The following is a 135,316-nucleotide window of genomic DNA, read 5'->3' on the forward strand; positions in this document are numbered from 1 at the left end:
GGAAGCTACCAACAGTTGTGAATTCTGTTTTTTGATTTCACCAAGAGGGTACAATAGCATCATCTGAGGAGAAGTAATGGAGCAATTTACCCACTTTTGAGAGATCAGTGACCTCAAAGAAGACGGTCGCATCAAGATTTGATGTGGCGGCAAAGGTTGTCCAGAAGAACCTTCATTTGAGACAGCAAACCATTATGAAGAAGCACACAGGAATATGAGACATTCATTAAACGAAATCTGCGGTGACGTAGCAGCCACCATCAGATCAAAACCTGCCTGTTGTGTCTGGACACGATTGGCTCTTCGGGTGCCTCAGCACATGAAGCGATGTGTGGCCGAATAAGGAACAAAACACTTGGTAACTCATCAGCTTTATTCCTGGACGCCAATTTGTGGTGGTAAACCCACCATAACCAACATCCTCCAGTCCCTACAGTTATTACATGAGAAGATGTCTTAACTGGCTGCATGAACATTGGTAGGTATGAATGTCAATCAGTTTGCTGTGGGCGGAAAATGCATATGTACATATGTGGGTGTTATTTGAGAGTGTCATTGCTTGTTTGTGTGCTAGTCTGTGTCTTTGTACAAGTGCCTGTGTGTACATGTGAGGGTGGAGGTAAGGGCTGGATGGTAAGTCGGCTAGAGCACACCCAACATATTTACTTGCATCGACAAAAGGCGATGGGTTGGGAGGGCTCAGAACCGTCAAGGCCCATCACACTTCACTCCAGATGTCGACGCGACGCCCCTGGGCTGGCTTCTTCTGGTGCAGCCCCTTGGGTTTCTTCTTAATTCTGGTCTCCTTGCAGATGCAGTTCTTCACCCACATGACTTTGCGCGAGATCTCGGCTCCGCCCTCACACTGGAACTTCAGTGGGACAGTGTGGGTTTTGGAGGGCACGCAGCTGTGCCCGTTGGAGCAGTATCCGCAGTAGTTGGGGATCAGAGGACGTTGAGTCTGGCAACCCTTGAAGGTCCACGTCTCCGCCTCCACCGGGCGGACCAGTCGAGTACACTTTTTCCCACCCTTGATGACCTATAACAAAGAAGAAATAAGGCAGGTGAGATGGGGCACCAATAGGAGGAGGCCAAGTCACTCTCATTGTGTCCAAGTGTTTAATAAACGAGTGGTCAAGCAGAGTGTGTGGTAGTCACAGTGAACAATGGATTATGTGGCTTTTTTTCCTCATGAGCCCGCGGCAGGCACATTTCAGGGCCCAGCGTGCCTACTACAGAGTACAAGTCCACCAGTCAACAAAACCACCATAAGCAAATCAAATTACGGTTATGAGTGTGCAAAATTATAATTTTGTCTGCAAACTTTTGCAAAGGTGACAATATTGCCAAGTTTGTCACCAGTTGGTGAAATTTCTGTACTCCAAAAAGTCTTTGCAGGAGATTTTTAAACAAAAACATTCTTGAAATAGAACACTTCTTCAAGAAAAGTAACTTTTTTTGAGAGTTTCGCCCTCTTTTTTAACAGCTATTTTCTTAAAGAAAAACTCAACTGCTTTCCCAGTTGGTTTTAAAAACACTTTCCAAAGTTGTAAGGAGCTACAATTACAAATCTTATTCATCCTCAGTTAAGATCACCTGTGCCAGTCCCCCATGGTGGATTCTGCCCAAAAGAACCAATCAGATGTTATCATAAGGGCAACCCTATAGTTTTGAATACAAGTCAAAGAGGTTCTAATGAGAAGACACTTAAGACATAATATTTTTTATTTTTGCCAATGTGGGTGTTTGCAGCTAAACAGGGTTCAATGGGCAGGCGTGGGCCGCCAGTAAACTTTTTTAATGGGCACTTTTTCAATATGTGTTAGAAAAGGCCAATATAAATAACGTTCTGTGTATATGTTTTACTCGTACTACACCGTTGAATGCAGGTGGTCAACATGGCCACCATGATTTTTGCTAGCAAGATAAATAAAAATAGAGCATTAACATCGCTTTCAGGTCAGCTTGATATTTTTCTGTCTCTGGAATGCAAGAGTTACACAGCGACTCCTGCAGGTGGTTACAGTTACTGCACTTTTAGGACCATGCTCCATCTCAGCTAAGAAGGCCAGGCACAACTGGACCCGCCATTGATGGGGAGCGTGCACTACACTTTAAAAAATATTTTTACTGGATGATTAGCATGTCGCTAGATAAAGCCCTGTCACATCTTACCATAACGCTATTGTGTTTGAGATTGGTTGGAGCCACGTCACCGGACAAATGTGGGTTCGGCCAAAAATAGAGAGTCACGAGCCCTCATCCAAAGTTAAAGAAGGGTTTAGTGAAGTCAAAGGCAATGGGATGCTGCAGATCCTCTGCAGTCCTTCTGTAGCCCCATCAAGAATTCCCTAAACAACCTAGATCAACACCTCCACAAACACATACGCCTCCACAAAGACATTTCCCTCCTGCCAATGATGGTACAACTCTCCCCCTCTTTTATGTATAAACGATGGACTGTTTAAAACCAGGGCCCATATGTACGAAACTTTCTTGCAGTCGTGAACACTACGATTTAGACGTTTTGACCCATGTGCCAAACTCATCTTAGTAGTCAGACACACTTGTGAATTGAAATTGCACCTTCCATGTTGGACTAGTAACTCTCTGCAGAAGGGAAGTGGCCCCCTTTGGAGACCTCCCCCTTTGTGTATTGTGGTAAAGGTTTTAGGGAGAATAGGCAATGTCCCAGGAGACCACTTCCAACTCCACTGTAACTTTAGAAAGACAGAAAACTTTTTTTAAAACCAGCCCTATTTCTTTTTTTAATTTCTTCTTATTTTACTTAGAAACAAGCACATGCATGTTGGTCTGCTGCCCCTTGCAGGCAGCCAACCCCATTACTTTGACCAATCAGAGTGTGTTGCAATTTGCTACAAACATGATGAATAATAATTAAGTAGGTTAGACTGCCACCCACTCAGATTTCTTATTTTGAGAACTGATCTGTTGGCATGCAAACTAAGTGGTAGATTTACTAACATTTGATGCAGCGGAAGGCAACAGTCTGCGCTGTATTGTATAGCATTTAATTGCATTTATATAGCGCTTACTACCCCTGACGAGGAGTCGAAGTGCTTTTTCGGTGAGTAGCACGCTACTCCGGGACCCATAGAGGATTAGTGTTGAATTAATATAGTGAAACATGCAAGTACATTTTAAGTGGTGAATTGGTTAGTCAGTTATTTGGATTTGGAATGATAGTAGAAGGAAAGAGGAGAAAAAAGGTTTGTATTTATATAGCGCTTGTTGACACCTGCTATTCAGGAAACCTACAAAGGATTAGTGAGGAATTAATATGGTGCAATATGAAGTAATTTCTGTGGTGGCTTAAATGTAGAGGGCAGGAATGCACCATATTTACCAAGATATGCTGCATTCCTGCTCTTTCTCTATGCTGGTGTACTAGTTAGGGTGACCAACCGTCCGTAAATTTCACGGACAGTCCGTAATTTCGGCCGTCTGTCCGTTGTCCGTGAAGGATTCTTTAACGGACGCCATTTGTCCGTCATTTTAACAGGGCACCGGTTGCCCCACCCTAAAGCCGGCGCAGCTTGCACCCACCTCCCTCCTTCACTCCGATGCTGCACCAAAGCTCCTCAGATACTCAGCAGCACTGGAGAGGCACAGCGGGATGGCAACCCTCCCACCTCCAGCCCTTGATGACCTGTCAAGAGGTGCTTCGAAGGTGACTGAGAGGGAGGGACTGCAGGTTCAGGAGCAGCGACATTTATTCACATGCAAACAGCCCTAAATGCATCATGTCTCTGCTATTTAGAGGGGGGCTCACAGATTCCATTTCTACCCAGGGCCCCAAACATCCTAGACTCGGCCAGATTACACCCCTGATGACACCGAGGCAGCATGTGCTTCTCTTCACCGAGCTTGATTACTGTCACTAAATTGTAAGCAAACCTCGGTTCTTCAAACATGCAGTCTATAATGTAATACAATAAAGAAATGGCACAATCGCACACACACTGGTTATCAAAGTATGGAGGACAATCAGTTCAATCAGTTCTCTTAGAGTATCTCCTGTAAGTACTGTACATCACAGTGGAGGATGGCATTTTGGACAGAGAGCCTGTCTTCTCGTTGTCTTGTGCAGGAGGGGGCGAGGAGCCCAAGATGATACTAGAATACTGCATGCCCACCCCTGTGGATCCTGTTCCCTCTCCTGTGATGGCTCCTGCCCTCCTCTCAGTGATGGCTCCTGTCCCCCCATGTTGTGGCTCCAGTCCACCCCCGCCTGCGATGGCTCCTGTCCCCCCCCTGTGGTGGATCCTGTCTCCGCCCCGGGTGGCTTCTGTCCCAGTCCTGGAACGGCCCCAGCAGAGAGGGTGAAGTTCTTGATGGGCCTCTTCTCAAAAGGGCTCAGCTCAAAATTAATATGGAAAGGTGGGCGAGTAAGTAAGTGAAGGGATGGGTGAATGGCTGGATGAATTAGTGAAAGGGTGAATGGATGAATGAAAGATTGAAAAAATGGATAATGAGAGAGGATAGATGGATTGATGAGTGAGGGGAAGGATGGAGAGAAAATGTAAATAGCTGGATGAATGGGTAGAAGGGTAGCTGGATGATGGATGAGGGGAAAGATGTATGAGGGGAAGCATGATGGATGAGGAGAAGGATGGATGGATGGATGGAGGGGAAGGATGGATGGATGAGGGGAAGGATAAATGGATGGGATGGATGGGTGAGGGGAAGGATGGGTGATGGATGAAAGGAGGGATGGATGAGGGGAAGGATGGATGGATGAGGGGAATGTTGGATGAATGAGGGGAATAATGGATGGATGAGGGGATGGATGGATGAGGGGAAGGATGTATGGATGAGGGGAAGGATGGATGGATGAAGGGATGTATGGATGGGGGAAGGATGGATGGATGAGGGGAAGGATGGGCGAATGAGGGGATGGATTGATGGATGAGGGGATGGATGGATGGATGAGGGGATGGATGGAGGGGAAGGATGGATGGATGGATGGGTGGGTGAAAGGATGGATGGATGGATGATGAGGGGAAGGATGGATGATGAGGGGAAGGCTGGATGGATGGATATTGATGGGAAGGATGGATGGATGATGAGGGGGTGGGTGAAAGGGTGGATGATGAGGGGAAGGGTGGATGGATGGATGATGAGGGGGTGGGTGAAAGGATGGATGGATGGATGATGAGGGAATGGATGGATGATGAGGGGGTGGGTAGAAGGAAGGATGGATGGACGATGAGGGAAAAGGATGGATGGATGATGAGGGAAAAGGATGGATGGATGAAGAGGGGAAGGATAGATGGATGATGAGGGGAAGGACGGATGGATGGATGGATGGATGGAAGATGGGTGGGTGAAAGGATGGATGGATGAAGAGTGGGTGGGTGAAAGGATGGATGCATGATGATGAGTGGATGGGTGAAAGGATGGATGAATGATGAGTGGGTGGGTGAAAGGATGGATGGATGATGAGTGGGTTGGTGAAAGGATGGATGGATGGATGAGTGGGTGGGTGGATGGTGGGTGGGTGAAAGGATGGATCAGTGGATTGGATGGTGGGTGGGTGAAAGGATGGATGAGTGGGTGGGTGGATGGTGGGTGGGTGGATGGTTGGGTGGATGATGGGTGGGTAGGTGGATGAGTGAAATGATGGATGGATTGATGGATTGATAAGTGCAAGGGTGAATGAATGGACATATGAGTGAAAGGGTTGATGTAAGGATGGATGAGTGAGTGAAAGGGAGGGTAGATGGACAAAAGGATGAAAAGATGTGTGAAGGAGTGAAATGATAGATGGATGAATGATAGGGTCAATGGATGGATTAATGAGTGGATGAGTAGATGGATGGATGGGTGGGTGGATGGATGGATGGAAGGAAGGATGGCTAAGTGAAAGGGTCAATGGAGAGAGAAAGGGAGGATGGATGACTAAAAGAGTGGATAGGTGGAAGGATTAGTAAGTGAAAGGATGGCTGGATTGGTGAAAGGGTAAATGGCTGAATGGATGAGTGAATGGATGGATGGGATGAAGAGTGGATGGATAGGTGTACAGATGGATAGGGTGAAAGGGTGGATGGATAGATGGATAATGGAGGATGAGTGAAAGGATGGATGAGGGGATGGATGAAGGGATGGATGAGTGAAATGATAGATGGAAGGAATACATGTTGGATAGGTTTGGAAATGGTTGAATATGTTTGGAAATGGCTAGGCTTACTTATATACTATTGCGCGACCTCTGATGTGTCTGTAAAACGTACCTATTGTCCTGAAGTTTTGTCCTGAATTTTGACCTCCTGTCCTGAATTTGTGTCCTGAATTTTGACCCTTTGTCCTGAATTTTTACACTCACCGTCCTGAATTTGCACCAATGCCAGTTGGTCACCCTAGTACTAGAGGCTGCTGAGTGCCGAAGCTGGCAACCTTACACCATGGTGCAAGGGTGCTTGTGTTGCAGACAGATCTGTATTTGTGAGATAGAGGCACCTTCCTGCAAAAAAACATTTTCCTGAGGCTTTTTCCTCCTTTCTATGTGTGCTGCAAAATAGAAAGATGAAAAAACGAGGAGAAATAAACATATTGCTTCTTGTTATGCCTCCACAGGGTGGGCATAACATATCAACGCATTCCCAGGTTTACTATTATTAGTAAATCTTGGAATGCCCAAAAAACCATGGGTGGATGTGTGGGAATGCCTTCCCAGGGCACAGTAATGCAAGGCAACAACTTGCGTAACTCTAGATATACTATACCATGCAGCGCCATCTTGCGTGACTCTGCGTGACATAGTCATTTTCACTTATGGTCTGTGTTGCCCATGCTTCAGCTTGTGTGATGCACGGCGACAGATGCCTTTAGTGAACCTTGGCCAAAGTTTCAGGCCACAAGAAGACTGGATGAAAACTGCAACCACTTTTTGTGACCAGAACAACAGTACATCTAGCCCAAAGTTCTCTCTCATGCAGCGCTGAGTGTGGACTCTCCCAAAAAGGGGACCCCGAATGATAGAGGTTAGGGAAGCAACCTCGGATTATATTTTTTCAAGGTGATGTATTGGTATACAAAAACTGTTTGGAATCACAGACTGATAGGTTAAGGAACTTTCTGGAAGTTTTGAATATTAGTGGTATTATCTTGAAGGCTAAGATGTTCAAGCTCTTTTGTTCAGTATGAAACTATCTTAGTCCTATGATATCAGCTGAAAGAATTTGTAGCTAAGATGAATTTGTCTCAAAGATAACATTTAACCCCTTCCATGCTGATGACGGCCCCCAGCCGTCATGCATCACGGTGGCCGTCATGAACCCGCCCACTCATTAAAACGGCCGCACAGGCGCAGAATCGCGGCCGCGCCCAAGGGGTTAAAAATGAACATCAAAACAGATTTTTTCAAGAGGGAAAAGCATCAAATTTAATGACAGTTTCAGACTTTCATAAAAGTATGTTTCCTTGCTATGTATAGAATTTCAAGGCCATTGTTGATAAAACTAATCGACTGGGAGCTGGGCCAACGTTAATCCATTACATAGGAGGCCTCGGTTGCATAAGTCAGTTCATATGAGCCTTAGTCGATTGGTCATCCGTTGGAAGAGTTTATTAAATGGGACCGCCTTGCTCCCAGGAACATGACAATGTGTTTCACCCCAGTAATTCTGGGGTCTCCTTACGACTAGGAACTGGGAGTCTTCTCCTTATACTCAATATATGCCATCAAGGGAACCCACCTACTCAATGTAGAAACCTGCCGGTGTCGTTTAGGAGCGCCTGCGCTTCGTTGCGAAGCTTCTACCCACAACCCGTCCATGAGAGCGGCCTGAATATCCCGTTAGTCAGGGGATGCCAGTGCTTTAAATGGGCATGTAGTATCCGGTACCGAGTACCTGCACTTCTTTAATTTGAAAGGGACAGTACCTGCACTTGTCAGTACTGCTACAATAGATTTAATTGGAAAGTACCAGCACTTTTCAGAAGCAAACAGGTACTCTAAAGAGTACCCGCACCCCTAGATTTCCATTGAAAGTACTGGGAACACTCATACACTATGGCCGTGACTTTGTGCATAGAGCAATGAGCCATACTTTTCTAAAAGTTGGGAACTGACATTTTATGTTTGATGCTCTTTCTTCTTTTAAAAAAAATGTGTTTTTGTTTTTTTTATTTGTTAACTGATTCACCTTCACGGGGAGCAGAGCAATCACACATTTCTCCTTTAGAGGTGTGATATGAATACATTGCAATATGAATGAACTGATTGGTGTCCAATAAAGCTAGAACTAATACTATGCTAAATGACTTGCTAGATCATTTAATTTGTTTTTCTGTGATCTTTACTATATAATACAAATAATGTCCTGTGTGAGGTACTCTTTGTGTATGCATAACAGACATTACAAAATCTCTTGGTTGTGCTCACAATTTACAATGTTTTATGCCGGTGATGCCTTGCCATTTGATTAAAGATGCCAGTGATAAGCAGTGAGTGAGCCAGTGAGCCTACATTGGTTCCTGTGGCCGAGAATCACATCGGCGCCTCGCTGCAAATCGCGCTGGTCGCGCGCTCGTTTTTGCCCTTAATTAATTTTAAAATCCCCGTTTTTGTGGATATAATTTTATTTTTAAAACTGCCTTCTCCCCTGCTCTGAAATTCGCGCTGGCCCTTACCTGCACATAATCTGTGGAAAGATCACCGCTGTTTGGCGGGTCCGGGTTACTGGGAGGCTGTGGGTGTGAGCGCCATTTTAGTTTGGGGAAGTAGCGAGAGCGCCATCTTGGAGCGTCCAGGTCACCTGGGACGCCGAGACGACGCTATTTAGGGCGAGCTTGGACACGAGGTGAGCCTACATTGGTTCCTGTGGCTGAGAATCACATCGGCGCCTCGCTGCAGATCGCGCTGGTCGCGCGCTCGTTTTTGCCCTTAATTAATTTTAAAATCCCCGTTTTTGTGGATATAATTTTATTTTTAAAACTGCCTTCTCCGCTGCTCTGAAATTCGCGCTGGCCCTTACCTGCACATAATCTGTGGAAAGATCACCGCTGTTTGGCGGGTCCGGGTTACTGGGAGGCTGTGGGTGTGAGAGCCATTTTAGTTTGGGGAAGTAGCGAGAGCGCCATCTTGGAGCGTCCAGGTCACCTGGGACGCCGAGACAACGCTATTTAGGGCGAGCTTGGACACGAGGTGAGCCTACATTGGTTCCTGTGGCCGAGAATCACATCGGCGCCTCGCTGTAGATCGCGCTGGTCGCGCGCTCGTTTTTGCCCTTAATTAATTTTAAAATCCCCGTTTTTGTGGATATATTTTATTTTTAAAACTGCCTTCTCCCCTGCTCTGAAATTCGCGCTGGCCCTTACATGCACATAATCTGTGGAAAGATCACCGCTGTTTGGCGGGTCCGGGTTACTGGAAGGCTGTGGGTGTGAGCGCCATTTTAGTTTGGGGAAGTAGCGAGAGCGCCATCTTGGAGCGTCCAGGTCACCTGGGACGCCGAGACGACGCTATTTAGGGCGAGCTTGGACACGAGGTGAGCCTACATTGGTTCCTGTGGCCGAGAATCACATCGGCGCCTCGCTGCAGATCGCGCTGGTCGCGCGTTCGTTTTTGCCCTTAATTAATTTTAAAATCCCTGTTTTTGTGGATATAATTTTATTTTTAAAACTGCCTTCTCCCCTGCTCTGAAATTCGCGCTGGCCCTTACCTGCACATAATCTGTGGAAAGATCACCGCTGTTTGGCGGGTCCGGGTTACTGGGAGGCTGTGGGTGTGAGCGCCATTTTAGTTTGGGGAAGTAGCGAGAGCGCCATCTTGGAGCGTCCAGGTCACCTGGGACGCCGAGACGACGCTATTTAGGGCGAGCTTGGACACGAGGTGAGCCTACATTGGTTCCTGTGGCCGAGAATCACATCGGCGCCTCGCTGCAGATCGCGCTGGTCGCGCGCTCGTTTTTGCCCTTAATTAATTTTAAAATCCCCGTTTTTGTGGATATAATTTTATTTTTAAAACTGCCTTCTCCCCTGCTCTGAAATTCGCGCTGGCCCTTACCTGCAAATAATCTGTAGAAAGATCACCGCTGTTTGGCGGGTCCGGGTTACTGGGAGGCTGTGGGTGTGAGCGCCATTTTAGTTTGGGGAAGTAGCGAGAGCGCCATCTTGGAGCGTCCAGGTCACCTGGGACGCCGAGACAACGCTATTTAGGGCGAGCTTGGACACGAGGTGAGCCTACATTGGTTCCTGTGGCCGAGAATCACATCGGCGCCTCGCTGCAGATCGCGCTGGTCGCGCGCTCGTTTTTGCCCTTAATTAATTTTAAAATCCCCGTTTTTGTGGATATCATTTTATTTTTAAAACTGCCTTCTCCCCTGCTCTGAAATTCGCGCTGGCCCTTACCTGCACATAATCTGTGGAAAGATCACCGCTGTTTGGCGGGTCCGGGTTACTGGGAGGCTGTGGGTGTGAGCGCCATTTTAGTTTGGGGAAGTAGCGAGAGCGCCATCTTGGAGCGTCCAGGTCACCTGGGACGCAGAGACGACGCTATTTAGGGCGAGCTTGGACACGAGGTGAGCCTACATTGGTTCCTGTGGCCGAGAATCACATTGGCGCCTCGCTGCAGATCGCGCTGGTCGCGCGCTCGTTTTTGCCCTTAATTAATTTTAAAATCCCCGTTTTTGTGGATATCATTTTATTTTTAAAACTGCCTCCTCCCCTGCTCTGAAATTCGCGCTGGCCCTTACCTGCACATAATCTGTGGAAAGATCACCGCTGTTTGGCGGGTCCGGGTTACTGGGAGGCTGTGGGTGTGAGCACCATTTTAGTTTGGGGAAGTAGCGAGAGCGCCATCTTGGAGCGTCCAGGTCACCTGGGACACCGAGACGACGCTATTTAAAGCTCGCCTGAGGAGCGCAGCGGTAACACGCAGCGGTCGCGCCTTCCCTGCGCCTGAGTCGCGCCAGAGTCCTGCCCGTCTGCGCTCGTCAGCGTCTCGGCGGCGTGCGAGGCGGGGCTCTGGTCGCCGGCTCATTTACTGGCCTGGTGCTTCCCGGCTTCGGAGGCCTGTTTTACTTGTTACCTCTCGGGATGATTACCTACAGCGCGGAGGCTCTGTTAGCCTTGCGGTCTCATCCTCTGGGTTGTAAACATCTATTCCCCGGAGGACGCCTCCTGGGGAAAGGCTGTCCCGCGTGCGGGTGGCGCCCTACGGCCTCGTCAATTCCTGTTTTTCCATCTCTCATTCAGAACTATTGCTGTGCCCTATTGAACACCAGGTCCTTGGCCCGTCACGCTACGGACATTTGGAATCTCTTAGCAGACTCCAACATATCATGTCTTTTTTTAACAGAAACATGGCTGGGGGCAGGTTCTGAACCGGATGTGGCCTGTGCCCTTCCCGCTAACTATACCATCTTAAGGAAAGACAGAGCTGGGGGCAGAGGTGGAGGGGTGGCTTTAATAGTGGATAAGGCCTTGGGATGTTCTTCCTTCCCTGTGGAGAATATCGCAGGGTGCGAAGCTTTAGGCTTTTCACTGAGTCTGTCTGCCACTCAGACATGCACAGGGATTCTCGTCTATAGACCGCCTGGGCCCATTGGCTCTTTTTTTGAAGACCTGCAGGCGGCTCTCTCTGTACCTTGCCTGCGTTCAGCATACTGTATCTTGTTGGGCGACCTAAATCTACACATGGACTCGATACTGGATGCTGACGCATCCAAGTTGCGGGATATTACTGCGCTGTTGGGGCTTGTCCCTTTTATTGACAGTCCTACCCATATCAAGGGCCACACGCTAGACCTTATCTTTTCCACGGTGCCGATTGAGGTGTCCTCGCCGCTCCCAGTTCTTTGGTCTGATCATTTTTTAATAAATTTTGTTATATCATACGAGATTAGAATCAGCCATAGAACACAGAAGGAGGGGTTTCGTCAGTCCAGAGCGTTTCATTTGGTAACAGCAGATATGCTATTGGAAGCTCTTTGCCAGCACCCATGTAATCTTACAGGGAACTTAGATGTTGACCTGACTTTGGTTCAGGAATGGCTGCAAATGAGATTTGCAGAGCTAGCTCCAGTAAAGTCAACCAGAACAGCCCCCTGCCATGATTCCGCGCCTTGGTTTACTTCCGTTTTACGAAACATGCGCCAAGACTGTAAAAAAGCGGAAAGACTTTGGCGGCGTAAATATGACCCAGTGGAGAAACTAAAATACCGAGATGCCATAAAACAGTACCATAAACATATCTCCGTAGCCAAAAGGGAACATCTGGAGCATAGAATAGATCGGGCGGACAACACGAGCAGAGAACTTTTTAGAATTGTGAAAGAGTTTGTTGATCCTGCCGCAGGCACCCTCTCATACTCTCATACGGAAGGGTGGATTAGGCAGTTGGCTGACTTTTTTGTCTCAAAAATCAAAATTATTCAAGATTCTTTCCCCCCCGTGGCCCTCTCTGCGGCTGCTGACGACGTATGTCCTTCTTGGAGCCCTGTACCATCCCTGGAGGAAGAGACCAGACCTACATTATCGGTCTTTCCGCAGATGTCCTGTGGAACGTCGCTGGAGCTACTGTCTCGACTTCAATCTGGCTCACCCCTGGATGCATGTCCAGCAAAGTGTCTGGGCAGGGTGGCATCGGCAGTAAACAGCTTGCTGAACCCCCTGCTCAATTTGTCTTTGAGCTCTGGAGTGGTGCCCAGGGAATGGAAACATGCGCTTATTCTGCCGCTGATCAAAAAACCTTTGTTAGATCCTTTGCTGCCAGCTAACTACAGACCAATCTCCCTCCTCCCTGCTCTGGCGAAGGTGGTTGAGAAGCATGTTCAGCATACACTTACCACCTTTATTGAGAATAACAATCTTCTCCATGATTCTCAATCGGGCTTCCGTGCCAACTATAGCACGGAGACAGCCCTAGTGGAGGTTACCGACGCCATCAGGGAGACGCTCGATCGATGGGGAAAGGCGATGTTGGTCATGTTGGACTTATCAGCGGCTTTTGACACCGTCCCTCATGCCGGTCTCCTTTTAAGACTCAGGGAGATCGGACTGCGGGGGACGGTGTTGGATTGGTTCCAATCCTTTCTATCGGGCCGCCGGCAGGTGATCTGGGCTCCACCGTTCTCAGCTGAAATGCCATCGCTAGAGGTCGGGGTTCCTCAAGGCTCCATTCTGAGCCCCACCATATTTAACATCTACATGGCTCCTCTGGCGGTGGTAGCGGAGGCTTTTGGGGCCCGGGTCATCTCATACGCTGATGATACCCAGCTTTTGTTCACGTGCAGCAAAGGAGAGGTCTTTGACGGCGACATGATTAAGGATTGTCTGAGTGCAGTCTTTGCGTGGTTTCAGCGGCACAGCCTGAAATGCAACTCGGACAAGTCTGAGCTGCTTTTCTTTGGCTGTGCCCCCGATTCGAGCTGGAAGTCGTGGTGGCCCCAGGATATGTTCCCTCCAGAGAAGTCATCCTCCCAAGTGAAAAACCTGGGAGTGGTTTTTGACGATGATCTTTCGTTTCGTCCCCATATTTTGGGGCTAGCAGGGAAATGCTTCGGCATTCTTAAAATGCTGAGGAAATTTCTGCCACTGCTTTCCCTGCAATATCGAAAGACTATAGTCCAGGCACTAGTGGGGTCACGGTTAGATTACGCAAATGCGCTTTTTGCAGGCCTGCCCAAATATTTATTGGCCAGACTGCAAATTGTGCAAAACTCGGCGGCCCGAGCTATATTTGGTCTCCCAAGAAGAGCCGGTGCTTCTCTGCTTTTAAATAGGCTGCATTGGCTGCCTATTTCTAAAAGAATTAGGTTTAAAATTCTTACGCTGGCGTTTAAAGCCCTTCATGATGTAGGTCCCAACTACATAAGAAAGCGTACTGCTTTCTATGTGCCACGGAGGTTGCTGCGGTCAGCAGACTTGGCTAAAATGGAGGTGCCTATTGTCAAACGAGTTCGGATGGGAGGACGGTCCTTCCAATATATGGCAGCGTGCCTCTGGAATGAGCTCCCTCTCTCCCTCCGCAAAGCTAACAGTCTCTTAGCTTTCAGGAAAGAGCTGAAGACCATGCTCTTTTCCGTGTAATCACCGTGACTGTAGCGAGTGTTTGTTGTTGTGTTCTTGGATTTCAGGTCTCTTTGCCAAAGCGCCGGGACACCTCCTGGGGTAGTCGTGCGCTCTAAAAGTACGGCCTTAACATAACATAACATAACATAAGGGTACAGACGAGAGAAAAGTTACTATTGCTTTTGCTTCAAGAGCTTTGAGAGGAGCATGACAGAACTACTCTACCAGAGAAGAAGAGGGGTTGGCTGTTTCCTGGGCCTTCAGAAAGTTCAAAAATCTTTTGGCGGTAATGCAGTCTAATGTTTATTCAGACCTCAAACCCCAACAGGAACTTTTTTGACAAAACTTTGGGCCTGATTCACAGAACTAACTTAAGACAAAATCCTAAACTTACTGCCATTTTGGTATTCACAGAAGGCACTTACTCATTTCGGTATTCACCGAAGTTAGGAGTCCTTACTTTAAGACTCCTAAATGCCTTCTGTGAATACCAAAAGTCTTAAAGTTAGGATTTTTCTCAGTTTAGGAGTTCTAAAGTTAGGAGTCCTAACTTTACTACTCCTAAACTGAGAAAAATCCTAACTTTAAGACTTTTGGTATTCATAGAAGGCATTTAGGAGTCCTAAAGTTAGGACTGCTAACTTCTGTGAATACCAAAATGGTGGTAAATTTAGGATTTTGTCTTAAGTTAGTTCTGTGAATCGGGCCCATTGTCTTGATTCTGTGTCTTCTAGAATGTGCAAGGGGAGTGCAACTTTGAAGAACTACCAATGCAGTGCGAAATATATACCTCGGGACACGAACAAAGCAGCTGATTTCCATTTAGATTGGTGAATGAAAAGACTGATGATTGTGAAGAAAGAGATGAATGGTGGATAGATAATGCCAAAGTATGCAAGTTTATTGATGGATGTTTTACACGGGCCGAGTGGACAGAGGAAATAAGCAAGGGCATAATTCTGTAGGAGCATTTGGAAAGATACAAAGCAGTGGACATTGGACAGCTGATAAACAAATTGTTAAGATGTTTGGTAAAATCAAAGATACATTTTTTGTTGCAGAATGGTCCTCTGTTGAAAGGGACAAGACAGGTACCTCTGGAGAGTCTGAGGATGTGTCTTATTGGATTGGCGCATGTGGACACCAAGCTGTGTGTAAAACCAAAGAGCACTTGAGAAGTAGTAATTGGCAACTGGGTATGGATATAGAAGTCGAGAGAAAGGTGAGAGAGTGTGTATATTATAAACTGAGTGACAAGGTGAAAAAAAACAGGAGAACTCCACCAGCGGCCTATTGTGAGGTTCCAAGTGACCCCTGGGATGAAATTGCTTTTGATATTCTGGGACCTTTATTGTAAGGTACTACGCCTGCATACTTGTTCCCATTATGGACGGGCATTCCAGGGGGGCAGAAATTATCATAGTGAGAGAGATAATCCTGCATCTTGTGACTACATTTTTCAGAGAGAACCCCTAAGACACTTCAACCTGATAATGGTGCACAGTTGATCTCAAAACAAATGGATGACTTCTTGAAATTGTACATAAAATGTGCACCTGGTATCATCTCCAAACCACCAGCATAGTCGAAAGGTTCAATAGGACATTGAAGTAATGCATATGGTTGTCAAAGGGTGTGGAGGGGAACTGATAGAGTGACGTTTACAAAAGATGGAAGAGTTCATGTTCACACCGCATGCTGTGACTGGCGTCACTCCATTTGAATTATTTGATAAAAGGAAGTCTGCAAGAAAATGTGTCCCATAAAATTGGATGAGGGACCTATTTGAAACCTCAGTTGAATTTGTGTGATCAAGAAATAGAATAGTGTGTCTTTCCCATAACTGCCACCGGACCAATCTGCATGTTATTTTCTATGCTATTCGTTTTTCATTACATCGCTTACTGATTTATTTATTCTTGTATCTTTTCCTTGCCCTTTTGCCTTGCATTTTTCCCCTTATTTTCTTTTTGTTTGTTTGATGTGCAGGGGGATGTGTGGCATCCAGGATTAGTTCTAGTTTTTCTTAAGGAACCACTATTTGGTTCTGATTTGGATCATTTATATATAATCCTGCACTGTGGGTTCTAGTATTGTCAGTTGGCTCAGCAGGACATGTACTAGGGAGGATGAAGCTCCCTGGAATAAACCTGGAGTTAATCACCAGCATTGTCTACCTCACATCTTTGTGTTTCAAATTACTACCAGTTCCACTCTCACTGCTGGGGGTGCCTTTACTGCCATATACTATTCTTTGATGAGACACAATTGCTTGGTTTCTGGCCATTGGTATCTGAATATTCCTATATAAGGTTCCTCTTGAATTTCAGGAATAATCAGATAAAATGAATAACCTTGAAATTTGGAAAGATTTGCTGATGGTCAAAGATGGTCACACAAAGTGCTTTTTCTAAGACAGTTTAGAAGGCTGAGCACTCACCGTGTACTGGCCATCCTGCAGAAACTGGCCACATGGGCGTATCATACAGACTCTCCTCTGAACACGAGGTGTGCAGCTTGCATTGCTCCAGATCAGGCGGGTTGAGATGCCTGTACCACATGTCTTGGAGCAATGGGTCCACTCCGTAGGCTCCTTCTGGCAGTTACCCTGCATATCACTGCTGGACCTCATGCCTAAAACAAATAAAAAACAAACCAGTTGGTGCCACACTGTGACCTCCATATTCTAATAATGTATCTCAAGATCCTTCCATGCACACTGGGTCCTCAAGCTCTACCTCAAGAACTCCTTTCAAACTGAGACCTCCAGATAGCCTCAATGCACCACATTTTAGACGTAAAGACACTTCCTTCCACATTGACTTCTATAGACTGCCAATGCACCTCAAACAATGTCAAGATTCCTTCATCCAGACTGGAACCTTCCAGATAGTGGCAATTTACCTCATTTTCAACCTCAAGACTGTTTCTTTCACCCTTGGCCCTCTACCTCAACCTCAAGATCCATCCATCCACACTGTTATTTTGCTCACCACGACACCCTAGGTTGGACTGTTTCCATGGGTAGCAGGGTCAAGACTGGTTTGGGTATGGCTGGAACCAAACTGCAGTGGCGCGGTGAGAAAATAAATGATGGATTAAACTCAGAGGGTGAATGTTTTATTTGTTCAGCATTCCATCCTGTTAGACGGAGACCCAGAGGGTCGGCCGAATACTGGGGGAGAGGCCTCCGAGGAGGGCCGTCTCCGGCGATCGTACAGACAGGTCACCACCCTCCCCACAGATAGACACCACACCAGGATGAGATCGACACTCTTTATATATGGTTCTTGTGGCAAGGTTATCAGCGGTACAGGATTCAGGACTCGAGGGTCCTCTCAATTCTAGTCTCTGTAGGGAAAGGGGTAGCGGGTCAGTCTTGGTACCGGGTCGGTACCGGGGGTGGCAAGAGGGAAGCTCACAATCCTCGAGCTTAGGAGTCTGCAGGGTCGGGCCGCGGCAGCGCCAGCAGGCCAAGGCGATGGTTCAAGTACAGAGAGCCGCGGCAGCGCCTGCAGGCCAAGATGATGGTTCACGTTGCAGAGGGCTGCGGCAGCGCCAGCAGGCCAAGAGGATGGTTCACGTTGCAGAGGGCCGCGGCAGCGCCAGCAGGCCAAGACGAAGGGTTCACAGGGCAGGGCTGCGGCAGCACCAGCAGTCCGTCAAGGATGAGTTCTTCTCGGTGTCTCTCGACTCCAGGATACAACTGCCCTCCTGGTCTGGGGCTTCCTCAGTTATAGGGCGGGATCCCTTTGATGTCCGGACCCTCGCGCCTTGAGGTCTGGAGGTCCGGAGTGAGGGGGCCCCGACACCTAGCAGGGGGTTGGAGCCAGCGCCCCGGGAGGCCGGGGGTGATCGACACCCGGCGGAGGAGAGCCGTTGACGCCTTCTTCTGTCATCGACCTGCCAAGTGGTCTCTTTACCTCCTGGGTGGAGGTTGGTGCCTCGATGTCGGGGCCGGGCCAGGCCCAGGGTTGGGGTCGGGTCGAGGCCAGGCGGCCTCGTGCTGTAGTGTCCAAAGATGGCGGCTGGGCCGGGGCCATGGTGCTGACGGGGACCAGGGCCAGCCGGTCCGGGAGGGTTCAGGAGCTGGCGTCCCGTTGTGGACGGGTTGTGGGTTGCCTCGAGGGGTTGCCGGGGTGGCTCTTGCTGGGGATTCAGGGAGAGCCGGGGTCCGGGCCCCGTTGTGCGGAGGGGGGACGGCCCAGCCACGAGGCCTGTCCAACATGCGTCCCCCCCAGCTGAAGGCAGGGAGAGTCAGCCATCCTCTTGGGGACTCTCCTCGCCGAGGCGGAAAAAGCGTGACAGGCCGTCTGCGTTGGCGTGGTCCTGGCCTGGACGATGTTCCACAGTGAAGTCCATCCCCTGTAAGGAGATGGACCAGCGCAACAGTTTCGGATTCTCCCCCCGCATCTGCATCAGCCATTGCAGGGGTCGGTGGTCTGTCTGCACCCGAAAGGGGGTGCCGAAGAGGTAGGGCCGGAGCTTCTTGAGGGCCCATACTACGGCGAAGGCCTCCCTCTCGATGGTGCTCCAGCGCTGTTCCCGGGCCAGCAGGCGTCGGCTGATGAATGCCACTGGCTGATCGACTCCCTCGGTGTTGAGTTGGGAGAGGACGGCCCCCACGCCATGATCGGAGGCGTCCGTCTGTACGATGAATTCCCGTCCGTAGTCGGGAGCCTGGAGTACGGGGGCAGTGCACATGGCGGCCTTCAGCTTCTCGAAGGCCGATTGGCAGTCCGGAGTCCAGTTGATCGTTTTGGGGCTCTTCTTGGATGTGAGCTCCGTGAGGGGCCCCACGATGCTGCCATAGTCCTTCACAAACCGCCAGTAGTACCCGGTGAGCCCCAGGAAGGCCCGGACCTCGGTTTGGGTCGTAGGGGGTTGCCAGGCCTGGATGGCAGCGATCTTGAGCTGGAGGGGGGCCACCAGACCGCTTCCCACCTGGTGTCCTAGGTAGGTCACGGACCCTTGGCCCACCTGACATTTGCTGGCCTTGAGGGTGAGCCCGGCCTGCTGGAGGGCGTGTAGAACTTCCCGCAGGTGGCGGAGGTGGTCGGTCCAGTGGTGACTGTACACAGCGATGTCGTCCAGGTAGGCGGCGCTGAATCCTTCGAGGCCCGCCAGTACCTGGTTCACGAGTCGTTGAAATGTTGCCGGAGCGTTTTTCATGCCGAATGGCATCACCCTGAAGTGGTAGTGACCGTCCGGGGTAGAGAAGGCGGATCGTTCTCGGGCCCTGGGGGTGAGGCCGATTTGCCAGTAGCCCGCTGTTAAATCGAAGATGCTCAGGTAGCGGGCGGCCCCCATGCGGTCAATCAGCTCATCTGCCCGGGGGATAGGGTGAGCATCGGTCCTGGTAACGGCATTCAGTCCCCGGTAGTCCACGCAGAACCGGAGCTCAGGGGCAACGCCCGGGGCGGCGGCCTTGGGGACCAGGATGACGGGGCTGGCCCAGGGGCTGTCCGAGGGTTCGATCACTCCCAGTGTTAACATCTTGGACACCTCGGTCTGGATGCAGGTGCGCACCCGATCTGGTACGCGGTATGCCCGGTGGCGAATAGGGGGGCTGTCCCCGGTGTCCACATCGTGAAGGCACCAGGGGGTGACCCCAGGGGTGAGGGAGAACAAGGACGTGAATCGTGTCAGGAGAGCTAGACAGTCTTGACGTTGCTCCGGGGCCAAGGCCTCGGAGAGTCTGACCCCTTCCACGGAGCCATCCTGCTCGAGGGTCCTCAGCAGGTCCGGAAGGGGCTCGCAGTCTTCTTCTGTCCCATTATCGGTAGCCATCAGGAGACTGAGTTCTGAATGTACAAAATGGGGCTTGAGTCGGTTGGCGTGGAGGACCCGTAGGGGGTTCCGGGAAGTTTCCATATCGATTAAGTAGGTGACGGGCCCCTTGCGTTCGATCACTTTTAAGGGCCCGGACCATTTGTCCTGTAGAGCACAGGGTTCAACCGGGGACATCACCCAGACCTGCTGTCCCGGCTCGAACTCGAGGTAGGAGGCGTGCTGGTCATACCATTTCTTCATGTCTTCCTGACTGGCTTCCAGGTTGGCTTTGGCGATCTCCCTGAATCGCCGGGTCTGGTTGCGAAGGGCCAAGAGGTATTTGTACACATCCGGGGGAGTTTTCTGGGGGGGCCTCTCCCAACCTTCCTTGACTAGGCTGAGGGGGCCCCGGACGGGGTGCCCGTACAGGAGTTCAAATGGGCTGAAGCCTAGGGATTTTTGAGGGACCTCTCGGTAGGCGAACAGGAGGCACGGGAGTAGCACGTCCCACTGGCGACGGAGGGGCTCTTCTAGGCCCATGATCATTCCCTTGAGAGTGCGGTTAAACCGCTCGACCAATCCATTTCCTTGTGGGTGGTAGGGGGTCGTGAATTTGTAGGTGACCCCGCACTGTTGCCAGAGAGTTCATATATGTCGAGATGAAGTTCGTGCCCCTGTCGCTGACGACCTCCCGGGGAAAGCCCACCCGGGAGAAGATCCCCATCAGGGCTCGGCCTACCACAGGCGCCGTCACGGTTCGGAGAGGGATAGCCTCGGGGTAGCAGGTGGCGTGGTCCACCAGGACCAGGATGAACCGGTGTCCTTGGGCGGTTCGAGGGTCCAGGGGCCCCACAATGTCTATTCCCACCCGTTCGAACGGGGTGGTGACGACGGGAAAGGGCTGCAAGGGTGCTTTGGTTTTTCGGCCACTTTTTCCGCTGGCCTGGCAGGTGGGGCAGGCCCTGCAGTGGTTGGTGACATCTTTTCGCATTCGGGGCCAGTAAAAGTGGGTCACCAGGCGGTCGTACGTTTTGTCCTGTCCCAGGTGTCCGGCCAGGGGTATATCGTGGGCTAAGTTCAAGAGGAAATCTCTGAAGCGGAGGGGCACCACCAGCACCCGACTGGCCCCCAGTTCTGCAATCCTTTGCTCACTGTAGAGCAGGTTATTGTCCCAGTAGATCCAGTGGGCCCCCAAGGTGTCCCCTGCGTTCTGGGCAAGGGCTTGCTGCCGGAGTCCCTCGAGGGAGGGACAGGTTCTTTGTTCTTGTTGGAATTGTTCCTGGGTGGGGCCCCCCTCTTGACGCCACTGGGCCAGGTCGGGGAGGTCCGGGAGCCGACCGGGTCCTTCTTCGGTTTGGGCCGGGAGACTTGCTTCTGGGGTGGCCTCCTCCGGGACAATCGCGGGAGGAGGCTCCGGCCACTCGGGTTCTCCTGGACTGGGGACGGCCCGGGCGGTCATGGACCGGGTCGTAGCACAGACCCATTCGGGGAGGCCCAGCATCCCCAGGTGCTCTCTCCTTTCGACTGCTGCCCAGGGAGAACTTTCGAGATCGTTCCCCAGGAGGCAATCCACGGGGGCATCATCGCGGACAGTTACTTTCAGCATCCCTGATACTCCTCCCCACTCGAAGGGGACGTAGGCCATTTGACATAGACTTTCTGAGTTGTCGGCCGACCGGACAGGGCAAAGAATGTTCGGCAAGATCTGGTCCGGGGCCACCGGATGACAGCGGACCGCGGTCACACTGGCCCCGGTGTCGCGGAGGGCTTCCGCCCGGCGGCCATTAATGTTGACCCACTGGCTGTACTTCTGCGTGTTGGCGGGAAGGGGGGCCCGAGGGATCAGGTCTCGTTCCCCTAAGCAAACCAGGGACATGGCGGCCGGTTCCCACTCAGGCTGGTCGTTTTCGTACCCTTCTTGGTCTTCTGGGTGCTGTTCTTCCCCCAGGGCTGCAGCAGCGACCTGGCGGGTTAAAGGGTTCGGGTTCTTTGGGCAATTGGGATCATTTGCGTAGTGGCCGGGTCGCTGGCATCGGTGGCAAGTGATGTTGGCTCGGAAGCCGGGTCGCATCGGGGCGGTTCCCCTGCCGGCCGGGGGCGGGGTGTTGCTGGCGGAAGTCACCGGGCCGGTGTCCCTACCCCGGCCCTGGCCTCCTCCTCCACGGGGGCGATGGGGCCCTTGGGCAGTTCTGTGCGCTTCGCTGGGTCCGTTCCGGCCAACTCGGGTGCTTTCCCATCGGTCAGCTTCGACGGCGAGCTGCCGAGGTTCCGTTAGTTTACTGTCCAGGAGGTGCTGTCTGAGTTCGATGAAGCAGTTGTTGGAAAGGTGCTCCCACACAACAAGGTCAAAGAGCTGTTCGTAGGTGGTCACGTTGCTGCCCTTGACCCACCCCTCGAAGGCCCTGCTAAAGAAGTTCACGTATTCCACCCAAGTTGTACCTGGGATCCGTTTGCAGTCGCGGAACCGCTGGCGGTACATCTCGGGTGTGAGTCCGTATCGAGCGAGGAGGGCGGCCTTCATGTGGTCGTAGGATGTCATCAGATGGTCCGGGAGTTGCAGCAGGGCGTCTCGCCCTTCGTTGACAAACCTCCCCCATAACCCGGCTCCCCAGTCGCTTCGGGGAATCCGGGGGGAGGTCATGGCTACTTCGTACGCTTTGAACCACTGCTGGATGTCATCGTTCTTGTAGTACTCTCTGACGACATCTTTGGGTATGTGGACCTTGGGGTCTGTAGGGGCAGGAGTGTTCGTGCGCTCGGGGACCCCGAGTTCCTTGTTCTGCTTCCGAATCTCTAGTTCTTTGAGTTTGCGCTCATGTTCGTAGGTTAGCTTCTTCTCTTCTAGCTCCCTCTGCCTTTGTTTCTCTTCTCGCTCCTCTCGGAGTCGTAAGTGTTCCAACGTTATTTTTGTTCCGCCAATTTGAGTTCTCCATCTAAGCGAAGTCGTGCCAGTTCTAATTCATGAAGCCTGCTTTTTTCCCGTTCCCGGACCTCTTCTGGGGAGAGACCCGATCTTCTTTCTTCCGTCGGCGTGGGGCTTGTTTCGGGTGTCCCGTGGCTTTGTGTTTGGGGTACGGTCGTACCCGTCTCCGCCCAATGTTCCAGGGCTCGTTTGAAGTCCTCTTTCGTGCTCAGTCCTGTGGTTGAAATGCCTAATTCCATGCAGAATTGTTTCAGTTCTCTGTGGTTGTATTCTTCCAGCTTTTCCATCTGGAATTTTTCTGTTGCTCCGCTCTCTTTTGTTGTCATGGTGGTTGTGTGTCGTGGGGCGAGTGACCCTCTGTACGATTATGCGTAGGTTCGGATCGCGCCGCTGGCCACCAATGTTAGACGGAGACCCAGAGGGTCGGCCGAATACTGGGGGAGAGGCCTCCGAGGAGGGCCGTCTCCGGCGATCGTACAGACAGGTCACCACCCTCCCCACAGATAGACACCACACCAGGATGAGATCGACACTCTTTATATATGGTTCTTGTGGCAAGGTTATCAGCGGTACAGGATTCAGGACTCGAGGGTCCTCTCAATTCTAGTCTCTGTAGGGAAAGGGGTAGCGGGTCAGTCTTGGTACCAGGTCGGTACCGGGGGTGGCAAGAGGGAAGCTCACAATCCTCGAGCTTAGGAGTCTGCAGGGTCGGGCCGCGGCAGCGCCAGCAGGCCAAGGCGATGGTTCAAGTACAGAGAGCCGCGGCAGCGCCTGCAGGCCAAGATGATGGTTCACGTTGCAGAGGGCCGCGGCAGCGCCAGCAGGCCAAGAGGATGGTTCACGTTGCAGAGGGCCGCGGCAGCGCCAGCAGGCCAAGACGAAGGGTTCACAGGGCAGGGCTGCGGCAGCGCCAGCAGTCCGTCAAGGATGAGTTCTTCTCGGTGTCTCTCGACTCCAGGATACAACTGCCCTCCTGGTCTGGGGCTTCCTCAGTTATAGGGCGGGATCCCTTTGATGTCCGGACCCTCGCGCCTTGAGGTCTGGAGGTCCGGAGTGAGGGGGCCCCGACACCTAGCAGGGGGTTGGAGCCAGCGCCCCGGGAGGCCGGGGGTGATCGACATCCGGCGGAGGAGAGCCGTTGACGCCTTCTTCTGTCATCGACCTGCCAAGTGGTCTCTTTACCTCCTGGGTGGAGGTTGGTGCCTCGATGTCGGGGCCGGGCCAGGCCCAGGGTTGGGGTCGGGTCGAGGCCAGGCGGCCTCGTGCTGTAGTGTCCAAAGATGGCGGCTGGGCCGGGGCCATGGTGCTGACGGGGACCAGGGCCAGCCGGTCCGGGAGGGTTCAGGAGCTGGCGTCCCGTTGTGGACGGGTTGTGGGTTGCCTCGAGGGGTTGCCGGGGTGGCTCTTGCTGGGGATTCAGGGCCCCGTTGTGCGGAGGGGGGACGACCCAGCCACGAGGCCTGTCCAACACATCCATTATCTGTTCTTTTTGCTTTTGTCACCCTAAGTGGGAAGGGTATGTCCAGATATGGGTTCTTTGCTCACTGTGCTACTGGATTCAAGTTACACTGGCAGATGAGGTGTGATAACCCGAAACTGGTCCCCAGATGCTTTTTACGGTCTAGGGATGACCTGGCTTAGCAGTTTGAGCTGGACTTTTCCCCTGGGGGCAGGGTCAAAACGGATTCATATTCAACATACTTCAGAGAATCTGGGACGGGGTAATCTTTGGGATGACCCAGATGAGGCATGTGCCATAGTGTCCAGGAAAAAGTTAAAGGACTGTTATTGGGAGTATGAATTGGCTCAACTCCAGAGCAATCCCTTAGTAGGCAAGCTAACTGCAGCTTTTCTAGACATTAAGAATCATTATAGCCTAGAGCCGGCACTGAACGACATCAAGCCGGCAATCGCTAGAAAGCTTTACCTACAGTTTAGATATGGGGTGTTGCCACTCCGCTCCTTTACAAACAAATGGGCGGGCTCGCAAACTCTGGGGTGTCCAGCCTGTGACTGTGCCGCAGAATCAGATTACCATGTTTTCTTTTGCTGCCCCGCATACCTCAAAGCGAGAAAACTGTGGTTGGTGCAGATATGCAGAAATTTAGGAACCAGGCGCTGTTCAGCGGCCTTCAGGAAATTGAAACACGACACTAGCCTGCCCACAGTATATTCGGTAGCAGGCTTTCTATTTTCTATGTGGTGCATTAGTAGAGCATTTTTAAAACCAATGTAAAAAAATGAGGACTTAACTCCTGCACACCAGTTGTCAAACGAAGGCATTTTAAAGGAATTACTTGTTTAATTTAGAACTATTTTAACTGTGTAACCTATTTATACTATGAATTTATTGACATACTGGATTGATGTTCCTGAGAATTGACCGTTTTTACCGGAGAAGATAAAGCCCTGATCTCTCAAATTTTGACCGGTAAACTGTTAGTTTATTCTGCACATGCACTTTACCACTTTCCACCTCTGATTGCTACAGCGATTTTACATGAATAGAACCCCCCACTCATTGCGCTGCTATTATAGATTGTACTGTATTTCACACTCTTCTAGGCCATACCTGGATATGTCTTATTCAAATTCCTATACTGTATGTACCCGTTTTTCTTAACTTGATTTTAAAGTAAATTAACTGTATGTTATTCTATATGTGTTTTTAAGGTCAAACTGGCCGAAATAAAGTTATTATTGAATTGAATTGATTTGCATATGGCTGGGTCCAAACTGGGGTGATGTGCCGAGCAAAATAACATTGGATTAAACCCAGATATGTGACTGGGATTGAGTGTTTGAAAGGTTTCAATGCTTCGTCCATCATTTCTTTTGTGATGTTGCTATGTGTGCCCTATACCCAGACGTGGGTCAATTGCTCGCTGCACCACTGGATTCAAGCGTGCCTGGCTGATGAGGAATGATACCCTGAAACCGGTCCCAGGATGCTTGTTTCTGGACCAGGAAGGATCCGGTTTGACTGTTTGGGCTGGACTGTTTCCATGGTAAGCAGGGTCAAGACTGATTTGCATATGGCTGGATCCAAACTGGGGTGACGCGGGGAGCAATATAACGATGGATTGAACCCAGATCTGTGACTGGTTGTGAGTGTTTGAAAAGTTTCAACACTCCGTTCATCATTTTATTTTGGGATGTTGCTATTTTCGCCCTTAGTGACTGTGGGTATGTCCAGACATGGCTCCCTTCTCGCTGCACCACTGGATTCAAGCTAGCCTGGCTGATGAGGGGTGATGCCCTGAAACCTGTCCCAATATGCTTGCTTTCTTTACAGGGAGGGCATGGCTTTGCAGTTTGGTCTGGACTGTTCCCATGAGGCACAGGTTCAAGACTGATTTGCATATGGCTGGGCCCAAACTGGGGTGACGTGGTGAGCAAAATAATGGTAGATTAAACCCAGATTTGTGACTGGGTCCACTATCCATCCATTATCTGTTCTTTTTGCTCATATCCACAGTACAGAAAATACCCATGCTTAGGACCAACCAAACCGCGCCTAGAACTACTCTGCCTTAGCATAACCACAGGTAGAATCACTTCACTGTTACAAAATTATGCTAAGTATCACTCTAGTGCAACCTAACCACAACATCAGTGGAATGAGCTGCACTCTTTAAAAAAACATAAATACAAGGGCTGCAGGCATCTAATGAATGGTAGAACACAGAGATATGAACATGTGAGGGAGAGACAAAACTTGGAGTGCCAGTGGTCGGAACTCTACAAGAATGCCGACTAGCAGCTACCACTGATCAGTGACACACACATTTGCACACACACACACACACACACACACACACACTCTCTTTCTCTCGAGTCTCCCTCTCTCTTGTATCTCTTGTCAACCAACCATACAACTCTATCTTCATGTAGGTGGGTGAGGAAACTGGCAAATAAAATCAAAGCCCACACACAAACTGTAGTGCACCGCCCCATTTCATCCATTGCCTGAATGGATCTCTCCTCCAGGGCACAGTCTGGATCATTGGAAGCAGGACACAGACACCCTCTCTGAAGAAACCAATAGACGACCCCTTAAGTTCTATTATTGGCTTATTGCCAATCTCTCCTCCAGACTAAAGAGTCTAAAACAGAAGTCATAGTACAGCAGCAGGAATACTTGAAACAACAAGCATTAGCAAAGCCAATAGCGCACGCCTATTTTACCTAAAGGCTTTGCTAATGCTTTTTTGTCGTGTTATGCGCCAAGATAACCGGTTGTTAGCAATCAATGAGAACTAGCTCTGGTTTAAATTGTTCGTATGTCTGCGGGTGGAGGAAAACCATTAGGTTTTATGAAGGCCCTCACCCACCAACCTAGTTGGCGGCATGCTTCATCATCGGACCCCACCCGAGGTACCGAGTGTACCTCAGGTGTGCTTCGACGCCAGATTACTGCGGAGCGGGTTTTTTGATTTGTGAGGGTGCTGTGAGTGTGCTCTGAGTGAGGTTTAAAATACTGTCCTGGGTGTCCCAAAGACTGTTTTAATGGTGGGCCCCAGGCAGTCAATAAAAACAAAGGCTTTTGGACGTGCACGGTAGGCTTATGGCCTCCGACGTCCTGTGCGGTCAACTAGTTTCAGCCAGGCCTTTTCTTCTACTGGCTTTCGTCAGGACCTTATATGTGTAGGGTGTTACAGGGGTTTGTATGAGTTTGTCAGTGCTCTGTGTGTAAAGCACACGCTACGGTGCTTATATGTGCAAGAGGTGTTTCCTCTCGAGTTGTACACCTGATTTTAGCGAACAACTCAGCATGGAGCTCAGCCGGGGGCCAGGACCATGTGCACTTGCGCGATGTCGCTGGGCCCGCAATGAACCTGTTGTCCGGGCAGAGGCTCCGTGAGAGGTGCCAGTCTTTGAGCAGGAGGTAAAATAAAATAAACTGGTGCAAAATCAAATGACAGCGGCATAGGCTTCCAAAAATTCATATATAAACTTTTCTAAATAGACTATGACAGGAGGGACATGGGAGCAATGGAGGAGGGCTTGGGAGATAAGTCAACGAGTGGACAGGTGGCGATGAAGCAAGAGTAAACTTGAAGGGAGCAGGAGAGAAAAAAAAAAAAGCATTTAAAAACAGAAAATGCCCGTGAGGAATCGGGGCAACAATGGATGAGCAGAGGGGAGGAAGAGGGAACCACAAAGCCGATATGGGAAATAGGTGGTAAGAGCAACAGAACTAAAGAAAAAGTAGTACCCCGAAAGTGAGAAGTGGAAGGATACAAATTATCCAGCTACAAGGATGGTAAATAAGTCATGCTCCTGAATTGACAAGAAAGCCAGCCAATAGCAATGAGCGGCTGTACCAAAGCCTAGTGTTAGTTTTGTTTTTTGTCTACAATGTGCTTTTTTTTATGACAGTCAGCTTCATGAGGTCTGCAGGGGAGACCTAAAAAGGGTTTTTTGTGGCATATGCATGTACCCCAAAAACATCCTGGATGCCACTTGTTTTCAACATCCTTGTGTGCTCACACTCAGATAACTGACCAACATCACCTACAGTTTCAGGCGCTGGTAGAGTATGTACCGATCCATATCTGTTCATATGATGAGACTGCAGAATAAAACCATTCACACAGAGCATCTGGCGAACACCTCTACGGACATTGTTACTGCTCCGTTCCTTTGAGATGGTGCTTGTACTCCTCATGACAGATATAAGTTTACTTATATCTGAGGTCACTGAACTTAAAACATATAAATGTCACCCATATGGCAGGCCTCTTCAGTCCTGAGGACATGGTGCTTGGTTACAAGTGTGAGGGTGCCCCTGCATGAGCAGGACACCCATACAAACCCTGGAGTCGATTCTCCAGGCTTTGTAAGTGCAGTCAGCCATATTAACATATATAGTGTACATCAGTCATTATGAGATGTCTAACTATATAATGGTTGCACCGAACCCGGTCATGTTTGGTATCAAAAATGTTTAAATCATACCGCAACACCGATTCCAGTGTTGGAGGTATGATCCCATGTACTGGGGGAGCCCCTTACAGGACCACCTTGTACTCCTGGTAACAGCCTTTCAGGGTCTGCCAGCAAGCTAGTGATGCTGCCAACCACAGACACGATTCCTGCTCTGGAGTGAAACTGGGCAAAGGACCTCTGAGTCATCCCAACCCTTTCGTTAGGGTATTTAAAGGCTCCCCTGTGGGTGAGTCCTCAGATTTGTTGTGGGACTAGACTTAACCCTGAAACTAAGTGACTCTTCAATCGTTTGGACACTTGAACTTCGTTGGACTTTATCTGGAGCCGAGACTGCATCTAGGAAGACTCCTGAAGCTCCTGGTCTCTCTGTTCTTCAAGTCTTCTGCGTCTTCTGTGCTTCATCCAGGTTCTCCAAAAGCAAGCACGCCTGTGCCGGGTGTTATACTGGAATTGAGGAGTTAGGTCCCGGGACACAGGGTCAGCTGGACCATAGAGTAATTTATGAACAAAGAATTGCCGGCCCTGTGGTTTTAATAGCTATTTTGATTAAAGCAACAAACCAAAATCTTTGTTATGATTTGTATGGTCTTATTTATTTAAACCATTTACTTTTTATATAAATCTCATTAATTTCAAGCATTGATTGTATGAGAAAAACACTACATGCATACAATATATACAAAAAACATTTAGTTCAAAAACATTTAACAAAAAATTTGACAAAAGGACATATAACAAAATAACATCCAATCATTTAGTGTACATAAACATATGAATGCAATAATACGAGAAGCGTCAATCGTTATGTTGTATTTAGCAAAAAACTTAATTAAAAGAATAGAGCTATTTGCAGTAAGGAAAAAGAGAGACAAAATGAATTGTAGCAAATACAAATTTTTCAAATGTCGGATTAATAACCAGATCACTTAAATCCTTTCTGCTAATGCCGACGCGTTTCGAACTTGCTCGATCATTTCGCAAGTTCTCATCAGGGCTTTCTCGTTTTAATTATCTGAAAGTTATGTACAAAGAAAATGAGTAAGTTCTTCTATTCCTCATTTTCATCCCCTTAAAGCATTGCCCTTTACCATAACTCATATCGAAAATATGTACCTGTATTTTCGAGTTGGCAGCGGGTTTCCAGATTTTCAAAGGATCTTATTCAGTCAATTGTTGTTGTTTTTCTAAAAAATTACAACAATTTAAATTACAGCATTGTAATGGTCAGGACGGCCTGCACCTAAGAGGCCAAGAAACAGTCTTGAAAATTACCTTAAAATCAGTAGTCTGGACCTTTGCTTGGTGTATATTCAAATCAGCCGTGCGTAGGACAAAAGTCTAATCCCCACCCGCCAGCCGGCGGTGGACACGTCGTTTTGCGCCTACAAGAAGGGTTTTTAAAAGAATGACTCCACTATTCAAATGAGTGTGAGGGAGGGCGGTTAGAGCGGGTGGCAAAACCAAGTGCCTACCTTATTGTTCACGCTCGGATTATTTCCATGCAGCTCCCCCGTTGCTCTGACCTGCAGTCTGTTTAAGTTCGATTTTTGATCCTAAAGTGACAAGCACACTACATGTCAGCCCACTGCTCTCTATTGCGGGGTGTCCCTCACTATTACATTTCTTAGCGATTACCTGGCTTGACGCTTACCTAGGTTTGCTGAATGTTGAGGAATAACTCGCTCCCAAGTGCACTCCAAACCAATTCCAGGAGTCACTCGGCAAATCGAGTCGCCATCTTAAAAAGCGGACACGTGATCATCAGGTCGTGTCACATGACTGCCCAGGCTTTGTGGGAGTTGTAGTCCCACTCTACATTTTAGTCTAATCCTGAGCGGACGGCTGCTTACAAGATTGCACGCGGGCACTGTATGTTACAACAAAACAGTTTACAGTCTGGAAACTTCAGACATCGAATTCAGTCCAGTTTGTAAGCTGTTGAAGCGCAATATTAAATACGCTTCTTTCCTCAATAAGACATCGTCCACATCTTTGGCATGTTGGGCTTGGGTCACTGTGTACAAAACCGTCCACATAAAGTCTGTTTCAGTGTGTCCACTGTCAACAAAATGTTGTACCATCGGAGCGGTTAGCACTTTTGTTTTTATTCGTGACCTATGCTGTGTTATGCGGGTGTTGACCTGCTGGTTGGTCTTTCCTATATACAATTTGCCGCATCCGCAGACAATTGCATACACAACATTCCGTGTTTTACAGTTTGAAAATCCTTGGTTCTTCCACCTGACATTTTTGTGTGTGAATTCACTCCCCTCGATAGTTGTGTCACAAGAGACACAGTTGCCACATCTGTGGTGTCCCTCAATCGGCTTGAATCCCCACATTGACAACAAGTCATGTTTAGGTTTTTCAATGGTAACATCCGCACGCACTAGATGCTGCCCAATGCTACGGTTTTTTTTAAAAGCAAAAATCGGTCTAGGAAAGGGGCATTCTAGTCCCTCCAGCAGGTGCCAGTTTTTAAGTATGGTCTGTCTGATTTTATGGGTATGCGGACCAAACGTAGTGACACACACCAATTTGTCCATTTCAGGCTTCACTTTACTTTGTAACAGACATTCCCTTGGGGTGTAGCGTGCTCTTTTAAAAGCATGTTTGAGCAGCTTCCTGGGGTAACCTCTGCATTTCATTTCCTCACAGAACCTTCCTCCGTGTAAGTCATAATCATTTATCTCGGAGCAGTTCCTCCTAATGCGAAGTAACTGCCCGTAAGGCAAATTTGTTTTCAAATTACGTGGATGCGCACTCCTGTGATGGAGAATAGTATTTTTGTCCGTCTTTTTTCTGAACAGAGATGACTTCAAAAGACCGTCAATACAGCTAACTTCCACATCTAAGAATGTCATTTTCGTGTTGCTGTGTTCCATAGAGAATTTAATGTCACCATGTTTGTTGTTTAACCATTGGTGGAATTCCATCAATTCGGTGTGGCTCCCCTGCCACAGGAGCCACACGTCATCAATGTATCTTAGCCATTGTTTTATGCATTTCTTATAGGGGTTGTTGTTTGCCACAAATTTCTCTTCATACTGTGCCATAAACAATATGGCCATCTCCGGCGCATAGGGACATCCCATGGCTGTCCCCTTGATTTGATAAAAGAACTCGCCATTGAAACAGAAATAGTTCTTTTTGAGGGTTAGTTCAGCCAACTGCAGGATAAACCCAGTGGGCACTCGATGTGGACGGTCTCTTGTGTCCAGGTACATCTCCATCACCTCCAACGCTTCCCCTTGCGGGATCTGCGTATAGAGGGACGTGACGTCCATGGTGACCATTAATTCCTCAAGTGGATTGAATTCTAGACCCTCTATTTTATTGAGGAAATCGGTGGTATCCTTCAGGTATGACGTCACATTGCAGATGAAGGGCTTTAGGAAAAAATCCACGTATTTAATGTCACCATGTTTGTTGTTTAACCATTGGTGGAATTCCACTTTTATTCCCAGTTATAATATCCCCAAACAAATTTTGGCTTTTGAACAAGTTGTCTTGTCCTCTATAAACAAACTTGAAAAGAACAAAATGTTTGTTAAACCGAACATCAGTAGAGGCCAACGCCAAGCATTACAAAATTTAAAAGAGGATTCATCCATTGTAGTAAAAGCTGCCGATAAAGGCGGGGCCACTGTTTTGTGGCCAAGGGATAAATATCTATTGGAAGGTGAATCACAGGTGAATAATCAGATATGGTACAGAAAACTGAATGCAGACCCAACCAAGGACATACTAGGGACAATAACACAATTGATTGCAAGTGGTGTTGAAGAAGGGTTTGTGGGCAGAAAGGAAGGTGAATTTCTGGTCAAAAAATTCCCACGTACCCCAATGTTGTACTTCCTGCCCAAGATCCACAAAAATCTGAATGATCCACCCGGACGCCCCATAGTCTCGGGTTGTGACTCTTGTTTAGAGCCCCTATCTAAATACGTGGATTTTTTCCTAAAGCCCTTCATCTGCAATGTGACGTCATACCTGAAGGATACCACCGATTTCCTCAATAAAATAGAGGGTCTAGAATTCAATCCACTTGAGGAATTAATGGTCACCATGGACGTCACGTCCCTCTATACGCAGATCCCGCAAGGGGAAGCGTTGGAGGTGATGGAGATGTACCTGGACACAAGAGACCGTCCACATCGAGTGCCCACTGGGTTTATCCTGCAGTTGGCTGAACTAACCCTCAAAAAGAACTATTTCTGTTTCAATGGCGAGTTCTTTTATCAAATCAAGGGGACAGCCATGGGATGTCCCTATGCGCCGGAGATGGCCATATTGTTTATGGCACAGTATGAAGGGAAATTTGTGGCAAACAACAACCCCTATAAAAAATGCATAAAACAATGGCTAAGATACATTGATGACGTGTGGCTCCTGTGGCAGGGGAGCCACACCGAATTGATGGAATTCCACCAATGGTTAAACAACAAACATGGTGACATTAAATTCTCTATGGAACACAGCAACACGAAAATGACATTCTTAGATGTGGAAGTTAGCTTTATTGACGGTCTTTTGAAGTCATCTCTGTTCAGAAAAAAGACGGACAAAAATACTATTCTCCATCACAGGAGTGCGCATCCACGTAATTTGAAAACAAATTTGCCTTACAGGCAGTTACTTCGCATTAGGAGGAACTGCTCCGAGATAAATGATTATGACTTACACGGAGGAAGGTTCTGTGAGGAAATGAAATGCAGAGGTTACCCCAGGAAGTTGCTCAAACATGCTTTTAAAAGAGCACGCTACACCCCAAGGGAATGTCTGTTACAAAGTAAAGTGAAGCCTGAAATGGACAAATTGGTGTGTGTCACTACGTTTGGTCCGCATACCCATAAAATCAGACAGACCATACTTAAAAACTGGCACCTGCTGGAGGGACTAGAATGCCCCTTTCCTAGACCGATTTTTGCTTTTAAAAAAAACCGTAGCATTGGGCAGCAACTAGTGCGTGCGGATGTTACCATTGAAAAACCTAAACATGACTTGTTGTCAATGTGGGGATTCAAGCCGATTGAGGGACACCACAGATGTGGCAACTGTGTCTCTTGTGACACAACTATCGAGGGGAGTGAATTCACACACAAAAATGTCAGGTGGAAGAACCAAGGATTTTCAAACTGTAAAACACGGAATGTTGTGTATGCAATTGTCTGCGGATGCGGCAAATTGTATATAGGAAAGACCAACCAGCAGGTCAACACCCGCATAACACAGCATAGGTCACGAATAAAAACAAAAGTGCTAACCGCTCCGATGGTACAACATTTTGTTGACAGTGGACACACTGAAACAGACTTTATGTGGACGGTTTTGTACACAGTGACCCAAGCCCAACATGCCAAAGATGTGGACGATGTCTTATTGAGGAAAGAAGCGTATTTAATATTGCGCTTCAACAGCTTACAAACTGGACTGAATTCGATGTCTGAAGTTTCCAGACTGTAAACTGTTTTGTTGTAACATACAGTGCCCGCGTGCAATCTTGTAAGCAGCCGTCCGCTCAGGATTAGACTAAAATGTAGAGTGGGACTACAACTCCCACAAAGCCTGGGCAGTCATGTGACACGACCTGATGATCACGTGTCCGCTTTTTAAAATGGCGACTCGATTTGCCGAGTGACTCCTGGAATTGGTTTGGAGTGCACTTGGGAGCGAGTTATTCCTCAACATTCAGAAAACCTAGGTAAGCGTCAAGCCAGGTAATCGCTAAGAAATGTAATAGTGAGGGACACCCCGCAATAGAGAGCAGTGGGCTGACATGTAGTGTGCTTGTCACTTTAGGATCAAAAATCGAACTTAAACAGACTGCAGGTCAGAGCAACGGGGGAGCTGCATGGAAATAATCCGAGCGTGAACAATAAGGTAGGCACTTGGTTTTGCCACCCGCTCTAACCGCCCTCCCTCACACTCATTTGAATAGTGGAGTCATTCTTTTAAAAACCCTTCTTGTAGGCGCAAAACGACGTTTCCACCGCCGGCTGGCGGGTGGGGATTAGACTTTTGTCCTACGCACGGCTGATTTGAATATACACCAAGCAAAGGTCCGGACTACTGATTTTAAGGTAATTTTCAAGACTGTTTCTTGGCCTCTTAGGTGCAGGCCGTCCTGACCATTACAATGCTGTAATTTAAATTGTTGTAATTTTTTAGAAAAACAACAACAATTGACTGAATAAGATCCTTTGAAAATCTGGAAACCCGCTGCCAACTCGAAAATACAGGTACATATTTTCGATATGAGTTATGGTAAAGGGCAATGCTTTAAGGGGATGAAAATGAGGAATAGAAGAACTTACTCATTTTCTTTGTACATAACTTTCAGATAATTAAAACGAGAAAGCCCTGATGAGAACTTGCCAAATGATCGAGCAAGTTCGAAACGCGTCGGCATTAGCAGAAAGGATTTAAGTGATCTGGTTATTAATCCGACATTTGAAAAATTTGTATTTGCTACAATTTATTTTGTCTCTCTTTTTCCTTACTGCAAATAGCTCTATTCTTTTAATTAAGTTTTTTGCTAAATACAACATAACGATTGACGCTTCTCGTATTATTGCATTCATATGTTTATGTACACTAAATGATTGGATGTTATTTTGTTATATGTCCTTTTGTCAAATTTTTTGTTAAATGTTTTTGAACTAAATGTTTTTTGTATATATTGTATGCACGTAGTGTTTTTCTCATACAATCAATGCTTGAAATTAATGAGATTTATATAAAAAGTAAATGGTTTAAATAAATAAGACCATACAAATCATAACAAAGATTTTGGTTTGTTGCTTTAATCAAAATAGCTATTAAAACCACAGGGCCGGCAATTCTTTGTTCATAAAAAGGGCGTTATACTGGGGCATCAGGCAGGGGAGTGTGAGGGTGGGGGGTTGTAAAATGCGGGATATGGACCATTAGAGGTAAGTACCGCTAAAAATAAATAAAACAAATTTCATTGCCCACGCTGCATCGCCAAATGTGATCCAGCGTGGGCAACGAAATTCGTTTTATTTATTTTTATCGGTACTTACCTCTAATGGTCCATATCCCGCATTTTACAACCGCCCACCCTGACCCTCCCCTGCCTGACATCACCGCCCCAGTATAACGCCCGGCACGGGCCGTGCCTCTCCAAAACACCTGTGGGCATCAAGAACATCTGAAGAAGTCTCCTTTGGAGTGAAGAAGTCACTCGCCTGCATCTGCAGGCACCGCTACTAAGGTCACCGATCCGCTACTCCTGACATCCCATGGACATCCCGAGGCTCAGCAACACAGATGGTGGTTCTGTGGCTCCTTATAGGCCTGACCTTTCTTCCCTGAAATTTGGAAGACTGTATCCCTCGTCTGGGCTGCTGGGACCGATCCTCTGTGCACTGTGTCGAATTGCCGTTGCCAAGGCTTGTTTACCTCTAGCACCTCACTTCCTGAAGAACAGATTCCTCCCTGCATATCCTGCATTATGGGCTTCCAACTTTGGTGAACTGCTTGAGGTCCTCTTGTGACTGCTGTGGCCTCCGGCCCGCTGGTCCTCTCGAGGGTCTTCCTTTGCTTTAGTCGGCTCCCCTGCTCCCCTGCTTGCTTGGACCTGCTCTGACTCCTGCATTTGGTAAGACCCTTGGACCTTGCTAGTCCCAATGTTTGTTCCTTTTTGTTCTCCAAACCAGTACCAGCTGTCAAGGTTTGCTGGTGTTCCGACCAGCCACCTAGACACCGACATCCGACACGGGACAACTCGTGCACGGCTCCTGGTCTTCCTCAGCGTCGCCTGGCCCTCACAGCTGCAGTGACAAGGTCACCGTTGTCTCTTCTGAACCTCTAGACATCAGTGGTCATTGGTTTTCTGTGCCTCCCCATCACTCTCGAGTGGCATAGACTCTTTCCCCTCTGTGCAATCCACCTTTGGATTCCACTGGAATTCTTCAGAGTTTTCTCCAGAGGCATCTTCTGCTAAGCCTCCCATTGTTTCCTGCTTCAGGTTCCGTAGTCACTTTACCCCTATGCTCCTGGCTTCTCTGGTCCTGGTTCCTGGGGCATCCACGGGTGGGGTGGCTCTCCAACCCTCTGAGTTCCAAAGGGTTTCTTCGGGGTCCTATGGGAAGAACCCTTCTTCTTTAAAACAAACTGCAACCACCACTTCTCCATTGGCTTTGATTGGGCACACACCTGTGTTTCCACTCTGCACACAGCCTCCGTGGGGATTCCTGTGTACTTACCTTGGCTGGTTCCTTGTTTCCCCAGCTCCTCTGAGTCTTTTGGTCCAAGTTCTGTTCTCCTTTGCAGTTTACATTCCACATGCTTAGTATATTGGTTGGTCTCCCCCTGGAGACCGCTGTGTTCTATGCTACTTACTTGATTGTTTTCCAAGTATTCTTGTGTGTGCTATTGATATCTCTGGGTAGGAGATATACCAATGTGTTAGTGATTGTGTTATGTAATAAATAGGCTTACTTTTAATGACTCTGTGTGGTCCCTTCATCTAATCTACACTATTGATTAAAGTTGGTAAAACAAGCTGTTTACATTCCTTCAAGATAAGCCTGGAGGCTGCTCTCCACGGGTACCACTTTGAGAGCTTTTTATGGTTATCAAAGACCACTACTATAACCATACGGGTTGCCTGGATTAGTGCAAGGTGCATCACTAGAATAGGTGTGCACCATATACTAAGCCAGCCTCCTACAGGAAGGATCAGCAGATCCAAACAGATCTGATAGGCTGCCACAACCTTAAATAAAAAGTGGTCATTACTCAGACTCAGGAGGGGATAAGTCCCACTCTCATCCAGAAGGGGTACATAAGAGCCGCTGTGAGCACAACCTAACACCCAGGTCCATGTAGGGGAAGCAGAAGGATCCTGAGTTTTTCAGTATTTCTCTTCCCATATCCAGCACCTGTAAAGCCCACTGATGTGGATCTGCAGATCCACCCTGGATTTGAGGATCTAATAGAGGAAATTGAGATAAAAAAATACATTTACAAAAATCTGGAGATCCAAAAATAAATGTCATATAAAAAGGAAGCTGGGCCTGTCCGTGCACCAGACCCTGCAGACAATACTAGTTGCTCAGACTTTGGTTAGTAGGAGTTGGCCACCTGTGGAGGGATGGCCAGAAGCATCCAGCCTTATGAGCTCAAAACAGTGACTACTATTACACCGGGAAGAAGCAATAGATGTTATTTTCAGCACTTACAAAACAGTGGTACTAAGCGCTATAAAGACCCACAAACATAACTGCTATCACACCACTCCCTATTCCAGTACCAGGAGTGGACGCCACACAAAAAGCTCTGCCGATGCACCTCAACATTAACTTGCAGCACCCTTACTATTGTAGTATTGGCACCCACACACAGCTGTTCCATTCTTCTTCAATCTACTACGCTGGTTCTTGGAGGTGGAAGAGCTCTGCTGAATCTCCTCCATCCTACTGCAACATCTTACCTTGGACTCTTTTCCTCCTGGTCACTTTTGCGCCTCTGCCGGACAGTCTCCTGCTCCTCATCTGTAACCCAGTGTCTTCCAGGAGCTGTGCACCCAAGGGAGCCTCTGCTGCCTCCTCCTGGTTTACATTGCTGAACTTCAGGCACCTCCACTGCTTGCAGCACTGCCCGGGCACTAGATGGAGACAGAGAGCAGGGGCACATGAAGAACACTATCAATGTGGTGTCCCAGGTAGACTCAGTGGTGGATCAAGGGTAACAGAGGCCCTAATGGAAGTGAGGAACATACCCCCATCGACGAGTTGGGAAGTAAAATAGAATCATAATTGGAGTTCAGTGGGCCCCTCACACCACTGGGCATGGGCGCCATTGCACCTGCTGCACTAACAATACCTATAGCCCTGTCTGGGCTAACATCCAAGAAAGCAGGAACTGTCAGCGGTAGCACCGCCTCTTATTCCATTGGTCGAGGGGCTGCACCTGAAGGCCCCTCAATGCAGACTGATTTATGAGTAGAAGACAGTGCACTTCTTTACTGAAGTAAATGGGCTCTCGGTGGTCTACAGAGGAGGCGTGGTCTACTGAGGCAGATTTCTGAAGGTATGTCCTCCTGAGGAGGGGCGTGTTCTATCTGGTACCGTGTCCATCTGAAGAGGGAGCATGCTAAATCTGGAGCCATGTCCTGCTGAGGAGGGGGCGTGTTCTATCTGGAACCGTGTCTTGCTGAAGATGGGGTGTGCTCTGTCTGGAGCCGTATCCTGCGGAGGAGGGGGCGTGTTCTATCTGGAGCCGTGTCCTGTTGAGGGGACGTGCTCTATCTGGAGCTGTGTCCTGCTCAGGAGGGGGTGTGTCTATCTGGAGCCGTTCCCTGCTGAGGAGGGAGCGTGCCATATCTGGATCCGTGTCCTGATGAGGAAGGGGCACGCTCTATCTGGAGCTGTTTCGTGTTTAGGAGGGGGCGTGTTCTATCTGGAGCCCTATCCTGCTGAGGAGGGGACATGCTCTATCTGGAGCTGTGTCCTGTTTAGGAGGGGGCGTGTTCTATCTGGAGCCGTGTCCTACTGAGGAGGGGGCGTGCTCTATTGATAGAGTTTATCTGGAGGTGTGCCCGGCTAAGAAGGGGGCATGTTCTACCTTGAGCTTGACCTTGATCTTCACCTTTCTCTTACTAAAGAGGTGGTGTAGAGGAGGACATATGGTCTATTAGTGGAGATTATCTCTGGGTGTGGTCATTTAAGGGAGATTATTCAGTGGGTTGGCCAATGGAGGAGGAGACATCATTTTGTGATGGGCTATCCGAAGCTGTGGCCAACAAGGAAGGTCTTGCTATTGCCTAATGATATAGATTATCTGGAGGTGTAGCATACTGGGGAGAGGTGTGGCCTAATGATATAGATCACCTGGAGGTGTGACATAGTGGGGAGGGGAGTGGCCTAATGATATAGATCACCTGGAGGTGTGGCATACTGGGGAGGGGTGTGGCCTAATGATATAGATCAACTGGAGGTGTGGCATACTGGGGAGGGGTGTGGCCTAATGATATAGATCACCTGGAGGTGTGACATAGTGGGGAGGGGAGTGGCCTAATGATATAGATCACCTGGAGGTGTGGCATACTGGGGAGGGGTGTGGCCTAATGATATAGATCAACTGGAGGTGTGGCATACTGGGGAGGGGTGTGGCCTAATGATATAGATCAACTGGAGGTGTGACATACTGCGGAGGGGTGTGGCCTAATGATATAGATCACCCGGAGGGGTGGCATACTGGGGAGGGGTATGGCCTAAGATATTGGTCATCTGGTGGTGTGGCATACTGGGGTGGGGGTGGCCTACTAATGGAGGGTAGCTGGAGGTGTGCTCTACTGAGATTGTGTTGAGGTGTGGCCCGCAGAGAGAGCAGATTAGACTATTGATGGGGGTTATCTGGTAATGGGACCCACAGATGTAGTGTGGCCTACTGATGGATGTATCTGAATGTGTGCTCTGCTGAGGGAGGTGTTTGGCCAGTGGATGGAGATTATGGAAATGTGTGGCCTACAAAGGGGGAGGTTTGGACTACTGATGGAAGTTATCTGGGTTTGGGGCCAACTGAGGAGGACTGTTAATGGAGGTTATCTGGAGGCGTGACCTGCTGAGGAGGTGTCGCCCATCGCCTCCTGGTAAGGAGCTGTGCCTGTTGATGGGGTCTGTGATTCGTAGACAGGGAGGAGGTAACATCTGGAGACGGGGCAGGTTTCTTCCACAGAGGTGTCGCTGTAAGAAGATGATCTGGGACCAGATTATGTAAAGGGTGCACTACCCTGGTCTTGCTGTGGTGAACCTTTAACTGGGTGCATCGGGCGCAGACCGAGTCATTGCACTATACTACAGTTAATGTGCTGCCCCAGGGCAGACACAAACTTAAACGTGCCCTGGGAGCAGCGTATTAGAGAAAGGTGGACCAGCTGTTAGAATCTGCCAGCAGCGCCCGTCCATCCTTCACTCTGATATGACAACAGGAGCTTGTTTGCAAAGGGGGAAAGAGCTCCCCCTTAAGGCACGGACACTCAGTGTATGTATCCAACTCCAGAGGAATACCTGGGGGGTCCATGGGACCACCTTCTGCTCCTTTCTATGGGCGCCTCAGAGAGTGTCAGTCAGTATGCCCCCAACAGCCCCTTTGCCTCAGGGCCGGACTGGGAACACAAACCAGCCCTGGCCCAGGGGACAGAGGGGGAGGATCTAGCGAGAAGCAGCACTGCTTTCGCTTTAGCACTACTGCCCCCGGTAACAAAACCGGGCCACACCGCTTGAAAACCGGCCCCACCTTTCTGGCTCACCGGAAAAACGCCCTGTGACCGCTATGGCCAGTCCCGCCCTGCTTTGCCACCTCCCCCATGTTTAAAATATGGAGGGGGTGCCGACACTGGCGTAACGAAAAGTGAGGGGACCTCCCTGCACGGTACTTAGAGGGGCCCCCTCCGGGCTCAATCAAGAGCTCTCCTGCCATAGTGCAGTGCCAAGGGGGCCCCTTGGAGCTAGAGCCCCCCCCCCGCACCGCGGGGGATGCGGTGGCCTGTGTTACGCCCCTGGGTGCCGAGGCAAAGTGTTCCCTTTTTAGGTCTCGCCTACGTTGCACCCAAATGCTGACAAATTGAACTGATATGATTGATTGAGGCCATTTGTAGAGCGCAACGCCTACTTCATAAAGAAGTGTCCCGGTGGTATTGAGAGAGACAAGTGGTCCATCATTCAGGAAAATGCAGCTCTACCTCGAGTTCTCCTCAGACATCCAGACTCAGATTTACTAACATTTGCGCTGTGGGTGCGCCACTTTTTCTGGCAAAGCCACAGCACAAAATGTTATTTGTGATTTACAAAGCCACCCAAATCAGTTTTTTTCTAAACTGTAATGCACAGCAGCACACAGCTTTACTTTGTGTTAGAAAGGCATTCCATGGATGGAGCATGGGCATCTGCCCGTGGATTTTGACGCAATCCCAGATTTAATAAGGTGAGTAAACCTGGGATTGCCCCAAAATGCTACGCCCCCTGGACCAGGGGTAGTGAGAAGTATCATTATTTCTCCTCGCTATTTCCTCTTTTCACGTGTAGAACGCATAGAAAGAGGACAATGCCTTCAAGGACTGTATTTGTACGGGAAGGTGTCCCTTCCTGCACCAAAACAATCCTCCCTGTAATGCAGACACCCTTGCACCCTTGGACCAAGATGCAAGGGTGCCTGCATCGGTGCTAGGTGGCACAGAGTGCGCTAGTACAAGGAGACCGCAGAAATGCGCCATTTGTTATAATATATGGCACATTTCTGCTGCCTCTTTTTCATGCGACGCACTGCAGGGACTTTGCTTGCTGCCCTATGTAGCATGAAAAATTAGTAAATCTGCCCCCTTGTCTCAAACACAGCCTGCACCTCATCCAGACCTTATCTGAATCTCAACCCATCTAAGAGAGAATTCCTATTATTCGCCAAGCATAACAGACAAGAAACAGTACAAATCTGGCTCATTGTCATGAACCTTACCAGCATTGAGTCCCAACTTTCACCAAATGACAAGGCACTTGGACTCACCCTGGACTCCAACCTTGCCCGCCAGGGGTACATTGGCAAATAACAGAAAGAAAGCCTGGGGTTAGCTCTCTTCCGATTCTTCCTGAAAGCAACGTCAGAACTGCTATTTAAGCCCTCCTACTCTTGCATCTGGATGGTGGTAACACCTTACTCCATGGCCTCCCAGACTCTATACTGGCACCTCTTAAGGGCACCCTACACACTGCAACACGCCTGTTCCACATCACCCCCTCCTGATGGAAGTCCATTGGCTCTCCTCGCTGTCCTGCACCATCTTTAAACTGGTATACAGCCTTTACAACGAAACTTTTACAACGAACTACCATTACAACACAACTTTTACAACGCAAACCATTACAACGCATAGCGCTGGGGGGCGCTCTAGGATAGGGAATAGGTTTAATGTACTATCCAACACCTTCCCTACTATCCACGGGGACTGGAGTTGGAATAGTAAATTAAACTATTCACTATCCAGCGCCCAAAAGCATTATGCGTTGTAATGGTATGCGTTGTAAAACTTGCGATGTAAAGGTAGGCATTGTAAAAGTATGCGTTGTAACGTCATACATCCCTTTAAACTCAGCTGCGTAATTTACAAAGCCATCATTACAGTACCACCACTTATCTTGGACACAAGCACACCATGTTTGATGGATCTAGGCACGCTCCATCCAGACCACCATCAGACTGTAGACTAACAAGTGTAAAAAAGAAACAAACAGGGCAACAGACCTTTTACATCGATGCACCCTGTATCCATCAGGACAGCCCCAACTCTGCCCACAATGCATTAGTCGTCCACACAGCTGCTACCTCTCCTGTCACTAATTGGCGTTATGCTGGTCATATGTGGGCATCTATGTGTCCCTTCAGATGGTAGCAGGGAAGTTGTGTATGTACATAGACGTGATCATCTCGAAAGGCTCCAGAGAAGTAGGGCGTATCCCTTTGTATGTATGTGGCATATTTATGAGTGTAGAATTATTTTTTAGTATGAACAGACTCCCTTATGATATAGTATGATATAGTTTGCCACCCCACTTGTCACAATTTAGAGCACAAAATGGATTTGTCAGTGGAGAAGATGAGAAAGTTCTAAAAACATTGAAAGGGACTGGAAAGAAGTTTTACCTCATCACATAGGTTAGTCCCTGTCTTCAAAGTCTGGTAGTGAATGTTATCAGTGGGTAGTGAGTGTGTACATACAAAGACGCTGCCTATGCAAAGGCATAGCCATACCTTCCGCCTGCTCCATGACCAGGCAGCCAGGCACCGGAGCGGGTTGGGTGGGTGGACACAGGGACACACAGGCCACGGATCCATCCTTGCAGACACAGGAGCCTTGGCAGCCTATCTGGAAGTGCTCTTCGTGCTGGTAGGTGGCACCTCGGACGGTGCAAGGCTGGCCCTCTGAGGTACCTGTGGGACAGTGGGTACAGTGTTTACATATACCATACATGCCAGCATTTTAGGACAGGGAGATTTAAAATAAAAAATTGGGAGAATGAAAATTCCCCATTGACTTCTTTTATAGAAAATGCAATTTCAGGCGGGAGATAGCTAAAAGAAAGCCATATTTGGCTAGAAAAATCGGTGGTCTCCCGCCTGAATCGGATCTATTGGCATGTATGCATATACAGATAGAGAGAGAGCGACAGAGAGAGAAAACAAGAGAGGAACGTGAGACAGGACTGGTCAAGCATCACATAATGCGTATTTCCCCACATGCACCGCGCGATTGTGGGCCGTTTGACTTCCATTTATCGTCAGGCTTTACTTCACAGTAGAAAGACAACCTGCTTTGTTTATAGAATGTGCAGGCAGAGCAGATAGCCGTCTTTCTTTTGTGTTAACATAGAAGAATTATAAACTTTTATAAATGGCATGGACACAGCAGAAAACAGTCTTTCTTCTATGTTTATAGCTCTGGCTAGAAGGTTTTCAAAAACGAAAATAAACATAAGGTTGTATAAAATACATTTCAAGTTGTAAGTACTGCAATAGTTACACACCTGTTAGCAGTCAGGAAGAAGTAGATTCAAAGGCCATTGTAATTGATAATTATATTTATGTAATGTTTGCAAAGTGAGAAATGGAGGGAGAGTAAAGAACACATTAAATATGTGTGAATGTCACAGAGACAGTGGTGTTTATGGTTCGATTGGTAATTCCATTGATAAAACACATTTTGTCTTGCTTATCTTCACACAGTGAACAACCATCTATCTTTCCGAAGGCTCCTTAATACGTAGGGGCATATTATCAAGAACAGCGTTAAAATTATCGCCGACAGGCCCATGTTCACATCAGAACATGGGCTTCTATGGGAATTCACAAGTGCATATTATCAAGCCCGTTATCGCCGCTTTAGCGGCAGTTTCTTGCCACTAAAGCGGCAACAATTTTAACGCCGTTTCTTGATAATATGCCCCCAAGCTGTTTCAGAATGCGACCGGATAACCACTCTGCCTGCTGTTCTGCCTGATGCTGCTAGCGCTGGGATGCCTCCGGGTAGCCATACGCTCAACAAATGCTGAATAATAATAATACTGATGTTTGCTGAAGTTGCACAGTCTCACAAAAAATGTATTTCACATCTGTTTGGTGTTTAAAAGCTTTGCTAGGATGAGTTAAGAATAAGCAGTTATGGGTGGGTCCAGACCCTGTGGCCAGAGGTCTCTGGCTTGGTGAAAGGCAGCTCCCAGTTGCTTTGGGACTGGGCTCAGGGCATGGCCAATGGTCACAGCCTGTATCTAGTACCCTCTGGACAGAGTCAAAGGCTGTGCCATGTGGACACTGGGGTCATTGAACTGGGCACATGCCAATAATGGTGACCAGTGGACCCAGGAGATGAAGGGAATATGTAGGGTACGGCCTAGGGCTGCTCTTTCTGCACAGTACAAGTTGGGCATGGCTTCAGCGCATGAGGCCGGGTGTGGTACTGGAAGCGAAATTGCAAAAACATTCTCTGTGTAATGTAATATTTTAGTATAACCGTAAACATCTTTCTTGATTTAGGCCGGCAGTTGCAATTGTGCAATAATTTCCGTATATCACCTAGTTCCCTGACCTGGGACCTTGGATTACTTTGATTGGGAGTCATCATATACCCACTCGTCCTTTTTCTTTTTAGATAAAGGCGCAAACTACATTTTAAACGTAGCAAGTATTGGGCTACATTTCCAAACTTATAAGCATAGCCTTCTTCTCACTTTGGGCAATATTAATCCAATTATCTCTCTCAATATGGATACATTTGAGGACGGAAGCAATTACTCACTCAACATTTGGCCTACCATGCGGTTTATTATCCAATGTTAACAATATAAAAGACTCATCTCGGTGGGTATTACAATATGAACAGTATGATCACAAACTGGAAATATGACTCCCTTCACTGCCCTGGTAGATCTTGCAGCCTTACTTTGATACCTCACACCCCTGGGTTCTCCCTCAATTGGAATTGTGTGACTTTTCATTTTCACTTTTCTCTATTGACCCTTAAACTCTCTCTATTGACCCTCAACTCTCTCTCTCCTTACCAATCCACTAGGTATTGAAATTGAACACTAGGATGCATAAATTATCAGCAAATGCATATTAATAAGATAAAATAAGAATAACGAAAAAACTGTATTTTCTTAAATAACTATTGTAAATAGTTTGCGATGTTCTAAAATGTTTTGTCCTATGTCCATTGGTATATATATATATATATATATATATATATATATATATATATATATTTATGTTTGTATATATGTTTGTTGAACCAACAGCCCTGAAGAAGTCCTTTTGATAAGGACGAAACGCATCAGCTGTGTCTTGATCATCCTGATCATGTTTTAAAAACATACTTGAAATAAAAGAAGAACTTTGGAAGAATACTTTTGGACGTGGATTTTTATAAGATTCTCTGTCTAAGCTCTTTTGTGGTGCACCTGTGCTGTTTTGTTGAAATGGTTTTAGTTTATAATTGTAAGAAAGAAAATGTTTAAAATTAACTTTTGGAGACAGGGTAATACAGTTCATCAGCAACCTTTTCTGATTTCAGTGTTATTTGTAACAAAGAAAATGCTATAGTCTGAGGCTGCTTGAGCTATGAGAGCTGCATTTTTAGGTCGAGCCTGGCAGGCCATGCACTGCTCTGCGGCATGCTGTATTGGAGTATGGAATAGTAGCCCTGCCCACTCTCCACCCATATTTGTCATTGGCTTGTGTCATTGTCCTTCGTAAAAGCTGGCTTCTGATTCATTAATTGGCTTGTTAGTTCCTGCTTAGTACCGCCTTGTCTTCATTTGTAACCTCCCATGATGCTTGGCCCTTTTACTTCGGTCGTTACCCGGTACGTCTTTTTTAGTCTGTAAGCTCTATTTTCTTTAATGAGTTTCTCCTACTGCAGGCACAACATGCTTTCCTGCAACATTCAGCGCACCTTGCGCGCTTTCACTTTCCAAGCAGCTTGGGTCAATGGTGGCCGCTTCTTTGAATATGTCTTGCATTTACAAGAGTTTGAGCTCTTGGCATTGTAAATGACAATGCCTTTTATTTATGTGTTAGTTAGCAAAACTGATAAATAAAAGGCATTGTCATTTACAATGCCAAAAGCTTAAACTCTCACAAATGCAAGACCTATTGCATTTAAAATGCTTGTTATCTTTCTTTGCAGTTTCCAGATTTTAGGGCTGGGCTTCAGTTGTGTAGAAACCAGGAAGAGGGAGGTCAGGACAGAGTTGTTACATGTGAAACGGAAACTAAAAATGTTTCTGAATGAACTGTAAAGTCCTCTCTCCAAGTGTTGATTCATGGCCCAGGAGGTAGGACCTTGTCTTCCCCAACCCATAGCATTCCATTGAGGCCTATGGAAACAGAAAAGCACTTCACTAAATAAAACAAAGTGCTGTACAGCCTTGGACTCACTGAAAGCAAACACCAGTTGAGATTTCCTCTCCCCTGTCCTCAACCAGCATGTGCAATGGGAAGGCTGTTTTTTCTGTGGCTAGACCAGGGGTCTCCAACCTGATCTGTAATAAGAGCTACTTATGTTCAATGAAAATCATCACAAGCTAATGTACTAACATTATTAGTGGTGAAACAGTAACCATAACAGACACGATTAAATTAGTGTCCACCCTATACTAGATTACCGTCAGTGATCCCCTCCGTTCATTGGGCACGGTCGCCAACAGTAATGTAAAAAATGCTTTGAAATGTGGACGGCCTCACTGTGGGTGATATATAAAGGTTATAGCTGCAATGGCTCTGGCGCCATCGAAATAGTAATAACAATAGTAATAAGTCTCTACTAAGCTCCATGACTTAGGACTAAATTATAAGTGTTAAACATATTTTGGAATGTTAACCATTTTCCTCCAAACAACAGCTTATTATAAGTTATGAAAACATACATATTTTCGTCTCAAATAAATGCTTTTAATTTTTGATATACACATAGTAATTAAACCAAACAAAAGCATCTAATTTAGTAGACTGGGCTGCTAGGAGAGCTATTTTTTAGGCAGTTACACAGCTACCAGTAGCTCGTGAGCTACCCACGGGGAAAAGCCTGAGCTAGACCAAAATATTGCAGTCCTCTTTATTAACTATGATTGGGTGTTGCCAACCAATCAGCATGAAGGGGTGTTTCACAGCATTGAAAGTGTGTTGGTATGGCTGAGGGATAAGTACTGAGAAGTAGAGATGAAGAATGGGTAGGGATGACAAGTAGGGAAGATGGATGAGAAGGAGGGATGATGGATGGATGAGATAGTAAGGGTGAGAAGTAGGGCGAATGGATGAGAAGTAGGGATGAGAAAAAAGGATGATGGTAATAAGTAGGGATTATGGATGAGAAGTAGGCATGATGTAATAGACGTAGGGAAGAGGGTTGAGAAGTAAGGATGATGAATGAAGAAGAAATGAGAAGCAGGAATGAGGGATGAGAAGTAGGGATGATGGAAGTGAAGTAGAGATGATGGATGAGAATCAGGAATGAAAGATGAGAAGTAGGGATCAGAAGTAGGAATGAGGGATGAGAAGTAGGGATGATGGATGAGAAGCAGGTATGAGAAGTAGGAATGATGGATGAGAAGTAGGGATGATGGAAGAGAAGTAGGGATAATGGAAGAAAAGCAGAGCTGAGAAGAAAGGATGAGGGGTGAGAAGTTGGGATGATGGAAGGGAAGTAGGGATGATGGATGATAAGTAGGGATGATGGGTAAGAAGTAGGGATGAGAAGCAGGGGTGAGGAAAGAGAAATAGGAATGATGGATAAGAAATAGGGATAACAAGTAGGGATGATGGCTGAGAAGTAGGGATGAGAAATAGGGATGATGCATAAGAAAAAGGGAAGGGAAGCAGGGATGAGGAGTGAGGAATGAGGATGTCCTAAAATGGATGCTGTACACAGGAGATTTTCCCTCTTGTCCTGATTCCACCTTTAACTTTTTCCCACAGACTCTGCCCTTGACTGACCCGCTCATTTATTTTAAATCCCACCACACACATTTTCCCTCACTTTTCCTTCCCCTCCCACTGCTGCTGGTGACCTACAACGCTGTGGGGGTGCTGGCAACATGGAATACAATTTAAATGTATTTTTCAAATATTATAATTTGCAAATCTATCTTGGGAGTTACTATACACAGGCCACGACTTATAATATATATATATATTCTCTCTCTCTCTCTCTCTCTCTCTCTCTCTCTCTCTCTCTCTCTCTCTCTCTCTCTTTCTTTCTTTCTATTCCTGGCCTCTAGCTGCTATTGTGGTAGGTTCCAAATTCAGCACTTAGGGTCCCTGACTCGCAGCACCTCTCACCTGCACCACTCCCATCTGGGTCTTCCTCTTCGGCCACCAGCGCCTGGCCCCCCTCGGTTTCCAGTATGGCTCTGCTCCTGAAGGGTTCAGCGGGATGATGATGGTCCCAGGTGGTCCTGGTCTTGAGTCCCCATGCCCTCCTGGGGGTCTCTCCGATGACATTTCCCCCGGGTGGTCTCTGCATGTCTGAGCTGTGCAGCCAGTCCTCCAGCCTGTTGGACTCCACGCACCTCCATCGCTTGCAGCACTGCCCGGGCACTGGAGGGGAGAACGGGGTCAAAGGTTGGCATGGGGTAACCAGGCAGCGATTGATGGCATTGGACCCGGGGAGTGCATCAGAGGTGGACTGGCCTATCATGGAGCTGAAACTTCTCCAGATAGGCCAGTGCTTTCTGCAATGCTTCTAGAGCAGGGCAGTCAGTCACCTGCCAGTCTAGTCTTGGGCTACTATCAGCCACAGGGCAACTATCAGCCACAGAGGTCAGTACAGCTTTGGCTCCTCTGTCGGACACCTAGGGCCTCATTTATGAGAAATGACGCATCGCTGCATGAAAGCAGCAATGCGTCACTTCTCAGTGCGCACTCCTTGCGACATACCTGATGCGTCATATTTACTGTATGACGCATCATGTCGCAAGGAGTTACAGATACGTCTTTCTGATGTATCTGTAACTCCGTATTTCTGACGTAACGTACGTATTTCTGACGTATCTGTATGGCGCAAAAGTGACGCATTGCTGGAGTGTGTCACAAAAGTGACGCAACCCCAGCAATGTACGTTGGAAGTACGTGTGGTGTGTGTCTCCTCCCGCGAACCATTATCGTTCTAGACATCGACGTCGATAAAATTAAAATTTGGAGTGCTATTTGAAACCGAAGACGAATTTACTTATTGGGATAGCGTTTTGCATCCTTGGAACACAGATAGAACACTGTGGGTTGCTTGTCTCATGCAGCGAGTTGCCAATTACCCATCATATCATCATCATTTTAAGGGGCTTCTCTCATATTATTTTAATTGTCCTGAAGATGGTCTTTTGACGTCTGCAATCAAGACCGAAACGTCGACCAACACATCATCTCCAATAACAATTCATTGATCCAAAGAGACTCCTTGGTTCATGTGTGACTTGAGCTACTCTTGTCTGATCTGTAGGAGTTGATGTCTAGATTATGAACTGATGTGTCATTGATTTGTTTTATCTGTTCATAATTGTATATTATGAGATATTTCTCTGTATGTATCCCCATATTCAAAATTGATAAAATTCAGTTTCTAATGAATAGGTTTTCTGTGTGCTTTCTCTTACTTTGACCTAGTTGAGATACAATCACAGTTAATCTGCGGATGCAATAGAGTTAGATTGTTTTACAACTAACTTGCTTGCCTAATGCTTCTAAATTGCTCTTGACCATTTTTCCAAATAAATCCCTTGTAGACAATTTTCTATTGATACAATATATTGCCCAAGCCTACAAGGGTTTACTGGGTTACCCAATTTCCTTTTACATATTGCAATGGTGACTGCACTGCAGGGGTGATTGTTTATGTGCAGGAAGGGACACCTTCCTGGACATAAACAATCAATAATGGTGATTTGCACAATGCAGCACACAAAGAAAAAGCAAAATGAGGAGAAATAATTTCTCCCCGTATCACCATTCAAAGACCAGGTTTTACCTGGCGTTAGTTTTTGGCGCTGCCCCAGCCTTGTAAATCTAGGACAGCATCAGAAAGTAATGCATGTTGTGGTAGAACGCCCACCGCAACACTCACTGAACAAGGAGACGTTAAGCCACGCTAAGCGGCTTAGTGCCACCTTGTAAATATGGGGAATGCCGATACACCACCAGAGCGTCAAAAAAAGTGACGCACTGGTGCCAATAGGGGCTTGTAAATATGCCCTTCTGTGCGGCACTGCATGCATGAGGACATCGCGCGTGCATACCTTCCACCTGCCGCATGTCGCTGCAGCCAGGCACGATGACCGGCATGGTGAGTGGGCAGAGGGGCGCGCACCCCAGCGACCCGTCCCGGCAGACGCAGGAGCTGTGACAGGCGATCTGGAAGTGCTCTTCGTGCAGGTAGACGCTGCCGTTGAAGAAGCAGGAGCGGCCCTGCTGGGAGGCTGTGGGTGCAAGGGACAGACGGTGAACACTCATCACTGATAGAGCAGCTGGTCAATGCGCCTGCGGCAGAGATCTGTGTGCAACTTACAGTTCACAGGCTCCAGTTCCAGCAAGATAGCTCAGTCTGACAACACAACTAACTCAGAAATATCCTAGCCACGCCCAACGCACAATTTCTCTTCAATTTCAATATGTGGAGTGCCAGTGAGTTGTGTAAAGGGAGCAATGACAGTGCAAGAGCCGTGACAGTTAAAGGCCAGAGGGCTTTACGAGCACAGTATTATTATTATTATTATTATAATAGTTATTAGTAGGACACACTGATAGGTTAATATTCACATATCTAATACAAGTATTCAACATGTCATTATAGGAGCTAAACTGACTGCCAACAACACTTGAGCAATTACACAAATTCAGCAAAGGGCGGCAACAAAACAGAACCATTCATCCTGAATCAAAAAGATATTCGCATTTGTAATTGTACGCAGGTGTGAAAATGTCATCGTTTTATAGGGAGCTCGCTCATGCCTGGTTCACAAAATCTGGAGTGCTCGGGCCCGATTCACAGAACTAACTTAAGACAAATTCCTAAATTTACTACTTTTGGTATTCACAGAAGTTAGGATTTTGCCTTACGTTTGTCTTAAAACGACTTAAGACAGACTTAAGTAAGGATTTTGTCTTAAGTCTGTCTTAAGACAAAATCCTAACTTCTGTGAATACCAAAAGTAGTAAGTTTAGGATTTTGTCTTAAGTTAGTTCTGTGAATCTGGCCCCTTGTGTTTTTGTTCCTAGAAAACAGTATACCTAAAAACCTGCATATGTGATGTTGTTATGTATGAGAAGCAGTGCTCACTTGAGGCAGGCTGTTGATGTTCCAAGTGTACCTACTATACCTAACTCCACATCTATGTAGCCGAACATATATTTATAGTGTAGGTACATATATGTGGAATTAGGTGTTGAAAATCTAGACTTACTTATCCGTCATTTTTTTTAGATATTTTGACCTCAATATTTGGTACTATCAATATGCACACGTCGGTATCTATACTTTTATTTCACGCAACACGGGCCAGCAAGTAAAGTTGTTGCGCTACGTTGCGGGAAAGGGAGAAAGCCGAAATGCACCCGATCTACTTGGATCTGGGACATTTCTACTGTCTTAACAAAAATACTAACTGTGGGTCTAACAACAACTATCTCTGTGTTCACATGTGTATATAATGCAACGGTGTGTAATCAAATAAAACTAGTAAGTTGCATAGGGACTAATCACTATGTGATATTGTTCCCATCAGTTATCTGTTCTGAACCGCCCTGGTCATCATTTGGGCCATTACACAGAGTGGAATGTCCACCCTGCACTTACAAGTGTCCTTACTAATGATAACTGAAAAGCAGTGCTGAACCAAAAAAGTGAGTGAAAGTGCTTACTATTAAAATTGGATAATGAATTTGAAAGAACCTCTTTTATTTGCGACATCAATTCATTTCCAAATTTAAAATATGTCAAATGCAAAGTAACAGTAGTTTAAACAAATATCTACTGCTAAATGTTTTCAGGTCGACATGTTTCTGCAGTTGTGTGACCCTAATGGTGTCTACTGCTTCTTCAGGACCAATAATTTACCTTGCTACTGCTTAAACAAACGGGTGAGTGCATAAGGGAACAAAAAAGATTTCACCTGATACGGTCGTCGGTATCTATACTTTTATTTCACGCAACACGGGCCAGCAAGTAAAGTTGTTGCGCTACGTTGCGGGAAAGGGAGAAAGCCGAAATGCACCCTATCTACTTGGATCTGGGACATTTCTACTGTCTCCTTTCGCAGCGCACTGTGTGCTGACCAGCGCCAATGCAGGCAGCCTTGCACCATGGTACAAGGGTCGCTGCATTATGGGCAGGATTGCCTTTATGCAGAAAGGGGCAACTTAATGCACAAACACAATCCTTAGGGGCATATTCCTCTTTCTATGTGTGCTACAAAATGTGGCAGGCCTAGAAAGAGAAAGCAACAAGGAGACATAAAGATATTTCTCCTTGTTACACCTGCTTCAGAGAGGTGTAGCTTTTTGACACATTCCCACGTTTACCAACTTTAGTAAATGTGGGGATTAAACAAAACTCATGGGTGGGTGCATGGGAACGCCCATGCCGCACCCATGGAATGCCTTCCCAATGCAGGGTAACGCTCTGCACTGCCTTGTCTTACTTTGTATTTACTAAACCACGCAAAGTCTCAATGTGTGACTTAACAAATGACAGAAAGGATTTTGCTCTGGAGCTGCGCCATTAAAGTAAGGCAACCCTGACATAAAACCTTAGTAATGTATATGTAACAAGGACCCCCTGTATTCTACAAGAATCAGATTCCTAGACCAGGGAACAAAACAGTAATTGATATGTAACAATCTAGGCAATCCTATAGAACTGATCAATGTCAACGATATTAATAGCAAGGAAATTAAGCTACAACAGTATTATAAAGTTCCATGGTTTTATTAATAATTAAACAAACAATCATGTTTCACAATATACAATATATTCAAGTTAAAAAATTCTGCAATAAGAGAATTATCATACTAATAAAGACATTTTACATATTAAAACATTCTTTTAATAAAAAACGAAATGAAGGTTGAGGGAGTGGCAAATTGGTACTTTACGCGCGTTTCGGCGACCAGCGCCTTCTTCTGGAGCAGCCACAAACTGATTATGATAAAGGATTTTGGTGTGCAGACCAATGGTTTCAGCTAAAATAAAGCCGGCGCTGATATCTTGATTTTTCAAAAGTTTATACTAGGGTGTCAGGATTCGTAATTTCTATCTCTGTAGATTTTTTTTTTTTTTTGCAGAGTTTTATATAGCGCGAACTAGAACCAAACCGAATCAGTTATCAGAGCGCTTTACATAGCACCAGTTACGTTACATGAGGACACACTTTCATTTTAGGCACGGGGAGATTAAGTGATTTGCCCAGAATCACAGGGGGTTTTTGGCGTCGTTACCGAGACTCGAACCAAGTTCCCCAGGTCCGAGGTCGAGCGCCCTAGCCGTTAGGCCAACCCCTCTCCCCAAAAAAGATTGATGTCGTTTTGATCGTCGGTATTAAGCTTTCTGATAAATAAAACGAAAATGAAGTTACTCCCGCCGTCCGGAACCTATAGATCGTTTGAGCCAATGAACGGTATCTTAACTTGATTTCGCAACGATGAAAGTCCACCAGATATGGGGATCTTTCTAGAGGAAACTATCCTGTATACTTGTATGATTTACTCCACTTTTGTCAGTGAATGGAATTCGGTATTTAAAATAACTCCCTGTCCAAAAAGATTTAACAGGGCTCAAAACTTCCGGCGGCGGGACAACGGGGTTCCTGCACTCCAAGCGATGATGGAAACCTTAGTAAACCCGCCTCTTAGTATCTACACCGCCCTCGAAACTGGTGGAGATTACTGTTGCCAAAGGCAGGACTGAATACTCTCTCAGGCTGCGACAGGAAAGAGAAAGGACATCTTCAAAATGAGTGAGAGTGCAGTGAAAGGGGTTCCTCCACGAGAAACATGGCTTCCATCAGGGCAACTAAACGAATAAAACAAAACCAAATGCACTTTAATATACCAATCCTTCATCTTCCCTGGTGCAGTCCTGGAGTTCATTGTAAATTAATTTATAACATATAACCAAACCTTTGCAGGGATGGCGCCCAGAATTTGGAATGCTCTACCCCCAGAAACTAGACTTACTCCCTCTACTGCATATTTCAAAAAAGAAGTGAAATCGCTTCTCGTGGCCAAATTCATGGAATACTGTTATTATGCGACCCAACGTATCTTCTACATGGAACTTTTTAATGTCTACTGTCCAGCCAGGTATCCTAGATGTTGTATCTATATTATGCTTGATATACAGGGAACGTTTTGTTATGTACCATATACCTATTTATCTACGATAGGATGTTTATACTATCACTGACTAGCAGTGAACTTTGTTATTTACCTTGTACCCATGTAACTAGGGGCCATATGTATCAACATACCCTTTTGCGATTCCTTAATAGCGATTTTTAAGGAATCGCTATTTAGAAATCGCAAAATGGTATGTATGTAGAAAATCGCTTTTTTTTACCGATTCCTTAAAATTCCTTAATTGCGATTAGCAAATTGCGAATTCGCAATTAAGGAATACTTTCCCATTCATTCCTATGGGCCAGGAGGCCCATAGGAATGAAGGGGACATTTGCGATTCGCAATTTGCTAATCGCAAATTGAGAATATTTTCAAGGGTGCAGGGGTGTCCAAAGGACACCCTGTTGCACTCCTGAAATCTGCATGGGTGCACATGTGGCGCACATACATGCCCAAAGGGCATGTATGTGCGTAACATGGCACTTTGAAAAAAGAAAAAATATGCATCTTGAAAGGAATTCGCAACTTGCGAACCCATTTGGCCTTGATACATATGGCCCTAGGACACTTACCCTGTAAAGCGCTGTGATACCCGCAAGAGTCTGGTTCGCGCTATATAAAACTTTCAAAATAAATAAATAAACAAATGTGATTTCCGAGAATGACATAAATGTGGATAATTCATAGACCCAGCCGTATAAGTGAAAATATATGACTTTCCCTTTGGGAATTTTGAAATTTGAGCTCAGTATTCTAAAGTGAGTCTACACAGGAAGCCATGGCATAGGCAGCGTAAAATTAAATTTACAAGCAGTGGTCATGCTCTTACAAAAAATACCAAATGACAGAAACAACTCACTGTTCTCAAATGTGTTTCCCCGAGGAAGACTATTAAAAGCCATCTGCCAAGCATGTGACCACACACAGAAAACGCTTTCAGGCATTGAATAACGGGTAAAGAAATATCCCCACTTACGGTAAAAAGAGAACAGCAGACATTGACAGCAAAACTTGTGAACTTATAATACACAGGAATACGAGCAAGTAAACACATGCCTAAAATATAAACTAAATAAGCTTAGAAAAACGAAATGGGAAAAGACAGTCTAAAGCTTCTCAGAAAAGTACTTTTCTGGGGCATAAACAAATATAGGCTTGGTGAAAAAAAAGAGATGGACAAAATGTATATTTCACTGGTAAAGTTTTGCAACGTTTACAAAGAACACTCTTCAAAGGTTGTAAAGATGGTACACTTTGGTGATATATTGTCTCACTATTTCTTTTTATTGCCAGAGGATCTTCACGATAAAAGTGAGTAGTTACTGATATTTTTAATGCAAATCTTTATTTTGCTGATTTTCTTTTCATTGTATGTGAAGGTTGCAAAAAATTACACACTTTTTTTTTCAAATCTTCCTAAGGTCTGGAAACAAAATCCTTTAAATTATATAAAACCTTCTAAAAAACATTATCAAATGCCGGAAAAGGGATGTATTTGTACGTAAAAACTATACAGCTTCAATCCGACTTCTGGAGCTCTATACACACATACGGCCATATTATCAAAAACGGCGATAACATTATCGCCGCTTTAGCGGCAGGAAACTGCCGCTAAGGCGGCGATAAGGGGCTTGATAATATGCCCTTGTGAATTCCCATAGAAGCCGAGGTTCTGGTGGGCAGGACATCAAACCTGGGCTTCTGTGGGAAGTCACAAGGGCATATTATCAAGCCCCTTATCTCTGCTTTAGCAGCAGTTGCCTGCCGCTAAAGCAGCAGCTATCGCCGTTCAGCAGCTATCGCCGTTCTTGATAATATGGCCCATAATTTATCCTAGGTGCTCAAAGTGCACCATTTACAGGGTAAAGTTTCTTTCTTGTATTACCAATCAAGGGTGGTGGTATTTTTCCCTTGTAAAGGCATGTAATCAATCATATAATACATGGGAGACGGCAACCGCTGTATAAATGTCAATTTTTTCCTTCAAAATGTCCTTTTTACAGCCAACTTGTGAGATCTCTAGTCACCTGTAATAAAGAAACGAGGAACCGATTCATCTCTAATGATTTATTACATTTGAGTTCTGACATCATCATGCCTGCAGCCAGGTCATGAAACATCACTACAGCTGAATTTCAAACAAGAAAAATCACAAAACCTGCCTTTTCCTTCTTCTGCTCTCTTTTTCTAGATGACCAGTGGTGAGCAGAAAGAAGATATTTATGGCATCTTATTTATTATTTGCACCCTTTAGGCAATAATAGGGAAGTAGAATCTCCCTGCACGTTCCAACAGATTCTGAGCTAAAGTGCTTTTTTAAATCTGATTTGTACTAAACTGGTTCTGGTGTTTTTCCCCACAAATATCTAACTGCTTTTTGGTGAGTTTTATTTTTGACTACAGATTCTATGCCTATTCTTCATGTCTGCAAACATCCGACCTTTTTCATATGAAAAAGGAACACACGAAGAATTCTAGTGGTTTGTGGGAAGGGTGATGGTGTTACTATGTATTATAAGGGATAAAGTACTCCCTGACGTACTTTACATATTGCAAATCACCGGGATTTTCCAAGACCTTATAAAGGAACTTGCCCCTTTGGCCTCGTTCCTCTATATAGTCATAAAACTCTTCAGTGGCTTGCAATAGCCTTATAACTACACATATCACAAATATGGGTTTTGTGATAACTTGCTGATATTTATTTTGGGGAAATGATTGCATTTTCAAGAATTTGCAGATTTTGATTGTGGTAACCACAAAACCCACGCCATATCCTAAATAAAATCATAATTGGGTGGTATTAATCGCACCTAATAAAATCTGACTCAGACAGATTTTACCAGGCACTATAAATATCACACCTTTTACCATACTACTCATAATGTGGGCCAAAATCTCACCGTAATGGGTATTACATTTTTTTGGCCCTCATCACAAGGACTTAGTCCAGTCCATTTATAAACACATGTTTGCACAGGGATCAAATTGTGAGTTGCGTGAAAATGGTATTTACCACGTGCAGTTAATATCACACTCTATTCCACCAAATTTGTAAAGAGCGCCCAAGTAGGTACTTTCCCTCCCTGGAAATAGTCAAAGACTGACCCTTGATCAAGGGCAGGAGTACATATGTTTCTGAATGGAAAGGGAAGGCAATACATCTAAAATTAGTAGAGGTGTGAGGAAAGGGATTTCTTTAAGGGTGATACATTTTCACCATGGATCAAAAAAAGTGTAAAAGTGTAAATGCACTATGGGGCAGATTTACAAGCCCCTTGCGCCACTTTTGCGTCATTTTTAAGATGGGAAAAATGACGCAAAAGTGGCGCAAGGGGCTTGTATATTTGCCCTTATGGCCCTTGTTTGCGCAGTGGGCGAATTATGAGTTGGGTGATGTTTATGGCATATGGTAATTATGGCTGAAATTACTGGATGCTATAAATACATCACCCTTCCTTAAATTGCATACAGAATATAACAGGGGAAAAGTGTACGGTATTTACTGTAACATGCAGGGTTTAGAATCAAGGCCTATAGCGTGATGTTTTGCACCTGCAGAAAAGAAGACATTATTTCCTTATGCATAGATTTTTACAAATGCAAAGAGATGTGAGAAGCTGCCAAGAGTACTAGAAGAATTCATACCGAATTACTGAATATTAACAAAATCTATAGAAATCATAGACTCAAATCTACAAGTGGACATTTCGAGCTCTCCTATAAGAAGTATTGCAAACCTGTGTGTATAGGAACCTGCGTGTGCAGCTCCTATGCACAAAATTTAAGAGCAGGGCCACTGGAATTATGTGATTGTGCAGTCATGACTATTTTCGCTTGATTATGGATTTGACACATTTACCACATTTCTACTTACGGAATTTGACTAGTCACTTTTCAGTCGTTTACTTCTATATTTGAATGTTAAACTGTGAACCGTTGCAAATATAGGGGGTCATTAGGATGGCGGGCGGACTCCTATCGGGTATTGGGACCGCCCGCCTTAAGGGCGGGGGTCCCATGGGGGATATTAGGATGCGCCCGCCACTGTGGCCCCATAGTGTTAATATAGGTTAAAATAGCAAAATAATGAAGTAATGCTGTCAGAAAATGTGCTGCATTAGGCTACAAAATTTGTTTTTTTACCACATAATTTAATCAACGTTGCCACCTAATTTGTCCCTCTCACGCTGCATAATTCCAGGGGCAATGCCTCAGTGGCACATTTTACTGAGCATGTACCCCATGCCGCTGGCGCCTAATGACTGACATAGATCACTCACTGGTCCTCTTGGCTACTCAGAAAGAGAGAGAACTAACAGACTCACATACACGCGGCCGGTCACCAAGCCGTAATAATGGAAACGAACGGTGTATAAGACTCTTTTGAACGTTAGACCCATGAAACAGTTATCAGCTTTGAAAACGTACTGTGACTTTAATGAGCCCTGAAGAAGTCTCCTTGCGAGACGAAACACGTCAGCTATGGTCTTTTGAATTTTAATGAAAATGTAATAAAGAACAACTTGGAGCAAAAAGAAAACAACTGGAATCTGGAAGTCTTTTCATGTGCTTTCTGCTTTGATTATACATCATGGAGTGCTGAACCTATTGCTTTGATGTTTGTATAGGAATTTGTTCCTCATTAAGGAGTATAGAGGGAAGTGCTCCTTGGTTCTTTGCACTGTTACTCATCACTCAGATATGATATTGTCAGGTGCGGATTGCTATAGCCTCTGCCCTCAGTTTGTTGTTATTTAGAACTAAAGATGGCCTCTGCCCCAGCCCCTCCTCCAGGTGCCCTGCTGTAGCAAGAATACCCAGTTACTGGTTTGTGCTCACCTCTGCAGATTCCCCATGACCTCTCGGGGTCAGCACCATAGTCACATATGAGGTCCTGGCTGGGGTCACAGGGTCGGAGGTCATTGCAGTCGTCATTCAGCTGCCCAGCACACACTTGGCAGCCGCACCCGCAGTCGTCTGAGACCAGGGGCACCCCGGGGGCACAGCCCCCTGGTATCTCCCTGGGGCACCGGCAATCAACGGGGCATCCTCCCTGGACCTGAAAGAAAGGACAGGGTGAGAGTATCACTGAGTCACCTTCGTTTAGAATTGGAAAAGCAGAACTACAAGTCCCAGAATGCAAAACTTGAAACGGTCATTCAGGGCCAGGTCCGCAGGGCAGCGCTGCGGGTTTAAAAAGAGAATTCCATAATGTTCGACTGATTTTAATAGCACGCAGCAGACTTGTGTATTTAAAGCCTGCAACAGGCGTCATCCACACAGCACACACGTGTTTTTATGCATTCCAACCTGGCTCACCAAGGTCACCCTTTGCACCGTATGCAAGATGCACTTCACTCTCAATATCTGTGTGCATTTCAGATGAAGTTGGGGGCATCTGGGGCTGTGCACACCCCAGGGAGATGTGGCTCTCTAGACCCCCCCCCACCCTCCACCCCCGCTCCAGACTTGAGAGCACCCCTCCTGCTGCTTTTGAGGTACTCGAGGGCATGCCAGCCTTTTCGGGGAGACTTGCGGTGGGTGTGTGCATAACTGAAGGCATTTCAAGAAGCGCGGGGTGCATGTATTCAGTTAGGGTCACCTCCTAGAAAGGGATTTGTTGTAAAACAGGGTGCTGGGCTTGTTCTTCGGAGCACTGCTCTAACCCCCAAAATGTCCTTGCACCCCTCCCCCCCCCCCCATTCGCCTCTCCCTTAAATACTTTGCACAATGTAAAATTGTTAAAGTGTCATTGTATTTGCCAATTAGATCCTCATCAGGTATTATCTGCCATAAGCATGTTGGCAAAGTCCACATGGACAATAAGGGTCTTATTTATGAGGCCTTGTGACAGTTTTGCGCTTCCTATTGCATCACTTTTGTGCCGTACAGATACGTCAGAAATACTCCTTGCGACATGATGCGTCATACAGTAAATATGACGCATCAATCATGTCGCAAGGAGGGCGCACTGAGAAGTGACGCATCACTGCTTTCACGCAGCGATACGTCACTTCTCATAAATGAGGCCCTAAGTGCCTGAGTAAAGACCGATTTACTTCAAATCATGCTTCAAGTGCAGATCTGAGTTTGCACACAGAGCTGGGTTAAGCCTTGGTTGATCCCAGGAAAGACACACAGGAGCAATGGGGAAGTGAAGGTGGAGACCTTTGTGGCCTGGGTGTATCTGAAGAAGGCAGGTCAGAGCTTGGTGTGTGTGGGACTGACCCACAGGAACAACACGACTGAGAGTCGAAGGGTGGAGCTGGAAATGCTGAGGGCCTGTGGTTGTTATCTTCTCATATTGGGTGGCCCTGTGGTCCTTCAGGAGCCACATTGGGTGGCGGGTAGAGCTAGAGACGACACAGGGCGAGCTATCTTCTCACATTGGGCGGAAGAGTAGAGGTGGACACTACGATGGGTCTGTGCATTGTCGGGTACCAATTGTTCACATTGGGTGGAAGGGTAGCGCTTGAGAATATGATCAGGTGTGCCATCTTCTCAAATAGGGTGGAGGAGTAGAGCTGGACACTACACCGGGCCTGTGTATTGTCAGGTGCCATCTTCTCACATTGGGTGGAACGGTAGAGTTGGAGACTGTTCTAGCTTTGTGAGTCATCAGGGGCCTTCTTCTCACATTGGGTGGAAGGGTAACACTGGAGACTATGCAGGGCCTATGGGTGATCAGGTGCCCTCGCCTCACTTTGGGTGGAAGGGTATAGCGGCAGATTACACTGGCCTTGTGGGCGGTCAGATGCCATCTTCTCACATTGGGTGGAGTGGTAGAGATGGAGACTCCGCAGGGCCTGTGGGTGGTCAGATGCCATCTTCTCACATTGGGTGGAGGGGTAGAGATGGAGACTCCGCAGGGCCTGTGGGTGGTCAGGTGGCATCTTCCCACATTGGGTGGAGGGGTAGAGATGGAGATGACGCAGAGCCTGTGGGTGGTCAGGTGGCATCTTTTCACATTGGGTGGAAGGATAGCGTTGGAGATGACTGAGGGCCTGCGGGTGGTCAGGTGGCATCTTCTCACATTGGGTGTAGGGGTAGAGATGGAGACTCCGCAGCGCCTGTGGGTGGTCAGGTGGCATCTTCCCACATTGGGTGGAGGGGTAGAGATGGAGACGACGCAGGGCCTGTGGGTGGTCAGGTGGCATCTTCTCATAATGGGTGGAGGGGTAGAGATGGAGACTCCGCAGGGTCTGTGGGTGGTCAGGTGGCATCTTCTCACATTGGGTGGAGGGGTAGAGATGGAGACGACGCAGGGCCTGTGGGTGGTCAGTTGGCATCTTCTCACATTGGGTGGAGGGGTAGAGATGGAGATGACGCAGGGCCTGTGGGTGGTCAGGTGGTACCTTTTCACATTGGGTGGATGGGTAGAGATGGAGATGACTCACGGCTTGCGGGTGGTCAGGGACCGTCTTCTCACATTGGGTGGAGGGGTAGAGCTCAGTGTGCCACCCAGACTCACGCGAGGGCCGCACCACAGGGGACGTTGGCCAAGAGGTGGGTGACACTGGGAGCTGCGCCCATCCTGACATCACATGTGGGCATAGGGGCACATGTCCCTGCGTCCTGTGCCTGTGGCACCCTGAAGGGTGGCACTGGCGTGGATGGATAATGAATAAATAGGGTGGGGCACAGAGAGGGGCGGTACCGAGTAGAGTGAAGACAATACCGTGAGATTTAGGAAGGAGAGGGAGCATTATGGAACAAGACATTTAAGGGTAACATATTCAAATCTTCTGATTAAAAGGACAATAATAACGGCCGGGTCTGGTGCCCTCCACCCAACCAAGAGTAACACTGCAGGCCCACGGAGCTCCAAGACCCCCTACACTCTGCCCTAACAGCCCCTAAATACTATTACGCAAATCCACCAGAAAATGCTGCCTTGTAAAAACCGAAAGTAACCCCTTCACTCGCCTGACACCGAAACAAGGGCACTCAACTCTCCTGAAAGTGAATGCAACGCACGGTTGTCCACAACCGCCCCTGAAGGCGAGCACTTCTTTAGTTTAAGGTACACTTCTGCCAGCCCCCCTAAAATCACTGACAAACAGACCCCAGCTCTCCCTGTATGCTAAAGATCCCCCAGATTTCATTCTGTGAGAGCTGTGGATGCAGATGCGGGATCCCCCAGAATGTATAGATTCAATTACGCCCACCCCAAACTGCCCCAGTAGGGCACAGACCCCAAACTGCCCCAGTAGGCCACATACCCCAAACTGCCACAGGAGGGCACATACCCCAAACTGCCCCAGTAGGGCAAAGACCCCAAACCGCCCAAGTAGGGCACAGACCCAAACTGCCCCAGTAGGGCACAGAATCCAAACTGCCCCAGGAGGGCACAGACTCCAAACTGCCCCAGTAGGCCACATACCCCAAACTGCCACAGGAGGGCACATACCCCAAACTGCCCCAGTAGGGCAAAGACCCCAAACCGCCCAAGTAGGGCACAGACCCAAACTGCCCCAGTAGGGCACAGAATCCAAACTGCCCCAGGAGGGCACAGACTCCAAACTGCCCCAGTAGGGCAGAGACCCAAACTGCCCCAGTAGGGCACATAATCCAAACTGCTCCAGGAAGGCACAGACCCGACATCTGAAACACAGGAGAAGAATCCTGCCCTGAGGAGTGGGGGCTGCAGTGTTTACGGCGAGGTCACAATTGTTCCTGATGCATTCTGGGGGGAAAAACCTATGGAAATGGATGTAACCTTCCACTGCCATAGTGCCTAGAAAAATAATGTTAACACCGTGTGCTATCATTCCACTATTCCCGTGTGCATCCAGGGTACAGCCCCCACCCGACACCCCAAGTGTTCCCGACTCACCTGCACTGAGGTCAGGGCCCCCACGACCAGAGCCAGGAGGGCCACAAACATGGCGGGGCCGGATGCCAGCCTTCCCTGCTGCCCTCTGCGCAGACCCAGGCGTCCTCCCAGTGGCACAGCTCTGTTGGGGCGGCTCAGGGCCTGCAGGAGACCCCTAGATGGACACTGCAGGAGGGGAGGGGGTGGTCTCTGCCGCCGACCCCCAAACACTTCACTGGCCGCTGCTCCCTGCAGCCCACAGTCTTCACGAGGGAGACCCCACTGGGAGAGGGACTTAAATATGGTGAAGTCTGTGACCACAGTGCCTGCAGCCTGAGATAAGGCGGGAGGGGCGGGGATAGGACGAGCCCCACACTCACCGCAGGAGCGAGTCACTGACCTGACTGACACCAGGCCGAGCCCTGCCAGGGCTAGAAGAGCCTGGGCCCTGCACTCACTGACACCAGGCCCAGCCCTGCTAGGGCTAGAGGCCCATGGGCCCTGCACTCACTGACACCAGGCCCAGCCCTGCCAGGGGTAGAGGAGCATGTGCCCTGCACTCACTGACACCAGGCCCAGCCCTGCCAGGGCTAGAGGAGCCTGGGCCCTGCACTCACTGACACCAGGCCCAGCCCTGCCAGGGTTAGAGGAGCACAGGCCTGCACTCACTGACACCAGGCCGAGCCGTGCCAGGGCTAGAGGAGCATGGGTCCTGCACTCACTGACACCAGGCCCAGCCCTGCCAGGGCTAGAGGAGCCTGGGCCCTGCACTCACTGACACCAGGCCCAGCCCTGCCAGGGTTAGAGGAGCACAGGCCTGCACTCACTGACACCAGGCCAAGCCCTGCCAGGGCTAGAGGAGCATGGGCCCTGCACTCACTGACACCAGGCCCAGCCCTGGCATTGCTAGAGGAGCACAGGCCTGCACTCACTGACACCAGGCCGAGCCCTGCCAGGGCTAGAGGAGCCTGGGCCCTGCACTCACTGACAGCAGGCCCAGCCCTCCCAGGGCTAGTGGAGCATGGGCCCTGCACTCACTGACATCAGGCTGAGCCCTGCCAGGGCTAGAGGAGCCTGGGCCCTGCACTCACTGACACCAGGCCCAGCCCTGCCAGGGCTAGAGGCCCACGGGCCCTGCACACACTGACATCAGGCTGAGCCCCGCCAGGGCTAGAGGAGCCTGGGCCCTGCACTCACTGACACCAGGCTGAGCCCTGCCAGGGCTAGAGGAGCCTGGGCCTTGCACTCACTGACACCAGGCCCAGCCCTGCCAGGGCTAGAGGAGCATGGGCCCTGCACTCACTGACACCAGGCCCAGCCCTGCCTGGGCTAGAGGTCCATGGGCCCTGCACTCAGTGACATCAGGCTGAGCCCTGCCTGGGCTAGAGGTCCATGGGCCTTGCACTCACTGACACCAGGCCGAGCCCTGCCAGGGCTAGAGGACCCTGGGCCCTGCACTCACTGACACCAGGCCGAGCCCTGCCAAGGCTAGAGGCCCATTGGCCCTGCACTCACTGACACCAGGCCCAACCCTGCCAGGGCTAGAGGAGCATGGGCCCTGCACTCACTGACACCAGGCTGAGCCCTGCCAGGGCTAAAGGAGCATGGGTCCTGCACTCACTGACACCAGGCCCAGCCCTGCCATTGCTAGAGGATCATGGGCCCTGCACTCACTGACACCAGGCAGATCATTGCCCGGGCTAGTGGAGCATGTGGCCTGCACTCACTGACACCAGGGTGAGCCCTGCCAGGGCTAGAGAAGCCTGGGGCCTGCACTCACTTACATCAGGCCCAGCCCTGCCAGGGCTAGAGGCCCATGGGCCCTGGACTCACTGACACCAGGCCCAGCCCTGGCATTGCTAGAGGAGCCTGGGCCCTGCACTCACTGACACCAGGCCCAGCCCTGCCAGGGCTAGAGGAGCCTGGGCCCTGCACTCACTGACACCAGGCCCAGCCCTGCCAGGGCTAGAGGAGCCTGGGCCCTGCACTCACTGACACCAGGCCCAGCCCTGCCAGGGTTAGAGGAGCACAGGCCTGCACTCACTAACACCAGGCCAAGCCCTCCCAGGGCCAGAGGAGCATGGGCCCTGCACTCACTGACACCAGCCCCAGCCCTGGCATTGCTAGAGGAGCCTGGGCCCTACACTCACTGACACCAGGCCCAGCCCTGCCAGGGCTAGAGGAGCCTGGGCCCTGCTCTACTGACACCAGGCTGGGCCCTGCCAGGGCTAGAGGAGCATGGGCCCTGCACTACTGACACCAGGCCCATCCCTGCCAGGGCTAGAGAAGCATGGGCCCTGCACTCACTGACACCAGGCCGAGCCCTGCCATGGCTAGAGGAGCATGGGGCCTGCACTCACTGACACCAGGCTGAGTCCTGCCAGTGTAGTGTAGCTCCTATTTTCCCAATAGGCTCTGCGCATTGGAATAGTACCTACAGCAGTAAAGGCCTAGGCCAGACGTTAACTAGGTCTACTACTGTCGATACTAGACTTAATTTTTGGGTTTGCCAGCTAAGCTCAGAGTTCGCTAGAAACTTTCTCGAATGTTCAAGGAAGGATTAACTTCCCTGATTAGACAAGAAGGGATTTAGTTTCTGACAACCATAGAACATGACAACTTTGCTCTCCCCTAATCAAGAGTCAATCTCGAGAGTCGTGTGAGCACAAGGCAATTATTTTACTCAGTCAGTACGTGCATTCTTAGTCTCATCAGAATGTAGAGAAAAGGAAGAGACGGGCGTGTTCAATAAAAGATGTTATTTATTGATCAGTCTCTTTTCTCGTACAAGAGAAATGGATCGATATTATTGCGATACTTATAGTTAAGTAAAGTGCATACATTAGAAGCAATAGTATAAAATAATACTGTAAAAACATTGATATGGTTTCTGAGCCATATGATGTTTAAAATGATTAAAATATATTTACATACACATATACATTTGACTAAACGTACTCAACTGGTGTTTCTAAATACGCCTACCCCGTGTACCTGACCTAAGTCTAATACGTGGGCGGGAATAGAAAGTTACAGTTTAAGTTAAGTTTGTTTTTGCCAAGTGAATAACTAAAGAATTCTCTGTGAGGGGTTATTCAGTTCTGTACCTGGAATTTAGGATGAATGAGGAATGGTATCTCTTTCTCTGCTCTCGATATTCCAGGCTGCCTGCGAGGGCTGCCCAGAAGCGCCGGTGCTGGGTCTCTCGGCTTGAGATAGCAGCGCGTCTCTCAGCGCGTCAGGAAGGCGGGGCTGCTGCCTGCGGGGTCTGCTTCTGCTCTCGGCTTCGGCAAGTATGGCTGCTCCGTCTTGTCACCACGCGTGTCTTTTGCATAGGGCAAGGTCGGCAATATTTATACCTTAAAGGTGCCGGGATTGACGTAAGGATGGACATAGGTACGTCAATAAAGATGTCATACGACTTGCTCGTTAGCACATTCTTTACTAAAGTTCTCTGTGAAATCAAAACAATGGCCGCACGGATTATCCAGGTTGTCATAGGTTTGATTTGTTATGAGAACGTCGTATGCCTTATCAGGGGCTGGAGGAATATCGCTTGTCTAATTAGATCTCAAGCGTTATGACCTAATCAGATAACACATTCCTGTGCCGTAGTGTGACTGCGTCAGATAACGGTATCTGCATCATGGGGGATTTCTTGCCTCATGGGCTGACTGTTAGTTAACTAGCTAGTAAGTTTAACCAGAATAGGGTCAGGAATAGGGGGATCGATTCAGAACCTATAGAAATACACGACACCCACTCCACGCTAACTATGGTCATATCTACTAATCTATGCATAGTATAACATAGTACAACATACTATAGAGTATAGTGTATACCTTACCACCCCAAAATACATAAATGCATTTTGAAATTTTCAAATATACTGGAAAATTGCAGTCATATATATTGTATGCACTTAAGCTATGAATTAAATGCAAAAGTAAACACGCATTGTTATGCATTATTGCTTGTTGGTATATGAGAAATACACATGAAATGGCTCTTAATATGGCTATACAGAAAAAAAGTCGAAACCATTTCATCACATAAAATATATTGTGAACATACCAGTGGGCAGCTAAAGTCTTTATAAAGTCTATAAAGTATCTAAAAAAATAGAAATCTTAGTTCTCTAGGAATAGTTTCTTACTTTAAGCAGAAGATCAGTGTCCCGGGAAAAAATATATAGAAAAATATTTTAGGGGCTTGCTGAAAAAAGTTGCTGTCCGTGAACTGGATTGTAATTGTTCATGTGACTTTATTTTTAAAGTTGAAGGCCGAATTCAGGGAACGCCGTGTGCGAGTTTACTCAAAAGTCTCTATTTCTGTTCCGGAGAGAACATCATATCATTCAGGCTTTCGAAAAAACTGTCAACAGCTTCATGGGAAAGTTCCTCTAAGTCGGAAATAGGGGTAACCATGCATTCGTGCGCATGATTGTCTCCATTGACATTCTGATTTGCATTGCTGACAGAAGGTCGTACCTGTTCGATGCTGCTTTCATCTTGAACTTCACTACTCTTCAATCGCAGTGGTGAAGATTCCAGGAATGCCGTCATCAGAATTGGCAGCCTTTGAGGGCAGCACAGTGCGTGAACCTTGGTAGGAACCAACAGTGTATCTGCATCCACCGGCGCATCCGATTGTAGCGTCAGACAGGTGTCTAACACGCATTCTTCTCCGCATAGCAGACACCTTAGTACAGGTAAAACACACCTTTGCCACATTGGTCGAAATGATAGAAACCAAGTCATGTTTAGGTCTCTAAGCCGGGAGAGTCCCAGGATTTTTGATATCCGGTCCCGGTATCCAATGGCTAGGATCGTATCTTCCATTGTCGTGAGATTTTGTTCTGTGACATGGGTTGCCATAACGAAAAATAAGGACCAGGAATAGGATTCCTGCAATTAGTCCTAGGATCAGGGGAAGTCCGCCAAAAATCGAATGGACGAAATCTGGAAAAATACCCAGTATGGCTTTGAATGGTGTTAATGCCATCGAAAATACTGTCTTAAATACCTTTGAGACCCCAGTGGTATCAGAAATATTTGAGATTTCGCTCAGGATTTCCGCGAAATGTACGGGGGAATTGGTTGATAATAATGTATGTATCTCTGCAGTCGTCCTTGCGACTTGTAGATCATACGTTTCTTTAGATGACGTGAGCCTTGTAGGCGTCTGAAGAAGCACTGTTTTCATTCTGCTTAAAGTGTCTATTCGAATAGAAGTAATTTTCAGACCGGGCCATGCCCTTGCCTCCCTGTCTGGAAAGGAGCTGGGGAACAAAGAACGTCCACAGCACTTGACCTTCGCCGTCGTAGTGACGAGATAAGGAGTCCCGGGCATAAGACTACAGCATCTGCGGTCTACAATAAGAATGTAACTCCCATTATAGAGTCTTTGAAAGAATGGTTCTATTTCAGTTGCAGGTGCGCCTTGCTGGTGACATGAAAGGTTGTATGAATTCCCTTCACAGGCTCCGTGCAAACTAATACCGTTACACAGAAGCGTGCCGCTTAGTGACATAGCACAATTGTTGCCACTAAGAAACACTTTCTGTCCTTTGTTACTGACACATGCATGTGAATAGGGCAGGTTCCAAGTTGTTTTAAGGTACCCCTTTCCCAATTTCTCGTACATGCCAGCCTGTATATATTTTTGGCAGTATTGAAACCTGAAGGTTGAGATTGGAATATTTATGATTCCGTGGATTATCCATTCACTGACAGGTCGTTCTGACATTGTCATTGGTAATCTTTCTAGTTTTTCAATGCTCAAGATTGTATAATCAGCACCCTTCTGCGCCATACCGATTTGTCTATCAGTAAGGTTAAAGATTTGGAATAGTGACGTAGTGTTGATTAAACGCCAAGGCACGTAGCCTGAACGCAGATTTTGTAACGTCCAGCCAAGCTGTACGATAGAACGCAATTGTGACTGACCATGTTGTAATAACAGTAAGTCTTGCGATAATATATCGATTGTTGAAGACACAATGCTGTCCAATGAAAAAATTCTGGAGGACAGAGTCATTAACCCATTGTCCACTACAGAAAGTGATTTTTCCAAATTAATACGGTCAATTTCCTGTATTCTTTCTGCTGTCTCAATTTGAGTAACCTTCCAGGCCTCATTGTATGCTGCATATACAGAGGCTGCTATGAAACGCTTATGACGCTGTTTGCGTGGTCCCAGTATGAAATCACGCAAGTCAGCACCATCAGTAAGTAAAGTTAGGTGTTGCTTAATTTCAGGCAGTGTGGAAGTTTGTAGCCATTGAAGGCATAATTTGCCCACACTGTAGGTTGTTATTATCCCTGGGTGATGTCTTTGGGGATATCTAGGGTCTGGCCTGTTCATTTTGAAACCCTGTGTTTTATTCAGGAATCTATCTTGACAGTTATTTGTATCTGTGGGCCAGATCAACCATTGTTTCCAATCAGGATGTGTTCTGTTTTGGTTAAGTATATGGTTTATGTCTATATCAGAGTTATTGCTAAACATTGTTGGCTTTGGAATAGACAGGTTATTTAAATCTTTGATTTTTGCTAGGCCAAGACAGGTGGTTTGTTGAACGGTGTCATTTAAAAATATCATTTGTTCTGGGATCATGCAGGCTCTAAACAAAGCTTCTAAACCCTGTACTTGCCATTCTTTTGTACCCCAAACACTTTTCAAATCAACATTTTTGTCCCAATAATCGAATCCAAAAGTATTCATTTTTTCAAAGAATGAATCAGAATAAATCAATTTTGTGTTGGTTATCATGGTTTTGGTCCCTGTCTTGTTTGACAATTTATAATAAAATGTTTCAGCATTACTAGTGTTAAAACCTTGAAAGTATGAATATTTGTCATAAACGGTTCTAGAGCTCCCTTTTGGAGGTGTAGCACAATGTTCCCATTGATTATAACTTAAAACATTTCTAGGTTGTGCAGATTTATGCAAGAAATGGTTACCATAGTGGTTATAGCAATACATACTATCATAATTTGTAGAACCTTGCAAATAATCATGTTTTGTAAATTTAGCAGACATTACTAAGTCAGACATCATATTGTTAATACTTTCAAAGTCCCAATCATCAGCAAATGAGTTTGGTTTTGCAAAGTCACTCAAAGAGATCTTAATTTGGTGTGGATATTTCAGGATCTCGACCGGACCATAAATTTCATAGTCAGTGTTGTCCCAGGCTACCCCACCAGGTATTGGAATTGCTGTGAAGTTGGCTGAAGAAAGTTCTGAAGAAAGTTCTCGTTTCTCGACGTGTGAAGATGTGTGTGGTTTGAGGACCAAGTTGATGTTCTGACTTGCTGTGTCCATTTTAGCATATTTTCCCTCAATGAAGCGTCCCAAGGTAAATACCATGATGAGCCAAAGTATGAGGATAAATGCACCAAAACCCACCCAAAATTCAATCCATGGAGAGATCAGATATGTTTCTTTTAGTTGTTTCAAAAGTTCCTTCGCTTTGTCTTTAAAGGATTTTGATGATGGCTGTGTCTTTTGTTCGCTGAAACCGTCGGAGGAATCATCGAAGTTGATGAAGTAACCGGATGCAGTTCTGTCAATTGTTCCCATTGGTTCAGGATTTTTGTTTCTTGCATTTTCACTTGGTACTTCTGTATAGATTGGTGTGTCTCTGCTAAATGTCTTTATTTGGGTTTTCAGAGGTCTTAGTTCTATTGCATTGTTGCATAGTCCTTGTTGTTCTTCTGTAGGCGTTTCGAATGTGATGAGCCTCTTTGTTAGGACCTCTGTACTGGTAGCAAACCTTGGTGTTCTGCTACTTATTGGGAGTCCACTTGGCCTACTGTTTGTTATCGGCCACATGTTGTGGTTTTACCAGGTCGATGGATACAACTCGGTTCTCCTTTTTTCCAGCAAGTGGCGGTAGTACAACTGATCTTGTCCCGTTGACAGACAATACAGGAACTGCTTTTCTGTAAGAAGGCCCAAATTCCTTCTTTACCGCGATCTTCTCCCTGACTAGATCCCCGACTTTTGGAATCCAGACAGGTCTTGCTGGGACAGGTGGTGAATCTTCAGTGGTCGTTGGCTGTTCTTTCAACTGTATGTTGCTCAGGTCTTTTCTTGTTTTGTTTAAGTCCTGCAAAATAGCCAAACGGTCTTTGACATCAAAGCTTTTTTCTGTTACCACTGAAGTCTGACTATCAAGGTCAGAGATCAACATCCTAGTTCCGAATAATAATTCGTACGGACTGAATCCCTTCAGAGAATTTCTTGGCAAGTTATTTAGACTACGTTGGACACTTATTAGATGTTTGACCCACCCAGCTCCCGAACCTAATACCTTTGCCGTTATAGATTGCTTTATGTCACGTTTTTTTCTTTCAACAATTCCGTTCCCCTCAGGGTGAAATGGACAAGAGTACCGCAATTGCACGCCCATGCTGACCATGGCCTCCTTATAAGCCCGAGAGCTAAAAGCAGGACCATTGTCCGAATGCAGAATGCCAATTGCGTATGTGCCGATAAAGACCCGCAAATCTTTTATAACAGTTCTGGCGTCAGCCGTTCGCTGGGGCCACATCCATATGAATCTCGTGCATGAGTCCACTGCGACCAAGATATATTTATAGTTACCGTCCCTTTGTAAGGGACCACAGTGGTCTAGATAAACACAGGCTAATGGTTTATCCGAGATTAGAAGGGGCGTCTGTGCTGGACGTCTCACAGTTGATACTTTCATTTTTTGACATATTTCACATGCTAGAACATAGTTCCTTGTTTGTCTTCTCATTTGCGGCCACCAGTATCTCTGTTTTAATAATGATACTGTGGCTGAGACGCCAGCATGGGTAGAAGCAAGCCCTTCGTGTGCCGCTATTATTAGTCCTAATCTGTGTTCCATGTTTGGAATTGCCCTATCTCCCACTCCAGGGATTTGAGCAAAAGGAACATTGTTTTCATCTGTTATGTATGAGTACTTTAATGGAAAGCCTTTAGGGAGTGGTTCTATCGAATCCTTTTCAGAAGCGCTGACAGCTTGTAATATTTCGCTGTCTATTTTTGTTTTTGACCGGGTGATGGCAGCTACGGAAGCCGTTTGCACAGCTGCCTTCGCGGCCTCATCAGCCAATGAATTCCCTGCAACGTGAACGCCATCACGTTGATGACTCAGTGTATGTATCACGTGAGTCTTTGGTAGTTCTTTTTGTAAAAGAGCTACTTGTTCCCATAGCATTTTATGCTTGATTGTGCCTCCTTTCGCATCCTTGAAACCATTTTGAAGCCAGATCTGCAAGTATTCATTGTAAGATTGAACGCAATAATACGAATCGCACACTATGAGTGTGGGGAATTCTCGATCGGTATTTTCAAGCGCCATCTTGAATGCTAGTAATTCAGCTCGCTGAGCTGTGCAATCTCCTAGAGATTGGGTCTTAGTTAGGGTTGGTTTAAATTTCCCTTCGTGCCAACGACCTTTAACAATCGCGCACGCAGCACTGTAAGCTTGTTTACCCCCTACTGCGGGTTGTGCTGATCCGTCTGTATATATTATACAGCCGTATTGGTCTAGAGGCAGAATTTCGGTTGGCAGAGGACATTCGAATTCATATTGTAGAAATTCTTGTGTTTTTAAGTAAGGATCAAATTCGTACACCACGTCTGTTGCAGCAAGAGAGTTCGCCCATTGTATCCATCTCGGATGGAGTGCTTTCGCATTTGGAATGCTTGCCTTTGTTACCGCCTCTAAGGCTGGTATTGGTGTCACGATTATTATTCGTTTACCTTGTGCCAGGGCTCGTTCTTTTGCTATAGCTGTCTGTGTTGCTGTAAGAATTTTTTCCGTTGGGCTAAATTTCATTTCAGCCTTAGTGTACAAGTGCGATTTAAATGCAATTGGTACCTTATCTCCCTCATTAGAGGTTAGGTATGTGAATCCGCATCTCCCTGGGATGACTCGGATCACAAGGTTGCGTGTATTATCACGGGTTTCTAATTTTGTTTTAATTAGCATGTCTGTTTGTAAGGATCTCAAAATTTCTGTGTGTGCTTGAGTCCAACTGGATCTTTTAAAGTCTGGTTTAATTAGATCATAAAGGGGTTTGACCCTTTCTGCGTAATTTGCAATATATGTTCTTCCGAAATTTAGGAAGCCTAGAATTGACTGTAGGTTTTTTAGTGTTTTAGGAGCTTGGATTACGGCACATTTCTCTAGGAAATTGTCTGCCAGGCTTTTGCCTTCACTTGATAACTCATATCCTAAGAATAGGACCGTCAGATGGGCAATTCTGGACTTTTTGAAGTTGAATTTGTAACCCTCTGCAGCGAAACCAAGTATTATGGTGTTCACTCTTTTCAAGTGAGTCTCCAAGTCATCATCTGTTAAGTAAATGTCATCGACATAAGATAATGCTTCATCATCATATTGTTGTAGTAATTCTGTTACTCTCGCTGAGAATACCCCCGGGCTGTTCTTGTACCCCTGGGCTAACCGACAGAATTGTTTTTGAGTGCCATTTACTGAGAATGCAGTTAAATATCTGCTCTCTGGTGCTATATTTTGACAAAAGAATCCGTTGGAGATGTCCAAGGTTGTTTTGTATTTTTTGCGCACTATGTTATTCATTAGTGCAGCACTGTGTGAGTTTTGCACTGCAAAAGTTTTGCAACATGTGTTAAGGTGTCGGTAATCCAAAACTAGACGGTACGAATTGTCTGGTTTGGAGACCGGAAACAAAGGATTGTTCATTTGTGAGGTGCAAGTTTCAATCACCCCCTGGTATTCTAGCTGATCTAGTATTTCATTTACTTGTTTTTTAGCTTCTTGCTTAATTGGGTACTGCCTTTGTGCAGTAGGTTGTGATTTTAACTGGATTTTGTGAGGAGGAGAATCCTCATCCCATCCTACATGATTTTTATATAAAGCAGGTGCTAAGGCCACTGCCCACTTTCTAGCAAGTGTGTATTTTTTATGAATCGGTATTTGATTCGAGAAGGCAGGCATAATTACTTCTTCGCCATGAGGGCACTCCCTGACAAACTCTGGTGGCCAGTCTTTTTCAGCTAGAAGGATGTCATAGCCTTTGGATAGGTTATCCCAAAATAGTCCCCTTATTTTCCTAGTCTTATCTCCCTCTATACGTAATGTTATCTCGTATATTTTGTGGGGCTTGCTAACTCTGGTATCTGCAGTTTCCACTTGAAGGTATTCATTCGTGTCCACTGTCTCCAGATGATCCATAAGGACTTTGCGAGCTATGCTCACCTCTGCTGCGCTGTCTAGCATTGTCTGAGCCCACTCTCCGTTTTTCAGTTGTGTCCTCAGTATTCTCGGCATTGTTAACTACCTTGATACTGGCTACCTTCTTTTTTGGAAATTGTGATTTCTTTTTCAGTTGAGCAGGTTCCTTGTCTTTGGACTTGGCGTGCTCTTCTGATCGTCCTCTTCTTTCCGATTTCTGCGAGGAATTCTGAAAAGATTGAGAGGGACGTGTATCAATGTCTTGATATCTATCAGGTTTTTTAATATTATCCCTATTTCTAAGGTTATATCTATTCCCAGAGGGTTCACTCTGAGGTGACCTTTGTCTCGGGTTTGGAGATTTCTCTCTTCGCCTAGGAGACCTTCCTCTGGACTGGAATTTCTTTTCATTTGGATTGGATTGTTTGTTTCCATCCCAGTTCTTTTTTGGTGAATTATTATTATTATTAAAAAACATTTTTTCTGGACTTGTAGTCAGTTGCGGTTTTACTGGTATTCCACCTAGACTATCTCTGCCTAGTTCTTCATAGGATTTTTCTATGATTCTGGCAATTTCAGCTGGTTGGTCTGCTATATCTGTCTCTTTTAACCTCTGGCGGATCGCCACGTTTGCTGCTTCACCCTTTATGTTGGCTAGTAATATAGCCGAGACCTGCTTGAAGTCTTTTAGTAATTTCATACCAAGAGTTAAAGCAGGTTCTGGACCATATTCATCTTGAATTTGTTTTAGCACATCTGGTATTACCGAAATGGATGGAACACCGTGCGTTTTTGTGTAGATGGAAGCAAAGACTGTACCCCAAGTGTCACAGTCCTCAATGTGTGGTGCGATTCCCATTGGGAGACATATAGTCAGAATTCTGTGTTTTTCCAGCGGGGTGGTGTCAGGAAACACCGCCTCTATTTGGGTAATTTTCTGTGCCAACCAGAATGGTATCTGTTCCCGTTTAGCTGGAACTTTACCTAGGCAGGATTGGATGTTCTGTGGTGTAATTTTATTTGTGTTCCCCTGGTGAGGGGTCAGCTGTGGAAGTTTAATCGCTGGCTGAATTGTTGAAGTCCGCATTACATACTGAACTAATTGTCTGTGAATTTTTAGTAGTTGTTTTAGCTGTATTAACAGCTCTGCTGCAGGCATTCTTTCGATGTCTGGATATGGTGTGTATCCGGCTAAGACCGGCCACGTTGCTCCTGGTCTTCCTAAAGGACCGAGCCTTGTAATGTGATTATTATGTTTTAGGGCGCCATCAAATAAGAGCAAATGCTCTTGGAATTTGAGTGGTACTTCCACCTCCTCGAAAGGAGTGTACTCATTAGGAGGTTCCTCTACTTTGTAATAGTGGAAGTACTTTGTTACAGCATTTGCTGCTGGAAAATGTATCCATGTATAGTATACCTCTGTCTGCCGATATTCGTGTGCCTCGATTACGAATATGACTGTGCCACCTCTAGGTGTCAGTCCATTTTCTATAAGTTTTAAGGTTATAGATCTCCTTTTTGTTGGATCTTTCGCCGACTCAACCCACAACCACGGAAGCGAGGATGGCCCCACTCATCTGCCTCCTCTCTGATCGCCCCACGCACTTATGTACAGCGTGAAACGCGAACCGGGAGAAGGGAGAAGGTAGGAAAAACGTAAAACAAAGAAAAAGCAAAGCCAATGCTCTCTCCCTGTTACAGCACAGCAGACCCTCTTCTGTAGCTTGGGGAAGGGGATCCTGACCTGCAGCCACAAGAGAAAAGAAATACAGAAAAGAGAGAGTACGTTAACATATAGCCCAGTGCTCCTTCCTTTGATTCCCCGTTCTCACCCAGTAAACACATCCAACACACCCCAGTCCCCTCCTTACTTGTGTAACATTTCAGGAAATATCCGAGGAGAGCAAACAATCCAAGAGCAAGTCCAAATCCTGCTTAGTACGATACACGTGACAGGGGGAAAAAAGTCATACGTCTGACATAAAAAACCCCAGGAAGAAAAACGTATAGTGCGCTCTGGGCACTAATCAATCCAACAAAATTCCCACTCTCTGTGGCCACAGACTAAACACGCCACCATGATAGCGCTAGGAAAAACTACACTAAACCTCGGGCGACCAGGACCCGGTAAAGCTTACGAGGTTCCCTCGTCGAGGAAAACCCTTTCACACAGTCCCGAATATATCCCAAAAACAGCAACAGAAAGTGTACGCGCTTTCCAAAGCGGCCGCTTCCTTTTACTTTACCGCTGCTGCTCACTCTCTCTGGAAGCCGACCGGAGCTGCACCCATCCGGGCGGCTGACACGAAGCCTCGTGCAGCAGAAAGCCTCCGTTTGCCAAGAAGCGAGTTGAATTATCCAAAGTCCCACAGGTTCCCACGAAGAATCCAGGAGTACGCGAAATCCCGACTTCCGAAAAACGCCAACAAGGTCAGAAACCAAGCACAGAGCCCTAGTGCTGGCGACCTAAATCCACGGAGGGAAGGGGGGCGGGGTTACCGAAAACAAGGAAACAGAGGAAGGACACCATAGAAAACAAAGTAAAAGGAAAAAGACTAGACCAGGGAGCTAAACCCACTCTAATTCCCAACAGTACCTCCCCTCAAAGGCCTCCCCACCGGGCGAGGTTTGGTCGGGTGACGAAGATGGAATAACCTAACCAGTCTGGGGGCATGCACTTCAGTAGCAGGTTCCCAAGAACGGTCTTCTGGGGGATACCCTTTCCAGTCAATCAAGTACATCAACCTCCCTCGTCTCCTCCTTGCATCTAGGATAGCATGAACCTCGAACTCCACCTCACCTTCAACCATCACAGGAGGGGGCGGGGGCAAGGTCTGATCAGTGTCTGCATATGGCTTCAACAGTGAGGTGTGAAACACCGGATGGATGCGATATTCATCCGGTAACTCCAGCCTCATTGCAACCGGGTTGATCACCTTAGCTATGGGAAAAGGACCCACAAACCTAGGCTGCAATTTCCTAGGGCCATCCAGGTGCAGATTCCTAGTAGACAGCCACACCCTCTCCCCTACAACATAGGACGGAGCAGGGATCCTGTGTCTATCTGCCTGTCGCTTCATGACATCTTTAGCCTTTTCCAGATGTTCCCTTGCCAAATCCCATATCCGGCTCAAGGCTGTCCCTAAAGCATCAACAGCAGGCACATGACCAGTGGGTTGAATGGGGATCGCCCTGGGATGAAACCCCATAGAACAGTAAAAGGGAGACATTCCCAACGCGGAATGAAAGCTGTTGTTGTACGCGAACTCCGCAAGAGGGAGGGCCACCACCCAATCACAGGTTAGGGAAGTCAACAAACATCTCAAGTACTGTTCCATGGTTTGATTAACCCTCTCTGTCTGACCATCGGACTGGGGATGATAGGCTGAAGAAAGGCAGAGTTTCATATGAAGGGCCTCCCCTAACTCAGTCCAAAACCGGGACACAAACTGGGAACCCCTGTCAGACACAACGGAGGAAGGCAACCCATGCAGCCGCACAATAGATGACACGAATATCAATGCCATTTCCTTTGCCGTGGGTAGTTTAGGCAAGGGGATGAAATGGCTCATCTTTGTAAAGGAATCAACCACGACAAGAATCACCGTACAACCTGATTTCAAAGGTAGGTCGGTAACAAAGTCCATACTAATCGTATGCCAGGGTGCAGGAGGTACAGGTAAGGGCCTCAACAGGCCAGATGGGCTGGAATGAGATGGTTTACTCACAGCGCAAACCGGACAAGAAGCTACATACTGCTGCACATCCTGAGTCAATGACTCCCACCAAAACCAACGTAAACAGAATTCCCTGGTTTTATGAATTCCTGGATGCCCAACCAGAGCAGATGAATGACACCATTCCACCACAGAGTCACGTAAAGAGGGAGGTATAAACAACTGCGAGCCGTGGTACAGCAACCCATCTCTCTGAGAAAAGGAAGGCAGAGATGACCAAGATGTTAAATCCAGATTCCTCAGCTTATCTTTCACCGAGGCCACAAAATCATCCAGTGTGATACTCCCCACTATCTTCTCGGATGGAATAAAACACCCTGAGTCCTTATCGGTCCCCCACTCATTGGGTTTCACATGGATGCGAGATAGGGCATCCGATTTCAATTGTTGAGCGGCGGGCCTGTAGGTGATAATGAAATCATACTCATTGAAGAATGAGACCCACCTCATCTGCCTGGGGGTAAGGGCCCGAGCAGATCGAAAGAACTCAAGATTCTTATGATCTGTAAAGATGGTAATAGAATGACGGGCCCCCCACAAATGATGTCTCCACTCCTCAAAGGACAATTTAATGGCCAGCAATTCCCGCTCAGCAACCGTATAGTTTCTTTCGGCAGGCAACAGGGTTTTCGAAAAGAAAGCTATGGGGTGCATAAATCCGGTCTCTACATCCCTCTGTGACAATACCCCCCCCCACAGCACCCAAGGAAGCATCGGCTTCAACAAAAAAGGGCAAAGCCGGGTCTGGATGGACCAGAACGGGAGCGGAAGTAAACCTTTCTATCAGCTGATCCAGAGCCATCTGAGCCACATAAGACCAAACAAAAGGAACACCTTTCCGCAACAATACCGTCATAGGGGCCACTATCTCAGAAAAATGGGAGATAAACCTTCTATAGAAGTTAGCGAATCCTAACAACACCTGGACGTCTTTCACATTCTTTGGCGCTGGCCACGAGGTGATTGCCTCGATCTTCCGAGGATCCATCCTAATGCCCTCCACCGAGACAACAAACCCAAGAAACTCAACCCTGTCGGTATGGAAAGTACACTTCTCAGGTCTGACAAACAACTGATGATCTCTCAAGGTCTGTAACACTTGCCGAACGTGTTTGACATGTTCCGCATCCGTGTTTGAGAAGATCAGTATGTCATCTATGTAGACTATCACGCTCACATCCAGAAACTCCCTCAGTATCTCATTGATAAAAAACTGAAAGGCCGCCGGGGCATTACACAACCCGAAGGGCATAACACAGTACTCGTACAGTCCGAATTTAGTCCGGAAGGCGGTCTTCCACTCATCGCCTTCACGGACTCGTATGAGATGGTATGCCCCTCGGAGGTCTAACTTGGTAAACACCGTCGCGTGCCTCAGCTGATCGAGCAATACCGGGATCAAGGGGAGAGGGTACTTGTTCTTAATAGTCCCTTTATTGAGCACCCTATAGTCCACACAGGCGCGTAGACCACCTTCCCGTTTGGGAATGAAAAAGATAGCCGAAGAGGCAGGAGAAGAGGAAGGTCGAATAAACCCCTTAGCCAGCATCTCGTCTAGGTACTCCTTTAAATGATGTTCTTCCGGCCCAGATAAGGCGTAGACACGGCAACAAGGTAAAGTTGCCCCAGGTATCAAGTCTATGCGACAATCAAAAGAACGGTGGGGAGGCAAGTCCCTCGCTCGCCCTTTGTCAAACACCTCCGCAAACTCCAAATAAGCTTCCGGTATTGTCTGCACGTCACACCGTAAGCCATCTCCAACTGCACAAGAGAGAGGCGTAACCCAATCAGTAGCAACTTTGTAACAACTTTGCAAACAAAACACAGAATCAAGAGTCACTGTTCTCCTAAACCAATCGATGCGGGGATTGTGTGATTGCAACCAAGGAACCCCCAACACAACACCAAACGAAGGGGCATCAATCAAATCAAACCCTAGGTACTCTGAATGTCCATTATCACAGATCATGCATAAGGGCTCAGTCTGTTTAGTGATAGTACCTGAGGACAATTCTGTTCCATCTATGGCCCTCACAGGTTCGGGTTGCTCCTTTAGAATCCAGGGCACTTTCAATTGTTCCGCCAACTTAATGTCCATAAAATTGCCAGTGGCCCCTGAATCCAATAAGGCTGCCACCGGAGTCCTGTGGCTGTTGGAAATCACTAAGCAGACAGTGATCATGAAATGTTTGGGGACTCGTTTGACTATACCAGAAATCTGGTAAGAAGGATTAAGTCGATCTCTCATCTCCAATTCCACAGAAGGCCGTACACAAGCCACCACCTTCCTGTTTGAGAAGGAAGAAGGTTTGACTGTGCAATCCCTGGCATAGTGTCCTCCTAACCCACAGTACAAACACAGATTCTGAGTTCGTCTTCTGCTTTTCTCCTCAGCTGTTAAGGGGCCCCGCACACTTCCTATCTCCATGGGTTCAGAGATCGCCCTACTCTCCCCTGAGCTCTTCACCTCCACCTTAGAGGGAACCACACGAGAGAACTGAAAGCGGTTTTTCTCGCCTCTCCGTTCAGTCAGCCTGTGGTTCAGCTTCACCACAAGATCAATGAATTCTACACAGTCTTCAGGAGGATTCACCACCTGTGAGACTATGTCTTTTAGGTCCTCAGACAATCCTTGATAGAATAAGGAAGTCCTTTTCTCGGCGGGCCAATGGGTTTCGGAAACCAACCGATTAAAGGTGGACACATAAGTCATTAAGTCTTGTTTTCCCTGTCTCAGTTTCAATAATTCAGCGTCGCTCGCTTGCATAAACGCATGCTTGGCAAAGAGACAACGCATCTGTTCCTTGAAAGCCCCATAATTATACAGAACAGGGTCATCACTCTCTACCAGGGGCACGGCCCAAGACGCCGCAGTGCCGGCTAAATAAGATATAACAAAAGCCACCTTGGTAGAGTCATTAGGGAACGATGCAGGTCGACACATAAAGTGCAAATGGCACTGATTCATAAAGATGCTATATTTACTGGGGTCTCCAGTGAATCTTTCAGGAACTGCCAAAGGTACAGGGGAGGGTGTTGTCACGTTCACTGTTAGGGGGGGATTACTGGTACTCGCACCCCTATCAAATTGAAAAGTAGCAGGCTGTACTATAGAAGGTTTACCCATTCCCCAAACCGGAGCCTTAGCCTTCCCTGCACTCATTTCCTGACGTAACCCTTGGTTCTCCTGCTGTAATTCTTGCACCTTAATCTGAAGTGCATGAACAGCCCCCATTAGTTCCTGCACTGTAGGGTCCCTTTCTTCCAACACATTCCCGTCCTCATCCATACTCGCTCAGGTGGTTGCAATTTCGTGGGCTTGGTTTTCTGTTGGATCTTTCGCCGACTCAACCCACAACCACGGAAGCGAGGATGGCCCCACTCATCTGCCTCCTCTCTGATCGCCCCACGCACTTATGTACAGCGTGAAACGCGAACCGGGAGAAGGGAGAAGGTAGGAAAAACGTAAAACAAAGAAAAAGCAAAGCCAATGCTCTCTCCCTGTTACAGCACAGCAGACCCTCTTCTGTAGCTTGGGGAAGGGGATCCTGACCTGCAGCCACAAGAGAAAAGAAATACAGAAAAGAGAGAGTACGTTAACATATAGCCCAGTGCTCCTTCCTTTGATTCCCCGTTCTCACCCAGTAAACACATCCAACACACCCCAGTCCCCTCCTTACTTGTGTAACATTTCAGGAAATATCCGAGGAGAGCAAACAATCCAAGAGCAAGTCCAAATCCTGCTTAGTACGATACACGTGACAGGGGGAAAAAAGTCATACGTCTGACATAAAAAACCCCAGGAAGAAAAACGTATAGTGCGCTCTGGGCACTAATCAATCCAACAAAATTCCCACTCTCTGTGGCCACAGACTAAACACGCCACCATGATAGCGCTAGGAAAAACTACACTAAACCTCGGGTGACCAGGACCCGGTAAAGCTTACGAGGTTCCCTCGTCGAGGAAAACCCTTTCACACAGTCCCGAATATATCCCAAAAACAGCAACAGAAAGTGTACGCGCTTTCCAAAGCGGCCGCTTCCTTTTACTTTACCGCTGCTGCTCACTCTCTCTGGAAGCCGACCGGAGCTGCACCCATCCGGGCGGCTGACACGAAGCCTCGTGCAGCAGAAAGCCTCCGTTTGCCAAGAAGCGAGTTGAATTATCCAAAGTCCCACAGGTTCCCACGAAGAATCCAGGAGTACGCGAAATCCCGACTTCCGAAAAACGCCAACAAGGTCAGAAACCAAGCACAGAGCCCTAGTGCTGGTGACCTAAATCCACGGAGGGAAGGGGGGCGGGGTTACCGAAAACAAGGAAACAGAGGAAGGACACCATAGAAAACAAAGTAAAAGGAAAAAGACTAGACCAGGGAGCTAAACCCACTCTAATTCCCAACACTTTTAATGACCGGAATGAGTATTATATCCGCGTCTGCTGCTTGCATGGTAGCATCAGCATCTGCTATTTCAGTAGCTAATCTAATTGCCTCTCTTTCTCCATCACTGTCTCCCATTTTACTGACAGGATGGTATTATTTTTATTTGCAGATCAGGTTTCTTATGGAAACAGAGATTAGATGCACAATATTCTGGAACTGTTTTATCCTTCAACGTTGACTAGACCAAAAACCATACATAGGAGTTCCCTCCTGCGAGGTTTTGGAGGATATAATAACCTTTCACCCACTCCAGACGTCTTTGGAGTATTTGGAAAAAGGGGTCTGAGTGAGAAAGCACGACTGAGTTACTCTAAATGTCTTACGTTAGTTTTATCGCCCTTTCCAAACGCGTTGGGCGCCATGTAGTGTAGCTCCTATTTTCCCAATAGGCTCTGCGCATTGGAATAGTACCTACAGCAGTAAAGGCCTAGGCCAGACGTTAACTAGGTCTACTACTGTCGATACTAGACTTAATTTTTGGGTTTGCCAGCTAAGCTCAGAGTTCGCTAGAAACTTTCTCGAATGTTCAAGGAAGGATTAACTTCCCTGATTAGACAAGAAGGGATTTAGTTTCTGACAACCATAGAACATGACAACTTTGCTCTCCCCTAATCAAGAGTCAATCTCGAGAGTCGTGTGAGCACAAGGCAATTATTTTACTCAGTCAGTACGTGCATTCTTAGTCTCATCAGAATGTAGAGAAAAGGAAGAGACGGGCGTGTTCAATAAAAGATGTTATTTATTGATCAGTCTCTTTTCTCGTACAAGAGAAATGGATCGATATTATTGCGATACTTATAGTTAAGTAAAGTGCATACATTAGAAGCAATAGTATAAAATAATACTGTAAAAACATTGATATGGTTTCTGAGCCATATGATGTTTAAAATGATTAAAATATATTTACATACACATATACATTTGACTAAACGTACTCAACTGGTGTTTCTAAATACGCCTACCCCGTGTACCTGACCTAAGTCTAATACGTGGGCGGGAATAGAAAGTTACAGTTTAAGTTAAGTTTGTTTTTGCCAAGTGAATAACTAAAGAATTCTCTGTGAGGGGTTATTCAGTTCTGTACCTGGAATTTAGGATGAATGAGGAATGGTATCTCTTTCTCTGCTCTCGATATTCCAGGCTGCCTGCGAGGGCTGCCCAGAAGCGCCGGTGCTGGGTCTCTCGGCTTGAGATAGCAGCGCGTCTCTCAGCACGTCAGGAAGGCGGGGCTGCTGCCTGCGGGGTCTGCTTCTGCTCTCGGCTTCGGCAAGTATGGCTGCTCCGTCTTGTCACCACGCGTGTCTTTTGCATAGGGCAAGGTCGGCAATATTTATACCTTAAAGGTGCCGGGATTGACGTAAGGATGGACATAGGTACGTCAATAAAGATGTCATACGACTTGCTCGTTAGCACATTCTTTACTAAAGTTCTCTGTGAAATCAAAACAATGGCCGCACGGATTATCCAGGTTGTCATAGGTTTGATTTGTTATGAGAACGTCGTATGCCTTATCAGGGGCTGGAGGAATATCGCTTGTCTAATTAGATCTCAAGCGTTATGACCTAATCAGATAACACGTTCCTGTGCCGTAGTGTGACTGCGTCAGATAACGGTATCTGCATCATGGGGGATTTCTTGCCTCATGGGCTGACTGTTAGTTAACTAGCTAGTAAGTTTAACCAGAATAGGGTCAGGAATAGGGGGATCGATTCAGAACCTATAGAAATACACGACACCAGGGCTAGAAGAGCCTGGGCCCTGCACTCACTGACAGCAGGCCCAGCCCTGCCAGGGCTAGAAGAGCCTGGGCCCTGCACTCACTGACACCAGGCTGAACCCCGCCAGGGCTCGAGGAGCATGGGCCCTGCGCTCACTGACACCAGGCTGAACCCCGCCAGGGCTCAAGGAGCATGGGCCCTGCACTCACTGACACAGGCCCAGCCCTGCCAGAACTAGAGGAGCATGGGCCATGCACTCACTGACACCAGGCCCAGCCCTGCCAGGGCTAGAGGAGCACAGGCCTGCACTCACTGACACCATGCCCAGCCTTGCCAGGGCTCGAGAAGCATGGGCCCTGCACTCACTGACACCAGGCTGAGCCCTGCCAGGGCTAGAGGAGCCTGGGCCCTGCACTCACTGACACCAGGCCCAGCCCTGCCAGGGCTAAAGGCCCATGGGCCCTGCACTCACTGACATCAGGCTGAGCCCTGCCAGGGCTAGAGGAGCGTGGGCCCTGCACTCACTGACAGCAGGCCCAGCCCTCCCAGGGCTAGTGGAGCATGGGCCCTGCACTCACTGACATCAGGCTGAGCCCTGCCAGGGCTAGCGGAGCCTGGGCCCTGCACTCACTGACATCAGGCTGAGCCCTGCCAGGGCTAGAGGAGCCTGGGCCCTGCACTCACTGACACCAGGCCCAGCCCTGCCAGGGCTAGAGGCCCACGGGCCCTGCACACACTGACATCAGGCTGAGCCCTGACAGGGCTAGAGGAGCCTGGGCCCTGCACTCACTGACACCAGGCCCAGCCCTGCCAGGGCTAGAGGCCCATGGGCCCTGCACTCCCTGACATCAGGCTGAGCCCTGCCAGGGCTAGAGGAGCGTGGGCCCTGCACTCACTGACACCAGGCCCAGCCCTGCCAGGGCTAGAGGAGCCTGGGCCCTGCACTCACTGACAGCAGGCCCAGCCCTCCCAGGGCTAGTGGAGCATGGGCCCTGCACTCACTGACATCAGGCTGAGCCCTGCCAGGGCTAGAGGAGCCTGGGCCCTGCACTCACTGACACCAGGCCCAGCCCTGCCAGGGCTAGAGGCCCACGGGCCCTGCACACACTGACATCAGGCTGAGCCCCGCCAGGGCTAGAGGAGCCTGGGCCCTGCACTCACTGACACCAGGCTGAGCCCTGCCAGGGCTAGAGGAGCCTGGGCCTTGCACTCACTGACACCAGGCCCAGCCCTGCCAGGGCTAGAGGAGCATGGGCCCTGCACTCACTGACACCAGGCCCAGCCCTGCCTGGGCTAGAGGTCCATGGGCCCTGCACTCAGTGACATCAGGCTGAGCCCTGCCTGGGCTAGAGGTCCATGGGCCTTGCACTCACTGACACCAGGCCGAGCCCTGCCAGGGCTAGAGGACCCTGGGCCCTGCACTCACTGACACCAGGCCGAGCCCTGCCAAGGCTAGAGGCCCATTGGCCCTGCACTCACTGACACCAGGCCCAACCCTGCCAGGGCTAGAGGAGCATGGGCCCTGCACTCACTGACACCAGGCTGAGCCCTGCCAGGGCTAGAGGAGCATGGGTCCTGCACTCACTGACACCAGGCCCAGCCCTGCCATTGCTAGAGGAGCATGGGCCCTGCACTCACTGACACCAGGCAGATCATTGCCCGGGCTAGTGGAGCATGTGGCCTGCACTCACTGACACCAGGGTGAGCCCTGCCAGGGCTAGAGAAGCCTGGGGCCTGCACTCACTTACATCAGGCCCAGCCCTGCCAGGGCTAGAGGCCCATGGGCCCTGGACTCACTGACACCAGGCCGAGCCCTGCCAGGGCTAGAGAAGCATGGGCCCTGCACTCACTGACACCAGGCCCATCCCTGTCAGGGCTAGAGGCCTGTGGGCCCTGCACTCACTGACACCAGGCTGAGTCCTGCCAGGGATAGAGGACCACAGACCCTGCACTCACTGACACCAGGCCAAGCCCTGCCAGGGCTAGAGAAGCCTGGGGCCTGCACTCACTGACACCAGGCTGAGCCCTCCCAGGGCTAAAGGAGCCTGGGCCCTGCACTCACTGACACCAGGCTGAGCCCTGCCAGGGGTGGAGAAACATGGGGCCTGCACTCACTGACACCAGGATGAGCCCTGTCAGGACTAGAGGAGGTTGGGTCCTGCACTCACTGACACCAGGCTGAGCCCTGCTAGGGGTGGAGAAACATGGGCCCTGCACTTACTGTCACCAGGTTGAACCCTGCCAGGGCTAGAGGAGCCTGGGGCGTGAACTCACTGACACCAGGCCCAGCCCTGCCAGGGCTAGAGGAGCATGGGGACTGCAATCACTGACACCAGGCTGAGTCCTGCCAGGGCTACATCCTCATGGGCTCTGCACTCACTGACACCAGGCAGAGCATTGCCCAGGCTAGTGGAGCATGTGGCCTGCACTCACTGACACCAGGGTGAGCTCTGCCAGGGCTAGAGAAGCCTGGGGCCTGCACTCACTTACATCAGGCCCAGCCCTGCCAGGGCTAGATGCCCATGGGCCCTGGACTCACTGACACCAGGCAAAGCCCTGCCAGGGCTAGAGAAGCCTGGGGCCTGCACTCACTTACATCAGGCCCAGCCCTGCCGGGGCTAGAGGCCCATGGGCCCTGGACTCACTGACACCAGGCCAAGTCCTGCCGGGGCTAGAGGCCCATGGGCCCTGCACTCATTGACACCAGGCCAAGCCCTGCCAGGGCTAGAGGACACTGGGCCCTGCACTCACTTACACCAGGCTGAGCCCTGCCAGGGCTAGAGGACCATGGGCCCTGCACTCACTGACACCAGGCCCAGCCCTGCCAGGGGTAGAGTAGCATGGGCCCTGCACTCACTGACACCAGGCTGAGCCCTGCCAGGGCTAGAGGACACTGGGCCCTGCACTCACTGACACCAGGCTGAGCCCTGCCAGGGCTAGAGGAGCATGGGCCCTGCACTCACTGACACCAGGCCCAGCCCTGCCAGGGGTAGAGGAGCCTGGGCCCTGCACTCACTGACACCAGGCTGAGCCCTGCCAGGGCTTGTGGAGCCTGGGCCCTGCACTCACTGACACCAGGCTCAGCCCTGCCAGGGGTAGAGGAGCATGGGCCCTGCACTCACTGACACCAGGCTGAGCCCTGCCAGGGCTACAGGCCCATGGGCCCTGCACTCACTGACATCAGGCTGAGCCCTGCCAGAGCTAGAGGAGCATGGGCCTGCACTCACTGACACCAGGCCGAACCCTGCCAGGGCTAGAGGAGCATGGGGCCTGCACTCACTGACATCAGGCTGAGCCCTGCCAGGGCTAGAGGACCATGGGCCCTGCACTCACTGACACCAGGCCCAGCCCTGCCAGGGGTAGAGGAGCCTGGGCCCTGCACTCACTGACACCAGGCTGAGCCCTGCCAGGGCTAGAGGACACTGGGCCCTGCACTCACTGACACCAGGCTGAGCCCTGCCAGGGCTAGAGGCCCATGGGCCCTGCACTCACTGACATCAGGCTGAGCCCTGCCAGGGCTAGAGGACCATGGGCCCTGCACTCACTGACACCAGGCCCAGCCCTGCCAGGGGTAGAGGAGCCTGGGCCCTGCACTCACTGACACAAGGCTGAGCCCTGCCAGGGCTAGAGGACACTGGGCCCTGCACTCACTGACACCAGGCTGAGCCCTGCCAGGGCTAGAGGAGCATGGGCCCTGCACTCACTGACACCAGGCCCAGCCCTGCCAGGGGTAGAGGAGCCTGGGCCCTGCACTCACTGACACCAGGCTGAGCCCTGCCAGGGCTTGAGGAGCCTGGGCCCTGCACTCACTGACACCAGGCTCAGCCCTGCCAGGGGTAGAGGAGCATGGGCCCTGCACTCACTGACATCAGGCTGAGCCCTGCCAGAGCTAGAGGAGCATGGGCCTGCACTCACTGACACCAGGCCGAACCCTGCCAGGGCTAGAGGAGCATGGGCCTGCACTCACTGACATCAGACTGAGCCCTGCCAGGGCTAGAGGAGCATGGGCCTGCACCCACTGACACCAGGCTGAGCCCTGCTAGGGCTAGAGGACCATGGACCCTGCACTCACTGACACCAGGCCGAGTCCTGCCAGGGCTCGAGGAGCATGGGCCCTGCACTCACTGACATCAGGGGGAGCCCTGCCAGGGCTAGAGGAGTATGGGCCCTGCACTCACTGACACCAGGCTGAGCCCTCCCAGGGCTAGAGGAGCCTGGGCACTGCACTCACTGACAACAGGCTGAGCCCTGCCAGGGCTAGAGGAGCATGGGCCCTGCACTCACTGACACCAGGCCCATCCCTGCCAGGGCTAGAGGAGCATGGGGACTGCAATCACTGCCACTATGCTGAGCCCTGCCAGGGCTAGAGGAGCATGGGCCCTGCACTCACTGACACCAGGCTGAGTCCTGCCAGGGCTACATCCTCATGGGCTCTGCACTCACTGACACCAGGCAGAGCATTGCCCAGGCTAGTGGAGCATGGGCCTGCACTCACTGACACCAGGGTGAGCTCTGCCAGGGCTAGCGAAGCCTGGGGCCTGCACTCACTTACATCAGGCCCAGCCCTGCCAGGGCTAGATGCCCATAGGCCCTGGACTCACTGACACCAGGCTGAGCCCTGCCAGGGCTAGAGGAGCATGGGCCCTGCACTCACTGACACCAGGCCCAGCCCTGCCAGGGGTAGAGGAGCCTGGGCCCTGCACTCACTGACACCAGGCTGAGCCCTGCCAGGGCTAGAGGACACTGGGCCCTGCACTCACTGACACCAGGCTGAGCCCTGCCAGGGCTAGAGGAGCATGGGCCCTGCACTCACTGACACCAGGCCCAGCCCTGCCAGGGGTAGAGGAGCCTGGGCCCTGCACTCACTGACACCAGGCTGAGCCCTGCCAGGGCTAGAGGAGCCTGGGCCCTGCACTCACTGACACCAGGCTCAGCCCTGCCAGGGGTAGAGGAGCATGGGCCCTGCACTCACTACACCAGGCTGAGCCCTGCCAGGGCTAGAGGCCCATGGGCCCTGCACTCACTGACATCAGGCTGAGCCCTGCCAGGGGTAGAGGAGCCTGGGCCCTGCAATCACTGCCACCAGGCTCAGCCCTGCTAGGGCTAGAGGCCCATGGGCCGTGCACTCACTGACACCAGACTGAACTCCACACTCACTGGTTTTATAGTACCGTGGGTCACGCACACTAGGGGCCTCACACTGAATGACACCTCTGTACTCACTGACATCATGCTGACTTCACCTCTGCTACTGCTATGGCCCTCTACACTCACCACAGGTGCTAGTCACTGATCAGACTGACACCAGACCGAGCCCTGCCAGTTCTTGAGGCCCATGGGCCCTCCACTCACTGACACCAGGCCGAGCCCTGCCAGGGCTAAAGGAGCATGGGCCCTGCACTGACTGACGCTAGACTGAACTCTACCTCTGCTACAGCCCGGTGGGCCCCGTACTCAGCTCCATGGGCCCCACACACTCACTGATGCCAGACTGAAGCTTACCCCTGCTACTGTCCCATGGGCCTTGCACTGACTGACATCGCGCTGAATGGTACCAGGACTACAGAATCTAAACTCTAGGGTGCTTCACTCAGTGACTGAAGTCACCTCTGCTGCAGCCCCAGGGACCCCCCACTGACTGATACCAGGCCGAGCACTGCTAGTGCTACAGCCCAATGGGCCCTGCACCCACTGACCCCATAGGTCACACACTCACTGACATCAGACTGAGCCCTGCCAGTTCTAGAGAGCCATGGGCCCTGCACTTACCTCCTTAGGTGCAGCTCTCATAGTACAATGAGCTCTACACTCACTGGCCCCATGCACAGCTCCCATAAGTCCCACACTCACTGACATCAGGCTGAGCTCAGCGTATAGTATCTATATACATGCTATTTCTATAGCACAAACCAAGCAAATTGGCAGCAGAGCACTGTACAGGGTCAGAGACAAGCACACAATCTACAGTGAGGGGAGAGGTAGCAGGGCTCTGGCAGAACAAATGTACTCCTCCTGCACTGTGAAGTAGCATCCTTTGAAGAAGTGCCTCTTGCGTTGGTGCGGTCCTGATGGATCCAGTAATATCGCTCCAGGTCCTGGGCGCATCGATGGAAAAGGCCTCCTGTTTTGTTTTTTCTTTCTTCATTGCTTAGTCTGCAGTCTGATGCTATCCTGGCAGCAGGTTTGCCAAGAACCACTGGAGATGGCGAGCTTGTCTGGAATATAAGCACGGGTGCTGGTTGTGATGGCTTTTAACTGACTGATGCATGTGGGTTTGCAAATCGTGAGGGCGATGGGATTCCATAAGAATGGGGATGATGTGGTCATGTTTCTTCCCGGCCCTGGATCCTCATTCCGTGGTCTGTAGGTTGCCAATGTGTCATCTGGATGGCCATGGAGTAGGGCATTACCACCATCCAGATGCAAGAGTACAAGGGCTTAAACAGCAGTTCTGAAGTCACTTTCTGGAAGAAACAATTTGACTTTCTTCAGAAAAGAGAAATTCTACCAGGCTGTCCTTGCTTTTCTGTCCTTGTGTTCCTTGAGGGAGAGGTTGGTGTCCAGGGTGAATCCAAGTGATTTTACGTTCAGTGAGAATGAGGATTTGAAGCCATCGAGGTTCATGTCATTGAGCCAGACCAGACTTGTACTGTTTCTTGTTTGTTCTTGGCAAATAATAAGAATTCTGTCTTGGTTGGGTTGAACTTCAGGTAGGTGCAGGACATCCAGGTCTGGGTGATGTGAAGGCAGTGTTTGAGGTGTTGGATGTTGAAAGCAGAGGAGACTTTCAAGTAGAGTTGTGTAGCATCAGATCACTGGCAGAGTATCGGAAACAAAAATATCACGTGGACAGAATATTGTGTCAAAAATATTGAAGACCAAAATATTGAGACAGTAAGTATAGATGTACTATTCTTAACTCCTCATACCTTGAAGATATATTACCATGGTACATATATGTGGAGTAACATATAGTAAAACTTTGCTTACCTATAGAAACTAATCTTTACAATAAATTTGTCCTCAATATTTTTGACACTATATATTTGGTCCCACAATATTTATATTTTTGATATTCTGTCTAAACACCGCAGTATTGGCACAATGGGTGATCTCAATGCTGTTCTCAGTGAGTAGAGAAGTCAGAGGCTCCATGTAAATTTCTATATTCACTCCTCGCCCATCACAGTACGGCACACATACTCCTTAATCAATGAAAAGGCACTTACAGTTATTAGCCAGCTCTACTTGCTCAGATGTGAATTCGAGAGATGGTGGTGCTCAGAGTTTCCACCATGAGGAAGGACTTTAACATTTCTCCATGTTTTTTGATGCCAGGGCTGACGACGTGCTATGCACTTATTTACTGATGAATGGATCTTCTCTTGAAACAACACTGCAGTAATAGTTCCTAAGTCGATTCTTTCCTGCTTGTGAGCCTTGGTGGTCTGATTTTCGGAATAGGACTCACCAAAGACTCCAGGGCAAAAATGGACCAGGCTGTCCATTTACTTACTTTTAAAAATGCTTGCTTAGTTACTCACCCACCAAACCCTGCCTACATGGACCAGCTCATGTGCAGAACCGGTTGAGTTACTGCACTTACCAAGCACCAGTTATATCAGTCAACAGAGCCCCCGACTCCTTAGTATCTGCAGACTCCATGGCTAACACCGATTCCAGTGCACCAAGCCCAAAGCGTTTCATGCTCCCCTGCATGCACCACGCATACTGTGCATGTGTGGTAAGGCGGCCTTCACATGTACGGCGTACATATGGTGCCGGAAGTTTGACAGGAGCAGCGGGCTCTCCACCAGGCAGGTTCACTATAATGCGCATGTGCCAAAGAGCATGCCCTCATGCATGCACTGTACCTACCCACCAGTGCTTTAAATGGGAAAATATAAGTGCAGGTACTCATTAAATGGAGCTAGGGGCGTGGCTAGTGAGCGGGTTAGAGGCGTAGTGAGACATGATACAAAAACACTTCTTTTGAGTATTCGTTTTGCCCTTGCATTTCCTGGATAGTGGTCTCAAGCTTTCCATATGATTAATAGCTAAAACACTGAATGTGCCAAGCCATCAACAGTACTTTTAGCACTTGCAGGCTAATAATCAATGTGCTCTAGGGCGAGAGAGACTCTGTCACTTACATTGGTTGTGGGACAGAACAAAACATGTGAGAAATGTATCAATCTTTAAACAAAATGTGTTAACTCGTTACACAAAATGAAGGCCAAATGCCAAAAGTTCATGTTTCCTTGTTTTGTAATATTTACAGCTTCTTAAAATAATAATTCTAATGTTGCTACTTGCTTGCATCGGCGCAATCCTTAAATATCAAAGATTGCACACACACAAACAAGCATTCCTCACATTTCTTTTCAAATACCTCCCGATTCTGTTCCTCTCAAACATACACTGTCTTCACATCTCAAACCTCGCATTCCCTCCCACACTCACCTCTCTCCCGTTTGTAGCTAATTCTGTCCCCTATTGTATCCTATCACTCGCTCTACCATCACTCTTTCTATTTCTAATCTGCCCTCTCCGCGCCTCTCTACCTGTTTCTGTAACCTGTCTGGATCTCTTACATATTTATATCTGCGCTTACCCCTTCAGCCTCTCTATATTTCCGTACTTTAAACTCTCTGCTCCTTCCCCCTCACTGTTCACCTTCACTCACCCCAAGTTCCCTCCTCTTCCCTCGGCAGAAAGCCCCACGGCCGGAGAGTTTGCAGTGGCAGACAGTGAGCTCTGAAGGGTCCCGAGCGGGAAACATCCTTTAAAACGCAACTTTTACCACGGAGTGCTTTTACATCGCAACTTTTACAACGCAAACCATTACAACGCATTGCGCTGGGGGGGCGCTCTAGGATAGGGAATAGATTTAATTTACTATCCAACACCTTCCCTACTATCCACGGGGACTGGAGTTGGAATAGTAAATTAAACTATTCACTATCCAGCACCCCAAAGCGCTATGCGTTGTAATGGTATGCGTTGTAAAAAGCATGCGTGGTAAAAGCATGCGTTGTAATGTCATACATCCGTCCCGAGCATATGCTGAGGGCAGCAGGGTAGAGGTCAGGGGAAGAACAATACTGGCCTCCAAAGCAAAGGTCAGTTTACCTCCTCCCACCTTACCTGGGCACCAGGGAGCCCACCACCTCATCCCCGCCCATGATGGACTCAATGCCCAGGAGGCGGGTGGGGTGGGGTGGATTTGCAGTGGAAAGTGAGAGAGGAGAAAGACAATCAGACCCCACTGGGAGGCCAATTGGTGGAAATGGCCCTTTGTACCTGCGTTCTTCCACACTAACAAGACGACCCAGCGGCAGGCCTCCAATTGGCTGTTCCGGCCCCATCAGGCAGCTTGCCAGTTGTCACAAAAGAATAATTCAGACGTCCCGGCCAACGTGCTGCCAAACAACCATCACTCAGCTGTCCCTCGGGCACCAGTCAGTGCCCACGTTATCAGTCAGAACCTGAGTACCGGTGCTCTCCTGGACAGTGGAGAAGTGCTGGTATTCAGCTTCGTAAAAATAAAAAGTGCTGGTACTCAGTACCGGCGAGTACCGGCCCATTTAAAGCACTGCTGCCCACTATATAAACCAGCATTACTCAGGTTAAAACCCACCCACTGCGGCCATCAATCACTTGTATTAAAGGACAGGGGGTTTGGGGAAGCCCAGCAGTGATCAAACCAATGAATAACTTGATCACTGCAGGTGGACAAGCAGAACAACACCACAGCATCCAGGCAGCTTGTTTGTTTTATTGCAGCCGGTACTGCCCTCCAGCCCATGCGCCGCATCATTGCGTTTAAATGCTACAGTGTTAAATTCAGTAAAATAAAGACGATGGGTCCTTGTTGTAATGTTCATGTAGTATATTTATTCTTGGGATTAGATAGTCAGATACAGCATTCAAATAGAAATGTAATATGGTAAGAAACCCCACCGGGAGCAGATAACTTCCTGCTCAGCCTCCAGGTAACTGATAAATCCCTTGAACAGCAACAGGTAGAATCCTGGATGACATCACAGAGACATGACGTAGACAAGCAGACACTAACACTAAGGAGGGACAAAGAGAGAGGAAGAGCAGGATATAACATGCAGCCATTTTAGGAGTAGGTAATCTACAGCACACCATGCTGCATTGAACCAGCACGGAGGCTGGCACATGTGGCAGGCATGACGTGCTGTTCCTGTTTTTTCAACAACAACCAGCACTGCAGCTATTGCAGCTTGCAGTATCACAGCAAGGGGGCACTGGTGGAGATGGGCGTAGCAGGGCTGGTTTCCTCTGATGCCTTGGGCAATAATGCACTTCCATTATAGTTCTTGTGGGATTGTGGGAACTGGGACCCATGGGTTACTGGGCTCAAACTGTGACAGCTGGTGTCTTTTGCGTCTGGTGTCCTGGTCCATCTTACTACTGGACACAAGCTGGGCACCAACTACACCCCTTAAAGGCCAGACCGTCAGCGTAGAAAGGCAGAGCAGTCCAATGCTTATTTAGGGAGGCGTTATGGGGGGGAAACTAAGAACTCTGTAAAGAACTCAATAACACATTATAACTCCATGTACAACCAGTGTGTTTGCTTTTTAGAGCATAAACATTCACAAATCTACAGGGTAGCGAAGCCGAACGGTACAAAACTCACTCAGGGAAGTACTGTGGGTTAGAGACTCAGAACTCTGCAAAGAACACAGTCGCACTTAATAAATCAATGGACATAAATACACACAATTAAAGACTAAACATACAATTATTAATGTACACATTGAAAACCAGACCTCTGTATCAGTGTAAGAAGGTCCCTCTGGATTAAACAACGTAAAGCTCCTTCCTGTGGTGTTTGCCAACGTGATTACATTTTAAAACCCCTTCCTACTGCTTTTTGCCATAAAGTTAATAATTTAAAACCCCTTCCAAATACATTTGTGAGAATTCACAACAGTAAACGTCTTTTTTCATCTGTCTGAGAATTTACAGTGTAAAACCCAAGGCAATTAAGTAGGAATCTGGCTCTATATATGATATACCTCTAAGTGGTTCTATTGTGCAAAGAATCCATAGATTCCCCCAGAAGTGTACAGGGCTCAAAGTGAACCCAAAGTGCTCTATTTGTGGTAGTGTGGTCGAGCAGCCTGAGGGCTAACAAAGAGGAGTGTAAGATGTTTGTTATGCACACAGTGATTAATAAATGATACACCACTTAAAAAGTAGTCCCACACCAATTTTATAAAAATAAGCTTCTTTCAAGATTTTTTTTAAGAACAAGATGTACGTTAAAAGGTAAGTACGTTTCTCAGGAAAAATACTTTACACTTTTCAAAGCTGACACAGTGCAATGTTCAGGCTTTGAAATGTTAACCTATGGGAGGAAAACAAGAGTGCAGTTTTGCAGGTAAATACTTGAGACTTACAAATCCAGTCTACGGGGTATCAGGTCAACACCAGACAAGGTTCAAATTAGTACCAAGAGTTCACCACCAGCGCCAAAGGGTGCAGAGGTCAAATTCGGGATTGAGCACCCAATGTTAACCAATGGAGACTGGGGGTTGTTGAAGATGCGCTGCTCACAGGTGAGCAAAGCGGTATTAGGTGTCTATCTCCTGGGGTTAAGGTAAGTACAGGGGGGCCACAAGGAAGCACCAACCTTACACCCTCAGCAGCACAGAGGCGGCCAGGTGCAGAGTGCCAGCAAAGCATCGGGTGCCCAATGCAACTCAATGGGGGAGATAGGTATTGAAGAAAGGCTGCAGGGTCAGGCCAGGAGGCCTGACGAAGAAAACCCACAGCTTCCCAGGCAAGTAGAGATGCTAGGGGTCGTATTGACATCATTGGTCAAACTCCCCAAGGCCCAGGAGCTTTGGGTGCAGGAGTCCTTTGGTATCGGGGAAAGAGCTTTCCAGTATTTTCAGATACATGTGGTTATCAAAATTAGGAGGCAAATATACGCATTAGCCTACTAAAATAATTTTTAAACAGGCAGAGCATATCAAGGCAGGTATTACTACTAATAATAATAAAGGCATTAGTGGAGCGCGCAGCTACCCCAAATGGGTTGTCCCGGCGCTATACAGACACTAGGCAGGGTGGAGGGCCACGCAGAACTAGTCATTCCGACTAAAGAGCCAGGTTTTCAAAGACTTTCTGAATTCCTGTTCGGACTGTATCATGCGTAGATGAGGGGAGGTTGTTCCAGCATTTGGTAGTACCGACCTCGAATGTTCTGCCTCCCATTCTTGCTTTCGCAAAACCGCGTTATGGAAAGAAAGCCTTTGTTGTTAGACCTTAAGGATTAGGGTTGTTGATATGGTCGGAGACTCATCCTCAGATAAATTGGCCCTCTTCCTTTGTCAGCACGAAAGGCAAACGTCAGGGCCTTGAATTCAATCCGTTTGGCTAAACTCCACTGGCTTACTGTAAAACAGAGGGTGTTGTTTAAAACATGCTGCACCATTCACAAATGCCTCATTGGCAAAGGTCCCGACTATCTGACCAAAAAGTTCCTTCCCTATACCCCCTTGAGGTCCCTCAGATCTGGAGAGCAACAATTGTTATGTGTCCCCAGGTTCTGGAAATCTAGACAAGGGGGAAGGGCTCTGTCAGTAGCTGGACCAAAGCTGTGGAATGATCTTCCCTATGACATCAGAGTGTGTAAGGAACATCTTCCTTTTAGGAAAAAATTAAAAACGTTCCTGTTCAACTATTAGCTCTTTGGGGCATTTGTTACACATTCGGTTGAGTTTTTGTTCACAGATGATGCCAAAGGCGCGGAGATACTCCTTAGGGAGTCGAGTTCCTAGCGCGTTACAAGTCTGTAAATAAATAAATAAATAAATAAATAAATAAATATGTAGCCAATGTAGTTGCCTGAGGTAAGGAGAGATATGGTGTCGAAGAGGGTATTGCCTAAGTCAGGGACATATACACCCGCCACAGCACAGCTGACACTAACATTTCTAGCGCGAGCCATCAATTTATCCTTAACATCTGGACAGCGCCCATCATGCAAATACATACGACCGTGGACAGGAGACAAGACATAACAAATCAAAGCAGGCCACAAAAGGATGTTTGGGATTTTTTAAAACAAATATTTTTATTAATTTTTTCTACACATAGGAGGGAATATTAGGCCACGTGCTTCACAGACACCATACGCACAACAGATCAGCAATGCAAGAATATCAAGAAATTTCTCATCAGTTGTATGACTCCCTGGTGTGAACTCAAGTTTACTGAAACGAAATTAAGCCTAACCAATATACAACTCTAGCAGTATCTGAAAATGGCTAAGTATGCATTAGCCAAATCAGTCCTCTGTTGCAATATCCTCCCAGCTACCCCAGATTTAGGAAAATCTTTGGGGCAACCCCATGCCTCATAAATTGGGAGTTTGAGTATTCAACATCAATCCATGCTAGGTCTCCATCGGACCACGCTAGGTGTTGTTGTGTTCCTCCCGTTTGTGGCGTTTTTGTAGAATATGTTTGGGTGATTTAGGGGCATATTACCAAGCAATAGCGATAATTATCGCTATTGCTTGGTTAGAGACAAAATTTTACCGCTGAGCTGCGGCGATTTTTATCGCACATAAACCTTGGTATTACCAAGGTTTATCGCAAATGCGATAAAAAACGGCCGCAATGCATGAATTTCGCTGAAAAGTCAGCGATATTCATGCATTACCGAGCTAATGCTCTTAGCCATGTTATCCACCTCCCATTGGATAACATGGCTAAGAACTGCTCAGGGCAGGTGTTCGCTTTTGGAGATATTCGCGCTTAGCGCGAATATCTCCAAAAGTTGGTAATAGGAGATAGCGATGTTAGCGACTGTTTCCAGTCGCTAACATCTTGGCACACCCACTTTGCATGTCATTAGTGATAAATTTCTCTGACATGCAAAGTGGGGCCCAAGATGGTCGCTATTTCCTACTAGCTGTCGCTAACTGGTGTTAGCGACAGCTAGGTAATAGGGAGATAATTTTATCTCAGCTTTCTTGGCTTTTAAAGCCAAAAAAGCGGAGATAAACCCCCTTGATAATATGCCCCTTAGTGTTAAAGGACTAAGGGCCCGATGTAGGTAATCCCAGATTACCGATTCTTAAATACCGATTCGGTATTTAAGAACTGGCAATCGGGATGTAGGTAATTTTACCGAATTAATTACCGAATCGATATGATTCGGTAATTAATGAATCGGTATTTACCGATTCTGTAATTGCCATTGACTCCTATGGGCCTTGAGGCCCATAGGAATCAATGTCAATTACCGAATCGGTAAATACCGATTCGGTAAAATTACCAAATCTGTATTTTAACATGCTTCTACATCTCATTTTCCAAATACCGGTCGGTAACGGCCGAAATTACCGAATTTCGGCCGTTACCAACCGGTATTTGCCTACCTGCATCTGGCCCTCAGTATTATATGTGATAAACTGTACCACATTATACTGCCAGTTAGGGCTGTCCTTGTGCTTTAGATGTGACTGAGTAGACTCAATGGAAGAGCCCACTCCTACTCTGCTGGGCAGGCAGGTAGAAGGGCCTCTTTTCCACCCTCAGAGGTATTCTACACAGGGTGAAATAACTAGATTAGAGGAGAGGCAGTGTTCTGTCACCCTACATGCAATGTTATGAGATAGTGTCGCAGAAAGCTGCTGGAACCAGAGCTGGGAAAGGAAATAATAGTCTAAGATCTCTTGTAAGGGGAATAAAAGAGTGGGGAATAGAAAGAGGGTGGAGTCACAGGAGATACTGTTGAGTCAACTTACACATTTATTTTTAAAACCTCTATCGCAAACAAATTAGCCACAAGGATAACTGTGATAGTAATTATGTTTTGGCTTAACTGATCACAGACTGCATTTTAAAATATCTTACATGTAAGGCCACCAGCTGCAAACATTGTTGTTTACCAAGCAGTTTCCAGGATATAGTAACAGTAAGATAACTCTGATGGTTAATTAACACGATGGAGAAACATTTGAAAGAACGCCTAGCTTACAAAGACTTCAATCCTTTAGACACAACGAACCCTGGGAAAAAATTACATCATGGCTGGGACATTCAGACAAGTGGAAAGGAAGAGGCGTTTCCCCTCATCCCTAGATCTTGTCTTCAGATGCCAGCGGGTGTGGAATGAGGGCCTCGGTGTGGCCAGTTCTCAGCTGGTGGAAAATGGTCAAGGAAGGAGTTGACAATGCATATAAATTGGCGGGGCTTAGGCGCACACTGCCTCACATCCCAGCACTCAGTTTGCCCCAGTGCATCATAATAAATGCAGTGCATGATAACACTTACTTCAGTGTCAGGCTTTAGTTTTTCACCCTTGCTGGTGCAGCCAGTGCTGTGTATCTCTAGACATGTGTTTCAGGATAGTTGTTCTTCTTCAGTAGAGAGAAACACATTCTTTTTGGGGGTGCTGGAAATGCTGCCCAAAGTCTTCTCAGGTCTCTGTACAACTCGCTGGGAGCAGGTGCATCAACCAGAGCTCGTCAGCTCATTAGCTCAGGGGAGACTTTTCAAACAGGCTCCTTTGCAATTCACAGCTTTACCACAAACAGTGCAAGACGTGTATTCGGTCATGCATGGACTTACTTCTTTCAGTGATGTTAGCAAAATGTGTGGGAACTGCCAGATCCAAACCACCAGAGGAATTTGCAATAGCTTTCTGGGGCTTTTGTCTCAAAAACAGACTGTGCAGCCTGGTCACAGGTTTGACTCAAAATGAAATGCTATAGAGGGTTCATGTGGCTGCAGCAAAGCACAACGCGTCACATGCATGATTCGTATTTTGTGTAAACAATTCAGAAGGTGGCTGCAATTCTTGCAAAGAGGCTTGTGTTACCTACCGGTAACAAGTTAAATTCCTTGGATTTTATAAATTAGTATGTTATTAACCAGCATCAAGGACCTGCGTGAAAACTGGAGAGCAGTGGTGTAGAACCTTACTGTTTTCTCTCAGTTATTTATTTATTCAAAATGCAAGGAAGGGTTCCTTTAGAAGTTAATAAGGACTTATTAGTAAGTATTATACAAATGGTTATTAGTGTCATTATTCATTTGGACAAATATATTGGAACTGATTACAGTGCATGAATACCTCTTACATGAGAGTTTCCAGTTAACCCTCAGGATGGGAATAAAACAAAAAGAGAGATGATGGTCCCTAAAGTTTGGCATTGGTGTTGGACTCCACTGGAAGTGAATGTGTATATTGTTCCTTACCTCCTGCAGGTTGCTGCTCTGAACACAAAGCAGTGCTGATAAATTTGTCCCGGTGTCTGCAATTGCAATGGGCTAAAGTTAGCACACGTCACTGATGCTGACCCGGATCCTGAATCCAGCTAAATAAAAGCTTCCAGAACTAGGATCTGAATGGATCAGCGTCACTTCCAGCACTGGCTGGAACACAGAAACAATTGAGATGCCTGTGGGACACTTCTGTCAATCTGCGTCAGCCCAGAAGTGCTTGAATGCAACAGATAAACTGATTGGATGCAGAGCGCCATTCAGATTGTCTGAACCACTGTTTGATTTCTTCAAGTTTCAGCTTCCTTGCAACCATCGATATGGGCTTCAGACATCACAGCAATATGACCGGTCAAAGAGTGGTCAATCAAATTGAAGGAGTTCCCGTGACCTCCGAGGAGATATCTAGGAAGGTCACTGGGTGTCTCACATGGGGCACTAGGGTGACCAACCGTCTGTAAATTTCACGGACTGCCCGTAATTTGGGCCTCTTGTCCGTAAGGGTTTCTTCCACGGACGTTTTTTGTCCGTAATTTCAGACATTGGCGTGAGCTGCCCCCTGCAAGCAGCCTGTAACTCTCACAGCAGGGCCAGCTCACACCCCTGCTGTGATCTGTGGCCTGCAGCAGCTCCTCCCCGACCTGGCACAGACTGCTATCAGGCTATCATTCTAAATGTTGGCCTAATTATCACATACAGAATAATAATGGGCTGCTCTGCCCAGTGACAGCATGTAGGATCTGGTGGGGTTTTTTCAGTGGGGGAGAGGGGACATGTAAGATTTTAAAAGCCTCAGCTTTGATCTTTTACTTCATTTTTTTTTTCAATATGCATACGCAGGTGTGTTTCACTCGCATACACAACAGAAGCAGTGAGTGCAAGGTTCTCTCAACCTAAAAGACACTTATTTTGACTTGTGCTTGTGTTGGTTGTCTATTTACTTATGCACTATTGCGCGACTTCCTCTGATGTGTATGCAAAACTTACCTTGTGTCCCGAATTTTCTTCCTGAATTCTGTCCTTCTGCCCTGAATTTTGACCCTTTGTCCTGAATTTTTGCACTCACTGTCCTGAATTTCCATCCATGCCAGTTGGTCACCCTATGGGGCTCTGGGGGGGCTCAAGGTGTGAAGGGGAAATGAAATCCTTTGAGGGAGAATGCCGGCCTTTCTGTATCCTGGTCACAATCCTAGCCCTGCCTCCAAACCAAGACTACTTGTTGGGATGTTTCTTTAAAGATGGATTTGGCCCAGAACATAAATCCCGCAGGCAGACCCTGTTTTGATCTGTCGCCAGGTTTTATATGACACAGCGTACTTCAGTAGCTCAATATAGTAGGGAGAATGAAAATGCCCACGTGCCCAGCTCCACGGGTGAACAGACTTTCGACCTGGACTGAACTGCGAGCCCTGCACGCTACTGGCCGATTGAAATGTGGAAGTAGGCATGCACTACCACCTTGCAGCGTAGAGTCAGGTGATGAACTTTGAACTAGCATTCCATTGCTATTCTCTGCTTCTTCTCCAAAAGTCAGAAGTCACCGACTCCACCCTAGATGAAACAAAGAAAGACTGTTTAACTAGGGTGACCAGATTCTCAAAACAAAAAACGGGGACAGGTCATAGACATAGAAGTAGGACTACGGGTTTTCAGTAACCATCCACATAAGTATGCCTATTTGACAGCTGTTGTAGACATAGAAAAAGGACTACAATGACAGCTCCCTCCACAGACCGAGATGAAGCATAACAGACAACAAATTTGAGGTCTTTTATTGACACCCCTCTCCTTTACACAGCAGCATTAGTACTTTTTATTACATTTACACTTTTTAGGACTATACCATATATTTGCCAAAAATCAATAAAACATTACGGGCTAGCAAACACAAGTGCAAAGAGAGCATGCGCGCAGATGCTCAACCAGAACAATGAAAAACAGGGACATTTCTGTGTTAAACCTGGACACTGTTTGAAAACGGGGACATTTGAGTCACTTGGAGAAAAGTGTCGGGACACGGGGACACTTCTCCAAAAACGGGGACCGTCCTGGGAAAACGGGGACGTCTGGTCACCCTATGTTTAACGCCATTAAAATAGTAAAGTACTCAACACAGAATGTTCCGGAAGGAAGAGTGACTCACATAGAAAGAACAGACCATGGCCCTCCCCAGTTCTTCGAGCCTATATTTAGCTGTGGCCTGACGGCGGTGGGCCTGTATCATGCCTCGGCAGCAGGAAGTCCCGCCCCCATGAGGCTTGTCTTCCGGAAAAGGGTCTGATAAGCAGCTTCCTGTCTCAGACACGCGGCTGAAAGACGCTTCCGGTTTCAGGAGAGGACAGTCAAAATGGAAGGCGGGAGATGGGGAGCAACAGACTGGGGGGTTCGGAAGAAACACTAGGGTGCCCCACGCAAGAGGAAAAATAATAAAAGAGTGAGGGGGATCAGCAGGGATTTTGGCTGTGTTTTTAGCAGGAGGGCTGATACTCTGAAAAGAGAAAACATAAGAGATTAGAGAACAATGAAAGAAAAAGAAAAAAAATGATGGAAATGAAGGGGGTTTTCCGCCTCCAGGAAACAAAAGGGTCTTTGTGAACATAAGAAAAAGACGTTCAGTGAGGAAAGGCACGGACGATGATGGAAATTCCACTCTTGAAAAATGAAGTGGGTTGGTGGTTGAAGTTGAACCAGGTTTATAAGCACGATTTTGGTTTATTAATTATCAATCATGGGTGAGTGATGTTGTTGGAAAGGCGATGGCCGGGTCCAACAGATGTTTTATGCAGGCGTCTGGACACAAAAGCGTACAATGCATATATGTTATGAAGCACACTGTATCCCCTTCCTTACTTTTAATTTCATTTATTTTGCACCTGCCTAGTTTGTAAACTCTTCAGGTGGGGTTTCCTCGTTCAAACATGCAATCTTAAAAAGTATATTATAATAAGGCAATGCAAAAATACACAATGATCGTCTCCAAATCATCACATAGCCGCACCATAAGCCCCAAACTACCCCAGCAAAACATCCCCAGATTCTGTTAAAGCTAGTAGAGAACTCAATTTTACCAAAATGTGCAGGAAAGATAAGATAAGGCACAAAACATTTCCACATACCACATTTTTTCAATACACTGGATCAAGATCTGTTTTGTTTACTTCGACTACATATGACCGCTGTAAGCAGGTACTGGTAAAAGCCAATCAGGGGAGAGGATGTGGCCTAACGACTAGAGCGGCCGTCCTTGGAATTGGGGAACTAGGTTCAAGTCTCGGCAGGGACGCTCAACATCCTGTGATTCTGGGCAAATCATGTAATCTCCCCGTACCTAACAAAGAAAAATGTATTTGTCCGTCTGTAACACAACTGGTACTCATGTAAAGCGCTCTGACTTTTGGGTCTGGTTCGCGCTATATAAAACTAAAAAAAAAGTCTGGTTTGCTTTTTTTGTCCTGACTAAAACTATAAAACAACAAACTGCTCAAGTAAAAAACAAAATGCTTTCTGTACACAATGCTTCTGTAGTGAACAAATGTCATTTGAGATAAATCAGTGCAATTTTAAAATGTAAAATAGTCTTGCGTGCATTGCAATGCTAGCCCTCCAAAGGAGGTGAAGTGATATGGCAAATAACCATGCGCACGAGTGACAGACCAATATCTCTCTTAGTGCAGATAAAGCCCACTCTATACTAGTTTAAAAGAATAGGTCTGACAGCTGCATTGTCCAATCAAACCTAAAAATAAGCATTTGCAATGCAATCAGTCTCGCCTTTGGGACCTTATATGTATTCAGCACATTAGCCTGGGTGCTAAAACATGTACTGTTCTTTAACATGAAGGGAAAGTAAGCACCAAACTGCATGACGCGCCAGGTATGGGAACACATGGAGAGAAAAATTGCCTTTCAGCGGGAAATGGTATAGTCCAAAGCTCTGTTTTGAACATAAAATCAGGGCCTTCAGTGGTCATATGACTGAAAATACAAGATTTGAAAAAAATATTATTGTCTACGGGTGCTCTTGGAAGACAATTTCTATGGACTGGAATCTAGAGAATGCTAAAGGGAGTCTGGTATTTTACTGATCTCTACTGGTTGCTTTCTATCAAGAAAGTTAAATAAAGGCAGTTGCTGGAAAAATAAAAAAAGAATGTCCCTCAGCAGAAAGCAATTCTGGTATTTTACTGATCTCTACTGGTCGTTTTCTATCAAGACAGTTAAATAGAGGCAGTTGAACAAGCAGAAAGCAATTCTGGTATTTTACTGACCTCTACTGGTCGTTTTCTAACAAGACAGTTAAATAGAGGCAGTTGAACAGAAAAAAGTCCTTAAGCGGAAGCACACAAGTCTTAGGGCTGATCTCCAGAGCATACACATAAAAGTATATACTAAAGTATATACAAGAGGTCTCGAATGCTTGACCTACTAAGATAATTTACAATGTTAGAATGAAAATGTCAACTGAAACAATCCGACATCAGCTACCAGCTCCAAAATATGCTTGGAATGATACACAGCCATTCGATAGATGCCCAAAAATCCAACTAACATCAAACAGATGCAATGAAATCCAGTTGTAACTAGTAAACTGGAACTCACACCAGAGTACCGTCTGCAAGCCAGGAGTAAGGACCACATGTTAGGAAATGTTATAGTTGCCATCAGAGACCTACGGTCTGATGCATTGATGACGGCAGTGCTAAGACTGGAGGACGCTGGCATGGGAGGAGAGCACTTTACATACACTAATGTACCATGCACAGGTTAGGGCGTGAGTTTCAACTGTGGAAAAGCACATACTTTCACATATATTCTCACAGGTATCATAAGGGTTACTGTAAAGTATTGGATTTCCACAAACATTTAAAATAATACCAATGCAGCATCTCACAGGTTCAAAACACAGTGAAAGTAATCAAGTACTGAGAGGTGAAGGCATGAAATCATCACTGGTGCCAGAACGTACATTGAGCGAGTGGGGCAACACAGAGAGGTATAGGCGTGAACTCATAACGGGTACAAGGGAGACAGAACATACATTGAGCGAGTAGGGCAGCTTGGAGAGGTGCAGGCATGACATCAACACATTTGCAAGGATGCAAGAACCTATGTTGAGCTAGTGGGGCAGCACGGAACGGTACCGAAATGAAATCGTTGCTGGTAGAAGGGTGACAGAACGTACATTGAGCGAGTGGGGCAACAAGGAGAGGTATAGGCGTTGAACTCATCACCAGGGCAAGGATTCCTGGTATGAATATTAATAACTGTAGTCTTCAGATTCATTGGTTAAATCAAACAAAAGTTGTAATTGATTAGTCAACATGTTCCTGAACCGAATCCGCCAGAAACATCCCATGTTAAATGGGGGTGGTATCAAGCATGTTCCTCAATGCCTCTTATTTGTTCGAGCGAACTAATTAGAGGCATTGAGACCATGGGCCATATTATCAAGCAAGGGCGATACATTATTGCCACTTTTATCAGCAGGAAACTGCCGCTAAAGCGACGATAATGGGCTTGATAATATGCCCTTGTGAATTCCCATAGAAGCCCAGGTTAACACCAGAACCTGGGCTTCTATGGGAATTCACAAGGGCATATTATCAAGCCCAATCTCGCCGCTTTAGCTGCAGTTTTCTGCCGATAAAAGTGGTAATATGGCCCCATGTTTGATATGCATTCAGGTATCATATGGGGAACACTACTGCCCCATTTATCATTCAGGCAGATTTGGTTCAGGAACATGTTGACCATTCAATTCCTCATCTTTTTGCTGCTTTTTTTGTTGGCCTCAGGACTCTGAGCACCTTACCACTGCTGACCAGTGCCAAAATGCATGTGCTGACCCCGTAAACATGGTAACATTGGTTTATCCACAATTGGGATATTTAATGTATTCGTAAGTGCCTAGTTAAGTGCGCTACCTGTGCCCAGGGCCTGTAAATTAAATGCTGCTAGTGGGCCTGCAGCATTGATTGTGCCACCCACACAAGTAGCCCTTTAAACATGTCTCAGACCTGCCAATGCAGAGCCTGTGTGCACAGTTCTACTACCATGTCAAGTTGCCATTTAAAAACCCCTTGCTTAACCTTAAACTTTATTACACATATATCACCCCTAAAGTCAGCCCTAGGTAACCCATAGGGCAGGGTGCTGTGTAAGTAAAAGGTAGGACATGTACGTTTAAGTTTTGCATGTCCTGGTAGTGAAAACAGCTAAATTAGTTGTTCACTGTTGTGAGGCCTAAACCTCTCATAGGTTAACAAACTCTGATTTTCTCATTACACGTTTCAGCTGTAATTTCTGATTAAGAAGGAGTAGCACTATTGTGTTTTATATCGTTGGAATGGTAATGATAAATTCTCTTTACTGGTAAAATTGGATTCAACATTACTATTTTAGAAATATCCCTTTTAGAAAGTTGGCATTTCTCTGCTCTTAAAGCTCTGTGTGCCTACAGCCTGTATCCAATACCCGTTTATGGTGGGTGACAGCTTGACTTTGTGCATTCACTCTAGACAGCCACACACAAAGGAACATTAGGTGTGTCTGAGTGCCCATCTGCATTCTGATGGCTCATCCTGGGTAGGATGGGAGGGAGGAGCTGACACACCTGAAAAGGCAGTGTCCTGTTCTACGCACACAAAGGGCTAATTGCCCCCCAGTAGTGAATCTGGAGCAAGAGCTGGGATGAAAGGACCTCTGTGCACTTTAAAAACCCTTCTTTGAAGTCACCCCCCACTTCAAAGGCACAACTGGGTATAAGTACTGGGTCTCTGACCCCTCCAAATAAGACACTTCTCGACCTGTAAAAAACTCAGTCAGGAAGAAGTATTACTGTGCTTCTACAAGGAAGGACTGTGACTCTGCTGGAATGTTCTGGATGAACTGATTTTCTGTGTGCTGCCCTGCTGCCTTCTACCCTCTGATCCTGCTGAGGAAGAACTGGACTCTGCTTGAACCCAGAGTGATCTCCAAGGGCTTTTTGGCTTGCCTCCTGTTTTTGAGACTCAGACATATATCAAAGTCTCATCCCCTGGTCTTATGCCTGGTCCATTGGAAGTGGACCCAGGTGCTTACTCCAGTGGAACAGACACATCTCTGGTCTTAATGTAGCCAAACCGAGTCACCGTCGCTGTTGCAGGATCAGAATTGGCGCATTTATTCTATTCTATTCTGGTAGCCTTATATAGCGCATAGCTACCCGGAGGCCTCTTAGCGCTCAGTCAGTCAACATGCAGCTAACTCAACCAGTAGAGCTACCTGCCATAAAGCCAGGTCTTCAAGGCCCTACAGAAGGGAAGCTCATTTGACTGTGTGCGAAGTTCAAGGGAAAGGGTGTTCCAAAGTGTGGGGCTTGATGGGAAAAAAAAGCTGCCACCCCACCGAGATCTGACAAACTTGGGGATTTGTAGCAGGTGAGCTGAGGAAGATCTAAGTGACCTTCCAGGATGGTAAGGAATAGTCAGCAATCTTAATAAGACAGGACCTCTCTTGAAGAGTGATCTATGTAGAATACATAAAACCTTGAATTGAATCGGCTTCTCCGGAGGAAGCCAGTGAAGATCTCTAAGAGCAGTTTTGGCTGATTGATGCCTGGGGAGATTCATCAGAAGCCGTGCAGCGACATTCTGAATTGTTTGTAACCTTTTTGTCACATAGCGAGGTGACCCAAGGTACAAAACATTGCTGTAATCAAGGCGAGAGGTGACCAGGGCCTGAACAATTAGTCTTTTAGTGAAGAAAGCAAGTATGTTATAGTACCTTCCTTAGCAACCTTAAGGCACCAAAGCAGTTAGCTGCCAGTTTTTTTGCTTTGTTGTCCATGGTGAGAATGGAATCGAGCCACATCCCGAGGCTCTTTATCACCCCTTTGGGGCTTGGGAGTCCTTTCAGACAGTCAGGGAAAAGAATTGGACCTTTCCTAATGAAGCTATTGCCCAATAGCATGACCTCTGTCTTGTCTTCATTGAGCGTCAGTCTGCAGTTGGCCATCCAACTGATCCACTCATCAAGACAAAGGCTCAAATTATGGTGACAGGAGCTGGGGTCGGGGGGGATGGATATCACTAAGCATGGGCGGATTTTGCAAATTGGCAATCCGCGAAATTGCATATTTCCGGATTCGCAATCCGCAAAATCCGCGAACTCTTGCGATTTTTTTTTTTGTGTGTTCGCAAGGATTTCTGCCAGTTCGCGAGGATTTTGTACCAGTTCGCAAACGCGAACTTACTTTTCAGGTAGCAACGGTCGCGAACATGTTGTTTCTACATCTGGTTCATCACAGCACCCTCTGTTTCACCACTGCCACCCTCTGTTTCACCACTGCCACCCTCTGTTTCACCACTGCCACCCTCTGGCTCACCCATGCCACCCTCTGGCTCACCCATGCCACCCTCTAGTTCATCACTGTAGATTATGGGTGGAAAAGCACACCTGCCCTGCCTCAACTGACATAAATGAATTAGGGGCTGATTAATGTGTTACTGAATTTGAACTTCCTGGCTGGAACCTGCTTCCTTATCTGTAATTGCTTTCTCTGAGCCTGCTGTGAGGGTCAGAGCAGGGTCATAGAATAGTTGCAAGTAGGCAACTGAACTCTGGAGGGGCCCCTCAGGAAGCACTACAGGGAATGGTTACTAATGATAAGATTGAACTTTTGCACCTGCTGAGTGCTTTCAGTTTTGCAAAAATCCAAATATCCAGCAGCATCCACAAAAAGTAATCCTTCCATGTCAAGATCCCTGGCACCTGCTTCCTTATCTGTAATTGCTTTCTGTTGCAGTGTAATTTTTTTAACAGGACCTTTGTTGTATACTTGTAGCTATTCTCTGAGCCTGCTGTGAGGGTCAGAGCAGGGTCATAGAATAGTTGCAAGTAGGCAACTGAACTCTGGAGGGGCCCCTCAGGAAGCACTACAGGGAATGGTTACTAATGATGAGTTTGAACTTTTGCACCTGCTGAGTGCTTCCAGGTCAAGATCCAAATCAAAGTGACCAGCACATGAAGAAAGCACTGAGAGGAGCCTGCTGGACAGGAACAGGAAGTTGGAGACTGTGGGGCACTTCCTTCCTCCCACCCCCCCCCCACCCCCCAAAATGGACTCCTTGCAAAAAAAAAGTGCAGGCAAATGTCAACCTGAGGAGTTATTCTAATAAAAATCATAATTTTCAAGGTTTATGCTGCCTGCTGGTGGATTTCTTGTGCGAAATTGCAAATTTTGCAATCTCGCAATTGCGATATTGTCGCTGCCCGCCGCATCTACGTTTTCACAAGTGTTTACTCCCGCGAAATTGTATAGTATTCTAGTTGGCAAGTGCGACCAAGCAAAAAAATCCGCTTCGCACGGATTTACGAATTTTCGGTAAGTTCGCGAGAGTTCGCGGATTGCGAATTTACCGAAAATCCGCAAAATCCGCGAGCAGAACGGATTTTACGCTCATGCTTAGATATCACCAACTGGGTGTCATCAGCATAAGAAACCAACGACAGCCCAAAGGAATGAACAATCTCTGCCAGTGGGAGGCGAAAAAGATGAAAAAGGGTGAGGCTCAAGGAGGACCCCTGTGGCACCTCACAGATCAGTGGGAAGCTGAGAGTACCAAGAATGGTCAAACTCTTAGAAAGATCTATTCCTCACAAAGGAGGAGAGCCATTTTAAGGGATGGACAACAACACACACATTCGATATCCTCTGAATAAGAGAGGCGTGATCTACTGTGTCGAAGGTCTTGCTCAGACCTAATAAGGTAGGAGCAAGCAACCCTCCTTTGTTCAACAAGGCGTTAAGTTCCTCGGCTAAATCCAGCAAAGCTGTTTCAGTGCTATGCTTTGGCCTAAACCTAATCTGAGTGGAGAGGTGCTTATTAACATGCTTCTCCAAGAGCTTCGAAAAGCCTGGCAGCAAAGAAATTGGCCTAAAGTTGCCCAAGAAGAGAGGGGCCAACTCCAACTTATTTAGCAGGGGCCTGACCACTGAATGCTTCCACTGTCCGGGAACCTGTCCACAAATAAGGGAGAGGTTGAGCTGGTCCACAGAGGTGGGATCAATACTGTCAAATCCTTGCTGCAGAATATGAAGTGGGACAGGTGCCAAAGGGGAACCTGATTCTTCCACAAAGAACACAAGATGGCTCACGCTGAGGTCTGGAAAGGCCGAAAGGCTACCCACGGTCTGTGATAAAAAAAACTTCACATCTTGAGGTCACTCCGCGACTGGGCCATCAGGACAGGAAACATAAATATCCTGTATCTTTTTATGAAAGAAAAGAGGCAGATTATTGCTACACTCCGCGGAGGCTTCTAGTGCATCGCACTTGGAACCAGCGCATCGCCTTAAAGAACCGACACATCAGAACGAGAGCATTGCCGCCACTGCAGTGTGCGAAAATCTGCACATCTCCTCAACCGTATAGAGAAATCTGGCACAATGTTTATGAAACTTATATCTGTCGGCTTGGCGCATCGTCTTCAGAACTGCCACATCACTACCACAGTGTGAAGAAAATCGATGCATCACTTTGACTGCAGGATCAACACCGATGCATCGCTTGGCTGCACCCCTCATAGCTCTGTTGCAACCAGGACTAAGGTACTTTGTTCAGCAGACCTTGTGTGGCTCCTGTATCTCGCCCGTGCTCCATTGTAGTCGGCCTGTAGTCTTGACTTTGCCCCGGTCCAGCACAACCAGATAACCCCCATAGGTGCTTATTGCTTCTAAGCGCTATTTTTGCATTTATTCTTTACAAATTCGTACCTTGACTCCTACTCATTGGATTTCTGTCGTTTTGGTTTTGTTTTATTAATAACAAAACATATCTATTTTTCTAACCTGGTGTGGGGTCTTTTTGTGGTGTTTTCATTGTCCTACTGTATGTTGTGTTGCACACATACATTCCACATTGCCTCTTAAGTTAAGCGCGCCTGCTCTGTTCCAAGCTACCAGAGGGTGAACACAGGCTAATTTGGGATGTGTATCTGACCTACCCTGACTAGGATTGTGGTTCATGCTTGGACAGGGTGCATACCTCTGCCAACCAGAAACCCAATTTATAACAATGATGTTGGCTGTTGCTTGAGAAGGGCTCACACCCTCCTCAACCAACAACCGAATTTCTCACAACTGGTCATCAGGGCTCTCTAGAGATTTTCACTTGTTTTATAAACTCCAGTTGCCTGGCGCAGATTTGCAGACATAAACCTTACGTAGTTCTCCTAGCTCCTTTGTGCCCTGGTTTCCCTGCCTCCTAGAGCTATCCATTCGTTTTCTGAAACACTGGGAGCGCGCACATGAGATGATTCCGGCAGGCAATTTTCAATGACTGGTCTACAGTCATTCTGGGCAACTCCCCAATTTTCCAGCCATCTTGGGCTCAAGAGACTTTCAAAGTGTACAAACCAGCTTGGAAGCAATGGGCTTAACAATGCTTTGAAAGGAGTCTTAATCCAGTTTCGGTTAATGTCACCACAGTTCTTAATGTTCTAGTTTTCTTGGCTTCCCAAAAGAAGACCCTTAGAAGTATCAGTGGTTACAGATCAGAGATTTCCTTGGGTTGCGAGCGTGTTAACTATAAACTAATTGGGGAATATCCTTTAGTCTACAGTTTGCTTAAGGGTGTTTGATATTCTAATCATCCTTAAACCTGTTCTTCATCATTGTGGGAGGTTAAATCAGCCCTGCAATTATTTAATTATTGTCTGAATAACAATCCTCTTTCTTTGAAGTGTTGTTGGCAAAATTAATGACAATCTTTTAAAATAATTTCTGCCCTCAGTGCTCTCGACTTCTCCACTATGCAATTTAGATTTTCCTTGCTTGCTTAATGAAGGAAAGTCCTGAAGTCATTAAAGACATGAAGCCAAATATTATCCCTCCACTGTTGAAAATTAATTGAGTCTGAGTGTTACCCCACCATAGGAGTGCCCATAGCGCCGTAATATTTTATTTCTTCCTACTGCTTGTTTCCGCAAGGGCTAGGTCTTCTTAAGAAGACCACAAAGGATTCCGAGGATGGGTTGAGGACATGCACTTCTCCGATTTATTCAGGACAGTCTTCTGGGGCTTCCAAAAACAGAATAGAGTTGTTCCTTTTGGTGTTTTTACATTTCATCCAGCGGCTTATGACCGAATTATGCACCATGTAAAGAGGACAAAAATTAACATGGACTTCCTCAGATGGGTTAGGATTTCACCTAAGGGGTGTTTTCCTGCACTAAATGTAGCAGGATGTATGGGACATGTCGTTTTTTTCTTTTTCCTAATCTGTGTATTCAGAAATTCATGTGGCAAGATTTGAGAAGGCATAATATTTGTCTCTGTGTCTTTAATAAAATGAGGACTTTTATTTTGCTTAACTAGCTAGGAAAATCTACATTGTTGGGGTTATTGATAATGAGATGGTTACAAAATATGTGTTACCTTTTAAATTCCTTAACTATGCACAATGAAGTGAAACCTTTTTTGTATTCGTTAATAGTTTTCAGGTAGTACGGTTGTAAAATTGCAACTTGCAAATCATGCTTGCAGCACATGACGTAATATTATGAAGTTATCTACACTTTGTTTTACTACCACATTTTCTGCATGTTTGTTGCTGGAATTTGTTTCTGCAAAAAAAGTTAATTTACATTTTTGGGGGTGTGCACTTAGTACAAACTCTTGCATAGAAGCTTTCACTTATCTTGCTAGAGTGAATATATTCCACTTTCATCAAGTTATATGACAGTTTGTGAAACTTTAAAATACATTTGTAATGGTTACCATCACAAGGACAGTGAGTGAAAAATCATAAATTACTCAGGTATTTTTGTAAGATTTTTCTGGGGGAGGAAACTGCAATCTCACCTCCGATTCCTTAATTATAACAAACATTTACAATGCAAAGGTCTTGCCTTTGCAAAAGTTAGAGCTATTGGCATTGTAAATGACAACATTTTTATTTATGTGTTGGTTTTGAAAACCGATAAATAAATAGCATTGTCATTTACAATGACAATAGCTTAATCTCTCGCAGATGCGAGACCTATTGCATTTGCACCCACACACACACACACACACAGAGCCACACGCACCCACACACACACAGAGCCACACAGACAGAGCCCAACACACACACCCACACACACAGAGCCCAACATACACACACAGACAGAGCCCAACACACACACACAGAGCCCAACACACACACACACACACACATAGCCCAACACACACACACACACACAGAGCCCAACACACACACACACACAAAGAGAGCCCAACACACACACACACACACGCACAGACCGACACACACACACACACATCCACACACACACACACACACACAGAGCCACACACACAGAGCCACACGCACACACAGAGCCACACACACACACAGAGCCACACACACACACAGTGCCACACACACCCAGACAGACAGAGGCACACACGCACAGAGCCACACACACACGCACAGAGCCACACACACACACAGAGCCACACACACACACACACAGAGCCACACACACGCAGAGAGCCACACACACACACACACACACACACACAGAGCCACACACACACACACACATACACAGAGCCACACACTCACACAGAGCCACACACACACACACACACACACACACACACACAGCCACACACACAATTGAGCACAGCCATGGAATAGAGGCAAGAAACCACGAGCACAGCCAGGGAACAGAGGCGAGAAAACACGAGCACAGCCAGGGAAAAGAGGCAAGAAAACATGAGCACAGCCAGGTAACAGAGGCAAGAAAACACGAGCACAGCCAGGGAACAAAGGCAAGAAAACTTACCGGCTCAGGGGGGGGAGGAGTCTCTGTCTGTTGCGTGGCCGGTCTCCCATCCTCGCTGGTCGGCTCCCTCTTCAGAAGCGGCGGGGGCAGGCACCGGCAGTGTGCCTCGCACCCCCTCCGCAGCAATAAGCGTCGGGGCTCTCTAAGCGGCGGGGGCAGGCACCGGCAGTGTGCCTCGCGCCCCCTCCGCAGCATAGTAAAGAGGCTGCGGAGATGCAGCCTGGGACCGAGGCATAGCCTGAGTTAAAATGTGCTCCCAAGGCCTTCTGCCGCCTGACGGCTTCCGACAGTGGTGAAGCCCATCCCTTGCTGAGGCCCATAGAGGTGATGGTCTCATTTGCTGCCTGAGGACTCCTGTGATGCCTGTAGCGGGCGGAGCGGCATCGGCGGACCCAGAAGGTGAGCGGGGGCACGAGATCTGTGGTGGGGCCGCCGCACCGCCCTGACAACTGGGTGCATGAAATCATCGCCGAGGCTGGGCCCGCGATAGGCGGAACACGCATCATAGTAAAGAGGCTGCGGAGATGTGGCCTGGGACTGAGGCGTTCCGCGTGCAGCCCCTGGCAGCAGAAGCTCATCCGTGCAGCGAGTGGGCTCCTCTGCGAGGATCCTGAGGCATTGCGCCATGCGGCTGAGGGCCGAGAAAGGGGACGGGGACTCAACCCCTTGAAATACTGTGGCTCCATACCCTACCCTGTTATAAGTCGAGGCCTGGCGCTCTGATGATTCCTGGCTAAGGGGCTCCCATCTGATGCGACGCAAAGCCCCTGTCCCATACGTAAAAATAGGAGAGACATTGGTATTATCCGCCGCTCGGAGGATGATACCAATCTACCGAGGGCAGATACTTACCTTCGGTAGATGGCAGCAAAGTGAGCTCTGGCTGGAAAGCGGACCACGCCATGAACGCTACCATGTTTCTCCGAGGTCAAGCAGAAATGCCTCGGAGAAACGCCCCGTCATTTTCGGATTCGGGGGCATGTTTTTCTTTCTCTCCTCTTCCCATTGGCTGGAATGTAAAATTCCAGCCAATGGGAAGAGGAGAGAAAGAAACTAAAAAACACACCCCCGAATCCCAAAAAGACGGGGCTTAAATGGACAGACGCCCCTCTCCTCCAATGGCTGGCCTCCGTTTAGGAAGCCAGCCAATGGAGAAGAGGGGCGGGTTTAAGCCCCACACTAAGAAAAACATAAGATCTCACCTGCGAGACTGCGCAAGCGCAGCCTACGCAGGCTGAGACCTAAAAAAATTACAATATAGTTTGGAAAAAACCGAAAACACCTTGGAATTCATTGGTTGTCCCCACCTAAATACACTGGACTAAATCCTATCCAATGTATTAAGGATTCTTTTAGATCTGGCGTTAGCCAAGATCCTTTCATTTTTTGCCTTCACTGCCCTAGGAAGACATCTCATGGGCGTTGCATGGGTGTTTCCACGCAACTTCCATGGATTTTGACGCATTCCCAGATTTACAGGAATTGAACAAACCTGGGAATGCACCAAAAAGGTACACGTTCCCAGCGGAGGCATAACGAGAAGAAATATATTTATTTATCCTCCTTATTTCCTCTGTCTGTGTGTGACAGAGAAAGAGAAATATGCCTCTCAGGATTGTTTTTGTGCAGGAAGGTGCCCCTTCCTGCAAAAAAACCAATGCTTCATGTAACGGTGGCACCCTTGCACCATGGGAGCCTGCAGGCATCAGGCTGCCATAAGAGCACCAGCACAGAAGGAGATGCAGGAGTATGCCCTATTGACTTAAATATGATGCATTCCTACACTTTCCCTGTCGCGCAGTGCAGTGCAGCAAGATGCTGCTGCGCTGTGTGGCAGTCTCGGGAAGCTACCCCTTTGTTTTTACATTATTGGTCTGGTGTTGCTTTTCTGTTTAGCGTCTAATAGGATAGCAGGATGTTTCTATAAGCTCTTTCCTGTGGAGCACAGGGCACATTCCTGCTTTATCAGTTCTTATTTCCTGCTAATGGTGTTGTAAATTCCTTTGGGAATGGCCTTTGTGTTTTTACTTTTTGATTGCTTCTATTTCTCAGCATACCAAATTCCATTTCAAACTGTTTTCATGAAGTTGTATTGTTTTTAGTATGCGTACAATGAAGTGCATTTCTACCTGCACTCCTGCATGTTATTCTGGTATGTATCTTAATTGAGGGCTACGGTTACATTTGCACACCTATTTAGTCCATATATCCTGTTTGGCTTTATAGTTTGCTTTTAGTGCTCTTGTATGTGGTTATATATATAACCCAAGTTAGTCCATTTGTCCTGTTTGTGTGGGTTTCTAGTTTGCTTTCTGTGCGGTTGTATCTTATTACATTTGTTAATATCATCATAGAAATTATGGAGTGCACACCATTATTATTAGTCAGTTCCTTTATATGATGCTCCTTTTGGCCAAGTTGATGCGTGCAGACTTGTTCGTGCTATACCCCAACAGAATGTTACTGATGATTTCAAAACAAGTGAAGTGTGAATGTGCTCCAAACACATGTCACACAGCTGAAAAAGTACAGAGAACTCCTTTATTCCTTGGATATACCACTTTAGGGGCCAGCCGTATCAAACGTTTTTCCAGTTTGTGAACGGGAAAAAGCCTTTTGGGATGCATCATCCCAAAAAGCATTCGCAAAATTGCGAAATTGCGATTCCCTATTTTGTGAATGCATTTAAGGAATCACAATTTGCGATTCCTTAAATGAAATGCAGAAAGCCAAAAAAAATTGCGACCTGCCTTTAAGGAATCGCAAATTTCCACCAACTTCAAGTTGGTGCTAATATGAAAATTCCATGAAAAATGCACTTTTTTGCATTTTTCAAGGTACATACATGACCTTAGGGCATGTACGTGCGCCACATATGCACACATGTATATTCCAGGGGTGCAACAGGGTGTCCATTTGGCACCCTTTCACCCTTTAAATTGCATGCGCAATTTGCAAGTACTTATTGGGTACTCACAAATTACGCATGCAATTCCCAATCATTCTTATGGGCCTCTAGGCCCATAGGAATGAATAGGAAGCCATTCCTAAACTGCGAGTCTCAAGTAAGGAATATGTAGGAATCGCAATTATTATTGCGAAACCTACATACATTGTATTTTGCAATTCCATAATAGTGAATCGGTAAAATTTGCTATTATGGAATCGCAAAATCCAATATTGATACATCTGGCCCTTACTCCTTTGGTTGTCCAGGTTATATTACACTTTTATTACAATGTTTTCCATTGTGCAAATTGAGATGTTAATCCCATATGTTTCCAAGGCTGGTGACATGCTTATCCAAGATTTAGTCTCCAGCCCATGGGGTTCTTCAGCCTCTGGCAGGCTTATTCAAAGGTACCCAATGCATTTTGGGCTCACAACCTGCCCTTCCTCAGGGGTCGCTGCAAAGTTTAAAACAAACACCAGTGTGACATATCTTGCAGCAGTTGTATCAACAAAATCTTCATGCCCCAATATGCTCGGTACAATCCTTATTTGTATGTCCCTAATATTCTGTTGTCCCACTATTATTGCGCCTGTCCCGGAGAAAGAACGTGTAAAACCACATTGCATTATCCAAACCATACTCTCCAGCCCACCCCAACCGAAAAAACTTTCACAATCACTCCAAAACAAAATAATGAATAACCAACAGTGTAACCATCCACTCCCCTCTTTCACTTAAATGATGACCCATGAGTAGAATTGTACCTACTATTTTCAAAAAAATACTCTGCGAAACCCTCAAAACTTCACAACATGCCTGTGCCTCTGCCAATCTCCTTGTCATTCGACTGTTACAACCCCCCACGTAACGCGTCTATTTCAACCCTCCGTGATGGTTAAACTGCCCACATGGTCGTGAAAACAATAAACATAGAAGAAAAACGTCTCTCGTTCCTAATTGACCCTCGATATCTATCAATGCAAATTTGTGAAACTGTGTCATAAATCTTATAAAATATATTAAAACGCTGTGCATGTCAAAATATCAACATGAACATAACATTAACAATAGTTTATTAGTTATAAGTCCTTGGCGGGATTTCTGTTGTTCCTCTATGATAACATGAGTTTTTTCACACTGTGGGCCAGACAGGCTGTGCAGAGTAAAGAGCCATGTGGGAAAGATGCTGTGCAGACATTAACCGCTTGGGCGCGGACGGGATTTCGCTGCGGTGCAGCAAAATTACACGCGTGCGCAGATCGGACGACTCCCGGCCGTCCGACGCATATGCCCACCGCGGCGTCTGACGCATGCATCTGGTTGAGGGGCACAATTACTAAAAAGCAGAAAAGCTTGATGTTTACAAATATATGGCACATTTCTGCTCTCTCCTTGCGCTGGCGCACTGTGTGCTGCTTAGAGCCAGGTGCATTTGGAAGTAATGTGTATATATTAGTTCAAGATATTTTCTGTGACTACAGGGGTATCTGGGTGTTTTGCTTATGTATAAATACAAACATTTTGAGTCGGAAATAAAGTAGAAAAATATTGATATTCTGTTTAGCTATTACAGGCTGTGCTCTTGCCCCAGTGGTGTGCTGCAGTCAGCTCAGCTGTGGCGTGGGGGTGAAGGAGGGGACTAATGGCACTAAATATGCCTTGGATAGTGAAGGGACACCAACAGGTCTGTCTGGGTAGTACAGTGAGCCTGAGAGATGCATGCCATCCCCCTTTCATCCCCAGAGGTCACTGAAGTGCCTGTCTGCAGGAGCAGTCACCTGCAGTGTCCAGTAAGAGTGAATGAATGAATAAATGATACTTTTCTAAAGCATGCGTTTACCTAGATGCGTCTTAGCGCTGGGAGAGCCAAGCTGATCTGAGGAGGAGGTACTCTCAGCAGTCAAGAGAGAAGAGCAATGCTTGAATGAGCTTTCTGAAACAGGAGTGAATGTCGGTGAATTTTGTTTCCTTGGGCAGGAAATTCCAGAGTTACCATATAAGGAACGTTAAAGATCTCCCACCCCAGCTAACTCATCTAATTCTGGGAACAGCAGCATCCCTCTTCTCGGCAGATCTGAGCTGTCTCCTCGGAGCTGCCACTTAAAGTTCACCTTGAGGGAGGCTGCCCGACACCATGTAGCACCTTGAGTGCCAGGTGCAGGGCCTTGAATACAGAGGAGATTATTTATGAGCCCTCGCGTCACTTTTGCGCCGCAGGTGCATCACTTTTTGTGAGGGTAAAAAATGCGCCATGTTGCATCATATTTATAAAGTGATGCATCTATGTAGATGCATCACTTTGTAAACCCCTGCGCCACATTATACCTGCGCCAGTTATGTGGATGGGCGTTCTGATGTAAGTAAGCCTCGTAGAAGTAACGAGGTGAAATCTATGAGATTTCACTGCGTCACTTCTAGAAGGCAAATGCGTCAATATCTGACGCCTGCCTCACAGCAGGCTTAAGACTGACGCAGGCACATTTGAAATGGGACTTGCCCATGTGAAATGACCCATTGATGGAGTTGCGTCACTTTCGGGACACACTCCAGGAATGCATCATTTTTGCACCTACAGATAATTCAGAAATGCTGACGTATCTGTAACTCCTTGCGACATGATGCGTCATACTGTAAATATGACGCATGCAGCATGTCGCAAGGAGGGCGCAAGGAAAAGTGATGCATCGCTGTTTTCATGCAGCGATGCATCGCTTTTCATAAATGAGGCCCAGATTGTTTATGGACGGGCAGCCAGTGCAAGCTCCTCCTGGCCTCAGAGACTGATTAATCTTTGGAAATTCCCACTATCAGTTGGGTGGTGCCTTTTGTGCTCCCTGCGGTTTGGCACAAAAGGCTGATTGACTCCCAAGTACAGAGAGTTACAATATTCCAGGCCAGATGCTATCAGAGCGTGGGGGGGCTGCTCTGCTTGAGGAAAGGGACACATAGGGAAATATTGTCTTAAGAGTCTAATGATTCAAAAGCAGGCAGCAGCCTCCTTGTTGATATGTGATTATGTGTGTCGAAAGAAAGATTATCATCACAAACTGCACCTGAATTCCTAGAAGAGTCCGCAGAGGTTGGTAAAGCTCCCAGATCTGAGGTGGTGCCAGATAATAGGACTTCTGTCTCATCGCCATTTAACTGCAGGCAGTTGTTCCTCATTCGTCTCCATACCTCCCACATACATTCCTGAAGTGTCTCAACAGCTGCTAGAGGGTTATTAGAGATGTTAATTACGATTCGAGTAGCACAGCAACCTTGGCTGATGCCCGGTGGAGCTGTCCTATGCAGCTGTAGAGGAGTTTGGCCCTGGTTCACCCCTCAGCCGGCACCTACCCAGCCGGACATCGGACATTGTTTTCCTTGCCTCCCCGTTGTTTCCTTCCTGCATTCCTTACCCCTGGTTACTATTCCCCCTCTACCTTTTCTGTCCCCATAAGACGTGTTTTACGCAATAATAACTCACATTATTGTGTAATTCTTATGTTTTTTCTCCTATGTCTCTACCTGTCTATGTAATTATGTAACCTGTAACTCACTGATCCTCATGTAAAGCGCTCTGATACCTCCAGGTCTAGCTAGCGCTATATAAGACTTTGCAAACAAATAAAAAAGAAATAATAAGCATGTGATCGAATCAGTTTGGCCAATGGGGTCATGTATACATTAAATAATGTTGGACTGAGAGAAGACCCCTATGGGATCCCGCAGGGCAGAGAGGAATGCCTAGATAAGAGGAGTTTGGCTTCCACTGCTCGTACGCTCCCTGTCAAAAAGTTTGTGGGGTGTTTGAGAGCCTTATCCTTGATACCAAGCATAGAGAGCAGCACCACTAGCTCGGAGTGGGCCACGGTGTCAAACGCCACTGAAAGGTCTAGTAAAATTAAAGTGATGATCCACCAGGATCGAGTATGCTTCTGATGTCACCCATTACCGACACGTGTCGACTCTGTATGTCTTGTCCTAAAACCCGCTTGGGAGCTGTCTAGAAAAATGTGATATTCTAACAATTGTGAGAGTTCCTGATTTAATAATTTCCCCCAATTTTTTGCAGGTAATGGCAAAAGTGAGATAGGCCTGCAATTTTTACATTCTGTGGGATGTGTTTTTGCTTTATCGAAATAATATTTAGTTTCTTTGTGTAAACACGCTCTCTAAATTTTAGAGTAACTAATGCAAAACACATTATATAAAAAAATGTGAATATTCCTTTTAGGACAGTGTGTAGTGATTAAATTAGAAAAGATTATTTTCGAAAATGGTGCACAATGTCTGTTAGATGGATCAAACTAACAAAGTCTTATTAGGAAACTGCATCCTTCCAAGATGTCCGCGTCCTTTGCCTGGTATGTGCACTGAAGCCTTATGTTTATTGTTAATAGTTGCATTAGTCACAGCGGTTAGATGAATAATGCGATATAATTGTGAAGAACAACCTCGCCCAAGTAACTCGAGCTGGATGGTGACAGGAACCACGTGCGGCTGGCTCGAAGGGTGGCGCTTGGGGAACAAACAGGCTCATTGATTATGTACATCAGAACACCTAACTGCCATTCTGAATGGCGAGTACAGGCAGTGCTGAACGGTGTTTCAGTATGGGGGTGTGCAACGTTCTGATGTTACACAAACCCTTTCGTGAGAAACACATCGCATCCTGAGATGTCGCTGCATGCTGGGTTTTGTAGTCCTGTTTAATACATTATAAAACAATGGCTGTAAGTTCCAGAATTCAAAGAAAGTAACTGAACCGAATGATGATCTCGGACATGAAACTGGGAAACTTGAGGGCTCTGGAAGTATTGACAGAAATATAACTGCCTACTCGTCCCTTCTTTGTGTGTTTATAACCACCAAATGGCCATATCTGTAAAAAGAAACGTGTGACTCTTTGAGCCATTCTAGATGCCATAAGCATTCTCAATGTCTGGTGTTAAACTAGACTGCACGCAAGAATAATCAAGTTTCCTTTATATCTTTGCTCTCTAGGATTTGCAATTCTGCTTTTAATGGGGCCAGCGAAACTGCAAGTGTCAAATTGCAAAGAATAAATCCATGACTACATACGTTATGCATTCAGAGCTGTCGTGACACCATTTGCTAACTCTACACTTTTAGTGAGTCTTTTTTAGCAAACAGCACTGTATGTAGATTGTGAAACTTCAGATAATGGAAGGCGCACTCGTACAAATGTAAGATAGAGTCCTTATTATTTCCAATTGGTAAGTTCTTTATTGCAGCAAATATGCCAAAACAGGTTATACAGCCAACGCGTTTCGTTCCTAGGCGGAACTTCGTCAGGGCAATTGAAGGAGTGTGAACGGAAGATATAACATCAAGATAGACCAATCAAAGTAGTTCGTATGCTCAATTACACGAAAGCCGGTTCCTTGTGAAGGACTAGGCTGTCCCAAATTATACAGCAAACAATATCAAGAAACTATTCACCAAGGAGAATTCCACGTATTGTAGGTGAAGTGTTTATCACACAAACAAGCAAGAGTGCCCCTGGCATAAGAGTAATTTCAAATTCACAAAGAAGATCCAGGTACTACAAATCGAAGAATGTACATGGAGTACATATATTTAGCCTCCACTTAGCACAAAATGAACAGATCACTTGCAATTTCAGCAAACACTCCCGGCGTGGTAACCACCATGTCCACCACCACCATGTTCAACACCACCACGTCCACCACCACCACGTCCACCACCACCAACACGTCCACAACCACCACTTCCACCACATCCACCACCACTACGTCCACCACCACTACGTCCACCACCACTACGTCCACCACCACTACGTCCACCACCACCACGTCCACCACCACCACATCCACCTCCACCACCACCACCACGTCCACCACCACCATGTCCACCACCACTACCACCATGTCCACCACCACCACCACCATGCCCACCACCAACACCACCACGTCCACCATGTCCACAAGCATCACGTCCACAACCACCAGTCCACAACCACTACCACCACATCCACCACAACTACGTCCACCACCACTACGTCCACCAACAGCATGTCCACCACCACCACGTCCACCACCACCACGTCCACCACCACTATGTCCACCACCACTACGACCACCACCACCACCACCACGTCCACCAACACCACGTCCACCACCATCACCACGTCCACCACCACCACCACCATGTCCACCACCACCATGTCCACCACCACCATGTCCACCACCACCATGTCCACCACCACCACCATGTCCACCTTCACGTCCAACACCAACACCACCACCACATCCAACACCACTACCTCGTCCACCACCACTATGTCCACCACCACTATGTCCACCACCACTACGTCCACCACCACCACATCCACCACCACCACATCCACCACCACCATGTCCACCACCACTACCACCATGTCCACCACCAACACCACCACGTCCACCACCACGTCCACCACCACTACGTCCACAACCACCACGTCCACAACCATCAGTCCACAACCACCACATTCACCACCACAACGTCCACCACCACTACGTCCACCAACAGCATGTCCACCATCACCACATCCACCACCACCACGTCCACCACCACCACATCCACCACCACTACGTCCACCACCACTACGACCACCACCACCACGTCCACAAACACCACGTCCACCATCATCTCCACGTCCACCACCACCACGTCCACCACCACCATGTCCACCACCACCACCATGTCCACCTTCACGTCCAACACCACCACCACATCCAACACCACTACCTCGTCCACCACCACCATGTCCACCACCACCACGTCCACCACTACCACGTCCACCATCACCGCGTCCACCATCACCACATACACTATGTCCACCAACACCACCACGTCCACCACCTCATCCACCACCACCATGTCCACCACCATGTCCACAACCACCACGTCCACAACCACCACGTCCACAACCATCAGTCCACTAACACCACATACACCACCACTATGTCCACCACCACTACGTCCACCAACAGCATGTCCACCACCACCACGTCCACCACCACCACGTCCACCACCACTATGTCCACCACCACTACGACCACCACCACCACGTCCACCAACACCACGTCCACCACCATCACCATGTCCACCACCACCATGTCCACCACCACCATGTCCACCACCACCATGTCCACCACCACCATGTCCACCACCACCACCATGTCCACCTTCACGTCCAACACCACCACCACATCCAACACCACTACCTCGTCCACCACCACTATGTCCACCACCACTACGTCCACCACCACTACGTCCACCACCACCACGTCCACCACCACCACATCCACCTCCACCACCACCACGTCCACCACCACCATGTCCACCACCACTACCACCATGTCCACCACCAGCACCACCATGTCCACCACCAACACCACCACGTCCACCACCTCATCCACCACCACCATGTCCACCACCATGTCCACAACCACCACGTCCACAACCACCACGTCCACAACCATCAGTCCACAACCACCACATCCACCACCACTACGTCCACCACCACTATGTCCACCAACAGCATGTCCACCACCACCACGTCCACCACCACCACATCCACCACCACCACATCCACCACCACTACGTCCACCACCACTACCACCACCACCACCACGTCCACAAATACCACGTCCACCACCATCACCACGTCCACCACCACCACGTCCACCACCACCATGTCCACCACCACCACCACGTCCACCTTCACGTCCAACACCACCACCACATCCAACACCACTACCTCATCCACCACCACCATGTCCACCACCACCACGTCCACCACTACCACGTCCACCATCACCGCGTCCACCACCACCACATACACTATGTCCACCACCAACACCACCATATCCACCACTACCACCACCACAACCACCACATCCACCGCATCCATCACCACCGCGTCCACCACGTCCACCACCATGTCCACCACACCCACCACCACCACCACCTCCACCACCACGTCCACAACCACCACCTCCACCACCACTTCAAATACCACTCAGTGCCACATAATTGCATGCCACATAATTACACTGCACTCAAAGCAACATACACTTCAAATACCACTCAGCACCACATAATTTCACGACACATAATTACACTCTACAGAATGCAAGACACACTCCACACAATACCACTCAGTGCCACATAATTATATGCTACATAATTACACTGCACTCAATACAACATACACTCCAAACAATACCACTCAGTGCCACATAATTACACGCCACACAATTACACTCTTCTGAACACAACATACACTCCACACAATACCACTCTGTGCCACATAATTATATGCTACATAATTACACTGCGCTCAACGCAACATACACTCCAAATACCACTCAGTGCCACATAATTACACGCCACATAATTACACTGCACTCAATGCAACATACACTCCAAATACCACTCAGTGACACATAATTATATGCTACATCCTTACACTGCGCTCAACGCAACATACACAAATACCACTCAGTGCCACATAATTACACTATCTATCTATCTATCTGTCTATCTATCGCCCTCACTCTACAGTGGCGGCTGGTGACATTTGAAAGTGGTGGGCGTAAACTTATAATCTTACTGCACCGTAGGGAGCGAGCGTAGTGAGCGAGCCCGAACCCCCTAAGGAGGGTTCGGGGGGATTTCCCCCCGAGAAAATTTGGAAAAAATAGTGGAAAAATGGTGCATTTTCAAGCAAATTTGAGCAAGCAGGAAGGTTAATAAAGGTTATCTATGGGTCCAGCAGGCAGGTCTGTGGGGCTTGCTTTTGTGACTGGTGGCCTGCTTCTAATCTCCTCCTTAATCACTGCAGGGGCCTGATGGGAGCATATAGGCTTTACTGCTTGTTGCAGATTGGTGATCACATGGACGAACAGTTATGGAAGTCAGTTAAGGAGCAGTGGGAAACGATGGGGGAATATGAATTTTGTGGCACAGAAGACAATTGTGGTCAATGAAAAATGGAAGTGGAACAGAAGTAGGAAACCTAGTGAAGAGGAGGGCAGGATGTATGAGAAAAGAGACAAGAGCAAGACAGAGAGAGTGTTGGAGACGGAGCACAGCACACACCAGAGACAGACACATACTGTGTGGCAAGTACACACATCAGAGGTGCAGCACACACCTGGGACACACACTGCCAGGCACACACACAGGCACAGCACACAGCTGGGACAGACACATGCTCTCTGCCAAGTACACACTGGGGACAGACAGACACTGACACACATACACACTGCCAAGCACACACATCAGAGGAGTAGCACACACCAGGGACAGTCTCACACTCTCTGCCAAGTAAACACATCAGACATGCAGCACACACACACTGCCAAACTTACACACACACATTAGAGGCGCGCAGGACACCCCAGGGACCGACACACACACTCTCTGCCAAGTGCACCCAGGGACAGACACACACACACACCCTCTGCCAAGCACACATCAGGGACAGACACACGCTGCCAAGTACACACACATACATTAGAGGCACGCAGGACACCCCAGGGACAGACACACACACTCTCTGCCAAGTGCACTCAGGGACAGACACACACACACTCTCTGCCAAGCACACATCAGAGACAGACACACACACAGTACTCTGCAAGCACACACATCAGAGGCGTAGCAGTAGCACACACCAGGGACAGACACACACTCTTCTCTCTGCCAAGTACACACATCAGAGGCGCAGCACACACCGGGGACAGACGCACACTGCCAAGTACACACACACACATTAGAGGCGCGCAGGACACCCCAGGGACAGACACACACACTCTCTGCCAAGTGCACCCAGGGACAGACACACACACACTCTGCACTTATACCCCTACACTGCCCCAGGACAGAGACCTGGGGCGCTGCGGCCTGGGGCAGACAAGAGGGCTCTGTCCCTGGCATAGGGAGCGATTCACTAATCACCAGCTCTGGGGCCCCAAGACTCTTAAGGGCCCTTGTTGGGGCCGAATATCACATTTACAGGTCACAAAGGCCGCGGCACCCTATAAACACCCCACTTCCAGCAAAGGCTGGATGAGGCAAAGGGCAAAGGCTGCAATTAAGGGTGATGCGTCAGACGGCCGGATGCCTTGGGTTGTAGAGGGCATTAATTTGTACTGGCTGTTCTGCATGAACCAACTCTCCTGTGAGGCATCAGGAAAGCAGGCAATTATGCAAGCCATGGGGTTAGCAGAGTAATCAAGAGGCTGCACTTGTGTGATATTAATAATACAAGGGCCTGTTGTTCATGAATGGATGGATGCACAGGGCACCTTAACAGAACAAGCTCCTCCCCATGGGGATCTCGGTTTACCAAAGGCACAAAACATCGGAAGGTTTCCAAAGACTACTCCACACACAGCCTCATAAGAAAGATTTAAAGAACATGAGAGAAAAGGAGCGAGAAAGTAAACACACATCAAGTAAGACTGAAGGAAAGAAACTTTATTAAGGCTCCGCATGGGTGCTCACGTGCCGCAGAGTGTCGCAAGCAGCACAAAGCATTGCACCAATAAACGTACCCTTCTAAAAACCTGCAGATGCAGCGCAAAACTGGACAGTGACACACAAGCGCCCGCACCGCTCTAGTAAATAACTGGTCTAGCCAAATAATAGGTAAAAGCATTTTTAGTGGCCGGTTTGACAAAGCCTCCTTCAGCTGAGCCCATATTCCATGATTTAAACATACATTCTGGAATGTGGAGCCCTCCGCTCCGGAGAGAAAATTAGAGCAATACAACAGAATTTATTGTGCACACTACACATCCCCATATGATAGTGAATAGAAGCACGGACAACTAGGTTTGGAAAAAAATCCGCACACAATTACCAGATAATTGTCCTATATTACAAACTGTAGCTACAGTAAACAATAACATTACAAAGAAAAATATATATTGGAATACAAAGTGGACGCACCGCCACTGCACAGTAGGTTCTTCTTTGGATGTGTGTCTGGAGCTTTTCCCTCACCCACAAATAAGACAAAAACATGTCAGTGAAGCCTCGGCTGCATACATTGCATGCGTTAATGCATATACTATGTATTTATGAATGGGTGGAAAAATATTTTATTCTCTCTGAAAACTCATACCATTTCGTGTTATTTCAAGGTGCCGTTCTCTGATTGTACACTGTGAAGCCACCCGTATTTAAATCGTTAGCTCTCTGAACTGGTACTATCAGACCCAACTCTAAAATGCTTTTAGGCAAAACCAATAACCATAAAACGTTAACGTTCCTAAATGGCACGTCTGTCTTGCTTTCAATCTGCTGTTTTCTTATGCGCCCATAGTAACTCACTCTTCCAGGAAATGCATGAGCTTAATCTAAACAAATAAATAAATACAGTAAATACATCAAAAAACGACGATAGAGCATAAACTTATAGAGGAGGTAAACTAATGTTAATTTAAAAATGCACGTCCTTGAAGTGTTGGGTGCACTATAGATTCACGGCCGTTTCTGATGAACAAACAATCTCCTTTGAAGGGGATTCACACCTGACCCTTGAGCACTGCATCAAATCCTTGTCAGTATTCAGGAAATGTCCCTGACGGCTTCGTCGCCAACGGTTTACTGCTGAGGCAGGTTTTAAACCAGTTAGCCGGTGCATGTGAGGGCCGAGAAACTGACAGGTTTTACAGAAGTAAAAGGTTGCTGATTGAATATAAAAGCTTTTGTGCCGTCAATACAAATTGTGCCAGTGAACTGTAGGCGCGTGGAACTCGTGACATCATTAGTGACCTTCGATTCAGCAGTAATTGAAGATTTGTGATCTAACATTTGACCAGTGTGATGACCTTCGATTCTGGCCCTGTCTGTTAATGAGCCACTTGTTTAATAACCAGCAGCTGGTGTCATCTTTGACTTTGCTAAGTGCACTGGCAGACGTACTCCGTGCTACTCTGACTGCTATGAAGGAATTCATATCCAAAGGCCTCATCGCCCCTTAAATGCATACCTTACAACAAATGCAGCATAAATAAGGCCCATCGGAGATGTGTTTAATAGAGTATTAGGCTTTGATAACATATTGAGTAGGTTCATTATTGTTTTCCGGACTTTGATATAGCGCGAACTTGACCCGAAGGTGTCAGCACTGTCTGACTGACGAGGAACGATGAGGAAGCTAAGCTAGCCTAGCATAGCACTGACTGACTGTGACTGGTTAACTTAGGGATGGCACTGGCACTGGCAGAGGTCAGAGGAGGCCTGGCTTGGCACAGTAAAAATAAAAAAAACTTACGTGCGTCGCGGTGGTGGTGGTGACCGTGACATCGACTATCTGGAACTTCTCCGGTGGTCTGCTCCTCGATGTCTTCCATTCCGACCGACGCAGCAGCAGTAGACAGGAGGACTTACACAAAGCACCAGGCGGTCCGGACCATCCGTAGTAGATTGTAGGCCCGCAAGCAGGCAGGCACACAACAACAACGACGACGAGTGATCACTTCTTCTACTTTCAGTTTCACTCTTAGCTGTCCAGACACTGACAGCGTATGGCCAATCACCTGGACATGGCTGCATATAGCCATATGTGATTGGCCATACTAGTGTGGCCCTCAGCAAATCAGCCAACACCCACGCGCGACACCATCCTGCTGCAGTAGCCAATCCTGGTGCAGCGTTAACAGCGCCACTGCGCCAGGATTGGCTACGAGCAGCCTACTATCTGCCCATATTGTGCCCGGGGCCCCGGGTCCCTGCCTGTGTCTCTGGGTGATATGGGGGGGGGGGAGGGAAGGTGTACCACTGTACGCATGCGCGGGCCAGTCTCAATATTGCCTACTCCTGGATTTTACATGCGCAGTGTGTGTCAGTGTCATACGCTACTATTGTGCTCTCTGGCTGCCTGTGCGCTGTCACTCTCTGCCGCAGCCCTGCCCCCCCACGGCCCACTTCCGATTCTGTCGGGCTTGTCCCGGCGCCAGTAGCACGCTTCAGTCAGCGCGCACCGCGGCGCTCAGATTTATTTAAAAAAAAAACATTTTTTAATGCATGTTGGCACTGCAGTGCGGTCGTCCATGGCAAGTGGGGCAACGCCCCAACGCCCCCAATGGACGCACCGCCACTGTCACTCTATCTATCTTTCAATCTATCTATCTATCTATCTATCTATCTATCTATCTATCTATCTATCTATCTATCTATCTATCGCCCTCACTCTATGTATCTATCGCCCTCACTCTATCTATCTATCGCCCTAACTCTATCTATCTATCTATCGCCCCTCACTCTATCGCCCTCACTCTATCGCCCTCACTCTATCTATCTATCGCCCTCCCTCTATCTATCGCCCTCCCTCTATCTATCTATTGCCCTCACTCTATCTATCGCACTCACTTGATCTATCTATCGCACTCACTCTATCTATCGCATCACCACAGCATCCCTCAGCATCACCACAGCATCACTCAGGGGCACCACAACATCACTATGCGCTACCACTGCATCACTGAACGCAACAGCATCACTCAGCGCCACCACAGCATCAATCTGTGCAACCATTCAACAACAACTGGTTCAAATATGTTCTCTCAATGTTTCAAGCTTTATTACAAATGCCACAAAAAGATGTTCTTTTTTCACTTCTGTTCTGGGATTTTCGTCACAATAAAATACACTGAACATAATCTTCACAAAAGTTTAAGCTATTGCCATTATAAATAACAATAACTTTTATTTAAGTATTACTTATTAAAAAAAATAAAAGCCATTGTTATTTGTAATATCAATACATCTAAGTCACGTAAATACGACACATATTGCATTACAAATGCTATAGGTGTCACATTTGGGAAAGACATAACAATTGGCATTGTAAATGACAAAGCTATTAATTTCGCTATTTTCAAAACCAACACATAAGGAAAAAATGTGTCATTTACAATACCAATAGCTCACACTTTCCTAATGCGAGACCTATTGCATTGCAAATGCTTGTTTTATGATTGGTATCATTTTTTGAACAGTCCTATGTTTGATATACCAGTTGAGTCATTGTTCTATCGTTATATTGCTTACCCGGTCTCAACTGGCTTAACAGGTTTACTCCTGTTTCATTTTTTCTCCTTTGTAAACCCCTGCGCCACATTGTACCTGCGTCAGGTATAATGTATGCAGAATGGGCGTTCCCCCGCATCCAAGCCTCGTAGACGTGGTGCATTGAAAACTGTAAGATTTCAGTGAGCCACTTCTAGGACGCTACTGCTTCAACATCTTTTGCCTGCCTCTTGGCAGGCGTAAGACTGATGCAGGGCCTTTCTCAAGGGGCTGCCCCAAGTGAAAGGAACATGCTTCTGACACAACTCCAGCAATGCATCAGTTTTGTGCTGACAGATAAGTCAGTAATACGGACATATCTGTCATTCCTTGTGACATGATGCGTCACAATAAATATGACGCATCCATCATGTCGCATGGAGGGCGCAATGAGAAGTGACGCATCGCTGTTTTCACCCAGTGATGCAACACTTCTCATAAAGAAGGACTATGCAATAACTAGACCAGAAATATCAAAAAGACAAAAGGTAATAAATGTTGCAGAAATGAAGTAAAGAAACGGATGACGTCTAAATGTGACTGAAAGGCACACATTTCCTCATTTCTAGCTAAATCCAGGGCTTTGATACTTTGTGTGAAAGGACGAGAGCAAGGCAGTATCTTCTACTAAGAAAGGGGGATGTTGGTCTCTCCCCAGCGCTGTTGCGCAACCAGGCTGATTTGCGCCTGTTCATACCTTTTCACCATAGTGCAAAGGTGTGTGAGAAGCCTAGCATAGGTTTTATTCTAGAAGGGTACCTTTCCAATACAAAGTATTAGGCCTTGACAAAGTTTAAAAAGTGTTCACACTTTGGATGTGTGCAGCACAGTACAACAGACATGCAATGTTTGAAAGGGTACAAGAAATTAAGATTTCTCAAACTTAATGACTGCTTTAATGAGACATTATTTTTTGGAACAAATGCCTGCTTATTATTTCAAGTAGATAGGGCTTTGTGCCCAAAATCAAAAGTGGCAGTATGGGACTGCCCATTGCCCATGGGATGTCTCCTCGATGCAAAGTGGTGCAAACGTGCTTTTTGTGTTATTGTGCCGGCCACTTTCGAGTGCACAGCCATGTATGAATGGGAGAGAGTAGGACAGTGCCACTGATATGGCATTGATCCCCTCTCTCCCTGCGTTGGTGCACTTTCGGCTGCTTTATGCCAATACACGTACTCACGCTTTTACCTCTAAGTGCAATGGCATGTGTGTGATGTCAAGCATAGGTTTGTATTGAAAGGAGACCCTTTCAGAACAAAATACTATTCTTTGACATAGTTTAACACTTTTATAGCTTTGTATGTGTGCTGAATTTAAAACTTTTCTCTAGCATTATACCTGACTTGAGGGGGCTTATATTTTTGGAGCAAATCCCTGCCTACCATTTTAGTAAATATGGATTTGCTTCAAAACCAATGGGTGGTTACATTGAAATACCCAGTTACCGCTCCTGGTACGCCCCCTTGAGGTAAACTAGGGGAACGCCTATGTTGCTTTGGTGCCAGTAGTAAATAAATTGCTAAAGTGAATCCCAAAATCAATACTTTGCAACACATTTTGTGACAGAAATAGTAAGGCTGCTGAAGATCTTTTCCCAGAGTTTATCAACATTTTGAACCAATGCACAAGGAATATTCTCGAGAGACCCACAGCCAATGAGTGTCTGCATAGGCTGATAGGCAATGCTTCATTTGTAAAATCATGTGTCAGTGCCCAAAGCTTTGCTCAAAGGCTCAGGGTTGCAGACTACCAAGGCTGTAGCATCTTTGATCCACCTCATGCCTCTTTCTTCCACCAACATACTCTCCCTGTCTCTTTAGCACTCTCTTGGAGGTTCTTTATCATCTTTGTTTTCTCCCTATGTCACTATTTTTCCGTCTTTCTCTTCCTTCTCCTTCCACCGTGTTATGTTGTTCTCTCTCTTGCAGTTCATTAAAGTCTGATGAGGAAAAGTACGTGTTTTTCCCCAAAAATGGATGCCAGCGACCCCCACCTGCAATGGCTGAAATTAAGCCCTGCTGGTAGGGCCGGGTTGAAGTCAGTCTCGTTTATGGTTGTGAGCCGCTGCCACGTGGTGATGTATGATACAATGGCTGGCACTACAGCGACAATCGTTTCCATATCGTCAGGACTAGCTCCCTCGTACCAAATCCTCATACAGAAAGCTGTGACCCCCATGCTGTGGCCACCATCTGTCTGAACTGAGGTGGCGGAGTGAGCTGAAGAATGATGATCTGTCTGAAGTGGGATGGTGGAGTGAGCTAAAGAATGATGATGGATTAAACCCAGATCAGTTGACTAGGGGTGAGTGCTTGCAATGTTCAACACTCCGTCCATCATCCCCTTTGATTTCACCACCTGCCACAAGCAAGGCTTCGGCCCAGGAGTTCTCGAGTCAACTGGGGAATTTGGTGGTGGGCTCCAGACTTGCCTCGTTCAGGCTCTTCAACTCCAGGCACTATTGGTGCTTACGAGGCAGGTCCACGTGCTGGAGGCAGTTCACACTGAAGAAAGACCCTAGCATCCTTGGGGGTCTGATCCCCAGTATTCTGAGGTTAGGGATTTGAAGTAGAATTCCCTCATTTGTGAAAAGTGACGCATACCTGCATGAAAACAGCGATGCGCCACTTTTCATTGCCCCCACCTTGCGACCTAAGGGATGCGTCATATTTACTGAATGACGCTTTATGTCGCAAGGAATGACAGATATGTCAGTTTTACTGACGTATCTGTCAGCGCAAAAATGATGCATTTTTGGAGTTGTGTCTGAAGCGTGAGACAACTCCACCAATGCAGGGGGAGGGCTATGGATATAGCACTTACACCTGCTGTGAGGCTGCCGTAAGGTTTTGACGCATTTGCATCCTAGAAGCGATGCAGTGAAATCTCATGGTTTTCACTGCGTCACTTTTACGAGGGTTTCCATATGTGGGAATGCCCCCACTGCATACATTATGTCTGACGCAGGTATAAAGTAGCACAGGGGTTTACAAAGTGACGCATCTACTTAGATGCGTAATTTTGTAAATAGGGTGTAACAGGGGGCATGTTTTATGCTGCCGATGAGTCACAAAAAGTGCTGCAACGGCAGCGCAAAACTGTCGCAAGGCCTCATAAATAAGCCCCCTGGTATTTCTTCCACCTGTGAATGCCC

The 135,316-nt window shown here is 47.3% G+C and overlaps 1 protein-coding gene across 1 annotated transcript; it reads right to left on the reverse strand.

The window, feature by feature from the left end:
- Positions 1 to 354: 354 nt before the first annotated feature.
- Positions 355 to 64,184, reverse strand: LOC144756327 (CCN family member 1-like). The gene is made up of 8 exons (XM_078646041.1): positions 63,921 to 64,184; positions 59,924 to 60,143; positions 50,986 to 51,165; positions 49,037 to 49,294; positions 43,457 to 43,636; positions 38,145 to 38,318; positions 16,478 to 16,671; positions 355 to 1,039 (listed from the first exon to the last, which is right to left on the reverse strand). Exons 1-8 carry the CDS (start codon positions 63,969 to 63,971, stop codon positions 719 to 721), a joined length of 1,578 nt encoding a protein of 525 aa, XP_078502167.1. The 5' UTR covers positions 63,972 to 64,184; the 3' UTR covers positions 355 to 718.
- Between the last annotated feature and the right edge of the window lie 71,132 nt (positions 64,185 to 135,316).

This window comes from Lissotriton helveticus, chromosome 5_1 (genome assembly GCF_964261635.1).
Source record: "Lissotriton helveticus chromosome 5_1, aLisHel1.1, whole genome shotgun sequence".
Lineage (NCBI taxonomy): Eukaryota > Metazoa > Chordata > Amphibia > Caudata > Salamandridae > Lissotriton > Lissotriton helveticus.

Bases quoted from the DNA above. Each gene is read 5' to 3' on its own strand.
- LOC144756327 (XM_078646041.1), bottom strand. From the start codon at position 63,971: ATGTTTGTGGCCCTCCTGGCTCTGGTCGTGGGGGCCCTGACCTCAGTG. The intron at 51,166-59,923 runs GTGAGCACAAAC...TTGCACCCACAG, and splicing joins GTCATGGGGAATCTGCAGAG to CCTCCCAGCAGGGCCGCTCC. The intron at 38,319-43,456 runs GTATGGCTATGC...GTCTCCATCTAG, and splicing joins GGTCATGGAGCAGGCGGAAG to TGCCCGGGCAGTGCTGCAAG.